Genomic DNA, 129,283 nt, shown 5'->3' on the forward strand with positions numbered 1-129,283 from the left:
GAATGTACTGGTTACAACAACGAGGAGGTCAAATGCGTTTACCAACATGGACATGAATGCGAAAATATGAGTAAGTTAATTACTGTCATTACACGACGAAGGGTAGAGGTTTCCGTGTTCAAACAAACATCAAATTATAAATGATTAATGGAGGCTCGCGCTCAAAATTGTAAACTGGTCGTGCGTAATATCATTGTTTAATATCATTATCATGTTATGGTTATTTAAATTAATGCTTGGTTCATAAGAACACCGTACATTGACCAATCACGGCGCGATGGATCCCATCTTAACTGTCGCTTCCGCTTTGTCAACTCACTTTCTTTGCGCCCATACGTCATTGGAAACCAGCTTAATTTTAGTTTTTGTTTGTTAAGTTATTACTAGTTTTATCTATTTTTTCTCTACAGTGTGCAAACAAAATGTTACAACTACAAACAACGAATATCGTTTTGATAACCCAATATTCCAAGTAGAAACGACGACAAGGATAGAGTTCAGTGTTGTTGCTAAAAATGACGTTTACATTGCGTTATCGTCAAGTCCGGAGGTTATGACACCAATGTATGAGATTGTGATTGGTGGTTGGAAAAATACTAGATCAGTCATTCGCCGCTGTGCGCAGTGTGACAATGAGAAAATACATGTTGAAACTGGAATACTATCTGTGGATGAGTTTACCAAATTCTGGATATCGTTTGTAAATGAATCAATTCGTGTTGGTTTGGTAGGCAGTGACCCTTTCATTGAATGGGATGACCCGAATCCATTTCCTGTCAAATACGTTGGATTCTCCACATGGCACGGAATCAAAGGAACATTTCAATTTTGTCAATGAAATGTTGTTTGTATTCATATTTATCTTTTTAAAATTAAGCACGGCAGTTGTAGGCTAGGCCTACTTCAATCAAAATATAAGGCACGCTAGAACAGTAGAATGATAGGCCTGCTTCTGTTTAAAGATATCAACTAACCCTGAGGTTATGTTCTTTTTTAATGTCTGCTTGCTTTGATAATTTAATTTTAAATATATATATATATTACATATAGATTAAATTTCTAAATGCTCATGACCTCTTACTTGTATACAATCAAATAACTCGACTATAATTCAGATCTTGTTGAGATGTTAAATGAGGGTTTTGTATACAGTATTATTGGCTGACATGGCGTTTGTTTTGTATTATTACGAACTAGCCCGAACTCTACTATCCCAGCTAACAATTTAACGTTCAAATAACGTTATTTGAATGTTATCTGTTACGTTTTTTGAATGTTACAAATTAACGTTAAGTTGACTTAAAAATGTTGACCCTTGTAAACGGTCATTGAAAGTTTTTTGTCAAGTTTGTTGAAGGTTTAAAATAAAGTTAAAATGAGGTGTTTTTATTAAAACATTCAAAAATAGTTGTTTTAATACTAAATAAGTAGCTAGCTTGATAGATAGAATTGTACAGATGTACTGATAGTAACTGTTACTGAGCTAAGAAGATTGGCAGATGCTTGGCTTTGGTATACTCAGGCTAATACTAAAGTGGGCCAAGCGCGCCTAGAAGTACAGATGAGACAGACTAGCCAATCAAATCGTATTTTTCATGAAATAAGATCCTTCATGAGGTCTCCTTGTGAATAATGTACGTGTATAACAACTACTGTAGGTCATAGCATAAAACTGTTTTTTTTTCTAATCTGTTGCAACATTTTAATATACTCTACTGAAAAACAGTATCTAATGTCCCATTTTTGTGAATGTCATTTTAACTTAAGATGGACGTTATCATAACAGTTCTGTTAAGTGCATCTCCTTACTTTCTATTACCGATTAAAGTTGTGTACACGGCTTGATTCTTTCAACGTTAGATGTATGTTAATGAAAATGTTATATTTTAAGGTTCTAATTGCCGTTCTTTTCAATGTTAAGTTATCTTCTAACGTTATTGTAAATGTTAATCGAACGTTAGATGAATGTTTATAAAGTGTTCTCTAATAGATACTTTTACATTTGATTGATACATTTTTAATGTTAATAAAAATGTTATGTACAAGTCGTATTTTAACATTTTTGTGAACGTTCTTTGTACGTTAGATAAAGGTTTTAGAAATATTTATGTATTTTAACGTTATTATAAAAAGTTAATCTAACATTAGATGAACGTTGTTAAAAAGGTTCACCGAAAGTTACTTTTTGAACGTTATTCTGAATGTCCTTCTAATGTTCGATAAACCATTCTGTTTAAGTTAGATTTAAAACATTATTGTGAACGTTCTTTCAACGTTAGATAAAGATTTTAGAAATAGTTATGTAACATTTCATTTTAATGTTATTATGAAAGTTAACCTAACGTTAGATGAACGTTGGTTACTGGAAGTTACTTTTGGACGTTTTTCTGAATTTCCTTCTAATGTTTGTTAAACGTTATTTTTGTATATTTTTGCTGGGAAATAGCCAGGTGTTTTATTGACAATACTGAAGGTTTTTAATTAATATTAATTTACACATTATTATTATTATACCGTATTTCGTTCATGATACTAATTGACATTTTTATCACATCAGTAGAAAAAGAGGTACTTCAGTCAGCCTTGACCTTGATGTATTTCCTGATTACGTAATATCCGCCAGGTGTTTCTAATGAAGGTCGTTCTTTTCCTGATTACGTATAGTTATGTAATTTGAAGGTCGTTTTTTTCCTGTTATTGTAATAGTTATGTAATTTCCGCCAGGTGTTTCTAATGAAGGTCGTTCTTTTCCTGGTTTCGTACTAGTTATGCAATTTCCGCCAGGTGTTTCTAATGAAGGTCGTTCTTTTCCTGGTTTCGTAATAATTATGTAATTTCCGCCAGGCGTTTCTTTGTCTCTTATTTATTAATTTTTGGCGCGATGTTCTGGTACGTGGTGAGTGACGTCATTACGTTATTTATGATTTAAGACGGTGTAACAAAGTGAAGCGGTTATTGTTGTACTATTTTCCAGTTGTTTTTGCATATTTTTGCGTAGAGTATCTCTTTTCAGTATTTCATTATGTCTGGAAGTATATATTTTTCGCAAGGGAGTTGTGCAGATAATGTTATAATAATTAGCGATGATGAGGAGACTGTTGTTGTTCCAGGCAGTGATATAGATGATCGTTACACGGAGGCCGAAGAGGTTATCCCCGCCGGTATAGATGAAGGAGTCGAGAGGAGTAACAGGCCTACAAGTTGTATATTCACGTACTTGGACGAGGTGGAGAGAGAATTTATGTTGAAAATGGAGCGTTTGGTTAAACAATTGTTTGCTGCTCAAGTGTTAGCCAAGTGTTGGGTTTTAAGTAAAGCGGATTGTTATGGTTGTGAATTTGACAGGAGCAGTCAAAAAGATCATGATTTTTGTTGTATGAAGTCTCTAGAGGAACAGATTGACTATTTTTATCGGGAGGTTCTGGATAAGAAGTATGTTTCAGTCGATACCGTTTACAACGAACTAAATATGCACGGAGAATATTCATTGCCTCGGTATAGACATTTCGTTTATTTTCTTGTCAATACCCTGATTAATTCAGAGGCTATTTTTAAGCTGTTGTGCGAGGATATTTAAATTGTGTTTCGCACGTGTCACGGAAACGATTGACCGGAAATAACAATCATTATCTTTTTAATTACTGTACTGGGCTACTTCCCTACTGAGCTGCATATATATCCTGATTCAAGCGTAATCGTTCGTTTCACTCTCTGTAACTCTCTACAGTCTATAAACATGAGTTTCAACTGTTTACCTACTCCGAAATTAGCAATTGGTGAGAAAGCCCGTAGGACTATGAAAAGAGTTATGGGGAGTTCTAATGGTCAAGCTGACGAGTGTAGCAGTTTAAAATTACCAACGATGGCTTCTACATCAGCGAATATAATGGATTCTATAAAATCTTTTAACGGTCAAACAGATGAGTGTAAAGGTTTGAGTAAAGCCTCAGGAATGAGCGCCCGAGATTTTGCCGTAATGACCGATGGTGTACCAAAGATTTCCATAACTTCAAAGAATCGGATTTTCTTGTCTGAAAAACGCCATGTAGTGGCCCAGCGATGGGGTGACGATGTTTATGTTTGTCTCAGAGAGTATTACCAAACGGAAGAATATGGTGCCTTCAAACCTGGACCTCTAGGTATTAATTTACCCGTTCTGCTGTGGCAAAAACTTTTCAACAATATTGATTTAATTATTCAGTCACTGGAAGACTTACAAAGAGACATTAACATGGTGGAGGCAGTAAGAATCCCCCTTTCGGACATAATTCATGTGGTAGTTAGTAACTGGAAAGAAGAACAATTTGTGTGTATTCGTCGCTATTACCAGTCTGAAGAAGGAGGAAAGTTTAAACCCGGTAAACAAGGTGTAAACCTTCCAAAGAGTCAGTGGTTCAAGTTAATTGAAAAACACGGTGAAATACAAAAGATGATTGAGGAGGTTGGTAATGATAATGCAGCTACTGTTGAAGGAGGTGTTGACAAAAACGTTAATGGAGGACGTTTATTCAATTCAGAACATCATTTGCTACCTCCTGATAAGTTATCGGTGCAAAAGATAATAGGGGAAAATTTAGACTGTGATTACCTTCAACTTCTTGATAAAGGAGCAGCCGATACATTGTTTAAAAAATGTGAGGAAGAGATTGACTATTTTACCGGTGATTTTGCAAAGGTGAAAGTGTATGGAAAGTGGTTTAATATTCCTAGAAAACAGGTTAGTTCCATTATGTTTTTATCCGTGGTTTTGTATTAATGACTTGTTAATTACTTGTATATCGTTTCCTTTGTTTTTCTTTATTTACCGCTGTGTAGCTATAGGTGTAATTTACTCTTTTACTGTAAATTATTTTATTTAGGCGTGTTCATTTACATCTCGCCAAATAATAAATGACTTTCTTTGTATGGTTTCCTCTCTGCAGGTTTCGTTTGGCGATGCAGGCTTAACTTACAAATATTCAGGCAATACAGTACCAGCTTTACCGTGGCCACCATTCCTGAAAGATCTCCGCGACCTTTTAAAATCGGTTACAGGACATTACTTCAATTTTGTTTTGGTCAACCGGTAAATATTCTTGTTTATTATTTTATTTATTTATTTTTTTTTATTGATTAAAAGGGTCTATAGTTTACCTCTAAAACGATTGAACATTATCAGTATTCATACTGGATGATTTCTGCAATTTGTTAGATAAGATTGTTTTAATGGATAATTGGGGTTTTTTTTAGTCTCATCTTAAAATATCTTATTTTCTATTGTATTTTGTCGTTACTCTATAGATATGCTACTGGAAGTGATTACATTGGCGAACACAAAGATGATGAGAAAGACATGGATCACTTTAGTTCAATCGCCTCTGTATCATTGGGGCAAACACGTATGTTTAGATTTCGACATGGTGATGCGCGAGGTAAGAGTCCCAAAAGAATCATTGAGCCAGTAACTGTTGATCTTAAACACGGTACATTATTAATGATGAATTATCCCACTAATGAGTACTGGTACCATTCACTGCCTAAAAATCAATCCATCAAGCTACCAAGAATAAATCTCACGTTTAGAGATATTAAAAGATGAGAGAAATGTTACGCAAACATTACAGTCTTTAATAGTGATTGCAGATCTCAAGAATATCAACTGTTCATGATCTGTTCTCATTTAGTATAGTAGTACCAGTTGAATTATTTTTGTGATGATATTCCTACAAATGGTTGTATTATTGTATTGAAGTTAATTCACTTAGATTTTGGCCTAATTCCATTGATCGTTAATAATCATGTGATTGTTTGACATTGTGTGGATAATGATTAACTTTACGAATAATTTCTTAAAAGTAACTTGTAATGTATTTCTAATTGTTAAATACAATTTTTTATGTTTTTAATAAGTGTGTAAGTTTTTCTTTAAAATGGACCTGAAATGGATTTTCGATTTTTTTCATTTTAGAATGATGTTTTGGGGGCTATTAGGTGTTGCTAGAATGTATATTGTTACAAAATATAAATTGGCCCTTTTGGGGAAAGCCCCATTTGAAAATCAAAAGAATTCGCGGGTGACATCACTTTGCGAATATATTCCTATCCCTCCAATGGACAATTTGCAGTTTTTTGGCTATAACTCTTGAAATCTATGGAGTATTTTCTAAAAAATGCTTGTGCATATGCAGAAACGTATTTAGAATTTTTTTAGATAAAATTATTACCGTATAAACGGTTATTCATCGAGTAAATGACGATTTAAAATCTTAAAATCAACGTTTTTTTCTGGCAATACCGAAGTTGGCCTGGCAACGTTGTCCGGGATACAGCTCCGTGCGCAATGATGCGTATCCATATTTTCCGTTCGTGTATTTTGTATATCGTTCGTAATTTATACTGCTAAAATGTGTTAGTTTCTTTAGTTTTTAGTTTAGCAGAATTAAATTAGTAATATGAGATGATAATTTATTTGTCACAAATCAGGCAGTTCGAAAACGAATTTTATTCATATTTTACTTTGGCTTGACAATGAGCGTAGCACGTTGTTGATATCGCTTTGGTCCTTGGATGCACATGAAACGGAGCCTCGCCGCATGATGTGGGTGGTGGATCGACTCCGCGCGCTGGATTGGGGGCCTAGGCCTAGTAAAGGTTTGGGAGGTAGGCCTTCTAAATTCGGGTTTTAGAACAAACGAAGTACATTTTAGGGACCTATATTTCAACAACATTAGATATTGAATAAATTAGTATTAGTGTCAACGCTTCGCGTATCTTTCCAGGCCGTCGATCATTCACTGACTTTCGGGCGGCATACACGCTCTCGATATCATCGTGTGTATATGTGACGTCGTGAATATAGAGGCTTCCGACGGCCGTTGAAATAGAATATTGCAATGGCGTGAGTAATTTTCGCTAATTTACCATGGTATCTTAAAATTTCGTTTTTACTCAAAATACTATACATTTTGTTTTTATTTGTATGGGTTTGTGTTAATTTGATACATTTAAATAACATGTGTGAATTTCTTGAAAATCGAAATTCCATTTCAGGTCCATTTTAAAGCATTTTAATCGTAATTTCAAGAGTAATATGTACTTGTAACGTTTGAACCGGACTGGTAGATTAAACAAAAAAAAAACAAAAACAACAAAAACAAAACACGTTATAATAACACTAATAATAGCACATATTTTCGTACATGTATCAATGATTTATCTACATATGTGTGATTAATATTATTACAATAAAGACCATGTACATCTACGATATTTTTACTGTAAGTGGTATTGTAAATAAAAATTATGAATTCAATCGTGAGAAATTACCGATATCTGTGTATTATTTTATATTACTTTTATCATAATTGCAACAAAAAAAAAAAATTCAGAGAAATCATAATTATCGAATACAGAAAGACGTTTTGGTTACCAATTGTATTTCTTGACACTTAATACATTTTAACAGAAAACAAGACCTTCAACCGGAGCCAAAAGTGGAAATTTGTTTACGTGCAGGTTATTGCCATTAGATATTCTTAGAACTACTTTGGTTTTTATAAATATTGTCACTTTTTTTCTACACGTTTATCTACCGAGATTTTGTTTTCCTTTTTATGAATCTTCCGTTGTTCATAAGCATTATTAATTTTTACAGGCCTTGTTCTTCGCTTTGCAGGCTAAATCTTATAACGGCATAGGCCTACATTTTAACGGTTCTTTGTAAATATCCTCTTATTGATTGTTACCTTTAGTTCTCTGAATGTTTTAATTTACCGTAGATGATGAAAAAATCCATTAATCTAGCACCATTTAATAAAAAAAAGGTTCCGCAGTAAATGGTTTATTTTTGATGGTATTGATGGAATCATCGAGGCACAATATTAGGCTGAAAAACATGACGTCACTATTTTAAACGGTTTATCATACAAGAACAATTAACCAATCACAAAACTGAGCTACTGATTTGCGTAGAAGTTTCTGGAAATGACAAATTAAGGAAACACGTACACATTAATAAATATATATTAATTTTTATATAAATAATAGACAAAACAAAAGGAAATACACCAAACAAATCATTTTCGTTATGAATTTATAATAACTTTAAATTTTGTCCATCACAGGAGACGCGTTTTCCAATTGTAAAACAGTTTCGCATTGCGTCGCAACACATGCACATACTGCAAGTACCGTACCGTACTGTAACAAGTCTACTGATATGTATTTTGTTGGTCACTCATCATTTTAGCCAACACATTATTTAACTCATCAGGTGTAATATCTTTTCACAAATCCTTTATATCTTTACTTTTTCTTGACAACTCATAACAAACAAGAATAGTACTCTGAATGAGTGTGGGAGAGGTGTGTGGGAGTCCCATTCAACTAAACCTTGCCAATTTGTACTCGACCTACGATAAAACCATTTTTTAAAAGTCAACATAGCGACGCGAGAAAAAATTGATAATAGGGATAAAAAGTTTTTCTTGCATTGTTATACAGTAATCTATGTTTTTCGGTGTTTACACCATCTCATTGTTTATAATTACGTTTGTTAATATCGATAGTGTTTCTCTAGCAGAGTTATATTACTTGTTTATACTCGTATAGTTTGCAGCCCTCCATGTTGTTCGTATATTTTGTAAAAAGTGTACTTATGATTACTTTTAAAAACCAACTCATTTTATTTGCATTTTATCTACACCTCATGGTTAAAATGTGTTGTTTTTCATAGAGTGTGATGCTGCTTAAAACGTTATACTAGTATAACCACCAAAACGGTTTATTATCTGTAGGAAATCATCAATTGTAACATGCGGTAAACAATACAAATTAGTTTCACAAATTATTAAAAAATAGCACAATTGTTACAAATGAATTTAAGAAAATAAAGGTGTACAGATTTTATTTCGAAAAAGTGTAGGCCTAGACCTACAAAGATAATTTTACATAAAGTGTACAGAATAAATTAACAAAAAAAGGTCACACATACATTAAACTAATTCTTATAAAAGTGTGTACAGTGTAGGCCTACTTTGGTTATCAGGTATATCAACTTTAGTATTTTAAGTATAGGGCCTATTTGTGGCAAACACACGGTTCCTTTTAATTGTGGGTAGAGGCCTTTTGCCGTTCGTAATTCAAACTGTTCGTAAAATTGAAGTTAATATTCTGAGATTAGGCCTATAGCCTATGATTGCAGCTTATACTAGTCAACGGTCTAAAAGAGCTGTATTGCAGGATGCGAAACATAAAAGTTCAATAATAAACAGTATATTATAACGATAAAGAAACGAATGTACGATACACCAATATAGCAATACAATAACTGATTAACTGAAAACTTGAAGTCTACTGTATTCCTACAATCATTCAAGTAGACATTGTTTGCTGAGTGTATGGTACTTTCTCCAAAGAGAATTCGAACGATGGGCTTTCGGACGTGTTTCTACGGTTATCAGAACGGGTCGATAATGAAAAAAAAAAAACAAACAAACAAACTGCCTACTAACTCCCAAAAAATCAATACCTATAAATAAGCTGAACCTACCCCACTAAATAATCTCTTCCATACATCAAAATCGACCGAAAATGATCTGGACATTGAAAAGTGGACACGGTCGTCTGTTCTTCTTTTCTGTTTCCACGGCTTGGGACGACATCCCTGCTAGTGATGTACGGTAGCCATGCGGTCTACACACTTATGATGACCACATCGCATAACATGTTCAGGGAACTTATTTTTCAACTCTCTGATACAATGTTTAAATACAAGTAGACTGGAAACCATTTAGGAACAGGGGTTTCTAATAATAAAAGTTGTTTAAAACTTTAGTTATTGTCAAGGGGAATTGTTCAAGACTTGGAGTAAAATGGTCAAGACCGGGGGAAAATGGTCAAGACCGGAAGAAAATTAAATTTCACCATTTTATAAGTTTATAGTCATTTATTGTGTTAAAATTCATTTATTATTAGACCTGTATACGTATTCAATAACAAAAAATAACTTTGTTACATTAATAACATATCTTTAGTGGTTAAGGTAATATATTATTTCTCTGTATACTGACGTCACAAATATAGATAAAGAGAGACTGTAACTAAATGTTTATTACTTATTAGGGTTACAGGGAGAGTTCCATACAGCATTAAAAGGTCAATTAATGAGCCACCCAACTTAATTAAGTACCGGTACTTAACAAATGTGCTCAAACTCAATAAGGGTTACAAATCTACAAGAGACTGTAACTAAATGTTTATTACTTATTAGGGTTACAGGGAGAGTTCCATGCAACATTAAAAGGTCAATTAATGAGCCACCCAACTTAATTAAGTACCGGTACTTAACAAATGTGCTCAAACTCAATAAGGGTTACAAATCTACAAAAGAGAACATTTTATTTTTAAACCAGGGTTAAACATTAAAAGGTCAATTACTTGAACTCTGAACATGGGAAAAATACTTGTGTCAATTGACACTTGAACTTGACATCTATACAAGGACGAATAGACTGTGACAATTAACCATGACCTCTGGTCCCAAAAGCATGGGGGTTTCAGTTTTCGACTTCGTCGAAATTTGAGAGCCCCCCAATAAAACGGCTGACCAGAGGTCATGGTTAATTGTCACAGTCTATTCGTCCTTGTATAGATGTCAAGTTCAAGTGTCAATTGACACAAGTATTTTTCCCATGTTCAGAGTTCAAGTAATTGACCTTTTAATGTTTAACCCTGGTTTAAAAATAAAATGTCCTCTTTTGTAGATTTGTAACCCTTATTGAGTTTGAGCACATTTGTTAAGTACCGGTACTTAATTAGGTTGGGTGGCTCATTAATTGACCTTTTAATGTTGCATGGAACTCTCCCTGTAACCCTAATAAGTAATAAACATTTAGTTACAGTCTCTTGTAGATTTGTAACCCTTATTGAGTTTGAGCACATTTGTTAAGTACCGGTACTTAATTAAGTTGGGTGGCTCATTAATTGACCTTTTAATGCTGTATGGAACTCTCCCTGTAACCCTAATAAGTAATAAACATTTAGTTACAGTCTCTCTTTATCTATATTTGTGACGTCAGTATACAGAGAAATAATATATTACCTTAACCACTAAAGATATGTTATTAATGTAACAAAGTTATTTTTTGTTATTGAATACGTATACAGGTCTAATAATAAATGAATTTTAACACAATAAATGACTATAAACTTATAAAATGGTGAAATTTAATTTTCTTCCGGTCTTGACCATTTTCCCCCGGTCTTGACCATTTTTACTCCAAGTCTTGAACAATTCCCCTTGACAATAACTAAAGTTTTAAACAACTTCTATTATTAGAAACCCCTGTTCCTAAATGGTTTCCAGTCTACTTGTATTTAAACATTGTATCAGAGAGTTGAAAAATAAGTTCCCTGAACATGTTATGCGATGTGGTCATCATAAGTGTGTAGACCGCATGGCTACCGTACATCACTAGCAGGGATGTCGTCCCAAGCCGTGGAAACAGAAAAGAAGAACAGACGACCGTGTCCACTTTTCAATGTCCAGATCATTTTCGGTCGATTTTGATGTATGGAAGAGATTATTTAGTGGGGTAGGTTCAGCTTATTTATAGGTATTGATTTTTTGGGAGTTAGTAGGCAGTTTGTTTGTTTTTTTTTTGTTTTTTTTTTCATTATCGACCCGTTCTGATAACCGTAGAAACACGTCCGAAAGCCCATCGTTCGAATTCTCTTTGGAGAAAGTACCATACACTCAGCAAACAATGTCTACTTGAATGATTGTAGGAATACAGTAGACTTCAAGTTTTCAGTTAATCAGTTATTGTATTGCTATATTGGTGTATCGTACATTCGTTTCTTTATCGTTATAATATACTGTTTATTAATGAACTTTTATGTTTAGCATCCTGCAATACAGCTCTTTTAGACCGTTGACTAGTATAAGCTGCAATCATAGGCTATAGGCCTAATCTCAGAATATTAACTTCAATTTTACGAACAGTTTGAATTACGAACGGCAAAAGGCCTCTACCCACAATTAAAAGGAACCGTGTGTTTGCCACAAATAGGCCCTATACTTAAAATACTAAAGTTGATATACCTGATAACCAAAGTACACTGTACACTTTTATAAGAATTAGTTTAATGTATGTGTGACCTTTTTTTGTTAATTTATTCTGTACACTTTATGTAAAATTATCTTTGTAGGTCTAGGTCTACACTTTTTCGAAATAAAATCTGTACACCTTTATTTTCTTAAATTCATTTGTAACATTTGTGCTATTTTTTAATAATTTGTGAAACTAATTTGTATTGTTTACCGCATGTTACCAGTGGGACAGCCAGTCGACAAATCGTGTCAAATTTCGACTCGGAGAGGGCGCCCTACTTTTATAATTTAGTTCAAAATTGCTAAATTTTAGGGTGTTGGAAAAACACAATATTTGTATATTTAGCTGATTATCGGAAAAATATTGTTAGTGAAATAAATTCATAAATGGTTTTAATATATTGTCGTGTAAAATTAAATGTATTTGAACAAAACGATAATCTGTAATTTAACGGCAAAATCAACCAATGTCTTTTTTCCGAAATTGTACCCTAGAAAATCGTTAAAATAAAATATTTAGAAAAATTGAACAATCCTGAATTTAAAATCCCTGTTAGAAAAATTAATAAGCTACAGAATACGATATTAAGATACAAAATTCGGTGGTTGGGATGCAGCTCCGACTATTCAAACTAAAGGTACCACTATTTGTTCCATCGAAAACTAGCGAAACCGCCATTTTGTAAACACATCGTCATCGTGTTTATGAATTTATTTATAGCGAACGATATACGCGATGTTTATTTATATTGTCCGCGTATAAGAATTCATATAAATAAATACATTCCAATACAACGTATATTATTACTTGTTTATTTATCACAGTATACATTTTAGTTGAGGAATATTTATCATAACTATTATAATAGCTTTTATACGAGTCCGAGGCCTAGCCCTATTAGCGAGCGATTGTTCCAGGGGCGGAAAGTCACTTAGTGACGTTGTGATCGGGCGCGTCGGGCCTAGCTAATATTAATAATATGACCTGAAATAACCGGCTAACAAGAACTGTTATATACTTGCTTACAATTGTTTTGTTATTGATGAACAAACAAGCAATTAGATTGAATAACAAATTACTTATTCATTTTTTTTAGGTAAAAACATGTACAAACTAGTACTCTATAATATAAATTAATAGTAATATTAAACTAATACAGTATTAATAAAATATAAAATAGGCCTAACATACAATAAATATTCAATTTTTAAGGTCTACCACATGGCAATAACATAATTTACAGAGTATAGTGTAGTAGGTTTGCATTTAACATAAATATTTGTATTGTAATTCATCTAAATCCTCTGCAACATACATATATTTGTAATTCAACATTTTGTTTTAAATAATTAAATTATAGTTTGGGTATGACAACGTCGGTAGGTACCGGTGTCATCTTTTTATCCAGTTCACTCTCAGTTTGAAGTCACAAAGACAAAGAACTCTGCATCATCAACGATTCCTGAAAGTGTCAGAAAAAATAATAAATATTATTTAAAAAAAATGTTAATGTCAAATGGAAGCTGTATTTTATTAATTAATAATAATATTACAGTATTTGCTATTATTATTTATAATAATCTAGGCCTACTTGTAGCCTAGCTAGGCACCTATTGAGCCTAATAAATCAAATAATAAATGAAAAATAAAATAATAATATTAATACTGATTGAAAAAAAGTATTTTTTTGGGGGGGATCAGATCACCAGGCTAGGCCGGCCGCGATTTTTTTTTTCGTACATAAGTTGGGGACCCCTCATGAAACGTCACAAAATAAACATGAATAATTCATCAGTTAAATTTGTTGTTCCGTGTGCACCCAAGCGTATTGCAACAAGAAGTGATTACACAACTGCGATACGATACTTTCTACAGTAGGCCTAGGATTCTAAGTTAATTCACGTGCCGCCGATGCCTTCGCGCACTCTTCTTCACACAAAATGTCGAGTCGAGGCTAATCGACAGCTAGGCAAGACATTAAACTAAGTAGTAATTCATTGGACATAGCCCAAAGAAAGTTTAGACCCACAAGAATAAAGAATGTGTATAATTTGTGTACTGTATTTTTATAATTCTGCTATTTTATTATCAAACAATATGCATGTACTCAAATGAACTTTAAAAATGCGCGTATATGAACACATGAGATGGGAAGATTTGACCCACTAGAATAAAAAATGTATTTTTGTGTAATGTTTATTGTTTAATTTTGCTGACTTATTACTCAGATTGTGTCATACCAAACACACACACGTCACACACACCCACACAGCTACTACTAGTGTACTAGATATAGACATGGGTTTAGAGACTAATAATTAGGCCTAATAGTATTAATAGAAACTATAATTTTAACACGTATTCTTTAGTAATAAATTATATTAAAAACACCATAAACTAAAGGCTGATTATTTCGACAATCCACACAAAACGCCGCTATTCTTCTATGAAATCGCACGCCGCAACAACAGCGGAGACAGGCCTAGAATCGTACCGCACTTGTGTAATCACTCTTGTTGCTATACGCTTGGAACACGGAACAAGAAAATTTAACTGATGAATTATTCATGTATATTTTGTGACGTTTCATGAGGGGGTCCCCAACTTATGTACGAAAAAAAAAATCGCAGGCCGGCCTGGACCAATGATACTCGTAATCAGTACAACTTAACGACTATCGGATCAGCATCAACACAGTACAACACACGTCTCGCTATCGCCTATACTGACACACGTGTCTCGCGTTGCCGAAACCACGCTCACAGCTAGAAAATGTACCTACCTTTCGAGGCCTGAGAATACACCAACAAATTTTGAACAGCATAGAAATATATCATACTCGATTAAACTAATATTATTCTTGATAAAACAATTGATTATAATTGTTTTAATTTGTTGGGATGCACCTCCGACTATTCAGAAAATGGACAACAAAACAGTAGTCAAATCGTACCACATTTATAAATTTCACGAGTCCCGACTTCAGTCGCCGAATGTATTGTATTAGCTTCGGTTTCTTTGAAGGAAACCGATTGGTTATTCAATTATACTTATTAGGAAATGCTTTTACCATAATAGGTAATGTTGGGCGGTTCTTAAATATTCATGAGAGCTTAAAAAAAAACAGCACTTATTTGCTAGGCGACGAAAAATCGTGGTTTCAGTTTTCAACGATAGGTGGCGCTTCAAAATCGTCAATGCGGAAGTAAGTCGATTTTACACGATTTAACGGTCAAAACGCGAAGTGGCTTTCCCACTGTTACAATTGATGATTTCCTACAGATAATAAACCGTTTTGGTGGTTATACTAGTATAACGTTTTAAGCAGCATCACACTCTATGAAAAACAACACATTTTAACCATGAGGTGTAGATAAAATGCAAATAAAATGAGTTGGTTTTTAAAAGTAATCATAAGTACACTTTTTACAAAATATACGAACAACATGGAGGACTGCAAACTATACCAGTGGCGGATCTAGGGGGGGTGAAATTTAAATTTATTATAAATTCATAACGAAAATGATTTGTTTGGTGTATTTCCTTTTGTTTTGTCTATTATTTATATAAAAATTAATATATATTTATTAATGTGTACGTGTTTCCTTAATTTGTCATTTCCAGAAACTTCTACGCAAATCAGTAGCTCAGTTTTGTGATTGGTTAATTGTTCTTGTATGATAAACCGTTTAAAATAATGACGTCATGTTTTTCAGCCTAATATTGTGCCTCGATGATTCCATCAATACCATAAAAAATAAACCATTTACTGCGGAACCTTTTTTTTTTTTAAATAGTGCTAGATTAAGGGATTTTTTCATCATCTACGGTAAATTAAAACATTCAGAGAACTAAAGGTAACAATCAATAAGAGGATATTTACAAAGAACCGTTAAAATGTAGGCCTATGCCGTTATAAGATTTAGCCTGCAAAGCGAAGAACAACAGCTTAAAAATAGCCTCTGAATTAATCAGGGTATTGACAAGAAAATAAACGAAATGTCTATACCGAGGCAATGAATATTCTCCGTGCATATTTAGTTCGTTGTAAACGGTATCGACTGAAACATACTTCTTATCCAAAACCTCCCGATAAAAATAGTCAATCTGTTCTTCTAGAGACTTCATACAACAAAAATCATGATCTTTTTGACTGTTCCTGTCAAATTCACAACCATAACAAGCCGCTTTACTTAAAACCCAACACTTGGCTAACACTTGAGCAGCAAACAATTGTTTAACCAAACGCTCCATTTTCAACATAAATTCTCTCTCCACCTCGTCCACGTACGTGAATATACAACTTGTAGGCCTGTTACTCCTCTCGACTCCTTCATCTATACCGGCGGGGATAACCTCTTCGGCCTCCGTGTAACGATCATCTATATCACTGCCTGGAACAACAACAGTCTCCTCATCATCGCTAATTATTATAACATTATCTGCACAACTCCCTTGCGAAAATATATACTTCCAGACATAATGAAATACTGAAAAGAGATACTCTACGCAAAAATAGGCAAAAACAACTGGAAAATAGTACAACAATAACCGCTTCACTTTGTTACACCGTCTTAAATCATAAATAACGTAATGACGTCACTCACCACGTACCAGAACATCGCGCCAAAAATTAATAAATAAGAGACAAAGAAACACCTGGCGGAAATTACATAATTATTACGAAACCAGGAAAAGAACGACCTTCATTAGAAACACCTGGCGGAAATTACATAACTATTACAATAACAGGAAAAGAACGACCTTCATTAGAAACACCTGGCGGAAATTACATAACTATACGTAATCAGGAAAAGAACGACCTTCATTAGAAACACCTGGCGGAAACGACCTTCATTAGAAACACCTGGCGGATATTACGTAATCAGGAAATACATCAAGGTCAAGGCTGACTGAAGTACCTCTTTTTCTACTCACATCTAATATAATCTAATTATCGAAGCCGAATAAAAATAAAAATATATATTAAAACTACGAAATTGTGCTTGCTCAGAGAATTATTAATTTTCAGAACTAGTGAACGGAAATTACTAATAATAATATTATATGCGTACCGGTATTAATGTGTATTATACAATTGTTGTTATAATGAAGAGTTTTATTAAAGAATCGAAGTATAATAAATGTATACATTAATTAATGAATATTACACTATGCCAATTTATACTTAAAAATACAACGATGTACTTTTTTTTATGAAAAAAAATATACACGTCACTTACTTTACTCTTTTAATGTAAAAGAGTGAAAAACCAAATGCTTCACTCTTTAATACCACTTTTTAAAAGGATGACATTCACTCTAAAAGAAGGAATTTTGGTTCTTTTTAATTTGGAATATTCTGGTTCAATTGAAGTTTAGCACTGTAGCATTAGAATAGATATGGATACGGTAATTAAATACTTAAAGTAGCATTACATTTTAATATTATTATGAAAGTTAATCTAACGTTAGATGAACGTTGTTAAAAAGGTTCACTCAAAATTACTTTTGAAAGTTATTCTGAATGTCCTTCTAATGTTTGATAAACGTTATTAAAAACGTTCTGTTTAAGTTATATTTAAACATTATTGTTAACGGTTTTTGAACGATAGATAAACGTTATTAAGACAAGTTATTTAATTTTATATTTGAACGTTTCTATAAACGTACCCTCAACGTTAAAATAATGTCAAACAACGTTTTTTGAATGAACGTTATTCGAACGTCACTTGAACGTCCGTAGTGAACCTGAACAAACAACTGCCAAACACTAACGTTAGATAAACGTTATATGTTTGCCGAGTACTTGGGCCTTTTGCTTTTTAATATTATTGTCTAAAAGTCGCTTGTCATTAGATTGAAAGGGATAATTTATATTCTTGTTACGAATAAATTACTATACAAACGAGAATCAGTAAGTTGTATATTTTATAGTAGAATAGCTCTTTTAAATAACATCATCTTTATTCAAAACCAATCAGATTGGTCTGTTTATTTTCTATATCTGTGAAGATGGTTACTAGTTCCTTATTCACATTCAATTAAAGAGACAGTCACAAATTAAAAAAACAGATTTTAATACGTAATAACTGTCTAATTGAGTTGTTATTGCAACATGTTGGCCTTGACCTCCTCTACCTCTTCCGGTCAAAGTTCTATAAAATGTTATGCATTTACGCCCTCTACGGCGAATAGGTAAGAAGCTTTTACGAATGTTTTAACACTTGACCTACTTAATATTTTAAAAATATTTTGGTACAGATTGATGACCCTTGACCTATTCTACCATTTGCCACCCTAGTTTTGCGAACTTTTTTGTATCTACGCCCTCTACGGCGAATAAGTAAATGACTTTACGAACGTTAAAACACTTGACCTACTTAATTTTTTTCTAAATATTTTGGTATGAATTGTTCACCCTTGGCCTACTTTATCATTTTCTACACTTGTTCCGCGACCTTTTTTGCAGCGAATGAGTAACTGGCTTTTACGAACGTTATAACACTTGACCTACTACATTTTTCACAATTTGTTGGTATGAAGCGTTGACTCTTGACCTACTTTACTATTTGCCACCCTAATTCCTTGAACTTTTCTGCATCTACGCCATCTACGGCGAATAAGTAACTGGCTTAGTACGACGAAAGTACAAGTACGATGAAGGGAGTCAAAGGTTTAAGAATGACCAAGTAAAACGGAAGTTCGTTCTACGTACCAAATCGTAATTATTTTAGTGAGTTTTATATGAAACTTTTAATCGTTTTATTTTATCTTTATAATGGATAACTACTCAAAAGTATGCAATATTTTATCGTTTACTTGTTTTGGTCTGAAAAGTGCTCTGCACTCTCTTGACCAATGTATTTCAACAATAATTGTGATGTTAATTTTCTTTGTAAGCATTGGCTGAGAACTAGTGAAATTTCATATACTAAAGGGTTCGCTCGCTTCACTCGCGCACCCTCTAGTGGGTGTACACAAATGGTCCCCAAAAACATGACCAACGCCTCTGGAAATTAAAGCCCGGGTGACACCTATGCATATGACTGATGAGTAATGTATGTTTATTTTAATTATTATATTCGGTCTTCCGCCGAATGAGTGTGTGAGATTTGAACCTGTACTGAAATTAAGTTGTGTAAGATGCGAAATTTATACCAATTATGATTGATTATGTCCCTGTTAGTAATGATGTATGGACACTTGAAAGCAATCGGTCGTCATAGGAACGTAAAGGGGAAAATTTACTCAATAGATTTATTTATTTGTAAACAAAATGTACATTAAATCTCCTGTAATGATGTAAAACTTTACAACAATTGGTATTAATGCAAATAATATAATTGTAAAGAACAGTATACGTATAATATACATATATTATATTATTATATATATTATCTGAATGAACGTTACACACAGGAGGAAACCGTTAATAGCGGTCATAAATCACTGAACCAGTCTCTACCAAGAGACCAAAATGATAGTTTATCAAAGTGGGTGACAGTGAGCGGGGCTTTAACATTGTATCACAATATATCATAACAATTCAGCATCTTGTTAATTTTTGAACAAAATGATCAAATAACAACTTTTGTATTCTACTTATAATATCAGTCGTAAAAGACACCATTTATAATTATAAATAGAGCAAGCAACAGGAATAATCAATAATATAAACAGTGAACGTGTTTCCCTAGTAGGCCTACAATCGCACCTAAATTTGATTAAATGATTAATAAATAGCATAAATAATTAGTTCAATTAGCCTCCTATAGTAACATTGAATCGCACCTAAATTTTTGATAAAATGATAAATAGCATAAATAATTAGTTAAATTACTATAACAAATTGTATTTCACGTAAATTAAAGGCATTTATAATTGATAGTTGAATATCTAAAACAAATATTTTAATTGTAGTTAACGATCCAGTTGAATCACTAAAATCACATGTAGTTCACGTAAAAGTAAAGGCCAATAATAGTTAAATTACTAAAACAAATTGTAGTTCACGTAAAGTAAATGCCTTTAATCAATATAATTGATTAGTTGAATATCTAAAACAAATTAATTGCAGTAGGCCTAGTTCACGATACGTTGAACCACTAAAATATTTGTATCTAATATTGAATGTCGCCACCAACGGCCATTTTGCCGGAAGTGACGGAAGCCAGTTGAACAAAAAGCGCGAGTGTGTGAAAATAACCCTGTGATGTGATATCCACAAATTTTGATAGGTAACGCTAAATTTTGCCGTTGTAAAAGACAAAAATGGAACAATAGCGTAGTACTGAAAACTAATGTTATCAAATCTACCGTACGTTTCGCGGTACATCTAAGATAAATAAGGTAGGTATCCAAGGTGGAGATTTATATCGAAGTTTTTTCATTGTGCTTGCCTATGTCAGAATTAACCACAATTTATATATAGATTAATGAACATTTTGGAATCAAAGGATATCAGACTTTCTTGAAATCAGGTATGAATCCGTAAAAAAAAGTGTCAACCGGCAAACCCCACGGAGGTATTGGCTTCATATGTAAGTTTGCAAAAGACATAGTTTACAGAGAAATTTCGATCGAACACAAACTCATAAGCGCAATTCAGACGGTGAAAGATGGTAATATTTTATTGTCCATTTTTGGTGTTGTATATGCCCCATTTTGATCAGTCGTATGACCAGCTACAACTGTATGCTAAAACAATTCATGCGTTGCAGGGATACATTGATGATTATGATTATAGTCCGGTCATTATTGTGGGGTATCTGAATTATGCCTCACTACAAAAAAATTCAATTTACAACTAAATTGGTTTAAATCGCATCCATTTAAACGTTCATAATATCATTATGTACGATTCTATATGTGATAATGATTTCTCTGTTTGTAATTTTGATTTTAACCAATTTATTGACCACACTTATTTTAAAGGTATCCGCCGTAGCTAGATCGACCATGTAATTGTTAACAAATACTCTCGTAGCAAGATCAGCTGTCGAATTCTAAGAGACATCCCGAACAATACCAGTGATCTCTCCTCTTATTACCAAACTTGACATGAAGGTAAATATATTCTGAAAAAAAGATAAGAATAATGATCAATGATCAATGATCTATGGTATTTCCGAAGTGTCACTGTGAAAAACAAAAGTTTCTGTCGTGAATTTGAAAGTAATTTCAAATCTAAGATTGATCAAATTAAATACCAATAAAATTGTATTAATGATCAAGAATCGGCTCAGTCCTCTATTCTTGCAATTCCCGTACAACTAAAAATAGTTGTAGTTCAAGAAAGAGAGTAAACTGGTGGAATAGCAAATGTACAATTTCCAGGGACAGACAACTTTTTTGGTTTGGTATATGGAAAGACTGTGGGGAGGGGGGGGGGGGGGTCTAGATCCGGCCAGATATGTTCATGTTATAAACTTGCCAAAAAACACTATAGACTCGATCGTCCGTTAAAAATGCTGCTAACAAAAATTACTCCACTTTGAATAGGTTATATAAAGAAAAAGAAAATCCCAACAAAATCTGGAACGCAACTAATAATTCTACGGGTAAAAGGAACTTAAATCCCAATGATATATCTATTCAATCATTAACCGACTTCTACGAGTCTAAGTTTGTTCCTAACACCTCTGTATCCCCAGTTATAGAAAAGGCTAAGGTGTAATTGGACCAGGGGAGCCGGGACGCCCTCTATACCAATGAGTATAACCAAGGAACACAAACACTTGAGTACGGGTACTTCTTTGTCTTTATTCCAAAGCGGTAAAATTGCAAACAAACATAATCGATACATAGTCTAGTCACAAACATCATGAATAAAATGATTAATGGATTTATATAGTAAATATGTCAGAATGGTGAAATATTAAATTCTCTACAAACAGAGATTATCAACTGTTTGCAAACTTCAATTTCTTACAATAAAGTTTAGCGTTACGCATAACACACTTCAGTTACATCAAAACTGACTGACATTTAACCTACGAACAATCGAATGTAAACATAATAACTGATTATTACAAATAAACTTACAGAGTGTGACTCAACATAATACGGAATCAATCTGAGGAAGCTTCGGGAAGCAAATCACTTGGATAAATTTAAAATGTCTAAAAAGAAACATATTATCACTAAATAATAACGTTGGTAAACACCGCCCTCAATCTCTAAACTAACTCATAAATATTCATGACTAAGAAAAATCGGCGAGTGGAGGTCCTTTAGCAGAAGCTATAAATGACCAGAAACTAAGAAAATTATACGATTAAATTATAACCTTCTAGTGCTTAAAATATATATGGATAAACGCTAGTTGTATTTTAGGCTTAACATACGGCATACAGTGCTAACATATGGCATACAACGTTAACATAGGTGTACATTCTTCGTTAACGGGAAGCTCGAAACAACGACGAGCCACACCTTGTCATCCTCGTGGTAACATGTTGGACCAAAGATCCATAAAATTCTTCTAATATAATAAGTAACAGCTAACAAAATAACAACTATCAGATTCTAAGGTAAAAACATAACTACTATAATATAGGTTCCGAAACTCACCAGAAAACATTAAAACGGTGATAAACACAGGTAACTTTGCATCTTAAAGATACATCTTTCAAAGATGACTAACTTGTTAAAAAGAAAGTAACCTTGCGGTAGAGCTAACCTTAGTTGACCCCAGAGGGCACTACGATCAATAAAACTCTTCAAACAGACAGCACACTCCCTCCAGTGATGACCGCATCATCACTAAAAATGATCGTACCAAGTTACATGAGGGACAACAAAACATAAAACAAGCGCTACTGACTTAACATAAGTAGACCCTTACTTGCTACAACCATTAATAACATGAGATATTAAGATACAATTGTATTACTGTATTATTATTAAGCTACCTTTAACTTATTGTTATTAAAAACCATTATTTAACTAAAACTACAAAAAATGCATTATCTGTTGTAATGCTAACAAAGTCCTCCAAGCTAGTCTTCGGATGGAATTAATAATATCAGCTCACTTATGGGTCTCAGCATGGTCTTCTTTCTATCCTCAACAATCATTTCTACGTTCACCTTACGGATATGACCATCTTCAGCGGCTGCTGTGTTCACAACTCTACCCAACGGCCAATCATTTCGATGAAGGTCATGTTTCACGAGAACGATATCTCCGATCTTCAAATCACGTTTGGTAGTTTGCCACTTTGTACGTGTTTGTAACAAAAGCAGATAATCTTTGCGCCACTTTGACCAAAACATATTGGCAAGGTGTTGCACACGTCTCCACTGACTTCGTAATAGGTCGTTTTTATTAAAGGGACCATCTGGAGCCGTCACTGGCGAAGATTTCATAGTGAGTAACATGCTGGGTGACAAATTCAATGGCAGCTCGGGAATATCACTATCTGGCAAAAGTGGTCTCTCGAATTAATTGTAGCAGCCACCTCTGCCATCAATGTGACAAAGACTTCATGAGTTATCTGACTTGGCTTTACGTCTCTCATGACGCCATCCAATATGCGTCTGGCAATTCCTATCATGCGTTCCCATGCACCTCCCATATGGGATGCATGTGGTGGGTTAAAAATCCACTCACAGCCATGATCGAGAAGGAACCGTTTAACAGTATTCTTATCGTGTAGTTCATGGCCTAGCTTACTGCAAGCTCCAACAAAATTTGTTCCACAATCCGACCTGATCTGCTTTGCTGGACCACGGATGGCGAAAAATCGTCGCAGGGCATTGATGAAGGAAGAACTATCCATTGATTCCAGAACTTCAATATGCACGCCTCGTGTGTACATGCATGTAAACATCACTGCCCACCTTTTAGCCTGGCAGCTGGCTCTGGTTTTTCCTCTACTGATTTGAAAAGGTAGATTTGCCATAATCTGGGTTTCGTGTTTTCCTCGCAGTCTTCTGCATGTCACACAACCTTGAATTACCTTAGCTACTTGCTTATGTCCTCCTAACACCCAATATCCTTCACTGCGCAACCTTCCAAGCGTGATGTGTCTGCCCTGATGGTTGCATTGTTGATGCAAGTGCTTGATTACGAGATCGGTTATGTGGTTGTTTTTTGGAAGAATTATAGGATTGGTTGCTCTTTCAGATAACTGAGCATGCTTTAGTCTGCCGCCAACTCTAAGTATTCCTTTTTGATCCAGGTATGGTTGGAGTGCGATCAACTTGTTATTTTTTGAAAGTTTCTCCTTCTTCACCTCCTCTATCTCTTTGCTAAAGGTTTCACTCTGAAGGCTTCTTAAAATAGTTGTTTCCGCTTCTTGAAGATCTCTAGGGGACTTTACTTGTTTATCCTTGCGGCTGGAATTATTTTTCCATGACTTAGCCACACCCTTCAGATTAGATATAGCTCTCTTAATGACCTTCCATGAAGAGAACCTGCTGAACCTATGGTTACCAAGCCCTCTAGAGGGTATTACGGTCTTCTTACAACTAACGGCTGCTTCAGGATACACCTCAGGGTCGTTTGCAAGTAACTCAACATCAAATCCCATCATGTCTCCTTCTGCTGCCCGACATGTACGTAAAATCTCCGGCCCTACTATCCACATGGAAGTTTTTAGATCGGACGCAGGAATTGACCTGGATGCTTGGTCGGACGGGTTTCTCGCAGACGGTACATACCTCCATTGTCCTGGGGTTGACGTTCGGAGTATTTTGGAAACACGATTACATACATACGTGCGAAAGCGCCGCTTGCGATTCGTCAGATAACCTAACACTACCTTGCTATCGGTGTAGAAAATTGAATGGTATCTCAATTTTGAGCTCATGTCTGACATATTCTTCGATCTCTGTAGCAAGAACTGACGCACACAATTCGAGTCTTGGAATGGTCGTAGCTGCCTTGGGTGCAAGCTTAGCTTTTCCCCTCACTAATCTGACATAAATCTCTCCGTCAGCGCTAACAGACTTTAGGTAGCAAGCTGCACCAATTGCCGCATTAGATGCATCGCCAAAAGTATGGAGTTCCATTCTTTGTACATATTTCGAGGGGTAAGGTGTGAAAGGCCGTGGTATCTGTACCCCTTCCAGATCCTTCAGGGAGTATCTCCATGTCCTCCAGTCCTGTAATAAGTCTTGTGGAAGTGGGTCATCCCAACCAACATTGTCCTTTGACATCTCGCGGAGTAACATTTTCCCCTTGATTATGACTGGGGCAGCTAGACCCATGGGGTCGTAAACACCATTTACTTCCGACAACACCATCCTTTTGGTACTTGAATTTGGATTCGGTTCTGCTATCCGGAACGTAAATGTGTCCTCTTGTAGGTTCCAACACACTCCCAGTGTTCGCTGAATTGATTTGATCCAGTTTGGATGTAATTTCATTTTCAACCAAGGAAGCTGCTGGAGCTAACTCTTCTGGCTTGAAAGCAGCCAGAACGTCAGGATTGGTAGACGTAAACTTGTGCAGTCGAATATTTGCGGTTGACAGGAGATCTCTTGTTCGTTTCAAAATATCAACAGCCTCCTCCACAGTTGGTAGGGATTTGAGCAGATCATCCATGTAGAAGTTGTCATCAATCAGTTGCTTGACATCCATACCAAAAACAGCAGCTCCTTCCATTCCCGTCTTCCTTAGACCGCTGATGGCCACTGCTGGAGATGGTTTATTTCCAAATATATGGACTGACATGCAGTATGTTACGATTTCTGCATCAGGCTGATTATCTTTGAACCACAGAAAACGTAGAAATTTCCTGTGATCTTCTCGCACTTTAAATGCGTAAAACATCTGTTCAATGTCACCCGTCACTGCTACTGGTTCTTCGCGGAATCGAATGAGTACTCCGAGTAACTGGTTCATTAGATCTGGGCCAGACAAAAGAGTGTCGTTTAGCGAAACACCGTTGAACGTAGCACTGGAGTCAAAAACCACTCTTAACTTGTCAGGTTTTTGCGGGTGATACACGCCAAAGTGAGGAAGATACCAAGCTTCATCTTCTTCTTTCAGAAACTTATTCTCTACCCGACACGCAAGCCTTTTATCCAGTATCTTGCCCATAAAATCAAAGTAATGAGCTTTCTTTTTAGGATTTTTATTCAAGGAACTGACAAGCGTCTTCATCCTTTGTGTTGCTTGACACTTGTTGTTGGGGAGTTTTTGCCGACCTGTTTTGAATGGCAAGGGTGCAACCCAATTACCAGCTGCATCTTTTACCATCTCTTGACTCATAAGATTAGAAAACTCCAAATCTTCAGTTGAACGGCCTAATTCTTCGTCACCTGCAGTCTGTGTAAAAATGTCTGCACCAAATTGCTTTTCGTGATTTAGAATCTGACATATTTCTACTGCATTTTCGCAGGGTCGAAAGTTGGCTGAATTACGTCCATTGGTTAGTTGCGTGTAGTACGTACTGATGGCCTCTTTCTGGTTTGTTAGATCTTGTCGAAGGTGTGCACCATTTAAACACACCTCTCCTATCACAACCCAGCCAAGATCTACGCGATGTGCCCAGGGTTCTTGATCTTCTCCGTTTATGACTTCCCTAACTTTGTGGAATTGGGGAGCATCCCTTCCAATCAGAATTCAAACATCTGCGTCTTTCTTTAAAGGCGGTATAAGATGTGAGATTGGCTCCAGATGTTTGAATGCTTCGGCAGCTTCCGGAGGAGGAATTTCCGACACGTCACCAGGGATACCACTGCATTCGTACAAAGTAGGGGCAGGAATAGAAGATGTTCCGTCCAGGCTTTCGATGACAAGTACAGAAACTTTTCTTCCGTCTATTTCTTGATGGCCCCCAACAGTCTTTACCATATAAACATGCGATTCGCATTGTAAGTTGAGGCCATCTATAAGTTTGCCACTAATGAGTGATCCATCACTTTGGTCGTCAATCAATACGTACGTTTTAATAATATTAGTAGGATTACTTGTGTGGTACACCTTCGCGAGACATATTTTTGCGCAGGATCTTCCATGTTTTCGCTGACCACATACTCTGGTACACTTATTGTTTACTTTATCTGCCGTTGTTTCTGTCGGCATCGGTGAAGGCTTCTGTGGCGATGCTGTAGGAGGTTCTTTTGGGGCGCTGATGGGGGTTGGTTTGGCTTAAGCTCTCGGTGCATGATCGTCAAATGCGGCTTTTCACATTTTTCACACTTAACTTGTGATTTGCAATTTCTTGATCGATGGTTTGGCTTTAGGCACCTGAAGCATAGCCTATGTTCTTTTATTAGTTCAGACTTTTCTTCTAAAGTCTTGCCCCTGAATTGTCGACACTCCACTAGACTGTGGCTTGTATTGTGTATAGGACACATTGATCCTTTCGGTGGCATGGCCCGCTTGTACATAATTCCGTTTTTTGGGCAGTGACTGTTGGTTTACGAGAGAACTGTTCTTCTGACTTTGAAGGGTTCAAAGGAAACAGGAAACTCGGGTCATTTTGTAGTTTAGCTTGGTGTTGCACAAACTTCACAAAAACTTCAAAGGGTGGAAAACTCACGTTGTTCTTCTCCTTGTATTCTGACCCTTTCGTTCGCCATTTACCTTGGAGTCTCTCTGAAAGTTTTTGCATTAATGGCAGTAAGCCTGATGCCGAGTCTAGGACCAGTAGACCCGAATATTTCTGTGCATCTTTCGTATACTGGGCTTCTAATAGCAGATACCCAAACTGCTCCAATTTTAGATGATCCCGATTGTTGATTTTTGGAAATTCGTTTAATCTTCTTAGTACGTATTCAACAGCTTCACACGAACCATATTTCCCTTAAAGAAATTCCCACATGCGGGGTAAGCCTACTTCAGGTCTGTCGGTATGGATGCCATGGATTGGTACCAGTAAAGTCCTTGGTTCGTTCTCTAGGGAATCAAGGATAAGGTCCATTTCCTGGAAGGCTTTCAGGTCTAAATCTTTTGTTGCTTGCTTGAAGCTGGCTTTCCACGCCCTGAACTCGGATATCTTCCCACTGAACTTCCTTATCCCACTCCTTATTAGGTCTTTTCGCACCATCATGTTGCTTATTGAATTAAGGTTTTCTTTCAATAAAGGAGTCTCATTTGGGTTCAACTCGACCTTAGGTGGAACAGGCAATTGAACAGATGCTTGAGTGTGAGGCTGAAATTGTGTTCGAACCGGTAGCTGTGATGTTGGCTGAAACTCAGGCTGAACAGGAGGTTGCATTGTCACTTCAACTGGGGATTGTACGGGTGCTCGAAACGCTGGCTGAAACTCAGGCTGAACAGGAGGTTGCATTGTCACTTCCACTGGGGATTGTATGGGTGCTCGAAACGCTGGTTGAAACTGAGGTTCGACAGGCGATCGCATTGGTGCTTGCACAGGCAGTTGCGCTGGTGCTCCAACCGGGGATTGCACGGATGCTTGAATACTCGGTTGAAACTGTGGTTGAGCAATTGGATGAAACCTTGCCTCTAGCGGCTCAGTTGGACCATCAGCAGGAAAAAAGACATCTGCATCTGTCAAGAGGTATTCCTGCACTCTGACTACTGGATCTGAAACCGGAATTCCAAGATCACGAGACGAATACCAACCTATGTCTTGTTCTTCTGCAGCTGCTTCCAGAACTTTAGCTTCAGCTTCCGACATTGCCAAATCCTTATCTGCTTCCAGGAGCAGCATGGCATTTGCAATCTGTTGTTCTTTAGCCTTTAAAGCAGCTTCTTGGTGAGCAAACTCCCTTCTTGTCTTCAGTGCCTCGACTTTAGCACGGGCTCGTACCGCTGCTGAACTCGTACTTGACTGGTGGCTTGACCTACAGGAAGGTGCCTTGCTACTTTTGACATCAAGAGAATCTCCTTGCATATCCATCGTAGAATCAGTACTGTGATACTCTTTTTACTGTAATTGGACCTGGGGAGCCGGGACGCCCTCTATACCAATGAGTATAACCAAGGAACACAAACACTTGAGTACGGGTACTTCTTTGTCTTTATTCCAAAGCGGTAAAACTGCAAACAAACATAATCGATACATAGTCTAGTCACAAACATCATGAATGAAATGATTAATGGATTTATATAGTAAATATGTCAGAATGGTGAAATATTACATTCTCTACAAACAGAGATTATCAACTGTTTACAAACTTCAATTTCTTACAATAAAGTTCAGCGTTACGCATAACACACTTCAGTATACATCAAAACCTATGAACAATCGAATGTAAACATAATAACTGATTATTACAAATAAACTTACAGAGTGTGACTCAACATAATACGGATTCAATCTGAGGAAGCTTCGGGAAGCAAATCACTTGGATAACTTTAAAATGTCTAAAAAGAAACATATTATCACTAAATAATAACGTTGGTAAACACCGCCCTCAATCTCTAAACTAACTCATAAATATTCATGACTAAGAAAAATCGGCGAGTGGAGGTCCTTTAGAAGAAGCTATAAATGACCAGAAACTAAGAAAATTATACGATTAAATTATAACCTTCTAGTGCTTAAAATATATATGGATAAACGCTAGTTGTATTTTAGGCTTAACATACGGCATACAGTGCTAACATATGGCATACAACGTTAACATAGGTGTACATTCTTCGTTAACGGGAAGCTCGAAACAACGACGAGCCACACCTTGTCATCCTCGTGGTAACATGTTGGACCAAAGATCCATAAAATTCTTCTAATATAATAAGTAACAGCTAACAAAATAACAACTATCAGATTCTAAGGTAAAAACATAACTACTATAATATAGGTTCCGAAACTCACCAGAAAACATTAAAACGGTGATAAACACAGGTAACTTTGCATCTTAAAGATACATCTTTCAAAGATGACTAACTTGTTAAAAAGAAAGTAACCTTGCGGTAGAGCTAATCTTAGTTGACCCCAGAGGGCGCTACGATCAATAAAACTCCTCAAACGGACAGCACAAAATGGACTATGGATAGGAAAGGGCGATGGATCAGGAAAGAATGGGGCCATCATTACATGGGGTAGTTGGAGAACGTACGGATATAAATATTGTATGAGAAGTTTCAAAATGATGGTCAGACCATTCAACACGTTTTAGATAACTCTTCAATATTAAAATGGAAAACAATCAATAGTAAACTGAGGGTTAATTGTATGTTTTGTATCGACATTTTTATGGCAAATTTATATAAAAATATTGTAAATGAATGCTTTAAATTGTTCTGTTTTAAAAAATATTGGCAAATTTTAAATAAAAAGGTTTAGAAAATTAATTATGTATTATTTAGTATTCCAATTAATTATAGGAATGATCTATTTTGATGTGCTGATTACAACAGTGTGTAATTTTTATCTCATTTTAAAAGCTCTGCTAACATTTCTGACTGTTTTACTTCTCGTTTTGATTTAGCTTTTCGCTTTTATTTTGTATCTCCATTGTGATCCAGCCACTGATACCCACAGCATTGTCATTTTTTTCAGTAATATGCCTTTGGATATACATATATATATATATATATGTTTTTATTTATGGAAGTGAAGTGAAGTTTGACTTTTTATGTTTTTGTAACCTAATCACCGATATTTCCAATTTACATTAAGTGATCATAATAAAGCCACTGATTTGACGAACATTCTTTTTGTCGTATAATTGTGTGTTGAGACCTGAAACTTGCAGAAAATTGATTAGAAATTGATTTTCGCAATATAAAATTTTAATTGTGCGTGCGCGCTGAATTTATTGCGCAATAGGCCATTTTTATTCCATACAAACTTGACAACTTATATAAATTATGATTTTATAAACCTTAAATAAAAATGACTTATTGTTTTGAATTTATGATAATCCGAATCATAGAATTTCATAAAATAACACGTACGTTACGCTGCGCAAGTTCGGCGTTAACGAAAACTTTATTACTTCAGATAAAGGTTTCATTTCTGGTAAAGTTACAAAATACTATGCTTACAAGTTTTTGCCCCAAATAGGGGTATTTTCCGATCGTGGTATACACTGTCTAATGGATGTCAATTTGAAAAATTCCCGCACACAATAATACGAGGACACTTCGCATTTTCCTATCTCCTCCTACGATAATTGTTTTTAATAGCTGAAAACCGATTGAACAGTTCGAGTACAGCATCATAATGTTGAAGACAGGCCGATTTTCTTTTAAAAATGCTATTTTGATACATGTAATATACGTTTTTACAAATGTATTGATTTGTGATGAATGGAACATTCCAAATTATTTGGTTTAACCATAGAGGTATAGATTTAGATTTATGGGCCCCCTTGGAGAATAAACATAAATAGTTTTGCAATGCTGTACAATACTGTTAAGGTATTAACCACTTTTGATCGCAATTTGAATCGCAAATTTCTTACTGTGAGTGTTGGTACTGTTAGATATAATATAAACAAATATACAAATAAACTTTATTACTGTGAGTGTGGGTAGGCCCTACTGTTAGATTATAAACATATAATATACAAATAAATAAACGTTATTACTGACAGTTGCTTCTCAACGTTTGTATTAAATAATAATTTAAAAATATATAAACGTACGTAGTGGTGTATCGTTACATGTACTTTACTATTTCAATCGACTATGACAGTGAGAGTTTTAACAAAGTATTAAATCGTAAATGTTTTACTGTATTTAGTGGTATATTATTTATAGGCCTATAAAACATTAAAAACAATATTTCGTTACTGAGTGGATAAGAATATATTTTAAAATGTTTCCTCTTTGTACCTATCTTCTTCCCCCATCCCTCAACCCTTAATGTTACATACAAAACACAAATTGTGTTTGTTTAAATGAGTCCAAATAAAAAAATTTGACTCATTTTGTTTCTCTCTCGGAAGTAATTCCCAGGGTGCTAATTTTAGCTGACTACATAAATCATCGTGTATATTTATTCGTTTCTGTAAACGACAATGTATTATAGTCCTGCAGTACGTACATTTGAAATCTCCATTTTTTTCTCGCTGGAAAATACTGTGTATTCGAGAACCATCTGTGGGCACGACCTAGATTGTACGCGAGCGAAGCGAGCGTACCATCTAGTTATACTAATTAAACTAACTATAATCTTTCTACAGATAAGATCTTAGCATATTGTAATATACAAAAGATTTTTTTTTAAAGCCCATTATTTTGCTTTATCATTCTAAATTAACTTGATCTTCAGCATATTGTAATATTATTATGAATTGACAATTTATAATTGGACCTATTTACTCATACATAGCGAACGCATGACTGAACATTACTGGCAAGTAGTTCTTCCAAATAAAAGTCTTTTCGTCATTAAATGAGTGAGCATAGAGCATATAATCGGTGTCACTTCTGGAGGAATTAAAATATAATTGTGTAGCCTATACACAAATTACAGCGTGTACGTTGGTCTTCAGAAACCTGTTCGCTCATAAGTAAGTTTAATATTTATTTTCACTTATATTTTTATCTGTTTAAGTTAAGGTGAAAATAAAGAATAATACATTAATATAACAATTCACTTTCATTTTTACGAGGTTGTTAAATTATAATTTTGCTAAAAAAATAGGGTAGTCAATAAGCGCATTAGATTGGACATCCTGATATCAATGTTATGGTTTTTACATATCTTAACCACATTTTACACAACCACAAATTACTGGTTAAATAACCTTATATTGTTTCTTAGACGCACTATTGGTAGTTCGTCGGTGAGCACAAGCATATTTTACAAATCTTAGACTGGACTAGCGTCTATTTCTGCTTATGTCAAGATAGTTTAAAAGTGCTAAAGTGAAATACTGAGGTTTTTAATAAAAATGTTGATCTATGGAATGGGTTTCGTCATTAAGTTTGAAGTAAAGTAAACGTAAACATCCGATTGGGTAAATTTGTAAAACTTATAAAAACTTGAGAGACCCGTGTTGCTAAACACGTTTAATAAACTCCTGACTCACCAAACAACTTATTATTTGTTCATTTTTGTTACCCTGACTTTCTACTCAATATTTTTTATTCAGTTTGAAGTTCAGATTTTCCTAACTTTATCTTTTCAGATTTTTAGTAATGACATTTTTACAGTGAGATGTACACATTCCCCCTTTCCGTAAAAAAAAGAACCCCTGATTCTTGTGTAGAGAATTATGTCTAACGACAAACGAGAATAAATTCTGCGTTGAATGCTGAGGGCAACCTAGTACCATGGGCTACTGTAGCATTTTCTGTCACTTATTAAATGAATCAATGCTGCACTCAGCAGACACGATATTGCTAGTTTGCGATACAAAATTTAAAAAATGTATCTTTTACAGTAAATACAAAGTACAGACGTGGTGCATCTTTCGTAATTTTATCATAAGTCGTATTTCTTTCCTGATTGTAGAATTAAGTTCTAGAATGTTTTTGATTACTTATCTACGAATTGTTTTCTTATTTATTAAGAATAAGTGATAAATTGCAATGGATTTGTTGAAGAAGTTAAGTTGTTTTATCTGTGTACTGATCATTGTTTACAACACTGGTAAGTATTAAATATATAATAATAGTTATTGATTCTTTCCATATACTGCGTTTGTTGTAACCAACAAATGTCCTCAACTCTGATTATAACTACATTTTGACAAACTTGTTTGTCCTATTGCCATAGCGCTTTTGAAAACTTAATCGAAAACGACCACACACAAACGTTATGTGGTTGTGGTGCCTCTTATTGTATTGAAACTAAAGCAAGACATGACTTTTAAATTGTTGGTATAAAAAAATTATGTTATTGTTTAAAACCCGAAAAGCGTTATTAAATCAATGTTTCACAATACAAATAATGTTTTCGTGCAACAAATTTGTCCTTTGTATTGTGATTACTTTTATATTTTATTTTTTTTATTTTGTAAATTTAGAGTCAAGCTTGGTTCGTACATTACACGAACATAACTGTTTTTTGTCAAACATGATGGTCCGTAATAAGAAAGACTATAATGTTAAAATGGATCGTGTTGTTAACTCTTGTTCTGCCATTCAATGCGTCAGCTTTTGTACTCTTGACCCAACATGCGTGTCTATCCGTTTTGATAGAATTAATTCATGTGTGATGTATAGCAGCGTCGAAAGCGGTAGTTTAGATACTGACAATGGTCAACCTACATACTACGAAATTTCCAAGGTATTTATGGCATGTCCATGGATGTTTTCTGCTTAATAACACAAAACAATACATGATTAACTACAACTAGTATTATAGTATGCAACAAATACATTTCGGCTGATAAAAATTCCCAACAAATTGTATTATGCTCACAACCAACCAATACTGCGGCGGCTGCGTAAATCTGCTGTAGTATTGCGGCGCGCCAATGTGTACGTAATACTCATTACGGTTTTAAGAAGGCCTGGGCTTATCTGTCTTATCGTTCAGTTTTCATTTTTCTAATTACTATTTAGGAAACTTAGAATGTGTATATTACAACTTTCGCAAGCCTGTAAAAACAATAGTCCGTATTGCGCATTCGCAACTTAAATTCTTCCATATTCATCATTGTCATTTACTATTTTTTATTCTTTACACGTAGATAAAAAATCATGAATCTATTGGTTACAATGAAAACGACGAGGTCAAATGCTTTTACCAATATGGATATGAATGTCAAAATATGAGTAAGTTAATTACTGTCATTACACGACGAAGGGTAGAGGTTTCCGTGTTAAACAAAGTACATCTAATTCAAAATGATTTTTGAAGGCTCGCGCTCAAAGTTGTAATATCATTGTTTAATATCATTATCATGTTATGATTAATTAAATTGTGCTTGGTTTATAAGAACACCGTACATTGACCAATCACGGCGCGATGGATCCCGTCCTAACTGCCTATACGTCATGGGGAACAAGCTTAATTTGTTTTTGTTTGTTTAGTTATTACTAGTTTTATCTATTTTTTCACTACAGTCTGCAAAGAATATGTTACAACTGCCAACTACGAATATCGTTTTGATAACCCAATACTACAAGTAGAAACGACGACAAGAATAGAGTTCAGTGTCGTTGCTAAAAATGATGTTCACATTGCGTTATCGTCAAGTCCGGAGGTTATGATACCAATGTATGAGATTGTGATTGGTGGTTGGGAAAATACTCAATCAGTCATTCGCCGCTGTGCGCAGTGTCCAGATAAGAAAATATATTTTGAAGCTGGAATAATATCTGTGGATGAGTTTACAAAATTCTGGATATCGTTTGTAAATGGATCAATACGTGTTGGTCTGGAAGGCAGTGACCATTTCATGGAATGGGATGACCCGTATCCATTTCCTGTCAAATACGTTGGATTCTCAACGTGGTATAACATCAAAGGAATTTTTCAATTTTGCCATTGAAAGTTTTTATTCATGTCCATCTTTTTAAAATTAAGCACGGCAGGTGTAAGCTAGGCCTTCCTCAATCAAAATATTAGGCACGATAGGAAAGTAGAAAGATAGAATTACTTCTGTTTAAAGATATCAAATAACCCTGATTTAACGTTATCTTATTTATTGTCTTGCTTGCTTTGATAATTTAAATGCTCATGAGCTCATAATTGCATACAATCAAATTTGATGATAATTTTCAATCAAGAACAACTCGACTATATTTCAGATCTTGTTGAGATGTTAAATGAGATTTGTGTACAGTATTATTGGCTGACATGGCGTTTGTTTTGTATTATTACGAACTAACCCAAACTCTACATAGGCCTATTGCTTTTTATTATTGTCTAAAAGTCGCTTGTCATTCAATTGGAAGGGATCATTTATATTCTTGTTACGAATAAATTAAATAAAAACGTGAATCAGAAAGATATAATTATATTTTTGTAGAATAGATCTTTTAAATAGCATCAACTTTGTTTAAAACAAATCAGATTGTTTTGTTTTTGTTCTTGCCTTGAAGAATGTGAAATGGTAAACTTATTTTTGTTTATACTAAAATGAAATTTGAAATGCCTAATAAAGCATTTGCATCGGTTTAAAAAAAAAGAGATATTTATTTTTAGTATTTGTCACAACACTGATTCGTTCAGTAGCTCTTTCCAGCGGATGAAAGGTTCAACTATTTATTAGCATCAGATATTTGGTCTTGACAGGTCTTGACCCGATGGTATCCACTGTAGACTATTGAGAAAATTGCTTCTGAAAACAGTCCAATTCTCTTTGTCTTATTTTCAAAACTACTACATTGGGGTACAGTTCCTGAACAAGGCAAGACAACGTTTCACCGATCTATAAAGTAATAGAAAACCCCACTGGACAATGAAATCAATAATGGTAACTTTAATTCTGTAAAAAACAAGAATAATTTCAAAATTAAGTACATTGCCGAAAAATGCAGAGACAGAAATTCATCGTTTGCAATATTCTTACGCTGCGTCTGTACTATCAAACAAGTTTGACAAAAGTTGTGATTTGCCCAAACATGGTAGTGATATGCCCAAATATAGTAGTGAAATGACATTATCATGTCCATATATGAGCACATCACAATTACATTAAGTTTGATATTGTAGACAGAGATTTACATTGTGAATACATTCACAATAAAGAATTTCAGAGACAGACTGTCAAAATCACTTTATCAATAAATATGAATCCTATACAACCATGAGGATTTACAAAGAGAGACTAAAAAATCTTATAGGCTTTCAGTCTAATGATCAAGGTACATCAAGGTATTACAATGGATAGCTTATCATCTGGACTACTTTAAAATGTAAATTACAATTTTGCCATTTTAAGATTATATACTTATAGATAATAGGTTTTTTTTTAGTAGGCCTACCGTAGAAAGCATACACCTGTTTGGTGACAGTTTATGATTTTTATTTTCCATGCTATAATGACATGCTTTTGCCTTCCCTTCAATTGTTTGTCTTTTTTATTTTATATTTTGTAAATGTATTTTATTTGCCTGAATAAATAACAATAACACTAAATGGAACTCTATTCCAACCTTCTCTATTTCCGTATACAAAATTGCAATCAGTTATATAATAATTTAAATTAAAAACACATATAATACAGGCAATAAAACATATAAATATACATTGACGAAATGATTAAAATTAAAATCAATTTCTAAATACGTCGTCGATATTACAAATCTTAAAAAATCTACGAAATTCATCAAAATTACCATATGAATGAATGAATGAAAAGGTATCATTAATTAAAATTACTATTTTTTTAAATTATCAAGATTACCGCACGGAAGATAAATTATTGTAATTGTTATTCATTAGCATGCATGCACACAGTCGTACCATGCTATAGGGCATTTTATATATATATATATATATATATATATATATATATATATATATATATCGATTCGATATAATAGTGTTGACTTTCTTTACAAATATTCCCTTTCATCTGTAACAAACATCTTTCTTCAGTGTCAGACAAACAAAAACGGCATTTCTTAACGTCCTGGGAAATCCAAGAAACTAGATGTATGTATGATAACATAATAAGTTCGCAGAAAGAAGGTCTTTCTGCTTCAACATAAATCAATGAAAGAGAAATATTGAAGTTTATACAATATAATGGATACGAGTGATTAACAGCGTCCTATTTCAATACAAACAAAATATTTAAATACATATAGGTCTAGGCACTTATCTGTGAATTAATTATTAGATATTTATTATTGTTCGTGGAAATCAATCAACCATTGATTCAATTGCATACATCGTTAATAAAGTACAAAACTAAACAGACATAGAGAAACCATCACACCACAATTTAATTAGTACAGACTGTTATAACGATGCAATAAAAACGTTTGCCAACAATAGTTTAATTATAGATTGTGTAATTAAATTAAACTTACAAAATTTAAACATCTAAAATATCTGTTTAAACGAATTAGACTACACAACAATGGGTTCCAAAGATAGGTCATTAGATCTTTTGTATTTGATATTGCTTGATCAGTTGTTGTTAGTTCCATGTTGATCACGAATGTAAATATTATGTGTGTATTGTTTTGCTTGTGTTTTTCTGCCAAGAAAACCAATATCATTGTACTATGTATGAATGACTTAATAAATTGAATCTGAATCTGAGGTAAATTGTACATAATACTTGTTGTAGTAATAATCAGGTTAGAAGTAAAACAATTACTGTCTCTCATAATGATCCCTAAATGAACATAAACATAAGCAACAGAAAGGAGGCTCGTTACGTCCAGTTCCTTGTCAGTGTAAGACGTAATATTGGCTTATGAAACATACTTTAATGAGTAAATTAGATGACAGTACTATTATCTAATTTTGTTTACAGAACCACTTCTGCTTAGTCGGTTAAAGATTATTGCTATAATGTTTTTCTTTGGCAATTGCACGTAATTTGGCAGCTTCTTTTCGTCCACATTCTGACACCATTTGTGTCAGAATTCCGTTTTCTTTCTGCATTAAAAGAAACGGATTATCGAATTCAACAATGCGGCCTTGATCTAGAATCTATGGAATAAACAAAATAAAAATGTATTATCATTTGGAAACGGCGGCAAGAATGTCGAGTCGCGTCAAGTGGTTAAGAAAGAGATAAATACGCATTTGACCAAGGTTTAGTTCTGGCCTCAGAATGTGTCTTCTAGGAATATGGACTTTTAAATTAAAAAAATTGCAGACAAACGAATGAGCACTGATTATTAACGGCAGATGTATGACATGAATATTGCTGTGTAAATCTTCCACGGAAATACAGTATTGCAATTGGATTATTTGAGGAAAACACTTACTAAAATACGATCAGAGTCCATGATTGTGTTAAGTCGATGGGCAATAGTTAAAACTGTACACTGATTAAATTTCTTACGAATGGTATATTGAATAAGTTTGTCAGTTCTGCAAGAAAAAAAAATAATAATATCAAAAACTATAACACGTTTAAAATTTAAACTCAAACTCAACATGTCAATTGGTATGTAAATCTTGTTATTCTTTGATTATAATAACATAATATAATAACAGGATTTTTATAGCGCACATACCACTCAAGAGTGCTCAAGGCGCATAAACTACCTTTTGAGTGAAATGTTTGGTATTTTATATATCCGATATTTTATGTTCAACTTCAATTTTTTGTTATAGGCCTATAATGAATTGCGATAATAAAGTTCAAGTATTTGGAATTTAGGACTACGGTTTCACTTTTATTCAATAGTGGAGGTGAATTATTATTAGTTGAAATGAGATTTGAAATTTTCACTTCGCAGGACTATGGCAATACATTACTGCTACACAATTTTAAGATTTCGTTGTAAACAAAAATTCAGGTGCATTAACCTATATTACTGTTAGTATAGCTGCAGCTAATTACTGCTGTAGTTATTAGATAATTGGTTATATTATTTTTATAATCCTAATTTTGATTTAATATTGGAGGTTTTTTAATCAAAATAAATATATGCATTAGTTTGCAACCTTGTTATCCCATAATAACAATTATATTTGTTTATATAAAAGACATTAATACAGGTTATTACAAATATGATTATTTACAGTGGAGTGAACTGGTGTAGTTATTATTATCTTTCTGAATATATCTTAAACCAGTCGACTACCAAACTCCTCCTTTTTTTAAAGAAGTAATACCCCTAATTTTAGAAATCTCTGTACCGTACCGATGTACAATATACATAATATCCAGGTACCGTACAATCTTGTGAAAAGGAACCCCCTCCCCCTCGCTCCTCTTTGATCTGCAAAAGTAAATTCAATGGGATTCTTTTTAATATTATTATAGCATATTTTCGAGATAGACTATTTGAATCTCAAACCGGGCGTCAACTCATTTTGATTTTAGTATGAAAGGGGTATAAGGTGCGATCGACTTTCGTACATTCATTTTACAGTTTAACAAGGCTATGTATAGCTGCAGTCGCGTAAGCAAATTTGAGTTAGAAAATTTACCGACCGACCGACATAGTAAACTATAGAGTCGCGTTGTTGTACACGACTAAAAACACCCAATATTAATATAAAAAAAAACAAGAAGCCCATGGGCTTCATTACGGTATAAATTACAAATTGTTTTGTCTGCTCACCTGATATCGACATTAGCGGTAGCTTCGTCAATAATTAAAATTCTAGTTTGTCTGAGTATTGCACGAGCCAAACACAACAGTTGCCGTTGACCGACGCTGAGGTTTGTTCCACCTTCTGTAATTTGAGTGTCCATTTTTTCATAAAACTGTGAAACTGTTGTTTTAAGTTTAACCTAAAGTTAGAGAGGGAGAAATACATGATCAACTTAAACCAACTTTTCCATAACATTAAACGGTAATATTAACGTTATTATATAATGAAGAGTAATGGTAGTCTGCAGTTGTTGGAACAGTATTTGTTTGTGATATTGTCATGTACTAAACCAAATGGCTGAATATTGAACAAGGCCAACAGCCATAAGTCGCGTGCTCTCAGAAAAAAATGAACTTTCAAAAAGTAATGTACTTTAAACTTTTCTGTACATCAAAACAGTTCATAAAGTACAGACAAACGTAAAGTGATACCCGACAGACCGACCGACCGACAGACCGACTGACATAGTGAACTATAGAGTCGCTTGCACGCTTAAAAACGAAATGAAACGCTTCTATTGGGCCGTTGCATCATGAGACAAACTTTTAGTCGCGGGGGATACGCATAAGGTAAAAACAAACGACCGATAGAGGGCTCACTACTTTTTGACGTGGATGTAAACATCATATTCATACTCGTCTTCTATTTAAAAACAAGGAACAACTTTAACTCCAGTTAATAATGGCTCTCCAATCACTCCTTCTCATAAACACAGCAAATGGAGATGATAGAAACGCTTGCTTCTGCAACAGCATAATTCAAGTTCTACGAAGAACTTACTCAATTAGAAACCACCATATTGTGCAAGCTATGACTAGTCATTCTCTCAAATGTGAATTGAAAGATATTTTTCTTGCTCAACAAACTTCACAAATAAAAAGTGCTGCTAAAACTCCAACGACCACCTAAATATTGATGGATATTATCTGCACTTAACCAATCGTGGAAAAGGAAAAGAAATTGCTACCTATTTCAAGAAAGGTTTTTATCTTTGTGAAGACTTGTAATAAAGACTTTGTTTATGTAGAGCATTGTGTGTATATGTTTTTATCTCGTGAACGGATTGCCACCTTTAAGAAGGATAGTGATTGAATTTGCTTATGGCTATCCTTGGCAATTTGCCTAAATATATAAAATAAATAAATAAAAAGTAAACAAAACAAATTATTTCAAATGACGAAATGTTCAAGTAGATATATGCATGTGATAAACGTGTACAGGTCTCAAAATGCTTCCTCTGCTGAGTTTTTACAGCATTTAGACTCACTCATTGATGATTGGGAACAGTGTTATATTGTAGGTGATTCAACATTGATATCTTACGTACTGTACACCTCATTGTAACCTGGATCCTCTCAAAAGGTTTCAGTCAGTCTGTGCAATATCCAACCCATGAAAAAGGTGGACTTATTGATCATGTTTACATCAGATCAGAGAGAGGCTTTGCACTCTTTACACATTGGCCTTACTACTCTGACCATGCTGCAAACTGTCTTGTTTTGCATGAATAAAATGTTATATAATATATAAACTTTGCTCTTGCTGTTTCTTGTTTTGCATGAATAAAATGTTATATAATATATAAACTTTGCTCTTGCTGTTTCTTGCTGTTGTTTTTGCTCTTTTAATAAACAAGCACAGTGAACTCTTTTCTGTTAGGAAGCTTAGATAGAATATTAAATGACACAACAGCTCGTTAATAACTTAGAACAACTTAGAAATGTAATGCCTTAGAAAAAGTATCAGAAATGTACATAAGTCGTATAAAACCTGTTAGTGGCGGTAATTATCGCTGTTGGTTTCGATTGAATAAAATAAAATTTAAAAAAAATAAGATAAATGTACAGAAGTCTCAGAAATGTACAGAAGTCTCAGAAAGTACTTTAAAACTTGTCTGTACATGAAAACAGTTCACAAAGTACAGAAAAGGCGATAAAACGCAAAGTGATACCGGACCGACCGACAGACCGACCGACCGACCGACATAGTTAAAACTTGTCTGTACATCAAAACAGTTCAAAAAGTACAGAAAAAGCGATAAAACGCAAATTTATACCGGACCGACCAACCGACCGACAGACAGACCGACCGACATAGTTAAAACTTGTCTGTACATCAAAACAGTTAAAAAAGTACAGAAAAGCCATAAAACGTATAGTGATACCGGACCGACAGACAGACCGACAGACCGACCGACCGACATAGTGAACTATTGAGTCGCGTCCACGCGACTAAAAACGAAATTTTGTTATGATTTCAAAATATTGATTTACAGAATTTTTAACACCATCAGGTAAAAAAACTTTATCCAAAATAAAATTTTCTCAACAGTAAGCAATTCAAAATAAACAAAATTAATAAACTAAGCATAGAATAAAATTTGACCTAAACTGCACTCAAAAATACTTAATAAATCGAACAAAGCTATAAAAATGTCTGAGAAACTGTTAAGTTACTTTGATTAAACAAAACTTAGATAATTAATTAGCAAACCTCTTCTAATGCTTTCCAAAGATCTGTTTCGGTATGCTCTTCAAATGGATCTAGATTCTTTCTAAGCGATCCAGTAAATATTACAGGATCCTAACATAAAGTTGGAAATACAGAATATAAATTTATATTGATAGAAGTCTTTCCAAAAAGACACAGTAAATAACATTTTTACAATTACGATTACTAATTTTGTACTTGTGTATCTTTTAGTTACAAAATGTAATATTTTAGGAAAGATACCTGAGGTATGATTGAAATATTTTTTCGAAGGTTATGCAATCCAAGTTCCTTGATTGATACTCCATCTATTAAAATCTTTCCTGTGGGTTCAGCCAATCGCAACAGAGCGGTCATCAAAGAACTTTTCCCCGCACCAGTTCGTCCCGCCACACCGACCTGCAACAATGTTTTACACGAAGAACGGAAAATTGTAGATTTTAAGTACAAATGGGGTACGCATAAAACGAAAAATGTACAACATATACAAACATGTTTTTGCGTATAAATAGACTAAAATGTCATTCTATTAAGGGTTTATAGACGTACATATATGTAAAACATGTGAACATTCTTAGTTTAATAAGTATAAATAATCACAGCGTTTGATATCGTATGCCTACCTACCTTTTCTCTCGCTTTTATGCAGCAATGAACATTTTTCAATACAGTTGGCCCGCCATCATAGTACGCCAGCGATACATCTTCAAAAGTTATTAGTCCATCTTTAGGCCAATCCGATGCTGGTTTCAAGTTTGATTCCAGTGGAGCTTCAGGCGCAACATCAGTGAACTCAATTACTCTTTCAGTAGAAGTCATCTAAAATAGTCGGAATACAAAAGTATAAACATTAGTGTGATGTACCTAAATATGGTAGTGATATGCCATCATCTTGATGTCCATATAATATGGGCAAATCACATTTTTTGTTTGTTATCACTTAAGGTTTAATAGTGTTGATAGAGCTGCACGATGAATACACATATTCAATTCAATTCAAAAAGACATTTATTTATAAAGGAGAATATTATAGAGGCATGTTATTTATAGGAAAATCACTAATTATGAGATAGCTTTAAAATAAAACTAAATCTGAAAGAAGTTGTTAAACAGTAAAATTTGCTAATTATATTACGATTATGAATAATATTTTTATTTATTCAGGTATAATAAATGTTTCATAAATATTAAATCGATAAATTAGACCAATTCGGCCTGGACGGTACTTCCAGGATAATTCGTGAAATAAATAAGCAAGTCAGGTTGATTGATTTATTTAACTTTCATCGTGGTATTATTCATGTATAGAATTTAGATTGAATGCTAGATTTGCATTACAGTATTACAGTTCATGTAGTAAAAAATTGATAGAGGTTTTTGTTTTTTAAAAAACGGGTTATCAAAATGACTATAATTTGATAATGACTTAAAACAACCGATCCGTTTATTGGTTGATGACATAATAATATATATGACTTAATGGTTAATATCTTTGTGAATAAAATCTTTTACCAGGTTTTCTAACTCAGCACTTTGCCTGACTCCCCATTGGAAATCACACATTAAAGACAATGCATAGCTTAACGACAAGCCAACATATCCAGAATTTAAATTACTAGCATCTGAAAACACAAGAAAAAGAAATTATTATCGTAAATAACAAATCTGTAAGTATTCTCCTTTCACTATGACGTCTTTCAGTTGCAATATGATTGTCAATTTATAATTTGTAAAATGCTCATGTCATGTGATTCTTGAAAACGAACTAGTACATTGAAACGGTAAATGTTGATGATTTAGGGCCTATGGGGATATTTTTCTTGAGTTGGTCTGTGTGCTGAAATCATAAAGTTCATTTTATATCACTGATTTCAATTATTTACATGGAAATTTATTGCATAATATTAAAAACAGAATGAAAAAAATTAAAACCAGATAGGGTTGTCAGATAATGTCCTCCTGATTAATGTTTAATGTATTTGTTGAATATGACAATTTAATTTCACATAATCGTTATTCACTTTGACCAAAAATTGGGAGGAAAAACAAACCTGAAAAATTAAAATTTAAAAGCAAAAAAATAGTTAATGATTGACTGGAAGCCAATGGGGTTTTTTGGTTGAACTTAACCATTTATTTGTTATTTTTATATTTGAAAACATTCTTGTTTTTTTTTCTACGGATTAACTTTATTAAAACTGCAAAATGGCTTAATCAAAGTCTTTTTTTTATTAATCTTTATTTTTCATGTTTTTGGGGACAATAAATCTTTAATTGAAATACCATAACCATGATCGCTTTAAAATATTTATTACACATTGTTTGTTATCGCAACAATATTTTGAATAATAAACCTACAAACGATGAAGAAAAAGAGGCCATGACCAGGGAAAGAATAATCTACATTCATTATGGGAATATTATCAATACATACCTAGGGTTTTCATATTTGTAACATTTATTGCGTTTATTGGCGAGTATTTTGTTTTTAATGTGTTCTTATAATGAAAAGGTTGATAGTTTCAAAGTCGTCAATATCGTATTCAACCTGATCCACCTAAACTAATAATGTACGTACCAGAAAAGAGAACAGATCCAAATGTAACAACTGCAATGAAAGTCCCCAACAGCCAGTCAAGACAAATCCCAAAATACCTCGAAGAAGCTAAAAACAAATACCACGCTTGACTATGCTGGTCCTGATGACTTTCAAAAGTTTGTACAAATGACTGCTGTATTTTGAAGGCTCTAATAGTATGAAGACCATTGAGAGTGGCCGATAAATGTGAAAATGCTGGACTACGAGCTACAATACAACCAAATAAATCATCTGACAATTATAGTACATCTATTCATCAATTTGTATTATGTAATTAACAATTCACTTGCTGGTTTGATGTAAATGAAATAAATAACTGTATGCCTGTTCAAAATGTTTCAGTAATTCAAATCAATTTTTCTGATTTATAGAAAAAAACATTTATTTACGTTAGTTAGTTAAAGATGTATTGTCCCTTTGTCAAATTCCAAAAAAAATAAAAATAAAAAAATTTCGAAAAAAAGTGGGTCATTTTAATGTATTATAATAGTTATTAACTTTCACCAAAAAATAGTCAAAAAAAAAATAATTTAACTGAAATACAGACGTTTTTTGGTTAAAAAAATAACTTTAACTTTCAGTCAAAGTTTTCGATCAAAACATATCTCATAATGCAATGCGCATATTTGGCTACTCTGTATGCATAATCATAAAACTTCCTCGCGATCTGTGTGAAAACACCTTCTCAACCGTGACAAGTTGTAAACAATCCTAATTAGCATCATGCATAATGTATACTCATGGTTTGAAATCTTTGTTTACTTTGTTTTCCAGACGAAATGTAATCAAATTAATTTAGCTATTAATTACGTAAAATTGTTGTTTTTGTCTCGAATTTTCGACTTAAAGTGAATAACTTTAATACTTCTTTGATATGGCCAATTAAAATTTAGTATATTTTGACCTTAATTTTTTTTTGTGTTTCAAGAGACAATACATCTTTAAGTTAACAAAAATAAACTGAGGGACTGAGTACAGCATGACGTGCTCTCAACTCAGGCTTAATAAAACTGTTAGTAAGCTAAATTGATTAAAAGTTAGTTACTTGTTTACATACGTGTATAGATAATTGTAAAAATGCATACAAGATTAATCAAATGCACATTATTATTGCAACATTTACTTATTCCTTCCATTCGTTTTATATCACGTGATGTCTGTAAGTAGTACCTGCGCAACCATATAAAAATAATTCCAAGTGGAACAACAACAATAAAGATAAACGGGTTGAAAATAGCAACAGTAATGAGAACGCCAATAACCATCAAGGCAACCTAAAAAAGAAGGCCAGTAAGGATTATTATCATTAAGAAATTAATTTAACAGACGAATCTTACTTCTCCGCCACAATTGTTACAGAAGAGTTTAAATCACTTGTTTATTAAGACCATATTAGAGCATTGAGGTATTTTATACCTCCATGATTGGAGTAACAACTTTAGAACAGTATGAACAGATTTTTTAAACATAAAACCAAATTCGCTGTATTGTAGGCTACTGTATACAAATTGTTTAAAGATTGATTGTTTTTTTTTTAAATAATATTATTAATTTCTAAGAAATAATTAAGTGTTAAGTATAATATTACTAATTAAAAATGTCCATGTTATCCACTTTATCTGTATAATGTTGATACAAATTCATGGCAAACATCAATTCAGCTGTTAATAAACTTCATTAAGTATTCTTCAACTTACGTAAGTACGACTTTAATTTTCTACATAATTAATAAATTATAATAATAGTAATAATGTGTTTCACCTGTGCGAAATCTGCCAACGTCATTGGTAGAAGGTCATCCATATAGCCGATATCTTTAGCAAATCTATTTAGAATTCGACCTTCAAATAGAAAACGATAACATGGTTATTTTAAGTTCATAATTATTATTTGCTGCTCAAAAGTGTCAGTAGTAGAAGATCAAACAAAGTTTTAAGCAAACCCATATTTGTAATAGGCATAAACTATATGATCACATAAAAGTAAAAGTATAATTAGATTTACCCATTGTTGTTACCTAAATAACTAATATAAAAAACCACTATTAAAATGATTTAAATAATTTTAAAAAGAAACATAATAATGGCTTAATGCAATGTTTCTCTTTAGACGTTGATAATGTCTATACATGGATCGTTTAGGTTGAACGATACCAGCAATCATAAGATGTTTTGCCATTTTTAGTCGCGTGGAAGCGACTCTATAGTTCACTATGTCGGTCGGTCGGTCTGTCGGTCTGTCGGTCTGGTATCACTATGCGTTTTATCGCTTTCTGACCTTATCTTGATATCAGTTTAATATAACTAAGTCAATTTTTCACAGTATATTCCTTATGGCCAGGAATCGATGTGGTTATGTTTTCACGGTGCGCAATAAAAAACCATGAATCACAATTAAATTAAATTTGGTACTTATAAATTTCAGGGCATAAATCACCATATGGCAATACAATTACCTAAATTTATTTTCGATGAAATATGAGTACGTTTCAGGCAATTTTAAGCGTTTACAAAATTGCCATGAGTGTGCAGATTTTTGCGCGCGCACTGCGCGTTAATTGTTGTTGCGCACTCTTTTTGACCCATTTCTGTTTTCTTGACTTACTTTTCAACTCGAAATTACGTTATACGAGCACGTCAAAAGTGACAGGCTACGCACGTGTAAATTAAAAAAATATAACTGTTTTTAAACATTTCAACATTTTTAAACATGTTCAGTCTTTTCGGTCAGTTGGTAGGTTGGTCGGTCGGTCAGTAAACACTAAGCACGCGACTGCAGCCATCTATATGGCCTTGTTAAAGTATACATGCATTTACGTTTCTGAGACGTGTTTATGCATATTCTTTCCTACTAATAAGCTCATTGTCAAACATCAATTCTGGAATACATTCCATCAACAGCTCTACTTTTCCAATACTTTACGTATATTTTAATTATGTCTTAAAGAGTTTTTATGTATTTACATTACTTGGATGTGATTCAAGACAGTGTACTCTATGTTCAGGGGCAAAGGCATGCTAATAATTATACTAAGTAAAAGTGTTTAGAAAGAATGGTTTTAACTAAACGAAAATAAAACTTACCAACTGGATTGATATCGAAGAATCTGATAGGTGCACGGACTATGGCTTGGAACATTTCATTATGCAAGTTTTCCGAAGCGTTGACAGCAATTGTAAAACTCGTCAATGATCCAAGAAAGTTTAATAAAATGAAGACGCCTATTAGTGCAGAATATATGTAAATGTACCAATTTGAATCGAACTCCAATGTTGATTGGTCTGCTGTCTAATGTGGGAAAAAATTAAACGTTCAAAAAAATGTATTTTCTGTATATGTCATTTAATGTCACATAATAATATAGTTATGAACTTTAAATATTTGGATCTACAAATATTAATTTACCCTTAAGGTAAATTAAAACAAAATTAAATTCATTTTTTTTAAACCGTAATGTTAAACAAAAATAGGCAAGAATCCCATCGTCTACCCAGTCTATTTAAATTGTCTTTTTATATTTTATATATTAATTTACCCTAAGGGTAAATTAAACAAAAATTGAATTCAGTTTTTTTTTAAACCGCAATGTTAAACAAAAATAGGCAAGAATCCCATTGTCTACCCAGTATATTTAAATTGTCTTTTTATAAGTGCAATACTTTTATTGTTTGTTTGTCTTTTTAAAATCACATACAAACACACACAAACCATATAATACTACAACATAATATGTTATCAAGCAATTCACTATCAGTTTTCCAATTTTTAAATATATATATATTGCTTACATAATTTGAATTAACTAAATTTAATTCTTCTTGTGCTGTTTCTTCATTAAACACCCAGTACGACAACCACCAGTCTGTTGTGTTAAGGAGAGACTGCAAACAAAGTAAGTATTGTAATGTGATAATGTAAATGAAGAATATATTATATTACATATAAGAAATTATTATAATGGAAATAGCATATTAAAGTTTATAAATGTGTTAAAATACAGTAATTTATTGTCATATTTTCTGTACGGGATGAAATCATCAAATTACGGATTGCGTTAGTGTTTGGTCAAAAGTTGGTTTCATTTACGTGATAACACTTTTAGTATTACAATATTTTAACGGTGTATCAAAAAATATACAGTACATACAATAACATAAAAACACTGAATACAACAATGTTAAAATGTCAATCAATAAAATGTTTCAATAGCGGGCAAAAGATTTGTTTTATTCAGAACTGAAAATAAAACAATACTTTTAAATTACGCATGTCTTTGATTCTATATCATTAAGTACCTGAGCTGCAACACTGATTATACAAAAAAGTAATAAAAACCAAACGGGAGCACCAGCAGTGAAATATCTCGAGTAAACGTTGGCTGAGATGTTACCAACTCGTTTGGTTTCTTGCTCGTTCTCTTCTTTAAGCTGCGTAAATAATACATTACATACATCAACGACTATAATAATAATAATAGTAACTTTATTCCAGGTACAGAGCATAATTTTAATTCATTGAAATTTTATTATATTATACAGATTATAAGACTTGACTAGAAGTATTACGAAATAATGAAACATAAGGTTTATTTTTTCCATGTTTAATTTCTTATATAAACGCAACATCTAGAAGTGTTTGACTCTCAGATAGGATTACTACTACCGTATTTATTCGAATAAACGTCCGGTGCGTTCATAGTTCAGAAGGGTTTTATTCGGGAGAGGCGTTTAATTGTTTGGATGTTATAATGGTAACATGTATAATCAAATAAATACAAAAACCAACATAATTCATATCGAGAAGTGATAAAATACATAAATATAATATATAGGCTATTGCTTGGTAAATTTATTTATTTTTATTTATTTATTTAGTTATTTTATTCCATCGAAACTAACAGCGATAATTACCGCCACTAACATGTTTGATATAAACAAAGCCAGGACTGTTTAAAGCACTTTGATTGGTCCTAACATTGATCATGGGCTTCTCAGTGTCCACCTTAACCAGAGGAAAGGCATGAACCAATACGTCTGAGGCAGATACTTGATGCAGGGACTTCCATAAGATTTCAGATGCCTAACGGGACCCCAGCTTCATATACAGCACCCGGTATTCCCAGATGGTCTCCCATCCAAGCTCCAACCAGGCCCAACGTTGCTTAACTTCAGTGATCTGACGAGAACCGGACCGTGTTTTAACGTGGTAAAGCTGTAAATTGTAGATCATGTCAATCAATGAATTCTATACAAATAGAAATGTGTTGTAAGACAATATTGCGTATGTATATATTATATGCATGTGGCGGGGCGTTTAGTCGAGGAAATAAATAAAGGCTATGTGGCGTGATGATGTTCCACGGAGGAGGGGTGGGGTATTCGAGGGAAGCATTGATTCAAAGCGGGGCGTTTATTCGAAAAAATACGGTATGTAAGTGTTTATTATATAGGGACTGAATTTTTCAAAAGTAATGTTAACAATCTACTCTCAATTCGTGAAACATCTTTTTGAAACAATTTATTGTAATCGTTTTTTAATTTAATAACAATGTATAATCTAACCTTGGGTTGTATAGATTGTAAAGAGCAGGGTGATTCACCGAGGATGTTCGTTTCTTTCGACTCATTTCGTTGTAAATTATGTGAACCAAACTCATCATGTTCAGGTTCCTGTACATTGAGCAATGAAGCAAAGTCAATCCCAGACGATTGCAGTTCATTGTAGGTTCCATATCCGGCTACTTGACCCTATATAGAGATACAGAAAAAGATCAATAAATCCTATATTAAGAATTGAATAATCATTTGTCATTGAATTGCCATTTTTATTTATTTACTTTGGAACTTTCGGAGAAAACAATATTTACTTTATTGTATTTTTGTTCGCATAATAATATGTTGAAGATTTTAATGCAACTTTCATTTATGTATAAAATAGTGTATAGCTTTCGTTTACTTTATCTTTTGTTTTTTGTTATTAATTTATTCATTTTACTCTTGAAATGTTTATTTATATATAAATATTTGACATATATACGTTTTTTAATTTTTTTTGGTGGGGGAACTAGCCTTAAGGCCCTCTAGGATAATTTAAGTTTCTCCAGATAAGTTCATTCTCTTTATTTTAAACTCCCATTTTTGTTTTTACATAGTATGTCAAGTATAGTATATCAAGTATAATAAATTGAACTTGACATATGAGTTACCATGTTTAATATATAAAAAATAATAAGGCGACACTCACGTCTTTCATAACAAGTATCTTGTCAACATTGTCTAAGTACTGAAGTTGATGAGTCACTAATATACATGCTTTGTCCTTTAATTTATTTCTAATACATCTGAATGAAAGGTAACTTTTAGTATATTAAGCAGTCCCTTTGAATAATTCCAGAAAAATTATTGTTGTAAACAATCCTAATTTGCATCATGCATAATGCATACTCGTGGTTTGAAATCTTTGCTTACTTTCGCTTGCGACGATTTTCCAGACGAAATGTAATCAAACTAATTTACCTGTTAATTACGTAAACTTGTTTTTTGCTCGAATTTTCGACTTAAAGTGAATAACTTTAATATTACTTTGATATGGCCAATTTAAATTTAGAATATGTTGACCTTCATTTTTTGTGTTTCAAGGGACAATACATCTTTAAGCAAAAATAACAATATTGAATTAATATCAGTATAACGATTGAGTATCAGTGGCTGGATATGAATGGAGATACAAAATAAGCAAAAACATAAATCAAAATATAAATTAAAACAGCAAGGAAATTAGCATTGTTACATTGGCGATTATAGTATTATAATGATATAAGTAAACAACTACATTATTAATATTTATTATTATGATATTTTATAAATATTGGTATCAATATACTGACATTATAAAACGTAGAAACGATGAAATACTAATAATCTACATACACGTTAAATAAATGTTTTCCAACGTGTGCATCCACAGCACTCAAAGGGTCATCTAAAAGATATACATCCATATCCATGTAAACAGCCCTTGCCAGTCCAATTCTTGCTTTTTGACCTCCACTAAGCTTCACTCCTCGTTCTCCAACTAGTGTTTCTTCTCTTTTTGGTAAAACCTCAAGATCCTTTAGAAGAGAATATATTGATAATATTCATTTCTCACGTAGGTTAAATAATGGCGATTTTGGATGACGCAGTCATTCATCATGGAATGTGTTTACACATTGTGACTGTCATGTGTTTGTTACAATAAATGATAAGGCAGGGTTTGAAAGATTGTGAAAAGTGATTATAAATATTGTTTAACATAAAGATCACGATGTTAGCCATAAACATAAAACTACGACAAATACATACTCATTTAAATGTACTGTACTCTATTAGAGTATGGAAACGTATACAATGATGTAACCACCACTTACTTCGTTTAATGCACATATTTTGATGACATCATCAAACTTTTTCTTATCATACGGTTTTCCAAATTCAATGTTTTCTCTAATAGTACCAGCGAAAATCCATGGTAGCTGTGACGTGTAGGCAAGCCTGGTAGGCACCATTACATCCCCTATAATGTGTGACATTTCTCCCATAATTGCCATCAACAATGAAGACTAATAAAACAAATTATAGTAATGTTGTTAATATTTGATACTGGTAATGCGGTACGTATATTTTAAGGCTTCGGTTCAGTCTGAAATGTTTGGGCTTGCGATGTTGAGAATCAGCCTTTCTCTGATGATAACCGTAGGGTAAACAGCGAGCAACGTGGCTTCACATAAATATAACATTTACAACTATTATTATTCAAGAAGAGTTTGAATATGATTGCACCTCAGTAAAATCATGCTTATAAAAATGTTTACCTTCTACTTATAAAACATCGCTTGATTCAAGATCTTACCTTTCCACAGCCTACTGGTCCTACAACTGCCAAGATTTCTCCACCTTTTACGTTCAAACTAATATTCTTTAATACCATATTATTTGCAGACATGTTGCCATCAATCTATTAAATCAAATTTAATTTAATTAATTAATTAATTTGTATTCTTCAATTAAGCATTCAAGCTATTAGGATGCCTACTAGTAAATACCTAATAGTTTTAACTAGGAAACATTAGTTACATGCAAACAATTAAAGCTCCGGGTTTGGCAATGTTTTTCTCGTGTGTAACACTTTATCAATGGTGAAATGGAGCAGTTTATGTTAGAAGTCATCAAAAGATGATAGTCTCCATGTAGGCTACTGGATTTTTTTTTAGACTAGAACAAAAACAGAATGTTTTGGAAAGTTTGGTAGTGACTAAGCACGACGATGACGCAAGTATTTGCACCTGAAAGAATCCGATCTCTGCCAATCCGAACAATTTTCACTTACGTGATTCCACGTAGCTGAAACGTTCTCAACCTTAACTTCCCCATCTCTTGAATTATGTCGATTGCTATTATCTTCTTCATTAACAAATTCTTCTAACATTAAAAATTCCTGAAGGAAAATATATTTCAGTTTTATCTTTCTTTATGTTACTAACAACTTTTAGAACGATAATGTTCCTAAGCCAAGCCGAAACAATTAAGAATAATCTAAGCCCACCATTTTTGAAAAATTATAATAAATTTTGGTCCTCGTTATTCTGTTATGAAGTTTCTTTCAAGAATAAACAATATACTTACTTTAATTCTACGCAATGATACAATTGATTCCGTTACCATCATGATACCAATTGGCAAGAACAGGCCAGCATCTAGACGTAGTACGTTGTACAGTGGAATGGCTAGATATACTTTCCTAGCTGTAAGGGCATTCCCTGCCAATGAGTAGACGACAAATGTAGCAAAACTAGCCAGGCTCGTGGTGGTAAAAAAGAATGCAAAAGTAGACCCACGAAGAAATGTACTTTTAAGTATTTTGCTGATTTCACGTCTGCAAATTATAGAATTATAACAATTTACTAACATTCCAGTCAACCAAACCAGAACTAAATAAAGAAAAACTTTTCTTAAATGTGCAGAAAATATTTTGTTTAAAAAATGCGGATCAAGAACATTATTAATGACTCAGCCATGTTACTTAGTTTTCTAAGCTACAGACAAGCACATTTAGAAAATACAGTAGGCCTAATTACTTTCTGCAATCATACACAAGCTGCGTAAATGGCTTCTCCCAAGCATACATTTTAATGACTCGCATTCCTGCAATTATTTCATTCATAAAACGTATTCTTTCATCTGTCAATTTTGCAGTTTTCTCTCTGAAAGTACAATTTATATTTTATTAAAATTGAGTTAAAGGAAAAAGATGGATTTGTCAGAAATTCATATATTGGTGTAAACTGAAGACATAAAAGTGAAGTTTACTATATTCTGAAATATACACGCAGTTAAGATACCTTGGTTATTTGTATTTAAGGCACACTTAGGATGTTTTCGTGAATAAATAAAGCATATTATTGTTATATGATATAATCATATTAAAAAACATTACATATAAATGTATATTTAATATGATATTTGTTTAGTTCAATCAATTCTCAGTAGCTGATAACATTGATGCATTTAATTTATGTTTATTTACCTGTATTTAGAGAAAAGTGCTCCAAATTTGGCTTGTATTAAAATCATCAGTAGAATAATGGATACCCCAGCAAGGCACGATGGGCCTAATTGCTGCCATAGTAAAGCTGTGACAACAACAAGTTGCAGTGGTGCTATCCAAATAAAGTGCATATAGCTGAACACCTATCATTTAACAAACATCATAACAGTAGTCAACGTTTTATTATTAGCAAATAAACATTACTATATATTAGGCCATATTGGTGAAATAACATTTAAAAGATAAAAAATTAAACTCACTTGGTCAAATCTGTTGACGTCATTGGATAACAGATTTACGGCTTGTCCAACGGTAGTCTTAGTTATTGCTATACTACTCAGCTTAAGAGCCTATAAATAAAAAAAAACTATTTTGTCGCATAATTATGGGCTAGGCAAAAGTTGGATTTACTGCTGAATGTTATTACATTGGTTTTGGGATCAACGGCTAGTGTTCTCTATTTGGCACACTTAAACCGGAAATTGCTATATGTTGTTTGTTTTAGAACAGCCACTCCCAAAAGAGGACGACTGTAGGAATGCCAGGAGGTAGCGTTCCGAATTAAGTAATTGAGTAATAGATAATAACTAATACAAAAGGTACTCACCTTTCTATATATTAGGCCGCTACATGCAACTCGAACATTCATGCCTAACAATTGGCTAAAATAGTATAACGGGTGATGTACTGCATTTGCAACAATGGTCAGGAGTACAATAACAGATGCACAAACATAGGCATCTTGGGTAGTTATATCCGATTCTACGGAAAAGTACGTGACTAGACGGCTTACAAATAGTGGCGTTACTATTTTACACACTTCCTGATAAATATAGATAAAGAGAAGTAGATAATTTTAGTGTACAAAACTGTACCAGACGACTGGTGGTTGCATAGTGGCATGTCTCAATTGGAATTAAGCATTTTAAGAAAAATACTTAGTTCAGTCGTCGTAATTTAAGTACGTAATCATTGGATTTTAAACTGGATGACATCGTAAGTGTCACTCGCCAGCATATCACACCGTCGTACTAATGCCAGCGTCCTTTTCCGGTAAACTCGTTCTAAGTTCTCATGTGGGCTTAAATTTACCACCCTCATTAAAATATCACATATCATTGGTTTATTGTAGGCCTATGCGATGTAGGCCTACTTGTAAATAAAATACCAAAACGGGAGAAATATTCTAAATGAATACTCTAAAAAATATCGTAATTTACCTCTATAGTTACCAACACGCCTGTGGAGAGAACCGTTTTCCATACGAACTGTGCTAAGGCAATATTAAGACTAGGATTTAGAACTTCATCGCCTCTCTTGTGAATCTTCTTATCCCATTCTCTAATAAAAACAAAGTGTTTATAACAAAACACTTGACACAACATGAAATATATTTTTCCTGTTCGTGGAGAATTACGATTGTTCAGTACCAACGGATAACACACCCCAGAAATAGCTTCATCCGGACAATTACTCACAGACAACTAATAAGTATAAACATTACCCCTGGACAGCCCCTTTAAGATTATTTTTAGATTTAAAAATTTCATACTGTAGTTACAGTAGTTGGATAGTATTTTCACGGTAACTTCTTCGCAGCAGCTTTCCGAGGAATTTGGCAAAACAGGAAATTGAACTTTAAAAAAATATGAATTAATAACACTTTATATAACTATACTCTTGTCTTTGTTTGAGATGGATATAATTATATTTAATCAGTAATTAGTTACGAATTAGTTTATTTCATTCAAACTACGCGTACACAACTTATTCAAAGCAACAACATTCTCTGAGCGGATTAAAACAAAAAGTATAAAAGAATACGAATGATGGTCAACAGCTTCTGAATGTTGCCAAATATTGTACTGAACCAGCACACCTCTACGTTAGTCCTTTTCCATATCATTGTGCCACACATAATCAAACAATATATATATATAAACAAACAAACGAATGAATGAATAGATCAATGAATGAATGAATGAACGAATAAATAAAAAAACCAACGAATAAATGAATAAACGAACGATTGAATGAAAAAACGAGCGAATGAACGAAAGAACAAAAGCAGGAACGAACGAATAAATTACACAAACCAACAGTGGTGTTGGTAGTCTATGAGTGAGATACCTACCTGTATAGACTCTACATATGTAGAGTCTATACAGGTAGGGGTCTCACGAAATAGACACATGAATGATGGAATGAATGAATAAATGAACGAACGAACGAACGAAAGAACGAACTAATGAAAGGAAATAATCATTCTGTATTATACAGTGTACCTTTCTAGGCAATCGGTGAGGTACTTTGTCTTGTTTTCATCAAGCAACGGGTACATATCATTCAATTCTAATGGTTTCTTGTATCCTTTCTTGAATAGAGGACCAAGCCACCTATAAACACGATTAAATGTTTGACATATTATCCAAATAAGAATGCTTGGAACTACTTTTTGAATTTCAATTTTATCTTTCACTTCAGAATATTTTACTTATGTTCAACTTTAAATCTTAAAACCCTTTATTTATCATTACGCATTGTAGATATATAATTCCTTTAGCATTCATAGTACTATACCTAATCTCACATATCATGTCTATTTAGCTATAGTTCTTTACTAAACCACAAAGCTGCCATATTTCTCGATGATATAAATTTAAAGAGGTCTAGCATAGGCCGCTGCAGTAATTAATTTTCTTAGCTGGTACCCGCTAACAAATTGCATTTGCATTTCATTTTTTTTTTGTATTTACACGATACAAGATACTGTACAATTACTTTATTGTTAAAATTAATTTCTAGATTTTGTTTTGAGTAGAATCTATACAATGTGATAAATAGTTAAACTAATTATAAACAACAAAGTTCAATTTTATAAAGTACACGTCATGTGTTGAGAATCAGAAACGGTTTATGGATATTGTTTGCTGTACCTAGCCCTTCTTTATCTGATAATGTCTAAATATAGGGATGAAGATGAGTCTTTTTGCATAAATGAGTTGAATTTAAACATATCATTCATGACTTTCACTTTTGACACGGCTTGTCTATCCAAACGCAGTGCATCTCCACATAACAACATTATCACAATTCAGTTTTTCTGTGAAGATGATTTTAATAAATATACCATGAATGAATGAATTATTTATCAAGTAACACGTGAAAATAAAACAACATTGCCTGTCACGATAAAGGGATCATTAGGGTCTATGATACAGGCGATGTGATGCTATATCACAGTATTTGCCTATGAAAACTGGATACATTTACACATAGTATGGCCTATACCGTGGTATCGGCTATATATAATCGGCTATTCAGATCGGTATAAGTCAAGAACTTTTCTGTAGTGTTCGCAATTGAAAGCTATCCTAACTAGAAATCGTATCAACAGATTGAATACATTCAAAAGAAACAATAATATAATGGCACAAAATTAATAGTGTAGGCTAGGTCTCCTTACCAAAAGAACAGCTTCGAAATCCAGTTAGCTTTGTTGTAAGGGTGTATCTCTGGCATTTTCACTTACAATTCATGAGAGCTGTACTGCAGCCTATGTATTAGTCTTACGGAACACAGTTGTACTATATTATGACCTTATAATACTAAGCATGATTAAGTGATATGTTTTACTGTTTATTGAGGTCAGACCATTATAATTTACTACTGTGTATTAATTGTTAATTATTTGCCAACTTGTTGTGTATTAAGTTGCATTGCCGTTGAGAGTACAATTTCGTGTGATTTTTTTATTGGTATTATTTCCACTTTCAACGCATAAATTGATTATAAAACGTCTTTATTATTGTTTTAAATTTATATCGGGATACTATGTTATATTCGGAGTAGAAATTATCGTCATCGTATGTTTTTAATAGTACAAGTCCAACTGTAGGCCTATGCTGTTTTGTAGGCGTAGTCATTATTTGAAAATAAAACGTCTTTATTATTGTTTTAAATTTATATCGGGAATTATTTTGTTAATGTTGTATTTGGAGTATAAGAAATTATCGTCTCAACGAAATTGTTTTTCAAAAGCCTTTGCTGTTTTGTAGGCGTGCTCATAATTTCCACTTTCAACGCATAAATATTTTGGTATATTCGGAGTAGAAATTATCGTCACAAAGATATTGTTTTAATAATAAAAGTACACCTGTAGGCCTATGTTTTTAAGAATCAATGGGACTCCCAAAACAGTTAGGAGAGTGAAGGTATTATAGCATGTATTATTATTATAGACTCTGCCACTATACATAGGTCATTTAACTTCCACTCAAGAGATGAGGCAGAATATAAAACGACATAAAATGTTCTAGCGGAAAATACATATAGGTCTATGCACTTGTCTAGAAATTAATTATTAGATATCTATTATTGTTCGTGAGAATCAATCAGATGAGATATTTGTTTTTACTTCTCTTTGAAACCAAAGTAACCATTGATTCAATTACATACATCGTTAATAAAGTACAAAACTATACAGACATAGAGAAAACATCACACAACAATTAAAATAGTACAGACCGTTGTTATAACGATGCAATAAAAATGTTTGCCAACCATAGTTTAATTATAGATTGTGTAATTAAATTAAACTTACAAAATGTAAACATCTAAAATATCTGTATGAACGAATGAGGTAAATTGTACATAATACTTTTCTTGTAGTAATCAAATTAGAAGTAAAAAAATTACTGTCTCTCATAATAACCCCTAAACTAACATAAACAAAAACGTAAGCAACAGAAACGAGGTTCGTTACGTCCCGTTCCTTGTCAGTGTAAGACGTAATATTGGCTTATGAAACATACTTTAATGAGTAAATAGACGACAGCATGAAACGGTCCCATTTTGAAAACTGACTGATCATAATTAAAAATGATTTAATTAAAATAAAGTAGTACTGTGCTGTTACCTAATTTTGTTTACAGAACCACTTCTGCTTAGTAGGTTAAAGATTATTGCTATAATGTTTTTCTTTGGCAATTGCAAGTAATTTGGCAGCTTCTTTTCGTCCACTTTCTGACACCATTTTTGTCAGAATTCCGTTTTCTTTCTGCAGTAAAAGAAACGGCTTATCGAATTCAACAATGCGGCCTTGATCTAGAATCTATGGAATAAACAAAATAAAAATGTATTATCATAAACGGCGGCAAGAATGTCGAGTCGCGTCGAGTGGTTAAGAAAGAGATAAATTACGCATTTGACCAAGGTTTAGTTCTGGTCTCAGAATGTGTCTTCTAGGATATGGACTTTTAAATTAAAAAATTTGCAGACAAACGAATGAGCACTGTTTATTAACGGCAGATGTACGACATGAATATTGCTGTGTAAATCTTCCACGGAAATACAGTATTGCGATTGGATTTTTTAAGGAAAACACTTACTAAAATACGATCAGAGTCCATGATTGTGTTAAGTCGATGGGCAATAGTTAAAACTGTACACTGATTAAATTTCTTACGAATGGTATATTGAATAAGTTTGTCAGTTCTGCAAGAAAAAAAAACAATTATTACTATCAAAAACTATAACACGTTTAAAATTTAAACTCAAACTCAACATGTCAATTGGTATGTATATCTTGTTATTCTTACCTTTTGAGTGAAATGTTTTGTGTTTTTTATATGCGATATTTTATGTTCAACTTCAATTTTTTGTTATAGGCCTATAATGAATTGCGATAATAAGGTTCAAGTATTTGGAATTTAGGACTACGGTTTCACTTTTATTCAATAGTGGAGATTAATTATTATTAGTTGAAATGAGGTTTGAAGTTTTTGCTTCGCATGCCTATGGCAATAGATTACTGCTACAAAATTTTAAGATTTCGTTGTAAACAATAATTAAATGCAGGTGTTTTTATACTATATTACTGTAAACATAGGGAATTACTATTTATTAGATGATTGGTTATATCATTTTTTAATCCTAAATTTTTATTTAATATTGGACGTTTTTTAATTAAAGTAAATTATATGCATTAGTTATAATCAATTTTCTTATCCCATAATAACAATTTTAATTGATTATATAAAAGAAATTTCAATATGTTATTACAAATATGATTATTTACAGCGGAGTGGACAGGTGTGGTTATTCTTATCTTTCTGAATATATCCTAAACCACTCGACTACCAAACTCCTCCTCTTTTTTAAAAGAAGTACTCCCCCGTAATTTAAAAAATCTTTGTACCGTACCGATGTACATAATACCCCTTCGCCCCTCTTTGATCTGCAAAAGTAATCTCACTGGGCCGGATTCTTTATAATATATTATAGCATATTTTTTAGATAGATTATTTGAATCTCAAAGCAACAAGGTGATTTTATGCCAGATAACCTGTGATGCAGATATAATGTACGATCGACTTTCGTACGTTCATTTTACAGTTTTACATTTTACATGGCTGCAGTCGTGTGCGCAAATTTGACTGTTTAACCGACCGACATAGTTGTACGCGACTAAAACACCCAATATTACTAAAAAAAAAACAAGAAGACCATGGTCTTCATTACGGTATAAATTACAAATAAATAGTGTTTTCTGCTCACCTGATATCTACATTAGCGGTAGCTTCGTCGATAATTAAAATTCTAGTTTGTCTGAGTATTGCACGAGCCAAACAACAGTTGCCGTTGACCGACGCTGAGGTTTGTTCCACCTTCAGTAATTTGAGTGTCCATTTTTTCAGAAAACTCTGAAACTGTTGTTTTAAGTTCAACCTAAAGTTGAAAAGAAGAGGAGAAATACATGATCAACTTACACCAACTTTTCCTTAACATTAAACGGTATTATTATAATAAAAGTAATGGCACTATTGTTAGAACAGTATTTTCTCAAAAGTAAACAATTAAAAATGACAAAACTAAGCATAAAATAAAACATTAAACAAAAGGAAAATGTTTGACCTAAACTGCACTAAAAAATACGAAAAAAAAATCGAACAAAGCTATAAAAATGTCAAGGAACCAACTCTGAAACCGTTACGCTACTGTTACAAAACTTAGATAATTAATAAGCCAACCTCTTCTAAAGCTTTCCAAAGATCTGTTTCTGTATGCTCTTCAAATGGATCTAGATTCCTTCTAAGCGATCCAGTAAATATAACAGGATCCTTAAAAAAAATAAAGTTGTAAATACAGAATATAAAATAATATAAATTCACTTTTTATTGATAGAAGTCTATAAACTGAGGTTTCTTTCCAAAAAGACAAAGTAAATAACATTTTTACAATTTTTGTCATACTAATAATAATGTTGTACTTTTGTATTTTTTAGTTTTAAAATGTAATATTAAAGATACCTGAGGTATGATTGAAATTTTTTTTCGAAGGTTATGCAATCCAAGTTCCTCGATTGATACTCCATCTATCAAAATCTTTCCTGTGGCTTCAGCCAATCGCAACAGAGCGGTCATCAAAGAACTTTTTCCCGCACCAGTTCGTCCCGCCACACCGACCTGTAACAATGTTGAACACGAAGAACGGAAAATGTTACGTACAAATTGTGTACGTATAAAAAAGAAAATGTACAGAAGGAAACCAAACAAATCATGTTTTTGCGTATAAAAGACAAATCTTTCATTCTATCAGCAAGGGGTTAAAAAGGGGTACATGTATGTAAAACATATATGTGAACATTATTAGTATAAATTAGTATAAATAATCACTTCGATAAAGCGTTTGATATCGTAGGCCTACCTACCTTTTCTCTCGCTTTTATGCAGCAATGAAGATTTTTCAATACAGTTGGCCCGCCATCATAGTACGCCAGCGATACACCTTCAAAAGTTATTAGTCCATCCTTAGGCCAATCCGATGCTGGTTTTAAGTTTGATTCAAGTGGAGCTTCGGGCGCCACATCAGTAAACTCAATTACTCTTTCAGTAGAAGTCATCTAATATAGTCGGAATACAAAATATAACAATTAGGTGAAGAAGAATCTTCTGACAAAAAAAAGTGTGATGTGCCATCATTTTGCCATATGGGCAAATCAATCTTTCTTTTGTAACATAAGATTTGATAGTGTAGATAGAGCTGTACAATGAATATCCAATTCAATTCAAAAGACATTTATTTATAAAGGATAATATTTTGGAGGCATATTGCGGTATTTATAAGCCTATATCCTATTGACAAATCATTAATTGTGACATGGCTTTCAAATAAACTGAATCTGAATGAAGTTTTCAAACAGTAAACTATTCTATGGTAATATTTTTATTATACTATGGTATTATTATTATTATGAATAATATTTTCATTTATTCAGGCACTAACAAAACGTTTCATTAATAAATCGATTAATTAGAAAATTAGACACAACCAATTAGGCCTGATACTTCCAGGATAATTCGTGATTGAGGTCAATTTATTATTAACCTTTTATCGTGAAATTGCTCATGTATAGAGTTTAGAATGAATGGCAGATGTTCATTACAGTTAATGTGATAAAAAATTGATAGAAGTTTGTACACTGGGGTTATCAAAATGACTGTAATTTTATAATGACTGAAAACAATTGATCCGTTCAAGTTGATAACATAATAATAGTCTATGACTTATGGTTAATATCTTTTTGAATAAAATCTTTTACCAGGTTTTCTAACTCAGCACTTTGCCTGACACCCCATTGGAAATCACACATTAAAGACAAGGCATAGCTTAACGACAAGCCAACATATCCAGAATTTAAATTACTAACATCTGAAAACACAAGAAAAAAAAAATTATTAAAATCTGTAAGTATTCTCCTTTCACTATGACGTCTTTCAGTTCCAATATGGTGATCAATTTGTATGAATTGAAATGAAATAAATGCTCATCTCATTTGACTCTTGAAAATTAACAAATACATTGAAACGGCGAATGTTGATGATTCATGGTGGTTTTTTGTTGTTGTTGAGTTGTTCTGTGCTGAAATCAAAGTGTTTTTTTTATCACTGATTTCAATTATTTACATGGAAATGTATTGAATAATAATATTATATTTTGTAATATTATTACAAACGGAATGAAACAAATTGAAACCAGATAGGGTTGTCAGATAATGTCCTCCTGATATTTTTTTTTAATGTATTTGATGAATATGACATTTTAATGTCACATAATTGTTATTTATTTGACCACCAATTGAAAAGAAAAAAAAATATTTACCTAAAAACTGTAATCTAAAAGCAAAAATAGTTAAATTGAATGGAGGCCAATGTGTTTTTTGGTTGAATTTAACCATTTATTTGGTATTTTCATACGTAAAAACATTATTTGTTTAGTTCTTATCTTTATTTGTTATGTTTTTGGGGGACAACATCGTTAATTGAAATAACATTAGCATGATTGCTTCAATATATTTATTACGAATTGTTTTTTTATTAGAAACATTTTGAATAATAAACCTACAAATTATGAAGAAAAAGAGGCCATGACCAGCCAAAGAATAATCTGCATTCATTATGGGAATAATCAATACATATCTATAGTTTTCTTCATATTTGTAACTGAAATTTATTGCTTTATTGTCGAGTATTTTGTTTTGAATGTGTTATTATAATGAAAAGGTTGATAGTTTCAAATTCGTTAATATCGTATTCAACCTGATCCACCTAAACTAATAATGTACGTACCAGACAAGAGAACAGATCCAAATGTAACAACAGCAATGAACGTCCCCACCAGCCAGTCAAGACAAATCCCAAAATACCTCGAAGAAGCTAAAAACAAATACCACGCTTGGCTATGCTGGTCCTGATGACTTTCAAATGTTTGTACAAATGACTGCTGTACTTTGAAGGCTCTAATAGTATGTAGACCATTGAGAGTGGCCGATAAATGTGAAAATGCTGGACTACGAGCTGCAATACAACCAAATAAATCAACTGATAACAAAATTATAGTAATTAAATTCATTCATTTCTATTATGTAATTGACGATTTACTTACTGTTGGATGTAAATGAACTAATGAACTGTGTGACAAAATGTTTCAGTATTCAATTACAGGCAATGTTCAATTCAGTTCAATTCAATCTGTTATTTTGTGATTATAGAAACATTACTGTATTACGTATAAGTTTTTTTTTTTTTTTAAACTGCTAAGCTATATTGATCACAATTTAGTTACACAAGTTACATGATAAAGCTGTGTATAAATATATGGTTAAGATGGATACACGATTAATCAAATGCACACAGAATAATTATTGCAACACTTACTTATTCCTTCCATTCGTTTTATGTCACGTGATGTCTGTAAGTAGTACCTGCGCAACCATATAAAAATAATTCCAAGTGGAAGAACAACAATAAAGATAAACGGGTTGAAAATAGCAACAGTAATGAGAACGCCAATAACCATCAAGGCAACCTAAAAAAGAAGGCCAGTAAGGATTATTATCATTAAGAAATTAATTTAACAGACGAATCTTACTTCTCCGCCACAATTGTTACAGAAGAGTTTAACTCACTTGTTTATTAAGACCATATTAGAGCATTGAGGTATTTTATACCTCCATGAATTGGAATCTTACTTCTCCACAACCATAGACAGAAATGTCTAAGAAGAGTTTAACGCATTTTATTAAGACCATATTGGAGCATGGAGGTATTTTATACCTCTATGATTGAAGTAACCACTTTAGAACAATATGAACAGATTTTTTTAACATAAAACAAAATTCGGTGTATTGTAGGCTACTGTATACAAATTGTTCATTGTTTGATATTATTAATTTCTAAGAAATAATTAACTATTAAGAATAATTATTATTACTAATTAATGAATGTCCATTTTTTTCCATTTTATCTGTATAATGTTGATACAAATTTATGACAAACACCAATTCAGCTGTTAATAATTAATACATTATAATAATAGTAATAATGTGTTTCACCTGTACGAAATCTGCCAACGTCATTGGTAGAAGATCATCCATATAGCCAATATCTTTAGCAAATCTATTTAAAATTCGACCTTCAAATTGAAAACGAAAGCATGTTTATTTCGTATTTAGTTCGTAATTATTATTTTTTGCTAAAAAATGTCAGTAGTAGAAGATTAAAAAATGTATTAATAGATTTGTAATAGGCATAAACTATGATCACATAAAAGTAAAAGTATAATTAGATTTACCCATTGTTGTTACCTTTACAATATAAAAGAACCACTATTAAAATGGTCTAAATCATTAAAAGAATGGATCCCTTAGGTTGAACGATACTAGCAATCATCAGACGTTTTGCCGTTGTTAAACCAAAGTTTACATGCATTTACGTTTCTGTGACGTGTTTATGCATATTCTTTCCTACTAATAAGCTCATTGTCAAACATCAATTCTGGAATACATTCCATCATCAACAACCGCTCTACATTTTCAATACTTTACGTACAATTTTATTATGTCTACTCTTGAGTTTTTATTTATTTACTTTATTGGATGTGATTCATATCAGTGTACTGTATGTTCAAAGGCAAAGGCATGCTAATAATTATACTAAGTAAACATTTTTAGAAAGAATAGTTTTAACTAACTAAAGGAAAATAAAACTTACCAACTGGATTGATATCGAAGAATCTGATAGGTGCACGGACTATGGCTTGGAACATTTCATTATGCAAGTTTTCCGAAGCGTTGACAGCAATTGTAAAACTTGTCAATGTTCGAAGAAAGTTTAATAAAATCAAGACACCAGTTAGTGCAGAAAATATGTAAATGTACCAATTTGAATCGAACTCTAATGCTGATTGGTCTGCTGTCTAATGTGAAAAAAAAGTAAAATGTATTTCTCTATATGCCATTTAATGTCACATAATAGTATAATTAATTAATTAATTTACCTTTAAGGTAAATTTTTAAAAATTAAAAATAAAATAAATTACATTTTAATTATTATTTTTTAAACCGTAATGATAAACAAAAATAGACAAGAAGTCTGTCTACCCAGTCTATTTAAATTCTCTTTTTATAAGTGGAATAATTTTATTTGTTTGTCTTTTTAAAATAACATACACACACAAACCATATAAATATACTATAACATAACAGTTTATCAAGCAATTCCCTATCTCTCTCTCTCTACAGCTCACTCTCTCGGTCGGTTGGACGGATGGTCGGTCGGTTGGTTGGTCGGTCGGTAAACACTAACTCAAATTTGAGCACGCGACTGCAGCCATGTATACGGCCTTGTTAAATATATATATTATGCTTACATAATTGGAATTAACTAAATTCAATTCTTCTTGTACCGTTTCTTCCTTAAACACCCAGTACGATAACCACCAGTCTGTTGTGTTAAGGAGAGACTGCAAAAAAAGTGAGTTTGTATTGTGATGTAAATTTAGAATATAAAAATTACATATAATAAAATATAATAATGTAAATAGCGTATATTAAAGTTTTTAATTTTTTTAAATACAGTAATGTATTGTCATGTTTCCTGTACGAGAAGTACGGATTGCATTAGTGTTTGGTCAAAAGTTGCTCAATCACGATCATGACCATGTCATCATTTACGTGATAACACTTTTAGTATTACAATATTTTACCGGTGTATTAAATACATACAATATACAGAAAAATCAGATAAAAAAATCATAAAAACACTGTACAACAATGTTAAACAATTAAAGTGTTCCAATAACGGACAAAAGATCTGTTATTAAGTACCTGAACGGCAACATTGATTATACAAAACAGCAATAGAAACCAAACGGTACCACCAGCAGTGAAATATCTCGAGTAAACGTTGGCTGAGATGTTACCAACTCGTTTGATTTCTTGCTCGTTCTCGTCTTTAAGCTGCGTAAATAATACATTATATACATCAACGACTATAATAATAATAATAATAGTAACTTTATTCCAGGTACAGAGCACAATTCATCTTATTTAATTTCAATACAGATTAAGTGACATGACCAAAAATAATACGAAGTAATGAAACATAAGGTTTCTTTTTTCCATGTTTAATTTCTTATATAAACACAATATCTGGAAGTGTTTGACTCAGATAGGATTATAAATGTGTAATCTAACCTTGGGTTGTATAGATTGTAAAGAGCAGGCTGATTCACCGAGGATGTTCGTTTCTTTCGACTCATTTCGTTGTAAATTATGTGAACCAAACTCATCATTTTCAGGTTCCTGTACCTTGAGCAATAAAGCAAAGTCTATCCCAGACGATTGCAGTTCATTGTATGTTCCATATCCAGCTACTTGACCCTATATAGAGATACAGAAAACGATCAATAAATCCTATATGAAGAATTGAAGAATCATTTGTCATTGAATCTCCATTTTGATTTATTTACTATGGAACTTTCGAAGAAAACATTATTTATTTTATTGTAGTATTAACAAAATGGTTAGTTATATTTAATAGAATTTTTAAAACAGATGTAATCATGTCTGCATTTCATATGTGACTTTTGTTGGCATAATAATATGTTGAAGATTTGAAGGCAACTTGCATTTATGTATAAAACAGTGTGTAGCTTTATTTTCTTTTACTTATTCTTTTGTTTTCGTTATTTATTTAGGCCTATTCATTTTTTGTCTATGCTTGAAATGTTTATTTATATATAAATATTTGACTTACATACTTTTTTATGTTTTGTTGTTGTGGTGGAACTAGACTTTTAAGTTTCTTCAGCATAAGTTCATTCTACTTTTTTAAACTATCATTTTTGTTTTTACATAGTATGTCAAGTATAGTATATATGTCGATGTATCTTATGAAAATAAATTGAACTTGACACATGAGTTACCATGTTTAATATATAATTGAATTAAAAAAAATTCAATTAACAAAAGGCACTCACGTCTTTCATAACAAGTATCTTGTCAACATTATCCAAGTACTGAAGTTGATGAGTCACTAATATACATGCTTTGTCCTTCAATTTATTTCGAATACATCTGAAAGAAAGGTAACTTTAGTATTTTTATTAATTAATAAATGTATAACAACATGTGTATGTCTAGTTCCTATTCAGATATTCACAAATTCTCAAATTTCCGTCTATTCGCCATACATAATTCGTTAAGCATTGATCGAATACATACTATATTAAACAAAAAGAAAAAACTCTATCAATGTTAAGCCAAAACAACAATTGAATTATTATCAGTATTAACGATATAAGTAAAAAAGCAAATTAATAAAAAAAAAATGACTTTGGGTATCAGCAGTGGCTAGATCTTAACCCAGATACAAAATAAAATAAGCAAAACGCTAGCTAAATCAAAACGATAAAAATACACATCAGAAAAAATAGCAGTGTTTCATTGGCGATTACATGATATAAGTAAACATCTACATTATTAACATGTATTATAATATTATACTTGATCAATATACTGAAATCATAGAACGTAGAAACGATGAAATACTAATAATCTACATACACGTTAAATAAATGTTTTCCAACGTGTGCATCCACAGCACTCAAAGGGTCATCTAAAAGATATACATCCATATCCATGTAAACAGACCTTGCCAGTCCAATTCTTGCTTTTTGACCTCCACTAAGCTTCACTCCTCGTTCTCCAACAAGTGTTTCTTCTCTCTTTGGTAAAACTTCAAGATCCTTTAGAAGAGAATAATATATTCACGTAGGCTAAATAATGGCGATTTTGGATGACGCAGTCATACATCATGGAATATGTTTACACATTGTGACTGTCATGTGTTAGTTACAATAAACGATCAGGCAGGGTTTGAAAGATTGTGAAAAGTGATTATAAATATGGTTTAACATGAACGTCATGATGTTGCCATAGACATAAAACTACGTCAATAACATACTAATCATTTAAATGTAGGCCTACTGTATTCTCTTAGAGCTTGGAACCGTATACAACAATGTAACCACCACTTACTTCATTTAATGCACATATTTTGATGACATCATCAAACTTTTCCTTGTCATACGGTTTTCCAAATACAATGTTCTCTCTAATAGTACCAGCGAAAATCCATGGTAGCTGCGACGTGTAGGCAAGCCTTGTAGGCACCATTACATCCCCTATAAAGTCTGACATTTCTCCCATAATTGCCATCAACAATGAAGACTAATAAAAACAATTATAGTAATGTTTCGCAATTGGTTATGTTTTAAGGTTATAAGTCTGAAATGTTAGGCCTACGATGTTGAGAAACTTATTATACCTAAAACTTGGGTGTGCATGTATTAGCTTTTCTGTACTGAGGGTAACCGTAGGGCAAACAGAGAGCAATGATTTTCAACTATTATTATTCAAGAAGAGTTTGAATATAAATATAAACATCGCTTGATTCAAGATCTTACCTTTCCACAGCCTACTGGTCCTACAACTGCCAATATTTCTCCACCTTTTACTTTCAAACTGATATTCTTTAATACCATATTTGCAGACGTTTTACCATCAATCTAGTCAAACAAAGCTCAAATTTAATTTAATTTAAACTCAATTAGTTTGTATTCTTCAATTAAGGATTTATACATATAGGATGCATAGTTTGAAAATAGTTTAAACTAGGAAACATTAGTTTACATGCAAACAATTATATACCAAACCCCGAGTTTGGCAATGAATGTTTTTCTAATGTGTACCACTTTATCAAAATGTAAATGGAGCCTGTCTTCGGAACAATAAAAATCTTCCTACATATTAGTTGCAACTCTTTGAAGAAGTACGTAAGCTAGTAGGACTACTGTCTACACTGAGCGATCTACACTACCGTATATTATAAAATCGCATGACTACAACAACGGTCATTTGTTGATTCCAAAATCACTAGCTAACTAATTTGACGATTCAAGGCCTGACTTCTGAAAACCAGTTGTATGGTGTTTACGTGTCTTGTCAAGAGTTTTGCTCGAGTATGCATAAGATTTGACAATACAGATTATGTTAGAAGTCATCAGCAGATGGAAAAAGTACTGGATTTTCGTGTAGACTTGAACAAAACAGAGTGTTTGGGGAAGTTTGCTAGTGACTAAGCACGACGCTGACGCAAGTATAGGGACCTGAAAGAATCCGATCTCTGCCAATCCACAATTTTCACTCACGTGATTCCACGAAGCTGAAACGTTCTCAACCTTAACTTCCCCATCTTTTGAATCATGTCGATTGCTATTATCCTCTTCATTAACCAATTCTTCTAACATTAAAAATTCCTGAAGCATAATATTATGTTTCATTTTAATTTGGTTTATGTTACTAACAACAGTTAGAAGAGGAAACGTAGGCCTACAACAACGATAATGTTTCTTAGCCAAGCCGAAACAATTAAGAATAATCTAAGCCCACCACCATTTTGAAAAATTAGAATAAATGTTGGTCCTCATTATTCTGTTAGAAGAATAAACATTATACTTACTTTAATTCTACGCAACGATACAATTGATTCCGTTACCATCATGATACCAATTGGCAGGAACAGGCCAGCATCTAGACGTAGTACGTTATACAGTGGAATAGCTAGATATACTTTCCTAGCTGTAAGGGCATTCCCTGCCAATGAGTATACGACAAATGTTGCAAAACTAGCCAGGCTCGTGGTCGTAAAGAAGAATGCAAAATTAGACCCACGAAGAAATGTACTTTTATGAATTTTGCTTATTTCACGGCTGTAATCGAATTATAAACAGTTAGTAAAATTACTTAATTACAAAGTCACCCAAACCAGAAATAAATACTTTTCTTAAATGTGCAGAAAATAGTTTGTTTAAAAAAAAGTGCGGATGAAGAACATTATTAATGAAATAGCCATGATACTAAGTTTTCTAAGCTACAGACAAGCACATTTAGAAAATACAGTAGGCCTAATTACTTTCTGCAATCATACACAAGCTGCGTAAATGGCTTCTCCCAAGCATACATTTTAATGACTCGCATTCCTGCAATTATTTCATTCATAAAACGTATTCTTTCATCTGTCAATTTTGCAGTTTTCTCTCTGAAAGTACAATTTACATTATTTTTATTAAAATTTAGTTTAAGGAAAAAGATGGATTTGTTTAATCAGAACTTCATATAATTTGGTGTAGACTGTATACATGAAAGTAAAACTTCGGGTTTGCTATATTCTGTAATATAGGCCTACACGCAGTTAAGATACCTTTGTTATTTGTATTCAGGGCGCTCTTAATATGTTTCAAAACGGGGAGCGCTAGCATATAAGTCTTGTCAAAAGAGATATCAAAGGCAATTCATTATTTTATTTTAGCAGTCAAATGGGCTTCACCCTTGATATGTCTATTACCATCTTAAACTGTACTTTTTGTCTGTTTTTAGTGGCGTGTTTTAGTCGCGTGCATGCAAACGCGACTCTACAGCCATGTATATGGCCTTGTTAAAAAATATATGATATAATCATATCATATATTAAACAAATATAAAGATATATTTAATATGATATTTTAGTTATGAGGCACGCTCATAATACTTGTTTTCTTTAGAACACACCAATGCATATAACAATAAATTCTCATTCTTATAAAATAGATGCATTTCATTTATGTATATTTACCTGTATTTAGAGAAAAGTGCTCCAAATTTGGCTTGTATTAAAATCATCAGTAGAATAATGGATACACCAGCAAGGCACGATGGGCCTAATTGTTGCCATAGTAAAGCTGTGACAACAACTAGTTGCAGTGGTGCTATCCAAATAAAGTGCATATAGCTGAACACCTATCATTTAACAAACATCATAACATTAGTCAATTAATTATTAGCAAATACAAATACAAAGGTTAGAAATGAATATATATAATTGGTGACAGGAGAAAATGAAACTCACTTGGTCAAATCTGTTGACGTCATTGGATAAGAGATTTACGGCTTGTCCAACGGTCGTCTTAGTTAATGCGATACTACTCAGCTTAAGAGCCTATAAATACAAAATATTTATAAAAAAAATGATGTCGCACAGTCATGTGCTAGGCAAAAGTTTGATTACGTCGCGTCCCGAATTAAGCAATTTAGTAATTGATAATACATTAAAAGGTACTCACCTTTCTATATATTAGGCCGCTACATGCAACTCGAACATTCATGCCTAACAATTGGCTAAAATAGTAGAACGGGTGATATACTGCATTTGCAACAATGGTCAGGAGTACAATAACAGATGCACAAACATAGGCATCTTGAGTAGTTATATCCGATTCTACGGAAAAGTATGTGACTAGACGGCTTACAAATAGTGGCGTTACTATTTTACACACTTCCTGATAAATAGAGATGTAGATAATTTTAGTGTACAAAACAGTACCAGGCGACTGGTGGTTGCATAGTCGCCTGTCTCAATTGGAATTAAGCATGATGAGTTAGTTCTTGTTCAGTCGTCGTAATTCGAGTATGTAGTCATTTGATTTAAAAATGGATGACATCGTAAGTGTCACTCGCCAGTGCATGATATCACACCGTCGTCCTGATGTCACAGTCTTGTTTTGGTAAACTCGCTTTCATGTGGACTTAAATTTACCACCCTCTTTAAAATATTACATATCATTGGTTTATTGTAGGCCTATGAGATGTAGGCCTAGTACTAGTAAATAGAATACCAAAACGGGAGAAATATGTAAAATGAATAGGCCTACGCTAAAAAATATCATCAATAATTAACCTCTATTGTGACCAACACGCCTGTGGAGAGAACCGTTTTCCATACGAACTGTGCTAAGGCAATATTAAGACTAGGATTTATAACATCGCCTCTCTTGTGAATCTTCTTATCCCATTCTCTAATAAAAACAAAATGTTTATAAAACTACATTTGACTCAACATAATAATTATTCCTGTTCGTGGAGAATTACGATTGTTCAGTACCAACGGATAACAACCCCCAGAAATAGCTTCCTCCGGACAACTCATATTTATTAACATTACGCCTAGACAGCCCCTTTAAGATTATTTTTTTTTATTTTTAAATATTTTAAAATGTTATACTGTAGTTACAGTAGTTGGATAGTATTTGAACGGTAAATAATTAACTTCTTCGCAGCAGCTTTCCGAGGAATTTTGCAAAACAGGAAATTGAACTTTCACAATAATGGAATTAATAACACTTTAAATAACTATTACTCTTGTCTTTGTTTGAGATGGATATAGGCATAATTATGTAAGATAATGACGTAATTATTGACGAATTACTTTATTTCATTCAAACCACGCTTACACAACTTATTCAAAGCAACACAATTCTCTGAGCGGATTAAAACAAAAAGTATAAAAAAATAGGAATGATGGTCAACAGCTTCTGAATGTTGCCAAATATTTTACTGGACCAGCACACCTCTACGTTAGTCCTTTTCCATATCATTGTGCCACAAATGATCATGAACATTTAATTATCAGCTTAAATGTTTAATTTCATCGAAAGTTTATACCATCTTAAATTCCATTTCAAGTTTATTGAATCTTGTTCTTCTAGAAACTTCTTCGTGTATATTATTGATTTTGACAAAATGAATGAACGAACGAATAATTGAACAAATCATTGAATGAATAAATGAACCAATAATTGAACGTATTAATGAATAAATGATGAAATGAATACATGAATAAATACATAAACAAACGAATGAACGAACGAATAAATAAATAAACGAACGTATAAATGAATAAACGAACGAATGAATGAATAAACGAGCGAATGAACGAAAGCACAAACGAATGAACGAACGAACCAACGAACGAACGAATGAACGAACGAACCAACGAACGAGCTAACGAACCAACGAACGAATGAACGAACGAACGAACGAACGAACGAACGAACGAACGAATGAATGAATGAATGAATTAGAAAAGTAAATCATTCTGTGTTATCATACAGTATACATTTACCTTTCTAGGCAATCGGTGAGGTACTTTGTCTTGTTTTCATCAAGCAACGGGTACATATCATTCAATTCTAATGGTTTCTTGTATCCTTTCTTGAATAGAGGACCAAGCCACCTATAAACACGATTAAATGTTTGACATATTATCCAAATAAGAATGCTTGGAACTTCTTTTTGAATATCAATTTTATCTTTCACTTCAGAATATTTTACTTATGTTCAACTTTAAATCTTAAAACCCTTTATTTATACATTTGCCTTTGAGATATAAGAGTTCTAGAATTCACGGTACTACTAATCTCACCTAGGCATATCATGTCTATTTAGCTATAGTTCTTTACTAAACCACAAAGCTACCATAATTCTCCATGATATAAATCTACTAAGAGGTCTAGGCACTCAAACCCTAGATTTTGTGATAAATAGTTACTTTTTATATAGTACACATTTGGCTACTATATTTTACAAGTTTGATTGTATAAAGTATAGGCCTACACGCAATGTGTTGAGAATCAGAAACGGTTTATGGATATTGTTTGCTGTGCCTGACTAGCCCTTCTTTTTCTGATAATGTCTGAATATAGGGATGAAGATGAGTCTTTTTACTGAGTTGAATTTGGTAAGTAAAAATGATTTAAACATATTATTCTGAATTTTACTTTTGACACGGTTTGTCCATCCAAAAACAGTGCATCTCCACATGACAACATTTTATTTGTCAACTAACACGTGACAATTAAACAACATTTGCCTGTCATCTCATGGTAAAGGGATCAAACGGTCTATGATACAGGCGATGTGATACTGTATCACAGTATTTGCCTATGAAACTGGATACACTTACACAGAGTATGACCTTACGGTATTGAGAATCGGATATTCAGATCGGTATAGTCAAGACCTTTTCTGTAGTGTTCGCGATTGAAAGCTCTAACTCGGAATCGTATGAACAGATTGAATACATTCAAAAGAAACAATAATAGAATGGAACGTAGCACCGTAGGCCTACTACCAAAATAAATACAGTAGACGAGCTCAACACACAGTCGAGAACCGTGTACAAAAAGCTTATTTTACAAAAATAGTGTAGGCTAGTTTATAATCTATACTTACCAAAAGAACAGCTTCGAAATCCAGTTAGCTTTGTTGTAAGGGTGTATCTCTGGCATTTTCACTTGCAATTCAAGAGAGCTGTAGGCTATGAATTTTTCTAACGCAACACAGTTGTACAATATTATGACCTAATAATACATGTACTATTATCAGGATTAAGTGATATGGTCTACTGATCATTGAGGCCAGACCGTTATAATTTACTACTGTGGAATAATTGTTAATTGTAGCCTACTTGTTGTCTATTAAGTTGCATTGCCGTTGAGAGTACAATTTCGGGTGACTTTTTATTGGTATTATTTCCACTTTCAACGCATAAATTGATTATAAACGTCTTTTTTATTGTTTTAAATGTTAATGTTTGAGTATAAGAAATTATCGTACAAAATGTACGTGTGCTCATATGATTTCCACTTTCCACGCATTGATTATAAAACGTCTTTAGGCCTATATTGGTTTTAGATTTATATTGGGATATTTTGTTATATTCGGAGTAGAAATTCAATCGTCAACAACGATAATGTTTTTAATAATAAAAATCCAACTGTAGGTCATGCTGTTTGAAGAATCAATGGGACACCCAAAACAGTTGGGAGAGTGAAAGTATGATAGTATTGACTCTCTGGCACTATCAGTATGTCATTTAACTTCGACTCAAGAGATTGCAGAATAGAGGAAATATGGAGGAAATTTCCATCGCATGGTGTAAATTCAAGAATGTATTATAAATGGAGAGACACATATGGTCTTCTAACCTTTATCTTTTCGCGCAGCTGCTCCTAGCCAGCTATGTCGAGTCCCATGAGGACATATTCATTAATAAGCTGTTTCATAGCGGTATAGCTTTAGTATCTAAAGCCGACAGTTTGGCGAATTTTGAAACTCGACTATAATTTATAGGTCCCAGCTGCGGGACCCAAAAAACGTCTGGGAGAGAGTCTATGAGGGCTCACACGTTAACGATTTTGGATTCGAATTGGTTGACGCGAATCAACAGATTGTGGAAGAATTTTCACTTGTACCACACACGTTGTCTCTAGTTGCATGCCTACAACAGTTCAGGTTGAGGTCACACACAAACAGGCTACAGCACATTAAAGTTCAAAATTGACCATTTTTAAGTGCCATTTTTTAATTAGTAGATTAATATTTGTTGGCAAATAATACATTGTTGGAAAGGTACACATGTCTTCTTTCAAATGCTGTGTATACAATTATTAACTAGTGAAAAAATGGGCATGTGATTCATAATTAAAGAACTATTTGTATGTATCTTTGCGATTAAAAGACATCTTTTTAATAATTAATCATAAATTAATCAAAAGAACAATGATTAATTTTTAAATGTCGAGCGGCATTTTTTGTAAGAAATATTTTTTGTTTATTATTTTTATTTATCATTGACAGTTGTCTGAAATAAAAGTTGAATTGAATTGAATACAGGTAATACAATGTACTATCCTATGGACTATTAAATACATGAACGGCGCCCCCGTGAATTTGGTGGAGCTCGTGACTGGTCATGCGTAAAATTTATTACAAAGTTGTGTTTTTTGAGTTGATGATTGCGCAGGCAGTCAAAAAAAGAGATACTAAAGCGAAATGGCAGAAAAGTCGGAAGAACCGAAAGTGGAATCAGATTTATCGTTTAGAGAGTAAGTACACTTCATTTAATTACACTATGTTAGTATGAGATTTTAATAATGAACTGTGTATTTTTGTATAAATTGAAATGTTTTCATAATCTTCGTAAACTAAAGACTACCTACCTAGGCCTAGGCTAGTCTAAAGCTAGCCTAGCTAGAGCCTAGCTAGGAGGCCTTAGTTAGTACAGTAGCTAGCTATAGCCCCGGCTATGTATGTAGGCCTAGTAGGGCTAGGCAGGCTACACGATTACGGGGCCGCCTAGTTGCTTGGTCCGAGTGGGCCTAGGCCTAAAATGTAGGTAATGTAGGCCTATTGCCTATACTAGCTAGGCACAATTGGCACACTGTGTATACATGATCGTTCGACCAATGTAAACAACAATTTAAAAGTGCAGCAAACTTGGTAAATGGTATTTTAGTTTAGGGCTAGCCAGGCTATTGCTGCTTGCTTACCATACCATCCTTTTATACTTATATTAAAATTAATAATGAGTTATTTTGATACTGTAACTTGTTAAGATAGGAGCTGCCTCCTCATTTATTTTGTATTATGTGCTAATTAATGTACCAAGAATTAATGAAGAGTAGTTACAGTATGTCAAGTACCAGATTTTGAATAAACCTCAACAAGCTCTCACTCCCCGCACCAAGACTCTCAAATCTAATTTTTTGGGAGTTTCAAGTCAGGAACATTTCGCCTGTGATCATTTCGACCCAGCCATCTAGGGCATTTCTTCCTATCTATACTTATATAATGGGAATCTAAAGCCAACAGCAAGCTTAAACGGCGCTAGTTCCGTTTCGCACCTGTTTTTATTTCGACTTCCTTTTGACTCCAAATTGTTAAGCAACTTATTGTGAATACCACACCTTAAAATTGGGCCTCATAAGTACTTTTATGAAGAACAATCACATAAAAGGTAACAAATATTAAATCCTTAAATTGATGATTTTACAGACATGTTTCTCGCATAGCGTTCGCGAATTTAGCATACTCGAAGTTCAATATTTTCGTTTCTATGGAGCGCCAAAAGAGCAACAACAATAGATGGTTAAAAACTCAGTGGAATGCGTCTTCTTTTAATGCATTTATTATTGAAATACACGTTTAATTTTAATATATTTTGTCAATAAAAATGCTGTAACATTTTACTGCTAATAATTTGCTGTTTTTAAATAGCAACCAACCCTAGGCCTAACTAAGAGTAAGACTATAGACTAAGAGGAATATTATCAGGTATACCCCTACAGTACATGTAATATGATGATGAATTTGTCGATTTTCATTCCTAAAAGTTCCTGCAAAAACCATGTACAGTATCCAGGGAAAAATTTCATTTAACATTTTCTTTAGCAATATTGCTAATCAAACTGATTTTTTAGTCGAGAAACATAGTTTTGTATTGTATTTTTTGCTACACGATATCAGAAATGTGTAGCAATAAGGATGTTTTGTATAGCTTTTTGCTATGCTACACTGGCGAAATTATGGGTATTGCTAAACACCGCAAACTCCCGCAAACCCCCGCAAACCTCCAAAAAAACATAGCAAACCCCATCGAACCAACACTACATGATTCAATCACTTTTATGTTGGTTCGATGGGGTTTGCTATATTTTTTTGGAGGTTTGCAGGGTTTAGCAATCATTTTTGACCAAAAAATGATGTTTTACCCCAAAAATAATTAGTTAACAGTAAAAATGTATTATTTTTTTTACATGGATATACCCAGTGGGTTGTACACTACATGATTCAATCACTTTTATGTTGGTTCAATGGGGTTTGCTATGTTTTTTTGGAGGTTTGCGGGGGTTTGCGGTGTTTAGCAATACCCGAAATTATTCCTTGGTATCAACAGTAATATTTTTGTTGCATTGACATTGACAAAATATGATAAAATTGAACGTAATTTTCACCAATAAATGCATTAAATATACACAATTTACTGAGTTTTTAGCCCTCTATTATGATTGCTCTTTTGGCGCTCCATAGAAACAACAACATTGAACATGGAGTATGCGAAATTCACAAACCGATGACGTGTGAGAAACACGTCTGTAAATTCATCAATTTAAAGGATTTATTTTTTACTTTTTGTGTGATCTCCTTCGTAAAAGTATTTTTGAGGCCAAATTCTAAGGTGTGGTACTCACGATAAAGTTACTTAACCAATTTTGAGTCGAAATAAACGACAGGTGCGAAACGGAAATAGCGCCGCTTAAACATGATATGTGTAAGTATTACAGTACATCTTTTCCTACATATTATAAGTTGGTGACCTGTTGTAATAAACATAGTATTATGTATCAGAATCAAGGTGAAAAACTTGGTTGGATTCACTTTCTCAAAACCATATTCAACACTATCTAACTAAAGAATGTCTTTAACCTCTAGAAATTGATTTTAATGTTTAATTGTAATGATATCACTCAAATATAATCTTTTTTACAATGAGCATGCCTTCGCACGGGGACAAACGTGCCTTACTGTACTTAGGTAGACCTAGGCTGATCCTCGTCTGACAGAACCATTTCAACTGTACTGTAGATAACTGATGAGTAGAGATCTATAATACATTCAATATGGGACGTTGCAATATGCTTAATTGACAAATTAAACATTAGAATGTAACAAATGAATTGCGTTTGGCATGTCATGTTAAACTACTGTGATAATAAAGGATTATTTAAATTAAACAAAAGGTTACATTGAGTATGTTTGTCAGGTACTCTATGTTAATACTATGGTTGTAAGTACTGTAGTTGAAGTGGGTATACTCAAGTACTGACAGTATCTTCAAGTACTAACTATTTATTAAATATAGTCATGGTATTTTACAGTACTGTATGTGGCAGATTTCAAAGCACATAATTTTAGATCTAGTCTAGATCTCCTAATTAGCCTACATATTAACTAAAAACAATAAAAATACAGTCCAAATTGTACTGAAATTGTAAAATTAAAATCTAGTATTACTCCATAGGAATTAGTAAAAAATACTACCGTAATCATTGTGCTGAAAACATGGTATGGTATCAGTAACGCTGTATAAAGGCAAATTTAAATGAGCGCTAATCTTGCACATCAATCAAGTCGAATAAAAAATTATGGCATAATATTTTGAAAAAAATAAAATCTGTTTCTTTCCTCTTAAACCCCTGTCTGTTTCGCTTTCTGTGAAAATGGCCATAAGAAATAAAATACTGTAGATTTTATACTTTTTGTTTTCTGCTTACTGTTAGCACACTGTTACCGCTCGTCTGTGTAAATTGGCCTTAAGGCCCAATTCTACAGAAAATTGAACCTACAGTATTCACTGAGAACTGTACCTCCTAAAAGAAATATTTGAAACTTAGTGCCATCACATAGCATCAAACATTTGTTAGAGGATGTTTAAATACTCAAATCAATCAGGAACTGTTACCAATACAGTATCATTTTACACAGTAGATTATGCAAACAATAAATAAAATGAAATTAGAAACATGAATAAATTTAGCTTTTGTAAAGTGAAGGTAACTCAGACTATTCGAATGGTTATTTGGACTTTTTCTGTGTTAATTTAAAGTTTAATTAACGTTTCAATGGTGAATTAGTACAAAATACATGTAGTACCTTTTAAATTGAAAATTATCCTATAAGATGTGGACATACGTAATCCTCAACCAATTGACAAATCGTGGTCTCTGGTAAGTTTCTATTTTTAGTGTGGGCATCTATAAAATCATTGTGATTATTTGATTTAAATTCTGTATAGATCTATTTTCAGATTCTGTTTTTGTTTATTTTAGTTTTTTTTTGTATTTAAATAATAATATTTAAAAAATAATACATACTGTAGCTACCATTGCATGAACAGACAAAATTACTAAAAGGCAACCAGTTGTTCCAAGCCATCCACTAACACATTAGTTTTAAAGCTCAGGTACAGGCATGAATTTTAAATATAATCTGGTTAATTGTACATAAATCAAATATTTGTAACAGAAATCAAGATGAAAAAACATGAATTAACCTTAATATGGTCAAATACAAAATTTGGCAAAATTCTGCCATAAAAACCAGAAAGACTTTTTTTCAGTAGTTAAGTAGTTTAACCTATTGTAATAACATGTCTGGTGACTCCCTAGAAGGTGAAAAAAGATGGTGGATATACGGTGGATAATTTTTGCTATACCATGAAAATAAAAATCTGAAGTTGAATAAAAGTACCAGAAATGTAAAATTAAAGTTATATTACCTATATTTAGTCATCTGAAAACATTTTTTACCACACCATTTATTTTTCATAGCATTTTAAAATGCCTCTCTATTTACAAAATGTGTGTACAAAAGAATAGAGATTTTACTGCGTAATTTGAACTATCCCCCCACTGATAAGAAAGTGCTTATTTTCAACAAGCTCGTGTAACACAAAAAAATCCAACAAATTATGAAACATACAGTACAGGGAAACTATTGATCGATAATTATTGGAGTGTATGATCAATAGAAATGGGCTTACTGTAAATAGGCCTACTGTAAACATTTATTCAAGCTAAAAGCCTACAACTTTACTGTACGGTATTACAATAGAATTTATAAGATAATTTAAAACAATTGAGGTACTGTTTTACACTTTTTTTTGTCTATTACTAATACTAGCCTACATGGTTTAGGCTATATCTTATGTTCTGCATACCAATTTATCACCATACTGTATGCAGTTTCTCTTTATCCTTATAATTCTATCATCCTATAATATTTGGTCCTAATTTGGTCACGGTCATTGAATTTTATTAGATTTCCCATTCTAGATACTAGGGGAAAATGTTCAGGAGAAAAACATCAGAAGTGTGTTCCCATCATTTTAATATTTATCACATTTTACACTATAGTAGCATAACAAAAGTAGAAGTATTAGAAAGAAGAAGAAAATCATTCTTTTTTTTTCAATTGTATTATTTTAGTGAAATTGATCCTTATGGATTCAGAAGATCTGCAGATTTTGATTATGATTCATATGAAGCCTTTATGTCTGACTATTTAGCAACTTTAACAAGAAGAGCCATCAAATGGAAAAAAGTACTCAAAACAACAAAAGCAATATCAAAATCAAGAAAAGGTAAAAGAATCAAAGTTCTTTACATTTTTGTTACTGATATGATTGAATAATTATGATCATGATGTACACATTATACGCATACAGTATTCCAAATGATGCTTTCACATTACAGTATTACCCTGGTTATTTTTATCAAACACGTGTATAAAAATATTCTTCCATAATGTCGCCAGTAATCAGCACAGTCGGTGTTGACCTAACCAGGTTCCCATATTTGTCACCCTTGGTCGAGGGAGGAAAATGTAAGTTACTGTAAAGTCTTGCCTAATATATGGACACAAGCAATGCAACGAGCATGCATATGACTCAAACTCACGATCAGAAGTCCAACTTCTAACACTCTCAAGAAGCTCTTAAATCTTAATACCATATTTAAAAAAAAGGAAGTACCTTGCCGTAATTACACGCTTCCCTCAATCATTCGCCAGTGGCAAACATTGCTCACTCAATTAAGAAATGACAATCTCTCTTTACTCGGAAAATTTAAAAAAAAATTGAATAATGAAAAGTACTAAAAATTGTACTGAAGTCTGCGAGTGCAATATTCACATGGAAAATCAATGATTGTTTTTCTAAATTTAGATTATTGATACAACTTTAAATACTAATGCAAATTTGATTACATAATTTATTTTATTCAGTCATCTCTGTGAACTCAATTAAACTTGCCATCTGGAATTGTACTTTAAATATAATATTGATATTTTAATAATAGTCATACTGTAGTGTATGTTTATTTTGTGTGCGTGACACTTATGCATTTCATTTTATTAACACTTTCACCGCCAGGCATTCAATAAAGGAAGTACCCCTCACCGCCAGCCATTTTAGATAAATTTACCTGTTTTTCAAAGCTCATAGCAAGGGTGTTTGTAATCAGAATAACATGCAATATACACTCAAATAATGAGATAGAAATAAACTTTCCAATGGTACCAAACACTTTATTGAAATAAAACTGTAATACCACATAATTGTACAAAGAACTTGGCTCACTTTTAGCACTTTAGGCTCAATCGGAGAACAAAGCAGAGATAGGTTTCACGTTTCTCAACCTATTCTACAAACTAGCCTAGGCCAGGCTAGCTAAATTATCTCTTATTATTTATTACATTTTATAAACCAGATTTAGGTACAAATATGCAGTACCTTCATCATCTGGGGATAATAAATACTCATTTTCAGAGTCAGAGTCGGCAAATATTTCTGCAATTGATTCGTCCGCGCGCAGTAAGCACATTATGTTGTTTACGGATAGGACGCGATGTAGGCCAGCTGGGCCAATGGCACTAGGAGTTAATAAAGTATCAAAATATTTGCGGTCCAGATCGACTTGGATGTTGAAATTTCTACATGCGGTCCATATATACCTGATCTAACAAATTGTGCAATAAAAAGCCAAAGACGAAAATTTCCGTCTTTGGCGGTCTGGCGCTGGGCATCGAAAGACGGAGATTTCCGTCTTTGGCGGTGAAAGTGTTAAAAGACATGTGGTGCGTTTCATCGTACGAAACCAAACAATTTTCTAACTGTTTTTTTTGTTTTGAATCTATCATATATATTATATGCAAAATATAAATAAAAAATAATAATATTGATATACTGCACGAAAAAGTCATATCCACCCTTTTGGAAACAGTTGATGTTTGTTTGTCTTTGTGGAATAATAGTTCTGGCAAAAGAAAGAGAAAGCTATTCATAAACTTGTAAAAAAAAAACTGCATTCCATTTCAGTACCAGCAATTTAAGATGCACATACCGGCTTATAAAATAGTTCTCCGTTATGTAAGTAGACAAATTAAAAACAAAAATCAAAAATATTGGCAAAAGCATTACAATAAAAATTCAGAAATTAAGACATCTACTGTAAGCATTCTCGCATTGTTAAAGTATTATTGCTGTGCGAAGTAATATTCTATAAGTTAATTCCACGTTTATTATTACATTGAATGGTAAAATATTTGTTCGTGCCATGCCTTTAGCATTGCAAACCTCAAAGCACGTCTGGGAAAAGAGTGTTGAGATGTATGCAGAGAATAGTCTGTAAGACTTGTGTAATTAGTACAATGTTTTCATTTTGCCTGTTTCTTAAATTATTAAATAGAATATCAATTTTAAAAAAAGCATCAGCATTTTAATTAACTCTTACAGTACATCAAAAAGTTGAGCCACGTTTTTAAAAAGAAATATTTCTTGTTTTATTCTTCAGTGAAACGATATGTTAGAAAGGGCATTCCAAGTGAACACAGAGCTGATGTATGGATGACGGTTAGTGGAGCAAGTGGACGAATGGCCAATAATTCTGGCCTTTATCAACGATTACTAAATGGACCCCAAAACGAAACTCTCTGTGAAACCATTAAAATAGGTACAGTATGACCAAAAGAAAAATATTTAGATTAGTGATAAAGTATTTTAAACAATTGTGAAATTATGTACAAATGACAATAATGTTTGTATTGTACTGTACATTTGAATACTGTTTTTATAACAAAGAAAAAAACTCTGAATATGATACTAAAATGCTGATTCCAGTATACATTTTTGAATACATAATATCATTGACTTCATACACTCAACGGGCTGCATTGTAGAATACATTAGTGGTGCATAACCTAGTCTTTAAACTGTGTACCTGATGTGATTCAGATATTCGATGGGGTGTATGGTAGCTCACTTTTTGAGCTGTGATTGTGTTAAAGTCGACTTTCTAGTTGTAATATAATAACTCTATGATTATAATACATTTTTTTTAAAGACCTTCACCGAACATTCCCTGAAAATATTTTCTACTGTAATGATGCTACAAACAGTAAACGTCCGTCCTTAGAAAACGTTCTGACCGCGTATGGACATCACAACACGAAAGTAGGTTATTGTCAAGGAATGAACTTCATCACAGCTCTCATGTTAGTCATTGTCAAAGATGAGGAGAAATGTTTCTTTCTACTTGATGCCCTCCTTGATGAACTGTTGGAGCCAGGTTCGTATTTATAAATTACACAGTTGAGCCATTTGTATTAAGCGGACACTTTTGGCATCAGAGACATTTTTCTTACAAGAGGTGTCTGCAAATGAAACTTATTTGAAGAATATTCTGTACACTGAAAAGTTTATATAGGCTGAGTTTACACAATTGTAAGCATGTTTCTAAGCCAAAAGAATCAGGACACCCTGATTGTTGATTGTAACGAGATAAACAATGACAGTTTTTGTAGAAAGTCACACAGTTTGCATATAATTCTCATAAAATTCTTTGTTTAACTGAAAATCACTACACAGTCACACAGTCCGAAATTTGTCATGTCAATTCTGACCTATTCTAAAGCCAGACGGTCAGAGAGCCATTAAAAACTTGAAATGAATGAATATTACTGACAGAGTTTTCTGTTCTCTGGAACTAAAGAAAAGAAGTATGTGGTACAATATATAATTTCCTTTAAAAAGGAAGTACAGTAAGTAGGATTAAGAATTTTTCTCATGTACTGCAACCATCTTTGCCATTTTAATCCAGAAGATGTAACATCATGTAAAAAGATATTCTCAACTTTGGTACATTTGATAGAGGTTTATAGAATAAAATTCCATGAGCAAATTCTAAAGGTGAATATTTCTTATGAAAAAACAGGTTATTACTCTGAGGATCTTATTGGTACTAAGGTAGAGCAAGGTGTTCTAATGGAGTTACTGAAACTGAAGATGCCAGAGATAGCTGCTCACATTCTGAAGCATGACTTAGAGTTGTCACTTCCTACAACTAAATGGTTTATATGTCTCTTTCTTGATGTATTGCCTATTGAGGTAAGTTATTATTTTCAACAATTTTTTTTTAGTTGAGTTGCCATGCAGTAAGGCGATGAGTACCATTGTCATAAAATCAGCACAGTGTCCACTCGACCATAGTTCTGGTGCTAGAACAAGTCTTCTCAGATAAGGACTTAAAACTGGAGATCAAGTGTACAGTACACATTGGCTCAGTGCATGTTTCAGAAGAGTAAGGGGTTACTCTGGTGTACTTGTCCATCTCAGCCCCTGGCCTTGTGAACAGACGAATTGACGCTATTTCTTGGCTACTCAACACAAAGAGACGCTTGATAGATGAATGTACAAATATTGTTGTTGTATGTGACATCCACACTTGTGTGCAATTCAGACCAGTTACATTACATATTCCGAACATTTCACAATTTTTTACATGTCAATACATGGAATAAAAAATAAAATCTGCTTTTTAAAGTTGTATAATTTTATTTCCACAGACAGTGCTCCGGATTTGGGACTGTATGTTCTACGAGGGGTCAAAGATCATATTCCGTGTAGCTTTAGGTCTTATCAGTCGCAATGCACAAACAATTATGAAAGCAAACAGTTTTACAGCATTGATAGAAGCATTTAGGGAATCTACTCAGAGTTCAGCCAATTTAGACTGTCATGAATTCATGCAGGTAATAACCCAATACAAATTACTCTTACACTTTTTACAAGGAAACATTAAACATAACATAAAGCTTACAGCAGTCTACTATAACAAAGTCTTGTTTAAAACTGTTGGGAGAAGTTTGTGATTCCTGTCTAGACTAGTACTGGAGGCTGTCATTTTGTCTATCTGGACAAACACATGACTGCAAAGAACCCAAAGAATGATTCACAAACTAGTTTGTCAAAATGGTGCACTGCCTAACTTCTGAAACCAAGTTTACAGAATCTTTTTCTTGCCAAACTCTAGAGTCTTTCTTCCTGAGTTTTTAAACAAAATTTTACTAGTGCAGACTAGGCTTCAGTTATGTACACTGTTGTATCCCAAAGACGTCCTTATAAGGTATGAGCTGTGTAGAAGTAGTTTTAGATCTTCATTGATGTTGAAACAATGCTTGACACCTCAGGAGATGGGAAATACTGTATTGTCGATGGTGTGGGGTCAAAAGGTTATAACCTCCTTTTTATTAGCAAGAGATCATTTTTGGCCAGAACGAACTTGCAAGCTGCATATGTGCAGGAGACTGCTTAACCCCAAAGTTGTATATTACAGATCTACTCTAGGATCTGGACAGCATGTTAGTTTATTTTTCAAATTATACCTGAATAGAATTTTTCTAATATTGTTATTCCCCACAGAAAATTGAAATTAGATTTGTTAATGTTTATAACAAAAAAATAACAAAAAAAGTAATATATTTTTACTTCTTTTACAGCTTGCCTTCCAAGATTCACTCACACGAGATACAATAAACAGATTAAGGCAAGATGTGAGAGATAAGCTTCAAAAGGAACAGTAACATCAAGTTACAGAATAGTAAAATTATATATATTCAATACAACCAGTACCAGCAACTATGTAGATTGCATTTTTATAAGAAAGTCATTGGAGAAACCCTATTTTACACATTAGGTACATTTGACAATTACTGTTATGAAAAAACAAAAATATACATTCTTTTTTTTCCAAGCCATGAGCCATTCATTTCAAATTTTGCAGTTTTTTATGTTTTTTTTCTTCCATTTTAAAAACTCTTGCTTGTACAAAAGGTTTGTCACTTTCTCTATGTAATAGTGAAAATTCTATTCAATCAGTTTCTTGTTTTTTAAAGCAATTGTTGTATTAATTGTATTTCTACAAAATTAAATTAACTACAAACTACAACTCCTAGGTTGTGCAGTGGGAATTGCATGCATGAGTGATTTCACAGCAACCTCTATTATTTTCTTTTATATAACACCTAAATAAATTCCTGTCATTTGATTGGACGATTGTGGGTCACATGGCGTGCAATAGTACGCACTATTAAACGATCGTTTAATAGTACTTTTTGAAACATTTTTGTGTACGAAAAAAAAAACGTCTCGCGGATCAAAAAAAACCATAATTAGCTTAGATAAGTTCCAATTGTCTGTCGAAGTTTTGCCTTTCAGCCAAGCTAGTACTACTAGGCTACTAGGTCTAGCCTAGGCCATGCTAGTATTAGGCTAGACCTAGCCTAGGCGTGTTAGCCTTGCTAGGCCTAGGATTGTTTGGTCGTTTGTTGACATAATTAACACAAAAGTAGGCGTGTTTACGAAATCCATATAAATATAACATTTAATATAAAATTATTAAAAACCAAATGTTACTGTTTTTAATCAATGTGTGTGAATGAAATGTAGTAAGCTTTGGCTAGGGCTACCTTTTATTTGATTCAAATAACTAGAATTTATTTAGATGTTATATAAAACAAATAATGAATGTTTTGTATTCGTGTAATGGTACAAATAATGGCACTTGGTGAATGATGAAAGGTTATATAAACTCGGCGTTGCCTCGTTGATATAACCTTTCATCATTCACCTCGTGCCATTATTTGTACCATTACACTCATAAACATTCATTATTTGTATATTAGCAAACATTTATCAACCAATTACAAATGAGTGCTGTGGTTGGCCAACCATATTGGTTCAAGATGGAATCCAACATGTGATCTATCTGTATTCCAAAATGATCTATTTTATGAATATTGCTGGTTACTTATGGCACGTTCAGGCTTAAATAATGTATCCAGTTAAGTTGGTTACCTACCTACCATTTGGCGATTATTGGTCTATGAAGCCCTTAGCGGGTAAATTCACTAAACTCATAAACTAACTAGGCCCCTAGAGTTATGTTCGATTAATTGAATTCACTATGAAGCTGAATTGCTTACATTTTGTTTGGTGGCATGTTTCGTCTTTTATATGTTGTAAAGTGCAATATCTGTAATATTGTAGTTAGAAAAGAGGTATTACGTGATAACAGATTTCCTACTACTACTCCAAATGTTCAGACCAAAATATATAATAAAGAATTTGGCTTTTCTTAATAGAGTTGGAGAATCAATCATTTTTTCATAGAAAAGCCTTCAACCTATAAAATGTGAATATTTTTTTAAAATTGTAGATATAATACTTTTTTATTCAAAGATGTTTTTGTCCCCCAAAAACATGAAAAATGAAGATTAATAAAATCAGATTTTAAATATGCCATTTTAAGTTAAACGCGACTCTACAGCTCACTGTGTCGGTGGGTAAACACTAACTTACATTTGTGCACACGACTGCAACCATGCATATGGCCTAGTTTGCTTTAAATTACATTTTTTCAGGTAAATCATTTTTTTAGGTAAATCTTTTTTTTTTTTTCAATTTGTTTCCAAAGTGAATAACTATTATGTGACTAAAATGGCATATTAAAAAAAAAATGTTTAAAAAATTGTTAGGGGGACAATATATCAAGAATGAATTTTACATGTGATCAATGGAGTCAATGTGTGAACATATAACTTCACTTAAGTGTGTGTGCCTAAAGTAAGCCACACGCAGATGCCCAATGGTTGATCATCTGCATACATTTGTTATAAAATTTCAAAGGATTGTATTGAGTTTTAAAACCAAAATGTGTTACAAAGCCTAGTCCAAAGCTGTACAGTAAATAACGAGAAAATTGTTATGGAATTGTTAATAGCATAATATAGTCCTTTCCATTAAAATAAATAGATATGTATTTTTAGATTTAAACATTTATTTTGTTTATTCGAATTCCAAATTGCACCAAATACCAAAAGCAAATAATTATAGTCAATATTTAGTTTAAAACGTTTTATTTGATATTCGTGAATAAATATTTATAGTTTTGTATCTGTACAGTACATTCATTGTAATTATTATCATTAAGTTCCTCCTGCTTATAGAAAACCCCTCCCCATTAGTCCACTTTGCACGCAAAGTCCAATTTTTCCTGAACCAAATGTTTGTTCATTTAATCCAATGTGCATTCCACAATGTATTTGTATAAATAATTTTAGACATTACTATTAAAATAATTATATAATAATTAAAATAAATACAACAACCAATATTTATCAGCTGCAAATGTTTCTTTATGGTACTTAACACTGAAAAAACAACACAAACAAAGAACACATACCAATATACAGTAATTGTACAGACTATAGATCAAATATAGTCTAGATTAGCTGACTTGTTTAACATTATATGGTATGTGTTTTATATTTTCCTTAGAATAATCTATTATAAGATTTAGCCAGTTACATGTATGTTTTCCGTGATATTTTATAAATGATGCCGAAGTCATTACGCTTACATATTTTTTGTTCTAATAAATTAATATGAGCATTATTATTCCAACAATCCTGGGTTTGTCCTTCTGTACTTGGTACTCCATGTGTTTGACGTTACCCATGTTATCATTAGTGTTGTCATAAGTGGCTAATTATGTATACGTACTATATCTACTGTACAAATGAAAATGTAAAAATAGTATTTGTACCTATTATGTACTTTGATAAACCATATACTTGCCCGATTTAAATGTTAAATTTTTTTTTTTCAAATGGTATTTTTGCACACAAAAAAATTGTCCAATTAGAAGCAATAATGTAAACATTTTAACTGTATCTGATTATAAACGTGTATACATTTAATCCTAATTATGAATATTAATAACAAGACAGTTATAAATAAAATATTTGTTAATGAATTAGTATTACAGTTTCAGTATTTAGCTGTTTTTATATAAAGCATATTGGTTTATAATAAGTAATTAAACAGGTGTATAGTGCACCTGGGAGTAAACATGGACTTACATGTGTATATGTGTACCTGGGAGTAAAGATGGACTCACAGGTGTATATGTGTACCTGGGAGTAAACATGGACTCATAGGTGTTTATATGTACCTGGGAGTAAACATGAAATCACAGGTGTGTAGTGTACCTGGGAGTAAACATGGACTTGCATCTGTATATGTGTACCTGGGAGTACACATGGACTCAATGTGTATAGTGTACCTGGGAGTAAACATGGACTCACATGAGTAAACATGGACTCACATGTGTATATGTGTACCTGGGAGTAAACATATACTTACATGTGTATATGTGCACCTGGAAGTAAACATGGAATCACAGGTGTATATGTGTACCTGGGAGTAAAGATGGACTAACATGTGTATATGTGTACCTGGCAGTAAAGATAGACTCACAAGTGTATATGGGTACCTTGGAGTAAACATGGACTCATAGGTGTATATGTTATACCTGGGAGTAAACATGGAATCACAAATGTATATGTGCACCTGGAAGTAAACATGGACTCACAGGTGTATAATGTAGCTGGGAGTAAACATAGACATACAGGTCTAATGTGTACCTGGGAGTAAACATGGACTCACAGGTGTATATGGGAGTAAACATTGACTCCTAGGTGTATATGTGTACCTGGGAGTAAACATGGACTCACAGGTGTATATGTGTACCTGGGAGTAAACATGGACATACAGGTCTAATGTGTACCTGGGAGTAAATATTGACTCACGTGTGTACACTGCATGTGCACCTGGGGTAAACATGGAGCTGTATCCACATTATACACCTCACAAATAGTACTGTGTTTTCACAACATAACATTTCATTTTATTATGTATCTTGTAATTTAATACATGACCTATGACATTAGCTTTGCATTACTTTTCATTTGTTTATGTATCAATGTTATTTTGTATTAATACACTCAAATACAAGTCAATCAGGGCTGCCTGTTTATTGTTTAGTTTATTTTTTTTTAATATCACCAATTAAATCACAATTGTTTTGTAGTAAATTAGATATAAACATGATGTATACGACTATACATGTGTATTTCTTTTTTTATTTACTTTTTCTTGATGCATTCCATTTCATTTTGTCATTAAATACTTTTATTTTAACCAAAAATCTGTAATGAAATCTTTATTTTTTAACAGAAATGTATTCACATTCAAGAATCTTGTTTCAGGCTTTGTCAACAAAATAAGATAATAACACACCAGGGCATCAACACCTGCATTGTTTGGTGTGAATTAAAAAATCAAAAAGTGTGTGTTTAATGTGAAAGGGTGTAAATGGCGTGAATTGAATACCTGATGGATATCCTCCAGAAAATCCTGGGCCTCTGGAATGGGAGAATTTGAGGTACACATGACAGTTTGCTTGACAAAAAGCACAAAGATAAACAAAGGAAGTTTATTATTGTATGAAACTTATTGTTAAACATAATAATGTTAAAATATATACAATTATCTTGATACAGAGTTTAAATGATTGAGAAGAATTTTGTTTCGTCAAATTTATCAAATGCAGTATAAAGCAAACCAAACGCTGAGATCCAAGGGTTAATCTTTGGCTGGGACACAATCAGTTCCACGCCTCTGCCTCATTATATAGTGTGTACACTGTGTCACAAAGAATGTGCAGTTGGTATTTGTCACAGTCAGACATAAAATCAAAGGACTGTTACAATATTGGTAAGGCGAGCAGTGTCCTGTTAGATTTCCTTGGTAAGTGGATTTGTTACAATTGAGAACTTGAAGACCTTAAAAGGTATAAAGTTGGGTTCATATCAACACATGTAGACCACCAATATTTAAATTGTAAAGACAAACACACAGATATAAGATCAAGTTCAGAACTTAATATCACAATTTTAATCTCAGCTCAAAGTGATGATGCAGACAGTTATGATACATTTTTTTTCGTCAACATATAGGTCATAGGTTAAGGTACAAATTGATACACTATTCACAACCTACAGGACTAATACTGTACCTTTCCCTATGATCTAGATATTAACATGTAACTTATCTCTCTGAATGAATACCACAATTACAGTACCTAAATTTCTATGTTTAACCCTTGTCAATAAAAGCCTCTACAGAAGAATCATGCTAAAGATTTAACCCAAGATATGAAATCAACAATAAGTATTGGGTAAGTGAACATTATTTTGTTTGATAAAAGGGCATTGCATAGCTGCCTTGATTGAGGAGATCACAGAGCAATATATAGTTTAGGGTTATGGCAATGTGCTACCAAAACACACTTATGTAAATACCCAAGACCCAAAATACTGTGGATGACACAGATTATTTAATAATGAAAAGCAACACGCTCTTGGATACCCTATCTTTACTGAACTGACAACATGCTATGTAGAATGGACACACAACTGCATTATTTTCGAGCATTTGTGGTCTAATTATTTTACAACTAGACTGAGAAACTTAACAATAACAAGTCTTACATTAAGTCATATGTATAGTTCAATCTAATCAACTGCAAAAGAATAAAATTTAAATGTATAGCATTCATAGTGCTGTGCAGAAATTGAATGAATGTTGTTACCTTAAAATACCCAATGCACACATACTGTACACCACAAATGTAACACATTGTTTTCACACTATTTTGGCACAGTAATTGTTTTGTTTAAAAACTCAATAGAAAGATATGTGTGAATGCGTGTTATCACTGTGTTATATCAACGACTTATTGCAAGATTTTGTTTTCCTAGTTCATACCAAGGAAACAATTTATTACAATATGTAGTTTTGTACATTGCTGTACGTGTGAATCAGGTATTAATATCATATTATATAATTATTGTCTTAAGACATACCCTTGTTACATAGAATAAACATATTTTGTATTTGCCACAATTATAAACCCTCATTTGGAAATTTTAATGATAAATAATTTCAGTTATGATCAGCAATTGTTAATTGCTGAAGTGTTATTTCAAAAGCATTTGGAATACAACATTTCAGTGAATTTATTTATTAAACATAACAGTATAAGGCAACTGGAATTTCAAACATACATATCCAACTATATTTTTAACATACCTATACAAAACAAAATAGATCAAACTTAAAGATTGTGATTTACTTGTGTAAAATGTTACCATACTGACTCTTAAGACAAGCCTACCTACCCATGTTGACCACTAAACGTACCATAGCCAACTAAAAAGAAAACCAAACATTTGTAAAGTAGGAGTAGTTATTATAAATTCTATTTTCTAGAGAATTATTGCTCTTAAATTTAAAAAAAAAATGAAATTAAAATTAATGAATATTCTGCATGTTTCTGAAAATGTAGATCCAGAGAAATGTGGGTATAATCATAAATTAATTCATTTAAAAAATGTTTTGCGACTTATCCATACATCTTTTTGCTTGGCTTTGCCACAAATTGAAATCAGTTTGGACTGCAATAGATTGGTTAGTCGGTTGATAATATTGCTTAAAATTACTGACAAAATTAATGATAATTTTCAGAAATGATTCTATGCATTCGCAAAGCATCAGCAACCATTGAGATAAGGTGATAGGAATATACATGAATTTTAATGCACTAATATTTTTCTCACTTTGTAGATCAATGAAGATGTGAGGGTACTTTATCTTGTTGTCAGTATGGTACTTACACACAGTATAAATCTTACTATTTATGATTTTCATAAAGTGCTTTTAAAATAAACAAAACAAAACAAACCAATTAAAAGTTAATTATTCAATATGAACCTTCAGTAATTTTTTAGGTAAGTGAAAAATAAATAAGAATTGAAAAATGGATTATTTAACATACTGTATGATGGCAAAATACAAACAATTTATTTTCACAATGTATCAAAACCTAAACTAACAATCTATACAGTTATGTTCACAAATACTCAAGAAATGTTTAAAAATATCAATACTAATAAATATTTATGAATTTTTCTTCTTGGCACAAATTAAAAATAACAAATCTAATTACAAGAATACCCAATAAAGAATAAATATTTGGTATGAAAATGAAAATTCCAAGCTAATTAGTACTAATAAAAGGTTTGGGATATTGACCATTCTGTAATGAAACTTCACTTTAAAACATTGTAAACATTTAAAGATCACATAAAATATGTGTTATGGTGGAATTATGAAGGGACAGTGATGGCACTTAAATTGTACTACTAGCTGTCTATTACAAAAAATCTATTGCTAAAGTGGAGGTGTATTTAACTGCATGAAGTTTTCTGATATTACTGTAGGGACCATGTCATTACCATTCTACTGCATTTGCTGCAGTAACTACATTTTGCTTACCTGCTTTAATTATTTAGCAAGAATTTTTTCAATCAACATTACTGTTTATTTCAGTGAATGACTAATAATAAAAGTTTACATTTGAAACAAATAAACAGTAAAAAATGTAGATACTGCAGTAACTGCAGTAGAATGGGATTTACATGATCCTTAAGGCTATAAGAAGTGATTTCTATATTAGCAAACTATTCACTTCTTCAATTTTAAGAAGTTTATACAGATTGATCAATTAATCTGAAGTAAAAAATTATTGGTTTTTCTGGGAGACAATACAATTATTCATAATATATTTCATCAGTGGGCAAATTATATTATTGAATGTTGTTAATACATTTGATAATTATTGCAGCAGAGATTAAAATTTAAATTTGGTATTATTTCATTAGAAATTAAACTTGATTTGCTATTATAAAGTGATTACAGCGTCAGTGTTTTGGCACCATCATTTACAAATGTTAACATATAATAAAATAAAAAACATATTTTTATGAATTAATTTAGCAAGTTTTATCTTATTCACAAAGTAGTGGGGTATGTTTATACACTTTGTTCAGTTATAAACACAGGTACTGTGTCTGAATACAAAGTTAGTTGATTGAAGTTAATCTAATAAGTGAATTAAACTTACATAGAAGTAAGCAAGTTTAGAGTAAGGATGTGAACCATACAAACAAAATAATTCCCTTTTAGTTTATCATTCATAAACATTATCCTTACATTGTAATGTACTGTCACCATTAATTGGTATAATGCAGGCTGTTGCTATGACATTCAGACCAATATCGTTGCATATTATATACTTAGATGAATGGTAATATAATATGAACAATACAGTAGATTTTGTAGGAGGCATATTCCTGAATATTAAGTATTGATTAGGAACGTGTAGTAATAATTCAGTAGTATTGGGCAATATCTATGAATATTCCCTAGACAACATTCATCACACAGAATATCATCCAGATAAACGTTCATATGGATATAACAGTAACTTGCGCAATCTTCCTACAGATCTAGACAGCAAAATGTACTATTATATGTGCAGTAACATTTGGTATTATTCCAGCATGTTAAGTAAAGTAGGGCTGCATACATACAATAATACAGTAAAAGTTGAAAGCATTGTCCCTGCATATTAAGTAGATTAAAGTTTGTATACATCACTGGATAACTATCAAGGGTCAGGTTATGATAATACAACACCTAAAAATGGCTTTATTTCAGGAGAAAGGTTAAGAACCATGTAGATACTAGATAAATCCATCAATTTTATTCATTTATCTAGATCAAGAGTTGCTACTACAATTTTAATAATAAAGGCATCTTTCAACTACATATGGACAATGGTAGATAATACTAAAATGCATTATGTGCAATTAAAGTAGTTAGAATGTTTCACAAAATATGAAAGGTGATTAAATGCAAGTATTGCACATAAAGGTCCTTTTACTACATAACATCAAACCGAATAAATGAAAAGTTTGAATCTCAAATAAAATGAAAACTTGGATCGGATAATTATTCACACTACTTACAATTTTAATGATTTACAATGTGACAATGATGGTCACTGTTATGCATCGCCATTTACCATTTTTACCGTTTCTTCCACCTGTTGAGAATTAGTTTCTTTTGGTTTGGCCTTACTATGTTTGTATTCTTCAGTGGTGACCCCATTCACCCTCTCTCCATTTGATTCTTTCTGCTTTCTATCTTGCCTAGGCGGACGAGGATCTCTCTGTTGCCGAGGTCCATTTGAAATGGTTTTACCGGACGGTGGTTTGCTGTTATCATTCACTGCATCACTTGATTCCTCGTTTCTCTTACTATCCTGGGATGGCTTTTTAAAAGAGTCTCTACGGGGTGGCCTATTATCACGAGGTGGCCTATCACCGCGGGGTGGTCTGTCATCGCGGGGGGGTCTATCATCACGGGGTGGCCTATCATCGTGAGGTGGCCTGTCATCGCGGGGTGGCCTGTCATCGCGGGGTGGCCTGTCATCGCGGGGTGGCCTGTCATCGCGGGGTGGCCTATCATCGCGGGGTGGCCTATCATTGCGGGGTGGCCTATCATTGCGGGGTGGTCTTTCATTGCGAGGTGGCCTGTCGTCACGGGGTGGCCTATCGTCACGGGGTGGCCTATCATCACGATTCGACCTATCATCACGTTTAGCATTTCCATCTTCACGTTTAAACGAGCTACCACTCCTCCTGTCGCGATTATTAAAGTTCTTGTTCTTATTATCATCTTTGGAAGCTTCAGTCTCCTCACGACTGTTAGGTGGCGCCACTCCATTAGTTTCTTCCTTTACTTCTTGCATAGTATTATTATTCCGGTTTCTATTACTATTACTTCTCTTAGGCTTTCTCTTTCTTCTGCCTCTAGAATTATCTGAGAGAAATTATTTTAAAAATATGATAATGGAAATGACAAAATGAAATTCAACCTGCATAATTATAACGAAATTGGTTTTTGAATATCATGTGACCCACAATCTACAATCTGCAAAAGCTCTGTCTATACTATCAAATGTTATGTGACAACAAAATGTAATGTGCCCATATATGGACATGACGACATCATATCACTACCATATTTGGGCACATCACACATTTTTTGTCAAACTAGCTGTCATTGAATGCTCGTAAGTATACAGTGCGAGAGTGATGTGAAACTTGTAACTGTTTTTGTTTGTTATTTATCTGTTTTTGTATATCTCAGAGCAAACACAATTTCTAAGTATATTTTATTATGCAGATGACAATAAATGGAAGTCATTTTCCACTGATGAATGAATGAATGAATATAGTGAAGACAGAAAGTGTGTTATACAAATAAAAGAGCTTTACCATCAGTATTTTTAGCATCCTCATCAGCTGTTCTATCTTCCAGTATTGTTTCTTCATCAGCATACTGTCGACGATTCTCAGTATAGCTATTGGCATCATCGTCAGTTTCTGATGGTAGTACCCTTTCATTCCCACCTTACAAATAGGAGAAAACAAATAAGAAAGGTGTAACAACAATTAACCCTTTAAAGACGTTGCCCATATCCCATACGGGGTAATTTACTGTCCCAGGACGCGATGCCTGTATACATACAGGTTGACTTTTTAATCACTGAATCGCACTTTTTGAGCATTTGAACTTTTTTTTCGAAAAGCCAAAACATTTCACATAACAATAAAACCAACAATTGAAGAAAGTTACAGTCATTAAAATTTAATTTGCTTTTTTCCTAAACCTATCAAAAATACCTGATTTAGCCTCAGTCACTTGGGGTAGAAACCTCATGTCTTCAAAGGGTTAAATTGAATACATGCTTAGGGATCATGTCAAAATTATTCTACTGCAGTTATTGCAGAACTATTTTTTAAATCAATCAATCAATCTAACTAAATCAATATGATTTTAGTTAGTGTGTTTCAATGTATCTGTTTAAAAAAAACAATATAAAAATGTAGTTCAATGTTGCGATGTACGCAAAGCAAAAAACGCTGTTGAATAATCTACGACACTGTGCTTATGTTGTCGGTTCCGAGTTGTGACACAGTTTATGTTCATATTGTACTTTGCATCAATATGTTGCAGGCATACGTCCTTTTGTTGCATCCTAGTGGGAACCAAGCATGAATAGATTACCACCTTACAAACAGACGAAAACAAAATTTGATTCAAGCATTTAAAATGTAATGCATAGTTGTATCATAAATTGTCTACCTGAATTGTATCTTGTACCAGATATCAAAGGATTTCTCCTGTTTCCTCTTCCCCTCCCTCGCCCTCTTCCTCCTCTACCCCTTGCCATGCCAACACCTCTTCCACTATATGATGATGAATCACTTTGGTTCACCTGGTCTGCCCAATCTCCTGTTCGGGACATTCCAGAATCCCTCTCAGAACCGCTATACGCTGAATCTAACGGGAACCAATTCACATTACAAGTTGTATCCAAAATCCATGCAATTATAATGCTAATACAGTTAGAACCCCTCCCTCGGGACACCTCTATATATTTTGTTTTTGTCGTCGTATCTGTTTCTGTATATTGCAACAGTGTAGTGGGTGTGTTGTTACAGGAGATACTAAATGTACAAATTATATAGAAAGAACAGGATTTTGAATCAGTATTCATTAATACCAGATGTCCTCAAAAAAGTATATTAAACTGGTCATATATGTTCTGTTCCTGTATACATCGCAAAAATTGGAAAAAATAAATAAATTTTAAGTAAATATTTTGTGCATACCGTATCTATCATTATTATATCGTCCACCTCTGGAACCACGCCCTCTACGGCCACCTCTGTTGCCTCCTCTGCTCGATGTACTATCTTCTGAAAAATCTGAACCATACCCACGGTCTCCTTTTCTTTCTCTGGGAGGGGGAAAATACGGTCCAGGGATGTAGACAGCACCAAGACTTCTTAGCTGCTCGTCAATCTGTAGTTTTTCTAATCGAATTTGTTCTACTTCCTGTATTAAAAATGTTAAAGTGTTAATAAACAGTACTTCAAAAATGAACAACACATGCAAATCCAGATGCGTTGTTACTTGGGTTTCTGTATGGATATAAGCTGTATATTTGCTGTTAGTATGGGCTAAAATGCACGAGGCCCTTACCACTTCATAGATGTTCTCCCCTAAGGGCCACATCATGTCAGTGTTGCCAATTCAGGCACTCTCTTATCTGTCTATGACAGTGGCTGTGTGAGAAGTACACTGGAGTAACCCTCTACTCAACTAGGTTCTTTAAAGTAAACACAAGCATTTGTGTACACTGGACCTATGGTTTAAAATATAGTCCTTGTTCTACCACAAGAACCATTGATGATATTATGTAAAGGTATTAGAGTTCCACAGTCTAAACCACTCAGCCAGCCACTCACTCACCATACTATATGATACCGTATGTTTGCTAAACATAAAAGGAAGAGGGTCTGGTCTCCCTAATGTCATGTTGGGTAAAATGTTACAATATGTTACAAATTGCAAATGACAATGGCCCTGTTTCTGCTGCCAACTAAATACCGTATATTATACGGTATTTTTTGAATACCGTATATATACGGTATATTTTTGGCAGCAGAAACTGCGCTCATAAAAAATATACCGTATTTTGTATACCATATTTTCCCCACAAAATTTGTGGATAAAATACGGTATTTACAAATTAATACCGTATTTTTTGTACCCGTTTCTGCTGCCAATAAAAAATACCGTATTTTTTTTTTACATGACAAAAGGTCACCATTCGTGTTTTTATTTTCTGTCGCTGTTAGCTGCTTTACACACATGTATAGATATATTCGGCGAAAATGTGGAGCGAATACGTCACAGTTTTACTAAATAAATGTGTGTGGGGAAGCTAAAATGTCTGACCAACTAAAAGGTAATAAAAGGGACAACCACATTTATAAAGACATTTCTAAAAAAATAAAGCAGGAGTATGGAATAAACTTGTCTCCAAAGCAAGTAAACTCAAAGCTGAAGAGCCTGCGAAAGCAGTACAACATTGCAAAATACAATAACTCGGGGAGGGAACGAATTAATTGTCCCCATTACGATGTTTTCTGTGCTCTCAACATCTCTATCACTAGGGCTAGGCTGTTGAAAGTGAGACGTAAAACTTCCTTTATTGCGACTTTTAATTATCGATCAAATAAATGAATGGCAATTTGGGTAAAAAAGATGAAATTTAACACGACCACCCAAGAAGTATTGTTAGCAGAAACGGGGTACTAAAAAATACGGTATAAAAAATACCGTATTTTATACCGTATTTTTATACCGTATTTTGAGCAGTTGCAGCAGAAACAGGCCCAATGTGGCCTGACCATTCATTTTATGAAAAATATAATGTTACATTATGTCATGGGTAGTATACTATTATAAATCTACTTTTTTTAAAATTACTTATAATTAATTCTATGCATCAAATCGTAAGAACAAAAAATGTACAAACCTTAAGATGGCTAACATGATATTCTAACAGCACTTTGGCATTGCTAATATTTTCCTTAGTTCCTACAAACAAGAATGGTACTGTACTGCAATTGTCAGTACTCCCACGTTCATTGTCTCCTTCTATCTTGATGCGTACAACCCCAGACTTGTCAACAATTTCTTGTATAACTCGTCCATTCCTTCCAATTACTTTACCTAAAAAGTACAACCACACATAAATGAACAAGATGATACTTCATACTCGTACTGTAGATCAGAACAGTACAAGTTATACAGTTGAATATAAAAATAATCATGAACAATGTATATACTACTTATTGGTGATCTAGGGATGTATGCACACCAGGTTTAATAGTAATGTGGAGTTTGTAATTTCAATCGCACCAGAGAATTACTTTGCAGTATTCCCATTGAGCATCTAACCATCAGTATTTAGTGAGTGAGTGGCCGAGCGGTTAAGACAGTGGAACCGTAATCACGTAGCCATAACATCGGCAGAGGTTCGAGGCTCACTCACTCCATGGTTCTGGTGGTAGAACGAGTCTTCTCGGATAAGGACTATAAACCGTAGGTCCAGTGTACACAACTTGCTCGTGTGCACTTTAAAGAACCTAGTACATCTTTCGAGACGAGTAGGGGGTTACCCCGGTGTATTAGTACATTACAGCCACTGATCATCAACTGGGCCCTCTGGGAGATCAGTCTTTGACTGAAGAGGTCACCCAGTATAAAGATAAAACAAACAAACAGTATGAGCTTAGTGGTCTACAGATGTTCTTTGCAGTATTCCAAATGTTCTAAGCCATCAGTATACCTACAGAGAAGGGCATCTAACCATCAGCATGAGCTTCGTGATCTAGCAGAATTCATGACATGCTATACTGATCTGTGGTTCGATTCCAAACCAAGAATCATTATTTTGTTGAAATAAAAAGTGGATATTCATTTCTCGTTAATATTAAACGGAAAAGAAAACATTCGTGTAGTGACTACTGGTGTTATCAAATCAATGTTAAACTGTATTCTTTACCTATAAGATCTCTTGGTACTTCAAATTTATCTTCAATAAATTCTAACTTTGCTCTAGCAACTTGGACAGCTTCTTCCGTCTATGAAGTTGGGAAAATGTTAATAATATTAATTCTTTAAAGTAATATTTATACTGTACGATACAAAATGTGAAAGAAATTGGAAGTGAACCTCTATATGTACACTCTAAATGTACAGGTATGTTCATCAAGGTATATTCTTTACCACCTATACCTATCATGGTCTTTATTTGGAAGTGCTATTACTGGTTTATCAAAGTTTTTGCATACTATTCTCATCATGGTCCTTATTTGGAAGTGCTTACTGTTATTAAGGGCACATAGAGGTAAACTGACATCACCATATATTCTAAAGGTACAGGTAGGTTCATCAACATGTTTACAAACTATTCCCATCATGGTCCTTAATTGGAAGTGTTTACTGTTATTAAGGGCACATAGAGGTAAACTTAAAGCACCATGATAATTCTAAAGGCACAGGTAGGTTCATCAACAGTTTTACCAAACTACAGTATTCCCATCATGGTCCGTAATTGGAAGTGGTTACTGTTAGTTTGGTCCTAAAATGGAGGTAAACTTACATCACCATATATTCTAAAGGTACAGGTAGGTTCATCAACATGTTTACAAACTATTCCCATCATGGTCCTTAATTGGAAGTGGTTACTGTTATTAAGGGCACATAGAGGTAAACTTAAAGCACCATGATAATTCTAAAGGCACAGGTAGGTTCATCAACAGTTTTACCAAACTACAGTATTCCCATCACGGTCCGTAATTAGAAGTGCTTACTGTTATTAAGGGCACATAGAGGTAAACTTAAAGCACCATGATAATTCTAAAGGCACAGGTAGGTTCATCAATATTTTTAAAAACTACAGTATTCCCATCATGGTCCTTAATTGGAAGTGGTTACTGTTAGTTTGGTCCTAAAATGGAGGTAAACTTACATCACCATATATTCTAAAGGTACAGGTATGTTCATCAAGGTCTATTCTTTTAACACCTGGCATATTACGAGCATCTGTAATATTGCTACCATGTGCTCCAATGGCAAGCCCCATTAGGTCTTCAGACACAACAAACTCTTCCATACAACTCTCCGTTTGCTGCTTTGTCACCTGCATATATTAAATCAATCAAGATAAACAAAATCATATACTTAAACAAAATTAATTGCCAAAAAAAGTGAATAAATTTATGGTTATTGTTGATTGACAATTCAATTTCATTAAATACCATTTTTAAACTGTGTTGGGATCTTTAAAAAAATAAATGTTTTCAGTACTATATCAAATAAACAAATATAATAATATGCAAATTTAAATTTCAGGCAATCTTGTCAAAGGTCAAATTCTTAGCCTGCCATGTTATGTGTTTCAATATTCAATATTTAACTTGACCTCATTATACAAATACTGACCTCTAGTTGCAAAGCTGCTTCTTCAGTTCGTTGCACTAACATAATTTTTGTACGTAGACTACGAAAATGCATCTCACTTAAAAGTTCAGCTTTCTTTACGGATTGGGCAGCTTTACCCTAATAATGAACAAAATATATTTGGATTATGAAGCCAATCTTAAATAATTAAACATATTCTATAATTATATTAAAGCGATAAAGATGAGGAAATCGGTGAGAATGGGAAAAAGACAAGCCAAGATTCGGTACCTTTGTATTTTGTGTGTTAATTCTATTGTTAATCTAAGGACATTATATAATATACTGTAGATTTATAATAGAATAATACATTAGAACCCATTTAAAGCTCTGTCTACCAAACTGTATGTGACAAAAATATGTGATGTGCTCATATATGGAAGTGATGTCATCACTACCATATTTGGGCATATCAATACCATATTTGGGCATATCACTAACACATTTGTCAAACTAGTTTGATAATATAGACAGAGATTTAGACACACCAATTCACGGAACACTTTTGTTGTGTTCACTTTGTTGGGATTTTATTGTAAATAAAGTTTCAGAAAATGAACTTACAATGACTATTAGAGATTCAGTTTTGTCGTCATAATGTACAGACATTACCCCAGAAGATTTGACTAACTCGCGATGATGCTGATCATTTTGAGAACTGGAATGAAACAACAGAATTAATTGCAAAATAATCACAAAATAAACACAAAATAATCAAAAGAATGAGATAATTACTACTAATGTGAAATAGATTGAAACTAAACCCAGGGCTAAAATTTGTAATTTCATCTAATAATTACATGTTCAATCAATTATTTCATTGAGTAAATAAATTTACTAAATAATTATTCAAGTTTTATCATTTTTTTTGTAATAATTCACAAGTCAGATAATGAATTTTTAATTCCAGTAGATGACATTCCTCTACATACAAGTACTATATTAAAATCATTGACTTGCCTCTGATTTCTATCAATTTATAATGAAAATACATCACTTACTATGTTCGCAAGTCTTGCGGTACACTTATGGTAGCTTTGGTAAATGCATCGTTAGTTAACGGTGGACTGTAAAAAAAAGTGTAAATTAGGTAATAATGATGAGGTTGCTATTTACTTTCAAAATACCTCAACAATGAACAGGAAAATATCATTATAACTACACAATACCAACTATATATCACCAAACAGACTATTAACGCTTAAATATCACCACAACTATCATCAACACCACTATAATTTAACACCTAACAATCACCACTAACTATCAACACCAAAATAACAAAACTGCTGTATCATACACCACTACTGTATATTTCAGTGTATAAGTCGCACCCCTAACTGAGAGTAAAATATCGGTATTTTTTATATCGTCGATGTATAAGACGTATTTTATATTTCAACAATGTTTTTTTAAAATTGTAATCAATATTATTGTAATAATATATTGTTATATCTACAACGGAGTCCTTTAGTTAGGGTTTTTCTTACCTAGGCTCGACCACTCCCAGCCTCAACAAGTTCTTTCTAACTTGTTATTCATGAGTTTCGCACCCGCAACATCGAGTGCATGACCGTGTGTGTAACATGCACGTATGTGGGCTAGCCTTGCTCGATCATTTCGAGAGGGCGCACGTTTTCACGGACAATCGTATTCGATTAGTATCAATGTATCCGAGAAGTGTATACGCTAGGTCCATGCTATAATCAACTGGAGAATATACTAGTCGAATACCATAGACCATGTGGCCGCCAAGAAGGGCTTGCGCTGGGGGTACGGCGGTCGGCGATCGTGCGTATAACTACAAATAAATACTATTCCAATCGTAAACGTTTACAAATGAAATTTTATCGGAGCGCCTAAAACAGCTCCATAATGAACAAATCTTTTCATCATATTTAGTATAACATCACGCTAAAATGCCTGGAAAACTAGGCAGAAGCAGGTTGCCGTTACGTTAGTACACTGTAGCTAGCCTAGGCTAGGCCTAGCCAACGAGGTGACGATATGTACAATCTGTGTCGTGTGAGGCATAATGTTCGGTGTATAAGACGCACCCTTAATTTAGAGGTCAAATTTGCGTGTCAAAAGTGCGACTTATACACCAAAATATACGGTAAATTACCAATCCATATAACTATAATTTAACAATGGGTCAGATGTTTCACTCGGACAATTGACATAATTTTGTAGTTTATACTAAGTACATTGAGAACAAGTAATTCTCGGGTGGGACTCAAACCAATGACCTCGCATTTCGTATTCTCTAGACCACTAAGCTTGCGCTGATGGCTAGGGGTTACATTTTAACACTAATAATATCATAACTAATAAGACCAAAATATCACAACTACTGTAATCAAAACCAAAATATCTAATACCAAAAAAATCACCACAATTTTCAACACCACAATGTCACAACTACTGTAATCAACACCAACATTATTAATACCAAAAAAAATCGCCACAATTATCAACACCACAATGTCACCACAATTCTTGTTATCACTGTGAGCAACCATCATCAATCAGCCTGTGGGTTATGTCCATCCACTGTGAATAGTGCAGAATTAGTAGAAACATAATGCTAAATTATGGTAGATGAACATTCTGATTTACTTAAGATTTAATTTATTTGAAATGACTTACTTTCTATTCTTGGGTCTCAAACGATCTTTTTGCACTATTTCATTGTAGGTGTTATCCCATCCTACATACTCTATTACATAAAACTGCAATAAAAAAACAGAACACAGTTTATATAATTTCCATTTCAGCACAATAATGCGTATACTAGATGGTAATACAGTATTAGAAAAATACATCAATTTTATGAAAATGCTAAAATATTTTTTAAGGTACAATTGACATACATAGTGTTGTATACCCTTGTTTTTTTGTATCTGTTTCAGATAAGTTTAATACAGTACATTTTATAAACTCTGTTTACTATTAAATTAATTAATAATTAAATTGAAATTTTAAAAATAGCAATGCAGGTATAGATCAGTACATTATACTAGACATACATTAATGCTATTTCACCTACCTGACTAGACATATTGTAAAACAGCCAACTGACCATTGCCTTAAATAGAGCTGATCAGCTTATTGCTGTTAATATAGTAATTTAATTACCAACTCCATATGTTGCTTTGTTAAAAGGTTACACCTGGTTCTAATGACAAGTCCAACCCTTTAGATGAATTATGGGAATGACATCCCTATACATTTAGCTAACATTAAAAATAACATTTTGTCATAAAAAAATTAGACTTTACAACACTCAAATTAGCTTTAAATCATTTTTATGATTTTTATTAATTTAAGGTCCGAATAAAACAACTCAACAAAACATGGAATCGTTGGAATAACCATAATTAGCCTAGATCAGTTTCAGTTGCCTGGTGATTTTTCATATCATTGCCTGCCTAGCTAGGCCTGGGATTGTTTGGTTGTTGTTGACATAATTATAATAGGTGTTAAAACAAATAATGAATGTTTTAGAGAATATTTCGCTTGTTTGAACAACAACTCCCTGGTTTGAACAATAGACTGGTGTATATTAAACTCATATGGCAGTCAATATTTCAACTAATGAAATATTCTTCACCATCCAACTCATAAACATGCATTATTTGTATACTACTAATCAACCATTCAAATTTGCTGTAAAATTAAATAAAAGAAACTTAAGGGCCAGGAATGCAGTCAAATTTAGAATGAAGGAATTCAGTTTATTATGGTACTTGCTAAGCAAGTTGGTAACATGCCAAGAGGCCCAAAGCGTATTGTTTTCAAAGTTCTTTTATTTGTTTTCAAATCCATTCATCATTTGTCGCCAGCGTATATTTCAGAGTTAATGAAGTTTCGCTCGGCGACCTCGTTCCCTCCGGTCTACGTCTGACTTAACCACTCTTGACTATTATCCACGGTGTAGATTGAAGTCATGTGGGGAGCGATGTTTCGTGGCCGCTGCTCCAAAATTGTGGAACTCTTTGCCTTTGGTGATTCGTGAGTCCCTCCGTTTCGATCTTCAAAGCTCAATTGAAAACTCACTTGTTTCGTTCTGTGTGAATTCATTTTTTTTTCTCATACATTTTATTCACTTTATTGTTTGTTAGGCAGGATAGTCAGATGCTCACATCACTATGACACTTGTGAATAAAAACAGTGTGGTGATGTGAGATTCCGTTTTCGGATTTTTCTGTTGTCTTGGTTAATTTATTCGGTTTTTAGGCTATTTCGTGGTTTACAGTATTTTATATCAAAATTTTTTCATTTTCACACTTGTACTAAACAGCGCATAGAGACTACAGTAGAACCTCCATTTTACGTACGGTACGGGACCGAAAGGCGTACGTAAAACAAAGGATTCGTAAAATCAAGGTTGACCTTAAATTGACCCCAAATACGTAGAGATCGTAGCTATAAAGGCTACCCTGTTTGTCTACTTTATTGAACAGCATGCAGGTTGTCACTAGCTAGGCCCTTGCCTAGACTATTCAGGCCAGGCTAGCAGGCCTAGCAAGATGTGAGGCCTAACTAGAAAAGTACAGTACTGTACAGTATATACAGGCTGTGAGATGTTTAAATAAAGTGTAAAATATCACTGTTCTTGTATTTTCTATCAATAAAAACAGTCGCTGCTTAAATGCACGTGCGTAGCTTGACTCAAACACACAGCAGAATTCCACACACAGCCATGATTGTGGCTTTGTGTGCTTTGTTGTTGTTAAACTGCGCCCTCAATGTAAGAAAATGATGACGTCATCGGTTATTTTAAGCGTACGTAAAATCAAGGGAACGTAAAATCAGGGTACGTAAAACACATGTTCTACTGTATTTGTATTTTGCGCTATATAAATTTTAAACCATAAACCATAAACCATGTATAATTAATATTATTAACAGTAGATAGGGCTCTGGTTTGCCAGCAAGTGGTGTTTTTGTAAAATTATATTTAATGGTTACATTTTAAATTAAATTTATATTTCTATATTATACAATTGACTTGCTCTCTGGCAGAACAGCATCTGTATTTGTGCAGAAGACACTACGGTCCACGTATAAAGAATAAATAAGATAAATAGCAAGAGAAGTTAAATGTGTTCCGCTCCTGGCAAGTCTGTGGTTTATGATGTTGTTGATTATTGTTATTATGAGATATAGAAAATAAATGAAATACCTACCTCTCCCTTCGCATCTTGTACCTTAGCACTCCACCAACCACACGGTTCTCCTTCACAAGATCGAGAGTACACCTGTAAATAAAGTAACAATAGCAGCGACATGAAGATTAAGGAGTCTATTGTGTACTGTCCACATTTTCTAATTAATATTTTAAATAAAAATAACTTTACCTCAACTTCATCGTTGGCCTGAAGTTCACCAAAGTCATCAGTTCCTTCAGGCGGCATACGGACATTCGAGAAGAGCACTTGACGTGGAGGAGTCCAACTTTATAAAAAAAACATAAAACTGTATGAGTATGGTATAAAATTATAGTATTTTGGATAACAAAAACAGAATAATTCCATAGACTAAATTTGAGTGATAAAAATGTGAGTGACAGTTTCAACACACAAAGTGTGCCTATAGGTCTTTTATAGAGGTGTCCCATGATTAGAGGTCTGTACTGTATAATTAAAAGTATATATTTCTCCTTTCCAGGGGAAAATGTCCCCTGAATTGTCTCCTGCAGGGAAAAATTTCATTTTAAAAATTTATTTAGCAATATTGCTAATCAAACTGATTTATGAGTCGAGAAACATAGTTTTGAATTGTATTTTTTTCTATGCTACACTGGCGAAATTATTCCCTGTCCTGAATAGAGATTTCCCTCCCCCGAATAGGGATTGCCCTCCCCCGAATAGGGATTGCCCTCCCCCCGAATAGGGATTGCCCTCCCCCCGAATAGGGATTGCCCTCCCCCCGAATAGGGATTGCCCTCCCCCCGAATAGGGATTGCCCTCCCCCCGAATAGGGATTGCCCTCCCCCCGAATAGGGATTGCCCTCCCCCCGAATAGGGATTGCCCTCCCCCCGAATAGGGATTGCCCTCCCCCCGAATAGGGATTGCCCTCCCCCCGAATAGGGATTGCCCTCCCCCCGAATAGGGATTGCCCTCCCCCCGAATAGGGATTGCCCTCCCCCGAATAGGGATTGCCCTCCCCCGAATAGGGATTGCCCTCCCCCTGAATAGCGATTGCCCTCCCCTGAATAGCGATTGCCCTCCCCCGAATAGGGATTGCCCTCCCCCCGAATAGGGATTGTCCTCCCCCAGAATAGGGATTGCCCTCCCCCAGTATAGGGATTACATCTAAAAAAGAAAATGTTTTTTTTTTAATTACCAATACTTACTCATTTTCAAATGCTACAGTGACTTCCTCATCATGAATGTCACGAAGAAATCCCTGAAAAAAAAAGTTGAATCATTATTAATTCAGTAAATAAAATAACTTATTTTCAGGCCTTGTCTTTTGAAAATTATAGGTGTGCTACAAATTGCACTCCTCAATACATTCAGGGCTGCTGTACTGTAGTGTGCTGTATATGTTGGTGTGTAGAAGTTTACCAAATTTAAGCATGTTGTAAATCGCACACCTCAAGGGCAGTTTAGGAGTGTGTTAGGTGAGTGATCGCACTCGACTCGCCTTAAAAGACAAGGCCTGTTATTTTATTAAGCTTTTATATCATTACCGTAGTTCCCCGGGTATAATCCCACCCCCTTGCACGTGAAATTTGCCCGAATTTGGGAGGTGGGACTATACCCAGGGTTTCCCGGTGCATGAACTGAAAATGACAATATTTCTTCTGGCTACGATTTAGGCTATCTAAAGCTATATTCCGATGTAGGCCTAGACATTAGACTGCCAGTGCCAGGTCATCTAGCTCTGTGCAAATCGCATGTTGTTGCATGTAACACGAACTACAGTACTGCTCTGGTCGGTATAGAGGGCGGGTTTTTTTTTTATGGTAATCAAGCATGCAGTATAGTGTAAACAAGGCATGCAGAATGTACACGGCGAGCGAGTGTGCGGCGAATGCATGATGTGCAGAACGCGAAGATCGGGGCGATGATATTAAGGTTGTATTCAACTTTACGATGGCCAATGTTTGATGAGTTTTAAGTCAACCGAATTCAGAGAAATTACTCTATTTTTTGGTGAGAATTTCTTTAAAACAAAATCAATGTCGGCCTAGCTAGCTAGGCCTACCTCTGTCCTAATGATAAATTATACACTGGGACTTTGCCCGGAGATATGCTTGCGTGCGAAGGTAATCGTAAAGTCGGGGGTGGGATTATACTCGAGGTGGGATTATACCCGAGGAACTACGGTAATAGAAAGTCATATAAAGTTCGACAAAGCAATTTCAAAATATCTACATAGAAATCAAATTGAAATTAGGTGAATCTTCACAATATTGTTTTCATAACAACAACATAATTATCTGAATTTACATTTGGACAGTTTGTCATTAAGTAAAACTTCAGCCATGAAATCAAATTAACATACTGTACACACGTATGTGCCTGTTGTTAATGAACTTTAAATGTTAGGATATTATGTGTATAAAACAAACATAACCCATTCCTAACCTAAGCACAAGTCTCACTAATGAGGCTTCAAGTCAAAATCATAAGGTATATCATTACACACTAAGAGATCAAGTTGCCTTCCAGTCAAATTCCAATCATAGTTTTTAAAGAGGAAAATAGTCAACTATTAATTACTGTATGATGTTTGCATTGTGTATTATCATCTACATTATTGAAAATTCGGTAATATTTTGGCATGACTTTCCATATAATAAAATTCAAATTATTTTTTAAGGCGTCAAGATGGTTTAAATAAATTAGAGAAAAGTTACAGTAATATTAATAAGCCTCTAAAAAAATATAGTACATTTAGTCCTTTAAACAAGTTTATTTTCGACACTATTAGTATTATGCAATTGTCTGTCAAAATGTTGACACATGAAAATCAGAAATTAGAAGTTTATAATATTTACATTAAATCTGAATTAAAATCATGTTGAAAAGGGCTCAAAACACTAGAGCGGTCGGTGACTTTTCCCATCAAGACCCTCTTTCCCAGTGTTGGAGGGGCCCTTACAGTAGATTGCCAAAATCAATGGTCTTCAGTTTCTGTGTTATGCCACTCTGCGTAGATAATTAACATGTCATGACTACATCCTTAAGAATGATGTTACAGATGATGGGCTCCTCATCAGTCTCAAGACAGTAGACATGGCAAGATCCTCTGGATCACCAACCTGATCATCTTTAGTCTTAAAGATGAGATGAGATGATGAGATAGAGGTTGATTTATCTGATCATTCTCTACTAAATCGTATCAATCTGATCATCTACACTTAAACATTGTGCATATGTTCCATGTATGTCATTTAAATTTGAAATTAATTTATAAATAATAATTAAAAGACGCTGTCACTGAGTTATTTTTAGATAATTTTTAATAAGTTTCTAAATGTTACAAATTTTCGAAGTCATTATTAAATTTCAGAAAATAATAATCCAAAATAGATTATTGAATTCCTTTTTAGTAACATTATGTTTGCTACCCAAACACGTCATGCTCAACAATTCTCATCCATATTTACATCACAGAGTTTGGTTGTAGGGAGGTCATTTTGCTACCATCAAATATGAATTTTTTGGGATCCTTTTGCCGTCTAGTGGTAGTAAGTTGTGAATGTAGCATGCTGTATATTGTAACAATAATATGGTGATGATTTGCAATGTTACCTTCTTTCTAAAAAGGAGATATTAAGAATATTAGTTGCTTAACAAAGGCGTAGTAGAGGCAGAGTAGCATATTTAAATTTGCATTAAGTTAGGGACTACTGTAGGCCTGGTCACATGATTTTTAGTAGTTTTCTTATTCTTCCTCCCAGCTGTATAGTAGGGAGTAAGTTACAGCTGGTCTAGACGCAGTCAATTTCATCATTTCTTTTTCGCCGTGGTTAGGATTCCAGCACCGGAACTCAACTGCCCAGCGTTAGGGAATACGACACGCTATTGCGCATGCACAGAGCGAAGTAATTATAGCTTGCACTGGTGTCACAGACCGCACACCACACCGAGAGTCAGAACGTTAACTAGATTTAGTCGTCGTGCGAGAGCGATGAATGAAATAATTAAAATAATAATAATAATGCTGTAATTTTATTAGACAGAGAATTGAAAGTATGAAGTTCGGAAACGGAAAAAACACAGGCCTGCCCTAGTGTCAAAACGAGCGATGCGCCTCATCCTCTCTCTGCCTGTTATGTATCTGTGGTTCACACTACTAGTATGTAATGATTATGTACTTGTCAATTGTATGACCCACTATACGACCCCCGCGAGAGGTGCGTCATGGGTGCGTCATTTACAAATAATTACTGACGCAGGGGTGCGTCAAAAAACCTAGATGGTACGTCACATCAATGAACAAGGTGTGTCAATGTCCGTCACTTTACCACCCACCATATCATAAACAACATGGTCACAGTGCGTCAAAATGGGTGCGTCATGGTCACCTAAAAGTTAGTCACATTTTTTACACACGGGTGCGTCATGGTATTCAAAGGTCGACGCACATCGGACAAATGACGCACCTCTCCCGGGGGTCGTACAGTGGGTCATACAATTGACAAGTGCATTATTTATAATATATGTTTATGTTTTTGTAAATGGAAATAAAGAAACAAACAAACATCAAGGTAGAAAGGAATGGACTCTGTACTGTTTTAAGCATATATTCTTGCGTATTTTAAGAAATGTACGAAAGGGAATAGCGTTGCGACCCCGACTCCCCGAACAGTTTTGTTTTTTTCGCATCTGCGTCAATAAATCAACTTGGTACGATTGCTGTATGCACAGTATAATGCGTTATATGAAATCTTTTATTTTGTACTTAAAAAAATCATAAAACTAGTCATGTAATTATAATTCATATATGAATGAAGCAACCACTTTTTTAATTACAAAATAAATAGGCAAATGGTGTGGTCACATCTAGCTGGTACTACTACTAGTATTACTAGTTAGTAGGCATCTAGACTAGTCCTACTAGCCTAGTAGCTATTTTACGCCGTGGAGGAGTCATGATGAATGATCCATCGCTGTATAGTCTGTAGAGTAGAGAGGCACCGAATACTCTTCACTCTGCGCATGCGCAATATTGTGTCGGATTCCCTAAAACGACGGGCAGTCGAGTTCCGGTGCCGGAATCCTAACCACGGCGTTTCTTTTTAGTGAACAAGTTTAATTTGTTGTTAGTTAATTTAAAATAGATTTAGTAGGAATCTAAGATTAACAGAGTTACAAAGATAACCTAAGCATTGCCTACACTAATTATTGGGATAAATATTTGCTGTGTGAAGCTGCCCTATTCCATATCCACAAACAAGGAGGGTCTCAACAACCCCAAACAGGCCAGGCCAGACACGTTTTTTTTTTTCAATAAAACAGAAAAGGCGCGACGATCTATTTTGTACATAAAGATATCCAAACATGCATTCATTAAAAAAAAAACAATGTTTGGTATTGCGTATAAACAATTATTTTATCACAAGATTTGTGAGATATTTATTAAATTTAGCTGTTCTATACTCGTCGATCACCTTCGCTACCGCCACATTTGCTTTTGTAATCTGTAGGCGAAACCGGCCTGCACGCGGCGGTCAGCAACCGAACCGCTCTCTCCTCATCACAACGCATCGCCGCCTGCTTCAGATCAAACCCTAAAATCTCAAAACAACAACAACCTTATTGTGTTCTAATTGTTCTAAAAGCTGACAAAATACTTGAGTTTACAAACAACTTTCTTTAAATATGCAATCTGAATACAATCGTTACAAATACCTTGTAATAAGCTCCGTTAACTCCACAAATTTCTACCGTAGGGTTTTCCATCTTGGAAACGTAATGAATTGTGGGAAACATTCAGTATGATTTTTTTTCTTTATTCACACAGCCGCCGTTTTTAGAAATCGTTGGAATACCAAAACACCGCATCATCAACTTGTATTTCATCATAATATTATTGTAATTTATTTTTAAATAAATTAATTTACAGTTTTATAATAAAAGATCCCATTTATTTGCAATTTTAAACCTTTGATAAACAATCTGTTAAAATAGTTATCGATGACGTAATTAATTGTTTAGTCAGAAATGTGCATAGGCCTAATTGGGAATTCCCAATTTCTGACAATCCGGACAAGAAGCAATTCGTGAATCATCAAAAAAGGTTCGACTTCCTTGCTCTGTGCACCATCCAGTATCTACATAATATAAAATAAAATACCAGTCTATCCTTCAAAATACATCCCTGCGGCCTTGTAGGCCTATTAAACTTTCTAAACATAACTATATTGCGGAGCGCTTGTTTTGATAAAATGTTATGTTTGTATTTTTAAATGTATTTAAATGACTTGGCAGACGTTTTGACTTCCTTCCTACATTTAATTAAAACGTACTATAACCGATCGCGGTAGGCCTATATAGCGTAACTGCAAATTTAAAAAAATGTGAATATTATTTGGATACCAAAAAATCCATATTGTGGTACTTAGGTTTTTCTAATGATAAAATGATGTAATTTCCTGCGAACTTTGATGTAGAAGACGTAAAAAAATGCTTTTCTAAAACTTTCATTTACTACAGATATATCAAAGGATTTACATATGAATTTAGATATAAATCCTAAACGACAAATATTTAAAAACAACGAAAGTGCAATATCCAAGATTATAAAAAAAAGGAAAAATATCCCTAACATAAACGGTACCATGCAGATAACATAAACTGTGACTGTCACAAAAACTGTACAGAATATTTTTCTCTCAGATTTCAAACGTGGATCGGTCTTGAATGAATTAGGCACGGTATTGCGGGAGTTTCTAAAGAATAGAACATACACGACGAATACAAAACTGCAATAAGTTAACCACAATTTAGTGACAGGAGTAACGTTAAAAATCCAAATAATGTCATACAGTTTTTGGTAGCTTTTCTATTAAAGGCCAGGTGCGGGCAAAAAAATGCAGTTATTTCCTACTTCATCAACCGTATATGGAACATAAATTATTTCTGCAATGGGTACCACAATTACCAAAACAAAGTACAACACAAATCTCAAGAAGAGATAACAGGTTTATTACATGTGTCAGTAATTTTTTATATTTATTTTTTATTTTCTTTAGGCCCTATTATATTGACAGTATAGTAACACAACACACATTTTAGATTGGGTCTATTATTTCGCTAAATTAATGTACTCTTCAATGATTTACAATAGCAAATGTAGGTTAAAAACCAAGAGGTCGACTATTATCTTCAAGATAGACATTCATCATAAATGGATTATTATTTTTTAATATATTCTACCATAATGTGTTTCACTGAACTGGCGTAATGACCGAATGCAAACGTTTTAAATTCAATTTAAAACTCGTACATAAAAAATATCGGCGGTATCCTGTCGTCAAAGTGTCTTGTCGGCCAATAGTCTGTCGGTCAAATGTCTGTCGGCCAAATGTCTGTCGGCTAATTGCCTGTCGGCTAAATGGTTTTCGGCGAAATGTCCTGTCGGCGAAATGTCTTGTCGGCGAAATGTCCGGTCGGCGAATAGTCCGGTCGGCGAATAGTCTGTCGGTCAGTGGTCTGTCGGCGAAATGGCGTTCGGCAAAACGTCCCGTCACCGTATCAGCTACTGCCAAATTGGCTAGATACACGTACGCTGATGTATGTAGTTGTATCACTATTACGATGAATGTCGTCATGTTTCCGACAATTCTAAAGGCGACCATAACAGGAATGATATTGTAACGTAAAATCATCTCCCAGTCACTAAAAAGGAACATGTCTATGCAGGAATCATATTCAGTTGTGAAATGTTGAACACCCGTATTCAGATGCATCATAATGATGCATTGTTACCTGAAAGTGACATTTTCTTTGTTTTTTGAAAATATTTCCAAACTAAAAATCGGAAGTAAAATTGTGTTTCTAATTAATGATACATGTAATCCCTGAGTGGACTGACTGGATCGCAATAAAGAATCGATGCGCTTCCTTTGTGTACGTACACAATTCTGAATTAATTCTTATTATAAAGATATATATCATCTTATACAAGAATGGGACATTAAAGAGGGCGCTCTAAAAGTATGGAGAGAGATTTGTATTGTCCCCCAAAAACATGAAAAATTAAGATTAAATAAATCAGACTTTGAATAATATTATTTTGTAGTTTTAATAAAGTTAATCATTTCCGTAGGAAAAAAAATAATGGTTTCATGTATGAAATGACAAAACAACGGTAACATTCAAACAAAAACCATTGGCTGGCAGCTAATAGGCCTATGACCATTTTTTGCTTTAATTTACAGTTTTTTCAGGTAAATACATTTTTTTTCTATCCAATTTTTGGTCAAAGTAACTATTTTGTTACATTAAAATGGCATATTAAATAAAAATGTTGTTAAGAATTATTTTTTCAGGGGGAAAATACGTCTTTAAATAATTTGTTTAAACAGCATTTGCCAATCGAAATGTTTGGTCTAATATTAGTATTATTGTATAACTACAATTATTTGTAAAAATGTGAATAAGTTTATAATCAAAAACAATTAGGCTAACATCGATTATTTAATTTTGGTTGGACATGGCCCCTCCCCCACATATTTTTTAGTGAGAGATTGTCCCCCTTACTTTTCCAGCAAAATCATTAAATTGTTGAAATGATATAGAAAGTAAGACTTCTCGACACATCGTATGTAATTTAAGAAAATACAGTATCTACATACACACACAGTATATTATATTTTTCGTGAATATAACCAGTGGTGCATCAGGGCCCGTGCCTAAAAAGTGCGTAACCCAAAATAATTGTTTTTGTCTGGGAGGAATTTGTATCAGAAATCGATTGAAACGACCTATAAATTACTCAAAGAGCCGAGCTTTGGCGGCCCCTGTATATGATATTACATGTTTATTAAATAACAATGTAGAGTGTTTATTTAACCTCATTCAAAGAAAACTGAAATGTTGCCATTCTCCATAGAATAAGCTAGGAATATTCACAAATATAATACTAAATATCCAATTTGGTCATGGCAATTTTTTGGACAATACGCAATTAAATTTCACTAGCGTTTCTATTAATTATTACTAGATGGTACGCTCGCTTCGCTCGCGTACCATCTAGGTTGTGTCCACAGATGGTTCTCGAATACACAGTAATTTCAGCGTCAAAAAAACTGGCGATTTCAATTGTACGACTATAAATACATTTTCGTTTTCAGAAACGAATAAATAGACACGATGATTAATGTGTAAAATTAGCACACTGGGATTTAGGCCTACGTCCGAAGGAGAAACTTGTCTTAAAATGAGTCCAAAAAACTAAAACTGTCCCTGTTATAGTCGATTGAAATAGTAAAGTACATGTAACGATACACCACTACGACGTTTATATTTTTTATAATTACTAATTAATACAATAAAAAGTAACCACATTCACAGTAAGAAAATTTCGATTCAAATGGTGACCAAAAATGGTTATTATACGTACAGTATTTACAATATTGTCAAAGTATTGCAATGCTATATCTCAGTTTTAAGTTTACATTTGTATAAACGTATATTAAATCTATCAAAATAGTATTTTTTTAAAGAAAATCGGCCTGTCTTCAACATTATGATACTGTACTCAAGCTGTTCAACCGGTTTTCAGCTATTAAAAACAATTATCGTAGGAGGAGATAGGAAAATGCGAAGCATCCTCGTATTATTGTGTGCAGGTATTTTTTAAGAGGACATCCATTAGACAGTGTATACTACGGTCGGAAAACACCCCTATTTGGGGCAAATCGTTCAATCTAAATTCGTTTTATTTGTCAATAACTAATTATCTAACTCAATTTAATTAGTAAACAGGGTTACATCTGGTGGTTTAAATCGGTACCGAGATTTTAAACAACTTTATATACCATCGAGTAAACATTCTAGAAATAACGCGCGATTTACCGAATGTTGCCCTTACGTCGTAAATTTATATATAGATTAACATTATACAATACAAAATTTAATTTTGTGGTAGGCCGCATACTGCCGTTTATACAATAAAACAAGTGTAGGGCCTACTAAACTTGAATATATTGTACCACACTTTTCACACAATTTTCGTATAATATCATTTCATTTTGAAAACAATGATGAAAAGAACAAAATAGCACATCATACCGACAATCCTGATAATACTATTAGTATAGCTTAGTTCTGTGTTTTTTAAATCCTGTATAACTTGTGTTATTTTTTATGTTTTGTACATAATTTAGTTTAAATCCCCTGTAAATAGGCCTGTTTCAAAAGTGTAGTTTCCGGCCAAATAAACTGTGTAGGCCTAATTATATTTTCTTTACAATTTCCATCACATTCAGGAGAATGCATGGAGTATAATAGTTGATTATTAAAGTCGAACTCCAAAAATCTTACAAATATTATATGTGGATTGGTGTTTCTGGCGGACAGTTTAAACACCGCTCATTAGAACACCTTGTTGACATTTATGTTTTGCGCCCTTCTTTCACAAAACCAAAATCCCAGAGACCCGCCACTGAATCTTCAATACGTTACGTCTTTCTAATTCATCAGTCAATATTGTACTCTCTGGAAAACAGATTCACGCACTTGCTTGTGTAGTGTAATGTGATGTATGCATTTCATTTATTTTTCTCGGAAGATGTTTTTTGCCAACCTCTAACTTCACGGAAAACAATCGATTTTTCTTTTCTGAAACATACTTGCAACGTAGATTTGATGGTTCCTAAATAGAAAAATGCAAAACATTATCATCGTCATAATTATTGTTATCGCCACTATTTTCTGTGGTAAAATCTTTAAATTCCAAAATAAGGGCGACAACTTTGTCTGCAGTAAAATGTCTTATTAATTAATAGAGCCCCTAATGATGCTATTAGGTAAAACCTAAACCTAAATCTTTTCAGTATAACATTCATTCTGTGGAATTTCGCTCACCATTCCACGCCCCTACCACAAAATCTTACATTCGCTTATCGTTGAAAATTAAATTGCATAAAATGTCCATTAGAATTATATTTTTAAATAAAATCACATTTACCGTTATTGAACAACTTGACCGAGAACCATGTTTTAAAAACGTATTAGGAATGTACATATTATGATTTATATTGTTTACGATTTATCTACAAAGTGTGTTAATTACTATAGAAATTTTCGCGATTTTCCAGACTTGTCTACATCATTGTTTGTTGTTGAAATAATAGCTTCATTTGTTCTTATAAATACTTGTAATTGTATCTACTTGTTACACTCGTTTTGGAATCCAGCGTTGGCGTTACGTATTTTACGCTCGTTAGCGGCTCAACCGTTGGCGTTACGTCTTTTACGCTCGTGAGCGGCTCAACCGTTGGCGTTACGTATTTTACGCTCGTTAGCGGCTCAACCGTTGGTGTTACGTCTTTTACGCTCGTGAGCAGCTCAGCCGTTGGTGTTACGCCCGTGAACAGCTTCAATGTTGGTGTTACTTCTATTGCATTCGGTATTGTCTCTATTGAATCTGTTTAGAAAAAAAAAATATTTATGTAGAATAATTATCGTATCTGTTGTGCGCGGCGGAAGTGTAGTGAAATTCTACTGTTACGGCTGCAGTACCCGAAGCTCAATAGGCAAGTTAGTGATGTGGAGGTGTTCGAGTCCCACAAGAATCACTTTGTGCATCATTGATCATTCAGACACTTAGATAACTATCTGACACAAAGTCCGCCGATACTGTTATAAACAAACTAAACATAATTTTTAAAACAATTTAGTGTACTTGTTGCTTTTGGCCATATCAATATATAAATCAAAGGGCAAATAATAAATGGATGGGTGTTGAAAAAAAAAAATCAAAATAAATATGCATAATATAGGCAAATAATAAATACGATATCATGAGATCATATTTGCTGGACTCTCTTGATATAGTTTTGCCGACGACTTTAGATAAATAAGTAAACAAGCTTTACCTTTTTCACAAACCGTATATATAGAAATTGACAAAAGATCTAAGCAGATGACGTCAATCCACTCTCCTGTTACGCAGCTATAGATTACACAGTTCTCATTAATGAACAAATAATTATCAGGCTGACCACTTTGCCAGTCTAGAATTAGGTTAAAAATATTAATGTTGGTATTAAAAAAACAATGCCGTGTCGGTTTTTTTGTGTATGTATTTATCAATGATTTTATGTATATAGACTTGCACTGATGAAGGGTTAGTGTTGCCCGAAAGCTCTGCTAACTTTTCTGGCTGTTTTATATTATCGTTTTGATTTAGTTTTTCGCTTTCTTGGTATCTCCATTTTGAGATCCAATCACCACCATAGCATTGTCATTTTTTCAGTAATTTTCCTTGGGATTTATATATATATATTTATTGTTAAAAAGAGAAAAACAGTTCTATAGATTATAAAACATAAATTTGGTTAATTAAATGTATATATAAACGAAATAATATATGTAGAAAATATTTATAAGAACTAACAGGTTTTGAAAATATATTAAAAAAGGATATGTATAAATATCACAAAAATTATGGTAAGTAATGATACTGGATAAAGAAATGATTAAAACAACAAAATCATGTATGTAAACACATAACAAAGACACAATGTTAGAAAAAGTATGTGTAAATTACTATTATTTATATGAAAAGTTACAGAAATAAAAGTTGGACGAACCCTACAACAAAAAAACAATACTGTATCAATGCGCTGTGGACTTAAGATGTTACACTTTTCAACTACGCTTCTCCCTTTATAATTGGTTCCTATTATCAACGCAACGCATCACAAGAGACAGTTTAGGATGATCCATCGCTTGTGATTAATTAACTCGCTTAAGTTACGCTTATTATATCCTTGCGATATTCACGGTACTATGTTTTGTGTATACAGAACTTATGGGTTATTAGTCCTTATCCGACTAGACTCTACCACTAGAACTATGGAGCGAGTGATCCTCGAAGCCTTGCTATAAGTTCAATTATAGGCCTATTATTTGAAACGGTACTATACATAGACCTACTTATATAGTTGGTAGATTCTCCTGTAACCCAAACAAACGTATCTTCCACGGCTTTGTCATTCAATCCAATCCAAAAATTCCGACAAGTTCTGATGCTGCCAACGAAATCATTTTCCTCTTGCGATGAAATAGTGACTAAATGAGCGTCTAAAGTGTTACAGTATATCTCAGCTTTATCCCATGATGTTTGGTAGTCGAATGATTTGTAACAACTACTTTCAAACAAACTCCACGAAGGCTCACACACACTCGCTAAATTTACATAATTAAGAAGAGATCGGTTTTGAAACATTCATGATTGTCATTCATAAATATTTTATGGCAAAATATATACATTTCTTTCAATAACATTATTTCAAGAACTTTTTTATTTCTTTAATTTTATTTCTGGCATTATTATTGTTATTGTTATTATTATTATTGTTTTATCGACCTACAATAAAAATGTAAAAAGAATGTGAAATGATTAGAGAAAGGAAAGTCCTTTGACACTTATTAAACCAGGAAAAAAAGTGAATTTAACTCTTCCTTGATTAAACCAATCAAAATTGTAATCAATTTTAGGAATTACCGACTTATTACATTCTGTATAGGCCTATTAAAATGTTCTTTATCTATATTATCTATCTCTTCCTTGAATAAACCAATCAAAATTGTAATCAATTTTAGGAATTACCGACTTACTACATTCTGTATAGGCCTATTAAAATGTTCTTTATCTATTATTATCTATATGTCTATGTACTATTATTAGTGTATTTGTGTTATTTTAATTATTTAATTTTTCTACAAATTTTAGTCTACATGATTATAGTTACTAACTGCGAAAATGTGCTTTTACTTACTTACTCCCACGCTGTTAGTTTCATTGTGGCATTAAAACTACTAATAGGTAATGTGTTGTTCAAACCATTTGTCCTTTTGAACAAATGAAGCCAGCAAACATTCACCGTTAGATAACAATTTTATTATGATTATTTAATTTGTTCAGCAGCTTTTGTGTTTAAATTAAATTTCCAAATTACAATAAATTACAAAATTGAATTATGTGATAGGTCTATACAATTCAATACAAACTTTGATTGTAGTGCACCACATAATATCATTCATTGTACAGTTATTAAACAAATTTCCATTTTGTCTCTACTGAACAATTCAAAATTAAATCAATATTAAATTTATTAAAAAACGATATTGAAGGAGGGATAAATCTCCTCCGCGTTATACCAAAATCATACTACCGTATCTTATTAAAACATACGTTGGTTACTACATTGATTTTTATCTTAAAAGCTATGTATATAAATTAATATTTTGTTTACAGTGGAGTTATTACTTTATTTCAAAGAATTTTCATAATTAACATTTCATAGATTCCTGTAAAAATATAAATTTAATGACGTTTATTCTAAAACATCTACCCTTGTCTTGCATGTACTGTCCGTAATATATTTTCAGGAAAAAGCGTGTGTCATTAATATTCCGCAAGGGGTCAATTACGTAACTGTTTAACATCTACTTCCTGTTAAAGTCGAAACTCGCGGCCTACATGACATAAAAGAAAGTTTTATTATCTACCGACATAAAGACAAGCAATACTGAAGAATGGGGTTGTTTAAATGAATGAACTGAATAACGAGTCGTATACTGTGAATCTTCATCAAAGATCTATTACTAAAAATGTAAATACATTTATATCTTCCTTTCTTTCAGTAAAGATTTTGTCAAAATGTTGCTCACAAGACTTACTAGAACTTTCAAATTCTATACCTAATGAGATTCGAGATATTTTTGTTAATGGTTCATATTATAAATTATTTTTACAGTAATTTAAATGTCAGAAAGAAGCTTTTTATAAAAAGAGGTTTTTGCTTTGACTACGCTGTTAAACCTACTGGCGATATTTCTTTTTGCGTAGACTTGAATTTCAAAATGTTTTGTTTTTCTAACCTTTATCCTTTTCCACAAAAAAAACATTGTAGATAATATATTAATAAAAATTATTGAATTTGGTCAGCAACTTTTCATGTTTATATTTTTTTCCAAGCGTTTCTATTTATTAAATTATTTGATAGACCTATACAATTGAAATGTGTAATTCGTGTGTAATTATTGCACCATCATTTTTTGTATAACAAAAATCGCTTTTCTAGTCCATCAGTACCACACACTTCAATTGAAGCAAAACCGTCGACGACAATTAAATGAAATCAAGGATGAACATATCCAAATATTACAACATACGTTGACTACTTCCTTCGTGTAATTTGAAAAGATTAGCATAAAAAAGTAATACTGATCACAAAAAATGGTATACTTGTTAAGATCGTGGTCGGCTCCATCGTTGGTGTTACGTCTATTACGGTCGTGGTCGGCGCCATCGTTGGTGTTACGTTTATTACGGTCTTTATGGTCGGCTCCATCGTTGGTGTTACGTCTATTACGGTCGTGTTCGGCTCCATCGTTGGTGTTACGTATGTTACGGTGGTGTTCGGCTCCATCGTTGGTGTTACGTCTATTACGGTCGTGGTCGGCTCCATCGTTGGTGTTACGTCTATTACGGTCGTGGTCGGCTCCATCGTTGGTGTTACGTCTATTACGGTCATGGTCGGCTCCATCGTTGGTGTGACGTTTAACCTCGATGACATGTTTTCTGAATCTGTTAAAACAATGTCGTTTTGTAATGTAATTAAAAAATGGAACGACGTAAATTGAATTGTGTTTTTCCCACAAAATAGTATGTAAAACTTGTTTCATAGAACTGAATTGTGTTTTATTCATGTTATAATTTCCTATTTATGGCAATATATTTACCTATATATTCTAAATCACTTTAATTAAGGTTTTACCCATTTGAAAACAAAATGGTCATATTTAACAAAAATTCAAAATAAATATGCCTTATATAAAGTTGTTGCCTTCGGAAAAGAATTGTACTTTAGGCGTCAGGCGTTTTCCATTTTTGTGTTGGAAATGTTTGTATATGTACTTGTGTTGCCAAATGTCTAGGAAATAAACAAAATTATTGCGTTACCTTTTTCACACACTGTATCTTTAATGTTCCACGAATGATTAGACGAACAACGCAAATCAACCCACTGCCCATTTTGGCATTTATAGTGTACGCAGTCCTCTGCACTGGAATAATCATCAGGCTGATCACTTTGCCAGTCTAGAACGAAGCCAAATAATATTAACATTTATATGTCTTATCACTGACCTTGTGAGACATATAGATGAGAAGTCGCAACGACAAGATTATCCGTCAAAACAGATTTTGAAACCCTCTCATTTAAGCAAGTAAGACAACGTCATAGTGTCCAATTATTGATCACTTAGGCCTACCAACCCCCGTACCAACCCTAACTACCATATTCCCCCCCCCCCACACTAAAAAAATAGGCATCGAGCTTCTCCCACGGACTATGCATTGTAATCGTCAACTGAAATAATTGATTTTCCCCGCAGAGAGCAAACTTAGCCTTGGGTCATCTTGGGCCAATTGTTTTAGACAATCCATGATCTTCCCCGTATCTGAAAAGCAACGAAGCGTGACATTTTTGTCAAGAATATAAATATTTGCTAAGGAGCAATAGATTAAATCTTTCAATTGTATCTAAATGGACAGCAAATAAATAATACTAATAATGAAAATATAATTATTAGAAACATCATTAGGTACTTAAAAAGTTGGTAGATTCTCCTGTAATCCAAACAAACGTATTTTCTACGGCTTTGTCATTCAATCCAATCCAAAAATCCTGACAAGTTTCGATGCTGTTGCCAACGAAATTATTTTCCTCTTGCGATGAAATAGTGACTAGATGCGCGTCTAAAGATTCACAATATTCTTCAGATTCGTCACATGTTGTGTTGGTGTCGAATAATTTATAACAACTACTTCCAAAAAAACTCCACGAAGGTTCACATAAACTTTCTGAACATATTATAATAAAGAAAACAGTATTGTCAATACACATAATAAATGTTAGTATTGTAATTCATAGTTTCAAATTATATACCAAATTTGTAAAAAAGTAGGCCTTAAACTACTTTAAATCATCAACATAGAAATGTCATGTTCAAGTTCTCCTCAGTGAAGACGTGACCGTCTAACTTGGAAATGAAAATATAGAGGACGCTAAAATGATAAACCAAACCATATATTAAACAACATTAAATAATGGCATACTTTCTATTTTCTTACAGTATCTAACTGTATATCTAGAGTAGTATTATAAATGCACACATCGAGATATTGTTTTTATTTATCAAGAAAAAGTGGGAGAAATAGCATATTTCGTTAGAGTGTGGGAGATGACTCGACAGAATCTTTCAATCGGTAGCAGTGCACAGGAAGTAAAGAAGAGAAATATTTAAAGTACAATCTATCGTGCAGTATTGAAATTAACATTCAATCAATTAATTCAACTTTATTTCAGACAAACTGTCCATATGAAACACATAAAGTTTACAAAAACAACACATTATTATGGCTATACTGATACTAGTTAACACACGTAAAAGTATACATGAGATTAAATATACAAAGGTTCTGTCCATTTTCTATTCAACATGTATTTTAATGCATTTTAATGTTTTAAAGATGTATTTTCCCTCCTAAAAAATAATTCTTAAAACATGTTTAATATGCTATTTTAATATCCCATAATAGTTATCCACTTTCACCAAAAATTGGATTAAAAACTAAATTTATTTACCTGAAAAAAGGTGTAATTTAAAGCAAGAAAACTGAAATTAGCTGCCAGGCAATGGGTTTTTGGTTGGGTTTAACCATTTATTTTGTCTTTTTCTAAGTGAAAGCATTATTTTTTTTTTCGTTTTTTTGTCTACGAAAGTGATTAGATGTACCTTGTACAAAGTTGAAACAGTAAATACACATATGCTATTCGTATCCTTTTCCATCTTTCTCCTTACTACTCATTTGACTTTTTTTCACTCCACCATTGGTAATACCCTTCCTCTCCACACAGATATCGATATCAACTTGGCTGCCTTTTAAAGCTCTCCATATTCTTACTCCTCAAGCTATCTATTACTTGCTAATATCACATCTAATGGGCGCAACAGTCTTTTAGATTCAGTGCTCCAACTTTTTAAAATTCTCTTCCTTTAAATATTCGACTTGTTTCATCTTACTCTTCCGTCTAAATTTGGCTCAAGAACGATCTTCTTGTTTCTTCCTTTTCCTCTTTTCTTCTGAGATGGCCAATTTAAATAATTTTTTTGTTCTAATTTTTTTTGCTTTATTTTATCTTTTTTTTATCTTTATAAATTAATTCTATTTATTATAATTTAATTTTTATAAATTATTATTTTTATTTATGTCTTTCTTGTATTATTTGTTTAGGGTCCCTAATGTTCAGCTTCGGCTGGATGGACCACCCTCGTAAAATATTGTTGAAAAAAAAACCAAAGCAAAAAAACAAAACAAAAATAAATATATTATATAATATTTAAAAAGCAAACATGCTGGCAGTGCAATAATTGTGAAATCAGATACTAAAGTACAGTACTGTCTAATAATTTGAGAAATAACATAATGATGTCTTAATACATTTATAATAATGGTATAGATAGAACTAATGCCAACGTATAATCGTCGGACATGTGTTGTTGACTATAATTTATCCTATTCAGATAACGTTGTTTGTATTGGCATTATTTTCTTTTTATTCTTCCTTACCCGATAATGTGTACCGGCCTACGAGTCTCCTAGATTCTATTCTTATTTGAAATTGAACGAAAATAAATATTAGCAAAGTTAAAAAAAACAACTAAAATAGGCTTACCTGTATTTGGTGGTTGCCTCATCACAAGTACGGTAATAAATACATGAATGTATAACATCTTCTCAGTGATTTTCTACCGACAGTTCACAACGTTTAAATAGAAAAATAGAAATGATGGATATTGAGTCTATTCACAATAAATGTATTTTATATGTCACTAGTCTGATTGGCTTGTAAAATGAACCAATAGAAGTACGAATGTGTTTGCGATTGTGTGATAATAGACGAAGGCACCAATCAAATAATTGAATTATCTATTATTTACTTTAATGATGAAGGAAAAAATAATTTATTTTTAACTTTGGTGAGCAACAGAACACATGTTTTGTTATGTTATGTGTTTCGTACATAAAAAACTGTATAATATTACCACCATCCGGTGTTGATTTAAAGATCGAGTTGCTATACAATTAGATTGTAGCTAGCTCAATGATATAGGCCTACATACATTACGAAAGACTGTTTATTCACTTCATATAGGTCTATGTCTTTATATTTATTTACAGTTAAATTTTTTATAATTTGTTTCAACATAAATTAGATACACTAGCTTCGCTCGCGTACCATCTCAGTCGTGCCCACAGATGGACGTTCTCGATAGACAGTAATTTCAGCGTAAAAAAACTGGCCATTTCAAAATGTACGTACCACAGGATTATAATACATTGTCGTTTACAGAAACGAATAAATAGACACGATGATTTATGTAATCAACTAAAATTAGCACCCTAGGAATTACTTACGAAAGAGAAAGTTGTCACAAAATGTGTTCACAATTTTGATTTGGACTCATTTAAACAAACCCAGTTTGTTTTTTGTATGTAACATTAAGGTTGAGGGAAGGTACAAAGAGGAACAGTTTTTAAATATATTCTTTATCCACTCGGCAACGATTTTTTTTCATGTTTTGTAGGCCTATAAATAATATACCACTAAATACACTAAAACATTTGCGATTTAATACTTTGTTAAAGCTGTCACTGTCATAGTCGATTGAAATAGTAAAGTACATGTGACGATACACCACTACGACGTTTATATTTTTTGTAATTATTAATTAATACAAACGTTGAGAAGCAACTGTCAGTATTATAGTTTATTTGTATATTATGTGTTTATAATCTAATAGTAGGGCCTCCCACACTCACAGTATTATAGTTTATTTGTATGTTTATAACCAAATACTTTGGAATGTTCCATTCATCGCAAATCATAGTACATTTGTATAAACGTATATTAAATCTAAATAGTATTTTGTAAAGAAAATCGGCCTGTCGAGCTGTTCAACCGGTTTTCAGCCATTAAAACAATTATCGTAGGAGGAGATTGGAAAATGCGAAGCATCCTCGTATGCGGGTATTTTTCAAGATGGACATTCATTAGACAGTGTATACTACGATCGAAAGAAATGCCCT

The 129,283-nt window shown here is 33.2% G+C and overlaps 11 protein-coding genes, 1 long non-coding RNA gene and 1 pseudogene across 13 annotated transcripts; 4 read left to right on the forward strand and 9 right to left on the reverse strand.

Annotated features, from left to right (window-relative positions):
* The first annotated feature begins 3,397 nt into the window (after window positions 1–3,397).
* Window positions 3,398–5,739, forward strand: LOC140048657 (uncharacterized). The gene is made up of 2 exons (XM_072093427.1): window positions 3,398–5,065; window positions 5,281–5,739. Exon 1 carries the CDS (start codon window positions 3,737–3,739, stop codon window positions 4,754–4,756), a length of 1,020 nt encoding a protein of 339 aa, XP_071949528.1. The 5' UTR covers window positions 3,398–3,736; the 3' UTR covers window positions 4,757–5,065; window positions 5,281–5,739.
* LOC140049793 (DNA oxidative demethylase ALKBH2-like) lies at window positions 4,905–10,308 on the forward strand. Its single transcript, XM_072094741.1, has 3 exons — window positions 4,905–5,065; window positions 5,281–5,411; window positions 10,250–10,308. Exons 1-3 carry the CDS (start codon window positions 4,905–4,907, stop codon window positions 10,306–10,308), a joined length of 351 nt encoding a protein of 116 aa, XP_071950842.1.
* A 13,182-nt stretch (window positions 10,309–23,490) lies between these two features.
* LOC140049794 (uncharacterized) lies at window positions 23,491–24,687 on the reverse strand. Its single transcript, XM_072094742.1, has one exon. It carries the CDS (start codon window positions 24,685–24,687, stop codon window positions 23,491–23,493), a length of 1,197 nt encoding a protein of 398 aa, XP_071950843.1.
* A 542-nt stretch (window positions 24,688–25,229) lies between these two features.
* On the reverse strand, window positions 25,230–27,439 carry LOC140049795 (uncharacterized). The gene is made up of 2 exons (XM_072094743.1): window positions 27,105–27,439; window positions 25,230–26,655 (listed from the first exon to the last, which is right to left on the reverse strand). Exons 1-2 carry the CDS (start codon window positions 27,437–27,439, stop codon window positions 25,230–25,232), a joined length of 1,761 nt encoding a protein of 586 aa, XP_071950844.1.
* Window positions 27,440–27,771: 332 nt separating this feature from the next.
* LOC140049356 (uncharacterized) lies at window positions 27,772–29,923 on the reverse strand. Its single transcript, XM_072094229.1, has 3 exons — window positions 29,833–29,923; window positions 29,305–29,381; window positions 27,772–29,054 (listed from the first exon to the last, which is right to left on the reverse strand). Exon 3 carries the CDS (start codon window positions 28,912–28,914, stop codon window positions 27,856–27,858), a length of 1,059 nt encoding a protein of 352 aa, XP_071950330.1. The 5' UTR covers window positions 28,915–29,054; window positions 29,305–29,381; window positions 29,833–29,923; the 3' UTR covers window positions 27,772–27,855.
* A 2,459-nt stretch (window positions 29,924–32,382) lies between these two features.
* Window positions 32,383–35,952, forward strand: LOC140049464 (uncharacterized). Of its 2 annotated transcripts, none has more exons than XM_072094353.1 (5): window positions 32,383–32,479; window positions 33,486–33,564; window positions 33,941–34,203; window positions 34,610–34,694; window positions 34,986–35,952. In XM_072094353.1, the coding sequence occupies exons 2-5, from the start codon at window positions 33,504–33,506 to the stop codon at window positions 35,411–35,413; spliced, it is 837 nt and encodes a 278-aa protein (XP_071950454.1). In that variant the 5' UTR covers window positions 32,383–32,479; window positions 33,486–33,503; the 3' UTR covers window positions 35,414–35,952. The 2 variants fall into 2 exon arrangements, with proteins under 2 accessions (XP_071950454.1, XP_071950455.1); XM_072094354.1 differs by lacking the exon at window positions 32,383–32,479 and adding an exon at window positions 32,860–32,929.
* Window positions 35,953–36,740: 788 nt separating this feature from the next.
* On the reverse strand, window positions 36,741–58,405 carry LOC140049496 (ATP-binding cassette sub-family C member 4-like). Its single transcript, XM_072094392.1, has 27 exons — window positions 58,299–58,405; window positions 57,118–57,228; window positions 56,053–56,173; window positions 55,440–55,655; window positions 55,093–55,182; window positions 54,812–54,975; window positions 54,363–54,488; window positions 53,911–54,160; window positions 53,615–53,722; window positions 53,138–53,242; window positions 52,656–52,847; window positions 52,177–52,358; window positions 51,491–51,587; window positions 50,809–50,994; window positions 49,543–49,674; window positions 49,036–49,128; window positions 48,331–48,535; window positions 47,009–47,088; window positions 46,371–46,521; window positions 45,227–45,454; window positions 44,161–44,270; window positions 43,276–43,467; window positions 42,892–43,047; window positions 42,652–42,741; window positions 40,125–40,297; window positions 38,817–38,922; window positions 36,741–38,535 (listed from the first exon to the last, which is right to left on the reverse strand). The coding sequence occupies exons 1-27, from the start codon at window positions 58,352–58,354 to the stop codon at window positions 38,377–38,379; spliced, it is 3,879 nt and encodes a 1,292-aa protein (XP_071950493.1). The 5' UTR covers window positions 58,355–58,405; the 3' UTR covers window positions 36,741–38,376.
* On the reverse strand, window positions 50,345–50,466 carry LOC140050618 (5S ribosomal RNA; annotated as a pseudogene).
* Window positions 58,406–59,337: 932 nt separating the features above from the next.
* On the reverse strand, window positions 59,338–70,929 carry LOC140048609 (ATP-binding cassette sub-family C member 4-like). Its single transcript, XM_072093362.1, is given in 20 exon segments — window positions 59,338–59,945; window positions 60,223–60,328; window positions 61,391–61,465; window positions 61,467–61,561; window positions 61,864–61,953; window positions 62,143–62,298; window positions 62,544–62,735; window positions 63,435–63,544; window positions 64,462–64,689; window positions 65,050–65,200; window positions 65,727–65,806; window positions 66,385–66,589; window positions 67,043–67,135; window positions 67,500–67,631; window positions 67,869–68,054; window positions 68,654–68,750; window positions 69,240–69,421; window positions 69,714–69,905; window positions 70,142–70,243; window positions 70,886–70,929. Coding segments are annotated over 19 exon segments (2,607 nt in total). The 5' UTR covers window positions 70,220–70,243; window positions 70,886–70,929; the 3' UTR covers window positions 59,338–59,786.
* On the reverse strand, window positions 70,924–71,758 carry LOC140048610 (uncharacterized). Its single transcript, XR_011845101.1, has 3 exons — window positions 71,698–71,758; window positions 71,197–71,446; window positions 70,924–70,993 (listed from the first exon to the last, which is right to left on the reverse strand). It is a non-coding gene; the product is annotated as an uncharacterized lncRNA (long non-coding RNA).
* Window positions 71,759–72,820: 1,062 nt separating this feature from the next.
* LOC140049796 (ATP-binding cassette subfamily C member 4-like) lies at window positions 72,821–75,874 on the reverse strand. Its single transcript, XM_072094744.1, has 4 exons — window positions 75,783–75,874; window positions 74,674–74,784; window positions 73,450–73,567; window positions 72,821–73,051 (listed from the first exon to the last, which is right to left on the reverse strand). The coding sequence occupies exons 1-4, from the start codon at window positions 75,836–75,838 to the stop codon at window positions 72,821–72,823; spliced, it is 516 nt and encodes a 171-aa protein (XP_071950845.1). The 5' UTR covers window positions 75,839–75,874.
* Window positions 75,875–77,380: 1,506 nt separating this feature from the next.
* On the forward strand, window positions 77,381–88,371 carry LOC140049166 (growth hormone-regulated TBC protein 1-like). Its single transcript, XM_072093985.1, has 7 exons — window positions 77,381–77,437; window positions 82,379–82,533; window positions 84,743–84,901; window positions 85,292–85,516; window positions 86,162–86,334; window positions 86,793–86,978; window positions 87,726–88,371. The coding sequence occupies exons 1-7, from the start codon at window positions 77,385–77,387 to the stop codon at window positions 87,807–87,809; spliced, it is 1,035 nt and encodes a 344-aa protein (XP_071950086.1). The 5' UTR covers window positions 77,381–77,384; the 3' UTR covers window positions 87,810–88,371.
* A 7,352-nt stretch (window positions 88,372–95,723) lies between these two features.
* Window positions 95,724–114,852, reverse strand: LOC140049540 (fragile X messenger ribonucleoprotein 1 homolog). Its single transcript, XM_072094442.1, has 15 exons — window positions 114,799–114,852; window positions 110,286–110,338; window positions 109,287–109,383; window positions 109,116–109,187; window positions 106,573–106,655; window positions 104,925–104,990; window positions 104,488–104,581; window positions 103,906–104,022; window positions 103,433–103,603; window positions 102,464–102,542; window positions 101,432–101,628; window positions 99,717–99,942; window positions 99,187–99,384; window positions 98,316–98,450; window positions 95,724–97,857 (listed from the first exon to the last, which is right to left on the reverse strand). The coding sequence occupies exons 1-15, from the start codon at window positions 114,847–114,849 to the stop codon at window positions 97,040–97,042; spliced, it is 2,457 nt and encodes an 818-aa protein (XP_071950543.1). The 5' UTR covers window positions 114,850–114,852; the 3' UTR covers window positions 95,724–97,039.
* Between the last annotated feature and the right edge of the window lie 14,431 nt (window positions 114,853–129,283).

The sequence above is a fragment of the Antedon mediterranea genome, chromosome 5, assembly GCF_964355755.1.
Source record: "Antedon mediterranea chromosome 5, ecAntMedi1.1, whole genome shotgun sequence".
NCBI lineage: Eukaryota > Metazoa > Echinodermata > Crinoidea > Comatulida > Antedonidae > Antedon > Antedon mediterranea.

Excerpts from the sequence above, each read along its gene's own strand:
- LOC140049796 (XM_072094744.1), bottom strand. The coding sequence starts at position 75,838 with ATGCCAGAGATACACCCTTACAACAAAGCTAACTGGATTTCGAAGCTG. Across the intron at positions 74,785-75,782 it reads ATTTCGAAGCTGTTCTTTTG|GTGGCTTGGTCCTCTATTCA; the intron begins GTAAGTATAGAT and ends TCGTGTTTATAG. Across the intron at positions 73,568-74,673 it reads CTCACCGATTGCCTAGAAAG|AGAATGGGATAAGAAGATTC; the intron begins GTAAATGTATAC and ends TGTTTTTATTAG.
- LOC140049793 (XM_072094741.1), top strand. The coding sequence starts at position 4,905 with ATGGTTTCCTCTCTGCAGGTTTCGTTTGGCGATGCAGGCTTAACTTAC. Across the intron at positions 5,066-5,280 it reads AATTTTGTTTTGGTCAACCG|ATATGCTACTGGAAGTGATT; the intron begins GTAAATATTCTT and ends GTTACTCTATAG. Across the intron at positions 5,412-10,249 it reads TCGACATGGTGATGCGCGAG|GGTTACAGGGAGAGTTCCAT; the intron begins GTAAGAGTCCCA and ends ATTACTTATTAG.
- LOC140049166 (XM_072093985.1), top strand. The coding sequence starts at position 77,385 with ATGGCAGAAAAGTCGGAAGAACCGAAAGTGGAATCAGATTTATCGTTT. Across the intron at positions 84,902-85,291 it reads CTGTGAAACCATTAAAATAG|ACCTTCACCGAACATTCCCT; the intron begins GTACAGTATGAC and ends TTTTTTTTAAAG. Across the intron at positions 86,979-87,725 it reads ACTGTCATGAATTCATGCAG|CTTGCCTTCCAAGATTCACT; the intron begins GTAATAACCCAA and ends CTTCTTTTACAG.
- LOC140049794 (XM_072094742.1), bottom strand. The coding sequence starts at position 24,687 with ATGTGGATAGTAGGGCCGGAGATTTTACGTACATGTCGGGCAGCAGAA.
- LOC140049496 (XM_072094392.1), bottom strand. The coding sequence starts at position 58,354 with ATGCCAGAGATACACCCTTACAACAAAGCTAACTGGATTTCGAAGCTG. Across the intron at positions 52,848-53,137 it reads GACCAGTAGGCTGTGGAAAG|TCTTCATTGTTGATGGCAAT; the intron begins GTAAGATCTTGA and ends TTGTTTTATTAG. Across the intron at positions 44,271-45,226 it reads TGGATCTGTTCTCTTTTCTG|ATGCTAGTAATTTAAATTCT; the intron begins GTACGTACATTA and ends TTGTGTTTTCAG.
- LOC140049795 (XM_072094743.1), bottom strand. The coding sequence starts at position 27,439 with ATGTACAAGCGGGCCATGCCACCGAAAGGATCAATGTGTCCTATACAC. Across the intron at positions 26,656-27,104 it reads CAGAAACAACGGCAGATAAA|GGATGCTCCCCAATTCCACA; the intron begins GTAAACAATAAG and ends TCTGATTGGAAG.
- LOC140049356 (XM_072094229.1), bottom strand. The coding sequence starts at position 28,914 with ATGGATATGCAAGGAGATTCTCTTGATGTCAAAAGTAGCAAGGCACCT.
- LOC140048657 (XM_072093427.1), top strand. The coding sequence starts at position 3,737 with ATGAGTTTCAACTGTTTACCTACTCCGAAATTAGCAATTGGTGAGAAA.
- LOC140049464 (XM_072094353.1), top strand. The coding sequence starts at position 33,504 with ATGGATTTGTTGAAGAAGTTAAGTTGTTTTATCTGTGTACTGATCATT. Across the intron at positions 33,565-33,940 it reads GATCATTGTTTACAACACTG|AGTCAAGCTTGGTTCGTACA; the intron begins GTAAGTATTAAA and ends TTGTAAATTTAG. Across the intron at positions 34,695-34,985 it reads ATATGAATGTCAAAATATGA|TCTGCAAAGAATATGTTACA; the intron begins GTAAGTTAATTA and ends TTTTCACTACAG.
- LOC140049540 (XM_072094442.1), bottom strand. The coding sequence starts at position 114,849 with ATGGAAAACCCTACGGTAGAAATTTGTGGAGTTAACGGAGCTTATTAC. Across the intron at positions 102,543-103,432 it reads CCTTTAGAATATATGGTGAT|ACGGAAGAAGCTGTCCAAGT; the intron begins GTAAGTTTACCT and ends CCAACTTCATAG. Across the intron at positions 98,451-99,186 it reads TGGTACAAGATACAATTCAG|GTGGGAATGAAAGGGTACTA; the intron begins GTAGACAATTTA and ends CCTATTTGTAAG.